This window comes from Phalacrocorax carbo, chromosome 1 (genome assembly GCF_963921805.1).
Source record: "Phalacrocorax carbo chromosome 1, bPhaCar2.1, whole genome shotgun sequence".
In the NCBI taxonomy this organism is placed as follows: Eukaryota; Metazoa; Chordata; class Aves; order Suliformes; family Phalacrocoracidae; genus Phalacrocorax; species Phalacrocorax carbo.
The window spans coordinates 207715866-207860044 of record NC_087513.1 but is presented as its reverse complement, the minus strand read 5'-3'; positions in this window follow the sequence as shown (position 1 = coordinate 207860044).

Sequence of the window (144179 nt, the reverse complement as noted above, 5' to 3'; positions counted from 1 at the left end):
TGTATAATTTGCACAGGTGCTTTTCTTTGAAACAACTTTCCTTAAACATCAGACTGCAGCCTATTTGGATGTACTGAAAAAAAAATGCAGCTCGACATCTATGATTTTGAAAGGGAGATTATTCTCCCCTTCCAGTTTATTGGGTTATTTTTTTCCAATCTCAAAGCTGTGTTCAACAGGGGGAAAAAAAAAAGATCAAAAAAAAAAAAAAAGGAAGAATTTATTTCATGTAAAGGTTGCTGCCTTGCTCTTTCCCTACCCATGCAATAATATTTATTGATAGAAACAACTACTGGTTCAATCTACCACCCGCTGTCCTGAGATCCCTGCAAATACTACTTATCAAGATATCGAAGTAGTCACACTTTAACACTTACGTGAGCAAAAAGGTTTACCTTAAATTTAATATCCATTCTATTTCGGAAAAAACTTAGTGCTAGATATATCAAAAGTTCTATCATTAAACTAATAATTTACAGTGAGTTTTCAAAGGGATCAAGACACCTAATTGTGGGTAAGTGATCTGAGCCTTAGTTCTCCACTGACTATCGCAGGAATATAGAAGTCTCACATAGTGACTCTTTCATTTAAGCAGTTTGGTATGTTACACCCTATTTCAAACTGGATCATATCCTTGACATCTGAGGCAGATTCCAGTAGAAATGAAAGTTTTCAGAAAGTCAAATACTACAGCAGTCCCTCTTCTTTATTTTTTTCAGGTATCTTTAGGTGGGCAAAAAGATACTCTGATGGCAGATTATACACAGACCAAAAATACAAAACAATTATTTATTACCTAAAAGACAAAAAAACCCCCACAAAACAATTGACCTGGCAACTATCAGACAGGAGGGAAGGGCTGTCCTCTGCGGCTCCTTGGAAGGGAGCTATCATATGCCACCAGTCCCTCAGTCCCATCAACACTGATGACACCATGGCTCAACCTAATAACCCAGTGCTTCCTGACTAGTTCCCAGTTAGACCAGCTAGTCTGATTAGTATTCCTGGTGGGGCTGGGAAAGCTTGGCTTTTGTTTCCTTCTTTTTTTTTTCCCTGTCAGACATTTCCATGTTGATGTTTTCCACCTTGAACCTTTAAGCCAATTCCAAACTGGCATCACCAGTCCTAGCTCTGTCCATGATTTTACATTTCCAGTGTCTCTACAGACTTCACCTGCCATCTGAGTAAAGGTCATGCAGCTGTACCATATCAGAGCTGGATCTTAGATCCCTGATGATAGACAGACAGTTAAACTGCTAGGGATGGGGGGCAGTTTACTCAGGGTTACAGAAAGACGGTTACAAGGTGCCTAATTCTGGAGGCCCCTAATAACTTTAAACCTACAAAGTCACACAGTTTTAAAAGTCTGTCTGAAAGGTGCCTGACTTTAGAAACTGTCCATGAGCAGAAATACCCTTGTGTGGACAGCTGGACTCCTAGAATTCCATTCAATAGCATAAATATAGGTTTCTATAGTCCTTTTTAATTTACAGACACATCCAGTGCATCCACAAGATAATATCAAATATGACATAGGACACTGCAATGCTTGAGAGGAGAAAGTTGAAGTTGCAGGGGAACCTACAGCATTTCAAATGCCATTTGACACCTTGGTTGGAAAAATTAATCAAGTTCTAAGATCTGGGATTCATCTCACCTGCTTTTAGATATCAACAATGTTGACATCCATATTTGAGTGGTCAACTGAGAGAAAGATGCACTTTTAGAATAAAAGTCCTCTGACTTCTGTTAGGTATCTGCTTTAAGGTGAGATGAATCATATCCTATAAATGCCTATTTTTTCCTATGTGATTACTTAAGACAAATTATAAGACCAGGTCAGATATGATGCTGACACTGTAAATTAAGCTCAGCTGCCACCTGTTTAATAGCAATGCAGAGAGGAGGCAGAGAAAGAACAAATTTCCATTTATGCTCTGGGAGATGACTGATATGTCAAGATTGCAGACAGTAGAAAAGACAAAAAGAGGATACATCTGCTCTTCTGTCTTCCAACTTAGAATTTATCTTAAAAAAATCCAAATTTTCTCTTTATTTTCAGCATCATTTCTGTGGTAATTTCTGATTTGTAGATAATTTAGTAATTATTCATTTTGTTGTTGAGCATTAAGAATTAAAACTGATTTATAGGCTGCATGTTATATTTCTGTTCCTTCACAGGTTAAGTTTAAGATTTTTGATGGGAAAATTCCTGAATAAAAAGTCAGTGATTGAGAATGTCCTGTGATATTTGCTTAACATTTGTTACTTAAGAAAACTACATAATCATATGTACCAAAATTTAACACAAGAGGCAGAGGAAAATATTTGGGATAGTAAGTCAGATCTCATTAGCAGGTTCACTTTAAATTAACTGTTGGAAAAAATGCTAATTATAAAATTTTAAAAAATTATTGAAATATAAATGCAATTCAGTACCTAGATCTTAATTTTGTCTTATGGCTACTAATACTACATCTCATAATAGGACCTTAATTTTCTCCTGTACAATAATTAAAACCAAATTTGTTACTATTAATAATTTATATCACTGGAAAAGTTATGTTACTAGGAGAACCTGGTTATCTTGAGTTCTTATAAACACCTTTGTCCTCAAAGCTGCACACTGTCCTCAGAACTCAGTTGACTGGTGGAAATTCATGCAATGATGAAATCACAAAATACATGTGATTCGTTACAATGTCTGGCACTGCTTGATCAAAGTTAATCTGAAGGTTCTATACTGATAATCTGAATGATTTATTGTCTTGCCCAACATTCTGCCAACACTCTGTTTAATGCAGCCCAGGATGTTATGGACCTTCTTAACCATGAGGGCACATTGCTGGCTCATTGTCAACTTGTCCACCAGAATGCCCAGGTCCTCCGTCGTAAAGTGGCTTTCCAGTTGGTCAGTGCCAGCCTGTTGGTGCCTGAGGTTATTAATCCACAGGTGCCAGACTTGGCATCTCACACTGTTGAATTTCATGACGTTCTTTTCAGCCAAATTTCCAGCCTGTCCAGGTCCTCTGAAAGGCAGTGCAACCATGTGGTGTATCACCCTCTCTTCCCAGTTTTGCATCATTTGCAAGCCTGCTGAGAGGGCACTCTGTCCCATCATCTAGGTCATTAATGCAGATATTAAACAGTATTGACACCAGTATTTAGCCTTGGGGTACACAACTAGTGACTGGCCTCCAGGTGGGTTTTTTGCAACTGATCATAATGCTTTAAGCCCAACAGATCAGCCACTTTTCAGTCCAACTCACTGCCTGCTTATCTAGTCTGTTCTTCATCAGTCTGTCAATGATGATGTTATGGAATAAAGTGTTGAAAGCCTTGCTGAAGTAAAGATAAAGAATATCAGCTGCTCTCCCCTCACTCATGCAGCTAGTCATCTCATCACAGAAGGCTTTCAGGTTGCTTAGGAATTATTTCCCCTTCATGCTGACTACTCCCAGTCGCCTTCTTTTCCTACGTGATTTTGGAAATCTCTACAGCTTTCTAAGAAACAGAAAAGCAGAGAGAGGTGCTGATGTCTCTTCTCCCTGGGATCCAGTGATAGGATGCGTGGGAATGGTTCAAAGCTGTGCCAAGAGAGGCTCATACTTTGCATTAGGAAGCATCTTTACCAAGAGGGTGGTCAAATAGTGAAACAGGCTTCCTAGAGAGGTGGTCAACACCCCAAGCCTGTCAGTGTTTGAGGCATTTGGACAATGCAGTTAACAATATGGTTTAACTTTTGGTCAGCCCTGAATTGGTAAGGGAGTTGGACTAGATGATCTTTGTAGGTCCCTTCTGACTGAAATAGTTCTATTCTATTCAAAATAATTTCTGGGGTTATTTGCTCCATCACCCTCCCAGGGATCTAGGTGACGCTGACTAGCATGTGGTTCCCTGCATTATCCTTTTTGCTTTTCTTGAAGATACAAGTGACATTTTCTTTCTTCCAGTCTTTCACTGGAAGTTCAGGAATGCAAGCTAAAATGATGAGTTTATCTACAGTGACTAAAGCACCAACATGTGTTCAAAGAGAAATCCCTGGCACAGAGATGGAGTGGACAGGGACATCAGTAAAGTCTCAAGCCATCTCCTTTAATCGTTTGTCAGGGTACCATTGCTATTACTGCTCACCATAAAAGATATGGTTAGAGCAAGTCAGGGCAGGGAGAGCAAAGTTCAACAGAAAAAGTCTGCAAAGTTAATCTGTGAAGCCAAAGACTAGCATGTCACCCAGCTGTGCTTATTACCAACTCTGCTAAAATGCTTAACTAAAACTAGATGGGGTTGCAAAACAAATGGAGGCCTAGGTTTAGTAGTATTTTTAACTGAAAACAAACAAACAAGTAAAAAATCCAAAGAGCAGTTCTGAAACAGAGGTCATAACTGTCACTGATGCTTTCACAGAAAAATCTCACTGAACCTGTAAAAGCGATGTTAATGCTGTCATCCTCTCCCACTGTTTGTTCTCTCTGCTGTCTTCACTCCAGTTGTCCAGCAGAAAATTTAGTCCCTGAATCAATAAAACACTCCTACATTCTTGAATTGGTTAATTTATAGCCCAAATGCACCTTTAATTATCCCAATTAATTAATTAGTTTCTGCTAAGTATAGTGATGACAATTAGAGTGACAAAATACCCTGTTAAAGTATTTCTTGGCATAGAAAGCAATTCCAGAGGAAGCTTCCTCTGGGAATGTTAACCTATACAAATTGTACACATTTTCATTTTCAGGTTTATCACTATAAACAGTCCTCTTACTTTTCACAAGATATGCAAAGATTTAAGCACTTAAACCTAAACAAAATACTATGACTTTCAAATCTGCTGAGTATTGGTTCTCCCCTTGATATCTGGTGCTAATCCTCTGAAAATGAGGCTTTTTATAGTAATTCCTTTAAATCAGAAGGCAGAAGTGGCATATATCTCCCCAACCACCCGGAAGCAGATATAGTTGTCCATGCATAGTCATCTAGTAATGTATGAAGGGTCCTAGGGTATCAAAGACTTCTGCACGGGTCTGGCAGAAATGTCACAGGAACTGGAAGACATCTGTGCCCTAATAGACTGATATAATCATAGTATCATAGAATCATTAAGGTCAGAAAAGACCTCTAGGATCATCAAGTCCAACCATCAACCCAACACTACCATGCCTCTTAAACCATACCCTGAAGCCTAACATGTCTTTTGAACACCTCCAGGGATGGTGACCCCACCACCTAGTGGAGGGATAGCTGGAGGCAAAGAATGATACACTTGTGCTTCCCAAATGTCAGTAAATGTGTGGGCAAGTGAGTTCAGCCCCAGTTGTCCATATACCAAAACAAAGCTGATTGTCAATGCTCTTCTAGAAAGCCACAGTCTACTGTGGCTAGAGAGACACAGTCTACTACAGAAGGAGATTAATTTTGTCTTGTACCAGAGCTAAAAGAGGTGGAATGAATCATAGTGTAAGGTATTTTTCTCTTCTTCAGGAATTTGGACTACTAATTCAGGCTACATAATTAATGATCAGCAACTAAATTTAGGAGATACTAATCCCATTCAGTCAGCTCTTCAGGACTTGATTCAGCTTTCCTAAGTGTTTAATGTTTGACATACTCCAAGGAATCTTGCCTCATCTCCACCTGTTGCCTCAGAAGGATATGATCTTCCTCAGGCCTCATCTACCATTCTCATACAGCTGTCTGGGATATCTCAGAATCTCACAAATGGCACTAGTGCCTGTATTTAAGTAACAAAACCTGAACCCTTTTAGTAGTGCAATGGGAAGACAATGCTCATCCTCAGTGTAAAGAGAATTATTCACTCAAGCACCTGAAGTTAGCACAATAAATGGAGATGGAATGTATTGTGGGACTCTGAAAGGTGCTCACACCCTTGGACTCCCAGGTCAGATCAGAAAATTATGTATGATATATTGAGTACTATTCAAGCAGGCAGAAATCTAAGCAGAACAAGAATTCAGATGTCCTGACTTCCAAACTTGTGTTAAAATATAAAACACTATTCAACATGGACCAGATGCACTATTCATTAAAGGTCTATGTGGAGAAAATTTCTATTGATTTCAGCTATAGACATGACTCAATATAAGCTATTCCTTCAAATATAAATACTCTTGTTGTACCTTCAAAGTTCCATGAGGCAGCCTGGGAAATATTCCATGCGGTATGATGATTGCTCTGTCTCTTTTGTTGTTTGCTTCTTGTTCTGGAGATCAATATTAGAGATTTGCTCTTACAAGAGTTAAGAGCCCTGTTCTTAGTGATTGAATTACTCCCTGATAATCTACCCCCTTGAGCTATTATAAAAACTGACTTAATAGTGTTGCCTAAATGACATTTGAATATGATGCAGCTGTCTGAATCATATTGTTATAACTACCTTTTGATTGCCAGAAAAACAATTCCAATAATTTTTTTACCATTCCCATTACTATGATGAAAAAGCACCTCTCTGGAAAAAAAAAAAAAAAAAAAACACCAAAAAGAAAACCACACCAAAAAGACAAACACACCCAAAACCAATAAAAAGCACAGCAAAGAAAGGCTTCTGAAAACACTTTTTTTTTTTAAACTGGGTGACCGTATCCTTTAAACACCATTTTTTGCCTTTCTTAAGCAAAGATTTTGAATGCACTGCATTGACATTGTTCTAAAATTCCCTTCTAAATAGATACAAATCCAGATCATTAATGAGAAAAATCTCCATAGTGGCCAAGGTATTATGGGAATATGTGTTCCCAAATTAATATAAAAAAGCATAACTGATAAGAGTAACAGACTTGTAATAAGACTTGTATCAAACTACTTTTGACTGGGAAAAATAGTCGAAACTACAAACTGATGTATCCACCCTGTACATGCCTAGCTGAGACAAGTCCTCTGGGGATATCTGTACCTGCCCACAACAACACTATCAAGGACAACTTCATGACTAGAGTGAAGGCTGCACAGACAAAAAAAAAAAAAAAAAAAGGAGCACCCATTCAGGGTGCTGTCAAAGCTCACACCCCTGAAATGGTTTGTCTCCATGTTTTTAGCCTGTTCAAATGAAATCACACATTGCAGCACACCCAGACAAGCTGTCTGCCAGCACCCTGCAGAAAGCCCATAAGGCAGCTATGTGGACAGGATGCTAGTGGCAGGTGTAACATACCATCTGCACAGCCATCTGGAGACCGCCCTTCCTCAGGGTACAGACGTAACACCATGGCCTCATTCTCCTTCCCCTAACACGAGAGGGAATTTCAGACAACTCTATCAGAGTCACTGTCCACCTCCCCTCTGTGAAGGTTTCACTGATGAAAAGATAATCAGGGCCCTGACCTAAGCTAGAGAGAAGGGTGCCCAGCACTTGGCTGAATTTTGAGTTTTGACTGCTAGAGACTGTGATACAGCAGCAAGGATGTAAAACCTAGCTGAGAGAAATAATTTATTAAGCCTATTAATAAATATTTAGTATAACCAGGCAAGGTGCCTGGAAAATATACCTCCAGTGTAAAACATACATACAGAATAGCCCCTTATTTCGAGAAATCCTTTTCCTGTGAAGACAATTTCCGGAGCATCATCTTTCACCAGATCCAAAACAGCCTCAAACTTCTTCTTTCTGTTCTGGTCTATCTTTGATGCACCATTAATTAATATGGGGTCACAGGATGCAGTCATCTCAAAAACAATGAGAGTTTTACGGAAAGTAACTCTGATGCTGGCACAAGAATAGCAGCATTTTAGGAACATAGCTTTATTTCCTATGTATAATGTAGCCCAACCTAGGATTCCCTGCATCTGTATTCAGATTCTTTTTAAATTTCTCTGTGATACCAGTAGAGGAAGGAAATTTAATGAAGAATTCTTGCCTAAAAAGGCAATAAAAATCATAATAAATCCTAAGGTTCTGATCCCATTTTTTTTCATGTCACATGACTTTTCAATGAAGATATGTTATGGCAGTGATGCTGGCCCTGTGGCACAAACACCAGCATCAGTGCACAGTGCTCCTGGCTATGTCAGTAGAATCTAGCTGACTTAAAGCATTCATCAGGCCTATCAATAAATATTTCAGTATAACCAGGAAAGTATGCCTCCAATGCAAAATATATCTAGAGTAACACCTTATTTCCATAAATCCCTTTATCCTGAAGGTAATTCCCAGAATGTATTTTTCACCAGATCCAGAAAAGGACCAAAACATCCTGCTTTCCATTATTCTGGGCTATTGTGACAGGTGCATCCCACAGGACATCCCAGAGACTTATTCCATCTATCATGCAAGACTGAGGAGCACCTTAGAAAGGTCTGGTTTCTGCTCCCCACTCTGTTCACCTGCTGAGATTCTGCCCCACTAGGGGACTTTGAAAACCCAGATCTCAAAGACTCTAAACCACACTAGAAAATAATGCAATAGGCATGTATATTTCTAAACGTTAGGCTTCAAGTTAAACCAAGCACTTCTATTTCCTCTATGTTCAACCAAGAAAGACTGGCATTTTCATATGACTATTCATCCCACCTCTCAAAAGTTGTCTGCCACAGGATGACTTATTTTCAGGAGAGGTTCTCATATTGCACCCACTACTGACTTCAGAGGAATTGTAGATAACCAGTTAGGGACAGGTGCTTAACTTCTGAATGCATCAAGCTCAGTGACATGATTCTGCAGTTATTATTCAAATAAGGTTTCTCTAACAAAATCAATAATGACTTTCAGGTTTTCTCCTTTGTTAAGTATAAAAAGATAGCAGTAATTCTTCATCCACCTAATACATATATTAGACAGTAAACATATAATTAATGCAATCTTCCCTCTCCAGGTTGATATTCAAAACCTTCCTTAATTTTTCCTGACTACTTAGTTGTACTAAATAGCTTTTGAGATCTCTTTAGACTCACCAGACTTCATCCAGAATTATTTCTGTGCACAGGACCAGCATTTTAAAGAACATTGAATATTCATCTAACAACCTGGAATATTCTTCTCTCCCTTAGTTAGATGCTCCATTATCTCCCAAAATATTTTGAAACCTGAAAATATGGAAGCTAATTCCTCATTTCAAAGTAGTTTATTGATCATAAAAACTTTGGCACGACAACCAAAAAACCCTTCTAATACGTACTAAGCTATACTGTTAAATCTGAATGCTGGCTTCTTTATTCCACTTTCTACTAGTGAAATAAGCTACTTGGGGAAAAGAGGAAAAAAAAAAAAAGAGGATGTTTTTGTCAGTATAACTACAGCTACATTCAGGAGTTTTGTTGCCATGGCCAAATATTGCACCTCATCACATCCCTGTTTCCAATAGCTCTACAAGTAGGAGGTTACAATGCAGGCATATGCATAAACAGGTAAAGGACAGATGTTCTACTCTGAGACCACCAAACGTTAATATATTGAGCATTGTCAGTTCCCATGAATAAAGAGCTTTGGCCAATTCATACAATGCATCTCTGGTTCAGCAAAGCATATAAGTATGTGCTTAACTTTAAGCACGTGGCTAAATCCCACTGAAAACAGTAAGAGTTAAATATGTACTTAAACGCATTACTGTAGGAAGACTGGATTACTCATATACTTAGGGTCTTTGCTGTATCAGAACTTTTGGTGACCGCAGAACTCCCAACTTCATCTATTGCATATCTGGATCCTACATTAAAATAGTCAGGCAAAACATTCACACAGGTTAGCACACAACCCAAAACTTCATCTGCATCTGGAGGATAGGCTACGCTAATTTTGTTTCAAAGGGCACTCCTTGTATTTTTCCAAAAGTATTATCACAATATCTATTGATACTGATGGAAATAAAAACCTATAAATATCCTGTCAGGTTAGATGCAAACTACCCCACCCCAATTAGTTTTATCCATATGCAAATGTTACAATTAAGGAGTATGGCCCTGGAAAGCTAATAGCTTAATCAGTGTATCAGACAGCTAATGACATCTCCTGCCAGTTTTTTTAAAAATACATTTCAGGGATATTAATGTTATTACCAGACTGATAAATAGACTTTATCCTCTGAGCTCATATGAAAGTTTAAGAGGGGGGAAGTAGAGGAGTAGGAGAATGATTATATTTGTTTTATACACAGGGGGAATCAGGGACTATGCCATGGTTCCCCTTGAAATAAATTTTATTTGCTCTTTTTCCCACTTTTGGCATTTCCAGGTGCCTGTCTGTTTTTAACATCTTCTTCAGCCTCAATAAATTTGTTGAAACAAGTCTGTCATACATTCCATGAGTCACAGCTGAAAAATAAAAGTAATCCCTAGTGGGATAAATGCACTTGAGCTGGAGACCAGGAAAAAATGTATTGGTTTTTAAAATTGATGGTGATACACTTCAACAATTTTTTTCCAAGCTTGTTTTGATTTGAAACTCTCAGAGAATGTTCACTGGATGTTTTCTAAGCAAAACAACTCTCTCTGAAGGCTATAAAAGTAGTACTTTGGAAAAAAGGTACTTTCATAATGATAATTAAAAGAATCGGTGAACTCAGGGGAATCAGTAGTTCAGATCAAGCTCTCAGGCCACATTTTCACCTGAGGAGGTATAAAGTATTTGTTGTGCTGATTGCTGGAGCCACCTCCCCACCAGGACAGACACGACAGGTCAGGCAGAAATGGTGTTATCTTCTTGGGGGGAGGAGGGGCGCAAAAGCAGGATTCAGGCATGAGCACCTATTGTGCAGATGTTTGGGGACTTTTTTTCTGTTTATGTTAATGCCTTGCAGCTTCTCCAAATATCTGCATCAACCTCTCTTCATGTGCACTCCCACTATGTGATTTTCAGGCATTTATTGGGCACTTGAGATGGCAGTGTGTAAACAGCACAGATAGTCATGAACATGCTGTATCTTTGCAAACCCAGGGTAGAACTTTTATGACTGAGAAGAGTCAATGACAAAACAGACTCAGGAATTAGTCTAAGTACAATTTGAGGAATTCCTGTTCTGCAAACAGGTCAGGTGAGGCTGGGCCTTGGCACAGAGCACAGTCCCTCTGAAGGCCCAGGGCTATGTGATTATTTGGTCAACACTCTGATTAACTTCAATGGGAGTGTTGTTTGAGCAAAGTCTGTAGGGTCAGGTCTTAGAAGTGGATTTAATTAGTAGTGCCTTATTGCCTAGCCAGAGATGGTCTGATGATTTGTATTCCAGTCTTGAGCCTCCAGGAAGCTGACACGAGTCTCTCTTTTTTTCCTACTATTTCTACTATCTTTTGCCATCATTAGCAGATGTTTTTTAGCATATTATCTATAGGCAACAGCAAGCTGGTCTTCCCCATAATCTCTTTACATACTAATGACTTTAAATACTGAGACATATTATTTGTTTCTTCCCTCAGTGCCTCCCACGTATTCAGCTGTTCCAGTCCTTTCTAGAGTTGCTCCCTCTGTTGCAGCATTGCACCAGTCTACTTTAATTCTCTTTTTTTATCCTAACCTATGAGAAAAACAAAAACATAATTATTTTGGAAAACAGTAATTTCTTTAAGTTCTCAATATATCATGACAGATCTGTAAGGGATCAATGAATGCGTCCAAAACATGCGAAGTAACATATCAGTAATAATGTATAATATGTGAAAGGACAGGATGTCCCATTGTAATCCCCCTATAGCACTGAAAATATAGAGTTCTGCAAAGCAGCAAATTTTAAATAGACATTAATATGAGTACTTGCCTTCATACTAATTTATTTTATAATAAAGGGTAGGTTTTCATGACAGTACATCCAACAAGACTTGAATACAACAAGATTCAAAAAAATAATTAGTTTTAAAACTTACATTATGATATTTTGTATCTTACATAAGAATACCATAAACCTATTAAGAAACTCCCAGTTGCTCTACATACCCTCTTGTCATTCTCTTGCGTGTATAGTAATTACTGCATGATATACCTGTGCCAGCTGGAGCTCCTGAAGTAACTATGACTTTAGCTTCATTAACATTAGCTTCAGTGGTCATATACACATATTTACTTTTTACACATGCTGAAGACCTTTTGTCAGAAGATTTTTGTTCAAGTACAGCCAAATTTACACTCTTGGTATGGCTGACCTCTGTCAGTGCCGAAGCTGAGAAGAGACGTGAATTCTTATCTCTTTGGAAGAAATTAATCTCTTGTAACTTTAGGGATGAGATTCAATGCCAGGGACAGACAGTTGGCTTCAGATCTCTACAGCATTAGAGTGTACATGTAACTCCAACTACCATCAATATAGACACCTACACTTGATCAGATAGATGAATCACTTTCTAGACTCCGTTGATTGTATTGACTAGAGATGCAAAACAACTGCCTAAACATATGTTCCTAGTACTATTTAACCTTCCATAGAGGCTTACAAACATCTGTACAATTCTGGCAGCTATGACACAAGATCTATGGAAGACATCTGTCATTGTGGAGTAAAACATGGAGGCAAGCGGATACTCTTAGTGTGTTTCAACTGATATTATATGCCTATGTGCAGACAACTGAATCAAGACTTCCATTGACTATACCCACTGAGTGTCAGCTAGGCTAGGTTTTTGTCTCCAACTCAGAATAAGATTTCCAGAACTGGTATCTTGCGTTGCTCAAATTGCTACCTATCATGGTATGATAGGAGTGCTGAGACTCAGGGTTTGCATTAGGCAGTCAGCCTCACTGTGCTGCAGAATTTCAGCAACTATATCCTGTCTTTCTCCAGATCTTGTTATCCTGGCCTTGGTACTGCATAAGCAAAACCACAGATGTTTCAAGACTTTTCACTAGCATACGCAAAAAACTAACTTTGCAGCCTCAAGCATAAAGACTAAATAGTTAGTATGCATCTCTTCCTGCTTCTCTCTCCTTTAACTCCACTGTTGGGATGGTCTGCCACCAGTCAGGAAGGTAAGGCCAGGGAAAGCATTGGTGTACTGGGTTGACCTGGTTTCAGCTGGGATAGAGTTAATTTTCCTCCTAGTAGCTGATATAGTGCAGTGCTGTGTTTCCCATTTAAGATGGGAATAATGTTGATTACAGACTGATGTTTTAGTTGTGCTGTGCAATGCTTACAGAGAGTCAAGGACTTTTCAGCCTCTCCTACTGCCCTGCCAGCGAGGAGGCTGGAGGTGCACAAGAAGCTGGGAGGGGGCACAGCCAGGACAGCTGACCTAAACTGGCCAAAGGGATATTCCATACCATATGACGTCATGCTGAACAAAAACTGGGGAGGTTGGCCGGGAGGGTGAGACCACAGCTTGGGAATTGGCTGGATGTTGGTCAGCAGGTGGTGAGCAAACGCATTGTGCATCATTTCTTTCGTATAATACTTTGCCATTATTATTATTTTCTCTTCATTTTCTGTCCTATTAAGCTGTCTTTATCTCAGTCCAGGAGTTTTACCTTTTTCCTTATTCTGTCCCCCATCCTACTGGGAAGGAGGGAGCGAATGGCTGTGTGGTGTTCAGCTGCCTGCCAGGTTAAACCGTGACATGGGTACACAGGTGGCAGGGCCATGGCCATCTATTATTGTAGCTAGGAGGCACAGTTAGTCCTTCAGCCTCGAGAGAGAATGGCATGTGGAGGCACCACTGATTTCTCTGCCACATATTATTCTTCCACCCTAAGAAAATGCTTACAATATATGCATATAAAATCCAGAAAAGGGACTAGCGTTGGACATTGTGTATGTACCACTGCTTACCCTCCCAAATCTTCCTTGTGAACCTGATTATAGCTCTCTAAAATTGTTGGTTTTCTCTCCCTTTAGATTTTTAAAGAGTCCTATTAGAAATTATTTCTTACACAAAAATATTAGCATAGGGGAGGGGGTTGGAATCTTTTATCTATTCAAATACCAATGCTTTTACTGAAATCTGAATAAATTAAGTCTCTGTTTTACCCTCGTCTCTTTACTCAGAAATGGTCTCAGAGAACTTGAGTTCCTCTGAAGCAGATGCCTGCTTTTGAACTCAAACCCATTCTTTATCATATTAAACATTTCTGAAATACTGCTTAATCCCCACCTCTTATCAAAATTTCCAGCATCTTTCCTACAGACAAATCACAGGCTTAGGAGCTCTTCAGTGTCTGGAATTAATCTTACAGATATCTGATGTCTGGAGTCTGTCTGAAGCACGGACACAAAAATATGTTCCCTGCTGCAGAATCTGTTTGACCCTTTTGGTTGTCTGCTCTGTATCCTTGGTCTTCAGCACAGTGTTTTGAAAATAACAGGTGCACTACAGCTCCTGTAAAACAGATTCGAGCTTCGATTTAAGGGAAAAGGAAGAACCTTAATCTTAAGAATAGCAAGTCTGAGCATTGTGTGCTTTGTCCTGGGAAGTGGTTTTAGCACATTATGTCAACTTAATATTGAGCGTGAGCCACTAAGGAACAGTGAAAATCCCACCTCTGTTTATAAGGAAGCTGTATGTGGGGACCAAATACTATCATTTTGCCCCATTCAGAATCAGGAATAGGATTCATATGGGACTGCAGTGTAACAAAAATCAATGACCTCTTCTTCCAAGGTGTTATCTGACAAATACTAAGTTGGCATTCTGAGAACTTGTTACATCCACAATAATTTTTTCATTATTACTTGCATTGCAGGTGTACCTAAGAGATTCAGTGAACCATATTTATTATCCATAGTAGGGGTACATCAGATTCAGGTGTTCAGGGCAATCCATTCTGCCACTTAAGGAAATACTCAGTTTTAGTTTAAAAGTTTTTCTCTTCCCTTTTAAGATAAAAGATTGATTTAAGCATTCATCTCAGGATTGCCTTGAACATGGGCTACTGTGGCTTTGGAAAAACCCACCTCTGATTGTTTTACCATACATATTTTATCTATAAAACACTGATGCAGAGAAATAACGGTGAGCAAGCACCCTTTGCACTGTAGAAATACGAATAAAGAGATGCTCACTGCCCCAGGGAGTTTGTACTTGCAGTATAAAAGAACAAATAGCAAGTGGGTAGAAGCAGACTGGGAAGGCTGATGATTGAGCAGGATTTCTTGTTTACCTGCCAAAGTTCTGACTAAACAAAACAGCAATTCTTTCAAATGAAAAGCATAAGTTATCTTTACTACCTTAATCTTCCTTGAACACATTCTCATACTTTTAAATTGCGATCAATATACATTTTTATTATGTTTCCTTTCTGATATTTTAGGCTTCCAGAAAACTTATTTCTTTCTCCTGGTCTTATAACCTTTTATAACAGACCACTCACACTGGGTTGTTTTATTTCTGGCTTTATTAGCAAAACAGTCTTTATGAACAACATAGTTTTTCTCTGAAAGATCTCTCTCTCCTTCACTACCTCATCCCATTTCATTGTATTCAGTAAATCTGAAGTGCCCTCCATGTATAATATTCTTATCAAAGTTAATGCTTTTTTCACAGTACTACACTTTCTACTGATTTTTTTTTCCTATGGCTATTTCATGGTCTAGTTGTTCTTTCTAGTTATTGGATAGCCTGGTGCATAGCCTTGTTTATTTTCTAAACAAGCTCACAGCGTTTAACAGCCACTGTCTATATAATCCCAAGACCGAACGGTTAAACTGTGTAGTATTGTATTGCAGCAATAAGGATAACAAGCACTTGACTGACATGTTTCTAAAAAATAAACACACAAACAACACTCTGAAGTTGTTCTAAAAAAAATTTCTTTATGCGCAAAAATTTGGGTTTTTTTTCCTATAATTGAACAATAATCACCTTATGTGAATGCATTTTCCTTTAAAATTTTCCCCCTGTGGTTGAAAAAGGCAAATACAGAGATCAGAAGAAACAAACTCCTATGAACACAGATCCCTTAATTAGGACCCCAGCATTCCTGATAGCACAGAATCAGCAAGACTTATGCATTAATATTGTGCTAAAAGAAAAAAAAAAAGTTAAAAATAATTTTTAGCTCTTCTTACTGTAGTTTGTTATTATTTGAGGAGGCTCTGACATTCACATGGAGCGCAGAGGACATCCATGGCCGAGGGGTATGAGGCATCCCCTTAACAGCAGAGACCCATCCTGTTTGCCCTGTAGAGCTATCATAAAACTGTGTGGACCTGAACCAGTCCATGATCACTGACATGCCAGGCAGGGTTTAGTCCTTGTGCCTTTCTCATTTAGCTGTATAGGCATAGCCATGGCATCTCCAGCTCTTTTCTCCTCTCTCAGCAGAGGAAACTCAAATGAATAAATGGCAAAGCACCCAACAGAAGGTGATTTTAATGATCCCTTCTGGACACAATCTCTTTCTGATGTCTTCATAATGATCCCTTCGTCCATCAAGCTAAAAAAATCTTTCTGTAAGTAGAAATACTGAGGTGGATAGCTAAAAAGAAACAAATATTAACTATTTCCTACCCCTGTGGAAGTCTAAACTTGGACAGACTCTGGTAACAGAACTGGGTAACAGCAAGCTCTTTTCACTCTAAAATGTTATCATCAGTAGAAACAAAGTCTGTGTATTTCCTTCTTTCTAGTAACATATGTCTTAACAAATGACAACAGTCCCTTAATCACATTCTTAGGACAATTTTATCAATGTGCAAGTCATACACAACTCTTTTAATGAGGGATCCAGAATAAAACTGATATAACAGTTCCTGTTATATCCTTCTGAGCATTCAAAGTTACTGCACATTTTCTGTCTCACTGTTTTCTGCCTTTCTTGTCACAGAAGTAAGTGGTCCATAACCCATAAGGTCATGCTCTCCTAGAGTGCATGCCTGCTATTATTTTATCAATTCTCCACAGCTCCTGATACTTGCATATGCAAATTGTAGTCATGATGCAATTTTCTGTTGATGGGCATATTCCTGCTGTTAATATCCACAGAAATCTTGATGTGTATCTGTTGTTTTATCCATTGCCTCTAATCTACCATAAGTCTCCAGCCATATTCATTAGATTCAATTAGTGACATTCTGCCCTGTGAGAATCTGTCAATACAAAATAGGCACAGTAATGCTCAGAAAATTGTCAGAATAAACACCTTTTAAATATAGCATCAGATGACTGAAGCCTCAGTAGACTAAGATTCATCAGTTCCCATGTACTTTGCAGACCATTCTACCAAATTCAATAGTATAAATAATTGTATATAATTTAAATAAATAAAACCTATAAAATAAATAGAAAATATAGAAGGAATGTGGCAGGACGTAACAGTGTCATTTAATCCATTACTCTAAAACAGGACTGCTGACACTTAAACCTAAGTTTGAAGGGTTTCAGCATTCATTTCCTTTTGAAAATAGACTTAATATTTTTGTTAGTGTTTATTATAGCTAATGTTTCTGGGTAATTTCAGAATTTTCATCCTTCACCGTCTCTATGCCTTTAAATATTTCCATTCTTCTAATTTCACCTGACCCATGTTCACCATCACAGCTGTCTCTCCCTAAAGTTTTCAGCCTCTGGTCAATTTTAAAGAGTGAATTTTTATTGTTATTAATAACTTTTGGTCAAAATTCTATTAAGAAATCATGGAATATTCCTGCCTGTTGCCTGGTTTCTTTCAGACTGTTTCTCTAATTTGGTAAGGTCATCTTGAATTTTAGTCTTGTCCTCTGACATACTTACAGTTCCATAAGCTTGATGTCTTCTGCAGATTTAATAAGCATAGCCTTGATTTGATTATGTAATTTATGTCATTAACAAATCAGAGTGAAGGAAACTATGCTTGCAATTGGAGAGGGAACAAGTGACTTCTTTACCTGGCTATGTGCCAGTCTACACTCTTCTTCAACAGTAATTTTACTTTTGCTTTGTCTCTCTAGTTTGCTTACAAGAATACGTTGTAAGGCAATGTCAAAAGCCTTAGTAAAAACAAGATATATGATCAGCCCCATCCCTGGAAACATTCAAGGTCATGTTGGATGGAGCTCTGAGCGGCCTGGTCTGGCTGAAGTTGTCCCTGCTCACTGCAGGGGGATTGGACTAGATGGCCTGTAAACATCCCTTCCAACCCAAAATATTCTATGATTCTATGATTGCTTCTTCTTTGGCTACATGTCTACATTCTTTCATAAAAGAAATTTAGTTTGATTTGAAAGATATCTTTTCCTTGGCAAATTAATCTTTGCTTCTACTTTCCTCCTTGTTATCTTCCAAGTGCTTGCAAGTCACTTGTGATTTTTTTTTAGTTTTTTTCTAGGATTTGAAGTGAAGTTGAATTGTCTGTTAATTTACACTTCATTTTTTCTTCCTTTTATACAGTTGTACATTAAGATTTCTCCTTTTCACTCCAGCGATACCTTATACATCCTTCACAAGTTCTCAAAAACAACTGCTAATGTTTCTCAGACTGTTTCAGCCCATACTGGGATCAGGATCAGAAGGCCCAGACAAACTGAAAGCCAACACACTGTCAAACATGGTTTGTTTCTGTTCTAGGTTGAGCTGTTATCCATTGTTGCTAATAATGAGTTTGCCACTTGTCATAAGTAACCTTTATAATGAACAGCGAGAAAACGCTATCCTTTACCTCTTCAGTATTCCTTACACCATTTAGTGATAGTTATTCCTTTTCATGGAATAAATGTCTAACGCTTCCCTTTGGGCCTTCTATTGTTACTAATCCAGTCAAAGAATGATTTCTTGTTACCCCCGGTTTCTCTTGCTAGCTACAGTTCATTCTGCATTATCCATTCTGATTTTGCTCCTGATGCTCTGTATGTGTGCTTAATGTGTCCTTTCTCCATACCCAATGTTGAGAGTGAATAAAAACTTCATAATTTAGCCAAAGGTCTTTAATATTTTTTCTAACCTTTCTCTTTGCTGAAATACTGTATGATTTCTTGGGAAAAGACAACTTCTCCTGGATTCTTTTTTTTTTTTTCTTTTATGAGATTTTCCTTACCATTTATGTATATCTGTCAGAATCTCTTGTGTTTAGTAGTTATTAGTGGCAAATGGACAGAAAGACAGAGAGAAAGGGAACAAACTTTAGGAAACTGCATTGGAAGTATCCCTGAGGGATCCCCCTGCTCACAGTAAAGCCCACTTGCAGGTAAGAATACAGTCCTACCCTACCTAGCCAGCTGAGGCAAGTCTATATAGTTACAGATTCCTGCTGCTGCAGTAACCGCTTTGGAGCTGCGGCTCCCCAAAGTACTTGGCATCAACAAATGAAAACAGCTACAGCCTGCTGAAAACAGCATGTTCGGTTTTGCATTCAGTGTGTAAACTGTAAGCTGGTTTCAACCATATTTTGTTACCCTTTGAAATGTTTCCTCAATAGTAGGTTGCACCATCTGTTGCACTGTTTGCCTGCATGTTTTGCTTGTTAAACTGCTCCCCCAGCAGCACACAAAAGAGGAAAAACAGCGGTGATGCCTTTCAGGAAGATCTCTCTGTCCTCCGCCTACCTCTGCCCACCCCAGTGTTGCACTGCACACAACAGACACTCCTCTAGTCCTACCTCACATTTATTTTAGGACCTAAGGCAAAGTCCACTGTAAAACCTCAGAGGCTTTACAATCTGGCCATCCCTTTCTTTGTGAAGCCTATAGGTATATTTCATGTGCTAAGGACAGAACACCACATGTGCCAAAGCAAAATGTTAAGATGAATCACCTCAAGGTTCACCATGGAGCGTGAGCTCTGCCACAGCTAATCCTAAACACCAATTTAAATATGGGAGAAAGTCCATTGTTGATTAGATGTCAATAGACTTCCTTTTGTCAATAAACCTACATACAGAATGATACACTGCACTAGTATGTACTCTGCTCTTGGCTAAATGCTGACATATTGTCATGAGAGGAAGGATACTCTGTCTTGGTACAGGTAATGAAGCAAGGCTTTTCTTTCCTTTCCATCAGTTGCCCTTCATCCCTAGTATCTAAGCAGCAGGGAAACCTTATCTCAGCTTTTCTTATTTCTTTCTGTCCTGATGTGTTTATTAAACCTGAGCAAATAACATACTATGATTTTACATGAAATATTCTCTGAAATGTGTTGATAAAGCCTTGCACTATACTGTATAATCCTAAATTATTCACTTCATGAACTGGGTGAATGATGGGAGGAAGGGGAAACCCAGTGAATAATGCATTCAAATATGACTGCAGAATGCTCTCTGTAAATTATGCAACCCAAACATATTCAGCCAGCTTTGCTCTGAATAACATGCCATAGTTTCCTTGTGGCTTAAAGCCACCTTGGCAAAAGGAGCCATGAACTCATTGAATGGGAAATGCTTTTCAGGATGTACATTTGCCCTGAGAGAGCAACGCCTATGTCCCACCTCCTATCAAGAAACTTCATACTGCAGGAGTACAAGACCTGAATAGCCTTTACAGAGAAACAAACATTTTTTCTTACGCCAGCTTCTGCCCAAGGGTCATGCCCATGGCATGTGGTGATAGGATTCATGTGATACATTAATCTGACTGTAATTTCTCCCTGCAGCTGCTATCTTAGAAAAGTAAAGTCACGTCCTTGTTTGTTCTTGAATTCCCATACAGGAGATTGTCATATAGGCAACCATAAATATTAACCTGCTACCTAGTCCTGGACAATAAATCAATTCTGAAAACTCAGCAAGGTCACCACAGCTGAAGCTTGATGGCAGCATCTAAAACATTTCTTATGAAACAGGATGTCATTTGACAGTTGACAGAGAGATGTCCATATATGAACTGGTCCCCCTAGGTTTTCATTGTAACAAGCAGAGAAAAAGCAGTGAAATTACAGTGAATTACAGTGAGATTAATCTCATTCTGAGTAGACATTTGAAACAGATCAGATCATATTCTAAAATGTCTATTACTCTCCATTGGCTGCAAATGGAAGCTGGGATAACTTGTCCCTGATGCAGAGATTTAACATGTGGATACCTAAACTGGAGTGAGATGAATCCCACCTACAAACCTGGCTGCACACAGGGACAGGTGCAGGCTCCATAACAGAGCTGTGTCACAGGGTGTGGGAGCACATACCACACCAGCTGGTACTAATGTTCCCTGAGCTCCCCTGGGAAATCTGTCCCAATATTTCTGTGTCCAATATGGTGAACCAGATACCAAGAGAAGATCTGGCCTCTTGGAGTTTATTTCCTCCACTACAAGCTTTTCCAGGTGGCTGAGCCCCGGTCAAATATTTATAGAACTAAATATTTCTCTTCTCTGTGGGAGGGAAACAGTAAAAGTACAGATCCTAATTTGTTTTTTGCAGAGGGCTGGAAATAATGACAAACTGGTCATTAAAACGAAGCCTCTTTTTCTTTTTTTTTTCTGTTTTTTTCATTCTTTGCAGATGCAAATAAATTTTCCAAGGACAAATCTGAACCCAAAAGTTTCTTTCTCATAAGAAGGATAGCAGGTGAGTAAGGTTGTTTCAGGAAACCTGCAATGCCTTTTCTACCAGAAATATTTCTTGGATTATTATCCATGGAATTTGGTAACTCCCAGGAGTGCCCATCACTGACCAGGACCCCACATAGTAGCATCTGCACAAACACAGACAAAAAATAGGCCCTCTTTCCAAAATGTTGGTGTTCTAAAACAAGAGCCAAACCAGACAACTTCTCTTCAGAAACAGAGGTTAGTTGAGATCCACTGTCTGTAGAAATATATTGAGTTACAACTATTTTAATTAATGGATTCATGTTAGGAGACATTCCCAGGCACAGGAACTCATCTTACTTACAGAGCTAATACTTTTCTGGGCATGTTGTTGTTCCATGTCAACTGAGTTAATAAAAAATAATTTATGGGCAAGGTTCAGGTGGATAATTGTATGTGGCCACCCTGTTTTGGAGAAAAGCATACATGGTACAGAGGTGGGCTGTTCCACATCAGTATCAAAAAGCAGTCCTAGATATATTTTATTTACTAGAAATGACATAGACTTATGTCAGCTATTCCTCACATCATTTGCTAACTAAAACACAGATTTTTTTTTTAGACTTTCAAGAAGTGAAGAAGATCCTGTCCAGAACATCAGTCATGGTTACGTAGGCAATTTCTTTCTCATTAAGTGACTGCTTGTATTACAAAGCCACTCACAAGCATCCCCAGCTTTCAAACTCACAAGGAGATGAGCCACAGTCATGCTGAAGACTGTTTTGCCAACTGAAGCCCCTCCTATTGCATGTCATTTCCTCGGTGATACTGCTTGCCTCAAGGTGCACCACTACAGACCTCCATAATTCCAATATTGGTCAAAAAATCCTCTGACAAATTATTTTTTTCTGACACAGAAACTTATAATTCATTTTTCTCTAGGAGTCCAATATAAGGAAAAAGTGGTTTAATAATCTTTAGAATAAGTTATTTTTTCTCATGCGTTTTTTCTGCACTGGCTGCCGATAGTCTTGACATGCATCTAAAAAGCCTGCTCCTACTAGCATACGAGGACAAAGGGCTGTATCTTCCCTAGTAGTCTCAATTTAGTCATCTTCATTGTCATATCATCTAAGTGAATGAGTAGTTCAGTTCAGTGCCACCCACCACTACCAGACACTTTCAAAAAATTCAGTGAAAAGAAGTTATTACAATATGTAAATTAGATAGAAAACAGTCCAGTTTTCTCATAACATTTAAAGTATGTTGTATTTTTTCTGGGTCTCTAACTGGAAGTTTGGGAGTTTAGGAAAATTGATTATTTTGAAAAAATTCTACAATCTTCAGGGGGAAGAAATAAAAAGCTTACATGTGAGCTAAGTGTAGGCAGGACCTAACATTTATGCATTCATTCTTTCTACCCAACCTGCTGAAATTATAGAAATTAAATTATACTTTTACAGAGAGTTTTTTTAAGCAACAAACAATGTATGTTTGGAGACGTAGTATCAGCAGAACTTTCATTATGAACGACTAGATTCCAGCTTATTCCAATACTACAGTAACAACAACAACTAAAAGATATAGAATATCGCAAGTCAGAACGTGGACAAGAAAGAGACCCTGCTCCCTTTTTCAGTTATGCCTGGTGCCATTAGAAGTCTGTTCCTACCAAGTTCCTTTTAAATCCACAGAGGAGGTTCAGGTCAAGGATGTCTACTTAGCTGAAAGATACTGGCATTGGTGCTGGGAGAGGGGAAAATAAATACAGACAGAGAGTAGAAGAAAATTAAGTATTGGATTCACCTCATCTAACTTCAGAGGTCTACAATGGCAAGTCCATCTAAACTAGTTGCCTTTGCTCCTGTTATAGAGTGGAAAGGGACAGACACTTGTAGGTACCAGCTGTCATGTCACATGATCCCCACCGGACTGATCAACACAGTCTGAACAAAATGATAGTGATCTGGCCAGCAGGGAGCTGAGCTAAGCAGTGACCTGTCAGGTTTTTTGTAGCCATCAGGGAACAGCACAGTTTAAGACGTCATATGAAAGAGTAGAACGAGGTGCCATGGTGTTCAGGTGAAACCTTTCCAATGCTTTTATGATATAGCAACTGACACCTCAGGCAACCAAGACACAGCATGGAGGATATAAGCAATCAGAAACAATCCATGTGTTGGCTTAGTTTCTATGGGGATTTTCAGAGAAAAATATTTTTAAAGAAAATTGAAGGACTGTTATTCCCATTCTTAAGATTTTTAAATCATGAGCTTGAAAAAACCACACAGCTCAACAAACATTGGCAGGCGCCATGTCTGATTTCTGTTTAGATTTCACACTGTGCTTTAACTGTCACATAATGAAATAATGTATCTGTTAAAAGCTCATTGATTTTATTTACCTTTCTGACAAGTGGGAATTCAGTGCTACTTACCGCCCTGTAGGACACTATTTGCATACAACCTTTTGTGGAATTTCATTCATTTTGATTTATGAGAGTTCTGAAATCATTGCACTCATGTAGTGGCAAGAAAAGATCAGTCGCCATAAACAATCCAAGCTTATGCTGAAGAAGAGACAACATTTATTCCATCCAAGCAGTTTTATATCAACTAGAATCATCTTTCCCAAGGCAAACCGCACAGTCTTCACAAATATCGCAAAGATTTGGAGTAAGTAAAACCAACAGTCATGAGGAGACAGGAATTACAGTAGCCTCAATTTTACCTCCTTCTGGTTCTGCCCCCGCCCCCCCCCCAGTACAACCTGAGCATATAGAAAATTGAATTTAATTTAATTAAGGATTGGAGCATTTGTGTTACACTATAATTGTCAGGGAGCAGCAGGATCCAGCTGCTCCTTAAGGGATGAAGGCCAGATGCTGATTGTGATAAGCATGGTGGGGAAGGTGCCCAGCTACCCCAAGGGGTCCCAGTGGTCAAGTGCGCCAACGGGAGAAGGAATTGAGTTCAGGTCAGCCCTAATGGATACCAGAAGCTTTGCAGCATCAGGGAGGAGGGCAATGGAGGATTAGGATAAGGCCCACTGAGGAGAACCAGGGTCAGACACATCCCTGAGATGGCCTGGCAAGGGCACGGGATGGGAATGTTGTTGGCCCATGGCTTGGCAGGGCCCATGGCTTGGGCAGGGCAGGGTTGTGGGGAGCTGGAGACCAATGGTGTCACTGGGGCAGGGACTGATGGCCCTGGGGGGCTGAAATGGGGTCCTGAGCAATGGGCAGGGTGGGGGGAGGCCCTGGGGGAGGGCAGGGCCATTAAAGTCTAGCAGGCCCTGACAATAATTAATGAGCGTAACACTACTTTTGTTTATGGATAATTGGTCAAGTCAAATGTGTCAGGTATAGATTACACACATGTGGAAAATTGCTCAAGAAAGATATTTTCTGACAGATGTCTCAGTAGCTAATACATTATTCCTCTTCAGTACTGATTATATATTATCCAGTAGACTAGATATTTCAAACCTGATGAGATTTAAAGGCTAATGGTTTCTAACTGGGCAGAGTGTAGGAAAGTTCATTTAGCGTGATGCTATTTCTAAAATTGAGCTTTGACTGTTAAGCCTACTTAGCCAAATTCTCAGGTTAAATATAAAAAAGATTACCTTTTTTTTTTTCACTCTCGGCCTTAAGCTGACAAAATCAGAAAATGTAAAGTCTGAATTGGCACTGCTTTCTTTAAATATTTCTGAAGAATTATCAGTGCCACCTTTTCTTTGCAAGTTTTCTTCACTTTCTGTAACCATTCTGACACCACAGGTGCCACGCGAACACCTAATATACAGACATACGGGAAGAACGGACTGCAAACAAGTGGATTTGGGTGAAGGACACAGGGTTGTTGCTATCCCTCAGTGCACTTAAACACCTACTGCAGCAGTGGGTGAAAGTCAGGATCTGACCTGTAAGACCTGGGCAAACAAAGCACTGCTGTGGCCTCACACTGATATGTTCAACCAGAACAAATCCTGTGCAGAGAGTCACCTTCTTTGTATTATGGGGAAGAGGACAGTGTTGTTAAGGCTTGTAGCATTAATATCATAGTCTTAAGGAGCACTGAGTGGTATTTTTGAGTGGTTTCTTTCTTAAGTAGCAAAAATGATCCTTTACCCAGAACTTTCACTTCTTAGCTGCATACAGAGGGGATCTGTTTTGCTGGTTTAAAACCTGCAGAAGATGCTGAAGATTCTTGCCTTCAGATGATCAACTGCAGTGGGCCTTTGATTCATTGCTTTGCTGGTTCTCCATTGAATGAGGGATTACAGTGGAGCTGTGATGTGCTGCTGAACAGAAACTGTCCAACACCTGAACAGAACATTGTGCCTCAAACTCATCCCTGATGCATGAAACACAAGCATTTTTGTTCACATTAACCTCTTTATGTGTGAACCTTGCCCAGCACATGTCACCAGTTTTGAAGGCTCACAGAGGTTTAGCATAGAAGGAGGTTCTACTTTGAAATAAATGGAATGACAAATTAACTCTGTCTGAAGAACCCCTTGCCACACTGAAGATTGCTGAAGCTCCACCTCTTCGGGAACCATAGACTGTTTCTTGTCCTTCACTTGATGTGATCATAATTATATACCTGTCACCTTACCTACTTTTAGCATGCAACTTGCACATTTTCCTCAACAACCTACCACTTAGTTCTCTTCCACTTTTTAAATAGTGCTGACTGGTATTTTTTAATTAACACTTGACAGTTGAAATTTGCATTCCAAAAGCCAGCTGAACGTACTGGAATTGGATTGTCTATTATTTTATAGTGCAGAGCGTTCTACTTGCACACAACTCTATTTAGCGAGCATGTCCTTACCAGGACCTTCTTAGTCTCTAGAGATGCTGTGTTCAAGTGTTTAAGGCTACTTCTCTGAAACCATCATGAATCGGCATTTTATGCTTTAATGCTTAGTTAATGGAGTATAAATAAGCATGCTGAAGGATTTTTGTAGCTTTAAGAGGACCATTGTTCTTGTCTGATTTGTTATTCATTTGTACATGCCAGCTCACAAAACTGCTGTGAGCAGATGGACGAACTGCTAAGAGTAGTTTTGTCAGTTTCAAGATTTAGGGGAGAAGTGACCCAGGGAAAGACCCAAGGAATGGACTGCTACAACTTTTAAAGAGTTACAGTGTACTCCTCAGTTTCCTATAAGAGGCTCTGAGCCCTGCCAGAAGTTCTTGGCTTGGCATGCATTTTGATAGACAAATTTTCCCTTCGTATCCATTGATTTCAGTAGATTTTGTGCTTGACAGTGATGTAAGTCAAGTCATTTCTGATTAAGTCCTACAAGCTAAAGCTTTAAATCAGCTCCAATTAATGCTTCTTTTGAAGAAATGAAGCACATGTGCTTAAAGTTAAGCTTCTAGCTTTTTAAGGGTTTTCCATAAAATTCCAGTGATAATTAATCACTACAGGTATCTACAGAACCAAACACCTTGTGTTGCCTTTATGACCAGTAATAGCACAAAATTGCAATTGCGATAGGATAGCAAAGATGGAGCTTACAAAGTCACCTCTTCCGTCCGTAGCATGAATTACAAAGTTAAGGAGCACACTACTGAGCAAATTCCTGGGCTGACAGATATTTTGAGAAAATGCAAATAACAAGTTCACACAATGTATTTGTGAAATTTAATCTTTTCACCTTATTTCCTAAGGATTCACCTTCCTTTTTATGCATTCTTTCCTATGGGTGCTATATGACATCTGAAACACATCAGCAACAGCATAGCTGTGAGGTTAGAGCTGAGGTCACACATCCAAACCAAGAAGCAGCTACTCGCCATCTGTAAAAGAAATACCACAGACAGCCTAGAAAAAATGGCATCCTCTATGTCACAAGCCTTATTTGAATTCTTTATGTTCATTGTATCTTTCTACTGTACTGCTTTTACACTAATAGATAATGCTGATTGGATTTGTTTCTTTTAAAAATTAAAAGATGAGAAGTCCAGTTTACGTCTGTTCACTGCAAGAGAATTTTACAGCAGCAAAAATGATGTAAATTTAATTAAAAAAAAAAAAAGTGTTAATTTTGATGTTACTCCAGGCACCAGAGCAGAGATTTCCCTGCAGCCCATGGTGCAGCCCATGGTGATGCAAGTTGTCCTCCTGAAGCACATGGACCATGTTGGAGCATATACCCACATTGCAGCCCATGGAGGACCCACACTGGAGCAGGTGGATGTGTCCTGAAGGAAGCTACAGCCTATGAAGATCTCACATTGGAGCAGGCTTTCTGGCAGGACCTGTGACCCCATGGGGAACCCAGGCTGGAGCAGTCTGTTTCTGAAGGACTGCACTCTGTGGAAAGGACTGATGCTGGAGTAGTTCATGAAGGACCATGTCCTGTGGGAAGGACCCCACACTGGAGCAGGGGAAGAGTGTGAGGCGGAAGGAACAGCAGAGATGTCTTATGGACTGAGCTCAACCTCCATTCCCCTGTACTGCTAGGGAGGGAGGAAGAGGAAGAGTCAGGAGTGAAGTTAAGCCTGGGAAGAATGAAGTTGGAGGGAAGGTGTTTTTAGTTTTGTTTTTATTTGTCATTATCCTACTATGTTATTAATTGGCAATAAATTAAATTCATTTCCCCAAGTTGAGTCTGTTTTGCCCATGCTGGTAAGTGATGAGCAACCCTCCTGTCTTTATCCCAGCCCACAAGCTCTTCATCTTATTTTTACCCCTTGTCCAGTTGAGGAGGAGGAGTGAGAAAGCACTATGGTGGGCACCTGGTGGCTGGCCATGGTCAACCCACTACATATACATAGTATCTATTTAACCTGTTTATGAATTTTGCAAAGACAATTAGTAGATCAGATAAGACCACCGGAAAGAAAGAGGTTGTTCTTTCCATTGGGAGAACCTGAACATGCCTGAGAAAAGTTAATTTTCCTACTGCAAGGTATGGCAGGGAGGAACAGAGAGAGATGCATGTGGCAAGGAGTGGTGAAAGAGCTGTTCAAGAGGGAGAAGTGTCTGAGAGGAGAGAGAAGCAGACATATCCTGGCCTACATAGGGACAAAAAAAAACTTCCTGGAGACCAGAGGAGACTGTGCAATACATACTGCAACTCATAAACTCACTGAGGTGCTTAAAACTTAGCTTGGAAGCAAGTACCAAGTGGGTAAAGAAGTGTTTTATACTGCCCTTTTAAATTGAGTTTTGTCTGTGTGAAAGATTAAGTAAATCTCAGATGACCCCTGCTTTGGTTAGTAAGATGACATTTCTAGTGCACAAGGATTAAAAAAAGGAATAGAAAACTTTATTCCCAAGCAAAACTAGAAGTAAACTCTGAAATGGAAGAAGAGGATATAAAATCAAGTGTTCAATATGCAGGCAGCACAGACGGTGCAGAAGGCTGCAGTGAGCCAAGATGAATTAGCCTCCCCTGGCTTGTAAAAGAAAAAGAAACACCACCTTTCAAACAAACCCTTCTGTGCAACAGCACCAGCCTTTGCAGTGTGAATACTGCCAAAAGCTTTCTGTTGGAGAAGCCTGGAGTCCATCAGGCCTTAAGCAGCAGCACTGTTCAGATTAGCTGATTCACCGTATGCCCAGGTAATAGAAGAATTAATGGTAGCAATAGGGTGAGCACAGCAAGATTGTCATATGCTTTCTGAGATGGCATGATGAGATATAACACCAATGACTCAACCATTTGGCAAAATAAGACAGCTAAATACCACACAGGGGAAGAGCCTGATTTGACTTCAGAGAAGACCAGACCAGGTCTTGACTGGTCTTCTCTCCTAAGCCTTTGACAGTCAGACACCCATTTCTTCCAGCTGAACAGGTAAGACTTGACTGCTAGGTACAACATCCTGGCTGGATAATCTTTGTAGCTCTTTTGAAATTCAGATCCAACACATTTAAAGTAGATATTGTGAGATTAGGATGTTTTCACTAAGATACCTTTGTTGCAGAAAGCAAGGGTCTTTAGAACAGTAAGTCTTTAAAAAGATACTTCTCATCAGCCTTTTCCACACTTTATTACCTAAGACTCACCTGGGTTCAACTGTGTTTGGGTTCATGTATGAGCTTCATCTATGTTTGTCCACAGCCCCTGCTATTCTTCCACTCTTTCCCTTCATGTTTAATACATCATTGCCCATATTGGCTGCTGAGTCAAAGTCTCATAAAGAACAAGATGGGAACCACATCTGATAGACATAGCATCAAGATCCCTCTTTGCAAATAACTTGAACTGTCAGCTGAAACAGAGCTGTCACTTGAAATTGTTGCCTTAGATTTAAGAAGATAAAAATTAGAAATGGAGAGGCTTCTGTGGACGTATTTCTTTTCAAATAATCCATATCTGCTTTTCTTGGTGGAGAGTAAAGTTCCTAGACTCCTGGGGTGGACCCACCATTTGGAGGCACCGGGACAATCAGCACCTCACAGCTATGGTTGGAGTGAGCTCTGCTGAAGACTTGATGAGAACTTATGATGGAAGCAAAACCTCTGAAAAACTGCATTGTGGTTGACAGCTGATAGAAAGTGACTATAGAATATTTTTGAGGAAGGCTGAGCTGGTGAGACTACTCTTTTGATCCCACAGGGCCTTAAAACCCTAGAAACCAAACAGTGAAGATCATAAGGAGCTGTGTATGTAATAAAAAATAGTTAAAATATTTGGGATTAGATTAGTAAAACCAGAGAGGTTTAAATGTATTTGACTGGAGAGGAGGAGATGTAGCTGTACGCTTCTACGGGAGAACTTATCTTGGGCCGCATACCTCCGGGACACAGGGCTCTACCCACCCTGGGGACAGTGATGCACAGACATCAATATGATGGATACAAAATGTCCGTCTATTTAGCTGCGTCACACGCTTATATAGCTCTTGCGCTTCCTGTTCCTGCCACTCCTATGGGGAGGAGTCTGTCTTTCCGCCACATCCCGTAATCTTCCGGTCGCCGATCCCTGTCTATTCCCCTACAAGGAGACTAAGGGAAGGGAGGATATTCAGATTATGTAGGTCATAGGGACTAAACAGTTTCTCCTCTTAACTATGTTACATAACACAAAGACAATGGGAAAGAGGATTAAATGAGAGGGAATTCCATGTAGAAGAACCAGAGAGAATAACTAAGTACCATATGTAGCCTGCAGCCTCCTTCTGGAAATTACTGCCATAGAAGATCATTAAGTCATACACCTTGTCCAGATTTTTTAAGGAGGTTGGATAAGTTAGTTCTTAATAATGATATGCACTGCTATGAAAGCTGATGTCATAAAATAGATAACAAAAAATCATATTTCAAGATGTAAACAAGTAACCCATGGTGGTCAGTAAAAGAATGTCTGTCTATCCCTACATTGTGTATTATTCCATAATAGCTCAGATATTTTACTACAGAAATTTGCTTTGTAGAGCCAGGTATTCACCTTTGTTGGAAGCATGATACAGACCTGGAAGGACCAATGGCTTAATCTGGCACGACAGTTTTTAGGAACCAGTGCATGATCTCTGTGGATGTAAGGAAAGCACACAGTAGGAAGGCTTAGAGCTGACTTCTATAAAATCTATAGTACAGTGCAGAAAAACAGAAGCAGGTACAAGTGGGTGTAACTTCTCTTAAGTCTATTGCCAGGTGCTGAGGATCTAACCTGTTATATTTCAAATACCATCATGGGTTTTTATTCCCAGTGTATTCTTTACCTGTCGAACATGCATAATGGTGGGATACTTTATTTTGTAAATGTGACAATCAATGTCTTCTCGACATTTTGTAGAGGATTAAAAGCAGGAGCTGGAGGCACCAGCATCACTGTCAGATTTCCCAACAAGTCAGTCAGAGATGGCAGGCACTATCTGTTGATATAGCTCAGCTTTTAGATTCATCCTCTACATGCAACATTGAAAATGTTTGTAGCCTTCTCAGCAGGTGTCATATCAGTACTCAGTCCCAGGTTATAATTAAAGCTTATTATTATCTGGCAAAGGTGAAAGGAAAAATTAAAAAGAATATAAAACCTATTGAAAACTCATCTTCTGAACTTCTAGTAAACTGGAAAACTTTTGGCAAACTCTTTTCATTAACAGCAAAATGCGTTTCTCATCAGAAATGTTGCTTCTGGTAGTTCTAGAGATAGCCTAAGTGCTAGGACTGTTAAAATGAGATAATTAAATTAATAGAAGAGTTTTGCTTCTCAAAGTTAGCTGATGAAAAATATAGTCTTTCATGGAAAATACTATATAGATATTGGTCTAAAACTGCATAAAAATGTTGGGGTGCCTTGAACAAGATTAATTGGAAAACCAGATATTTGAGTTTCATAGGGAAAATATGCTTCATGTAAAATACTTTCCTAAAAGAAAAATACATGCACTTAGTTTTTCAATTGTTTATTTCTTTTTAGGAAAACCACTGGAATATTTCTTTCAGATATCTTTTTCTTTTTGTAGCTTTTTCTCCTTTCTCTCTAATTTGATTTTATTCTCGCAAAGGCCAGGGAGAATTTAGAAATCTTTTTAAGAACTTGACAATTGCTTTTTTTTTATTTTGATTTTCAATGTGAAATTAAGGAAAACTCAAAATACTTTGTTACAATTCAAAATATTATAATGTGAATATGAAAATTTTAATCATTTTTCAAAGCCTTTTTTTTCTGGCATGGGAGAAATATTTCTATGAGAATTTGGATGTCAGGTCTCCACGGCACTTTCTGAGAAACATACCATCTTTCTCAGAAGCCTGAGTATCTGAAAATTAAGGATAATTCAATCTTTAGTTGCTTTGATCAAGACACAATAACCATACTCCCTAAACCACAATGTAGGAACAGCTAGCTCTGAATCAAAAGGAGATGTGTGTTAGAATGCAGATAAGATCAATTTACCAATGTATTGATCTCACTAGAGTTATTCTGAAGTAGAGTAGCAATAATGAATGAGCATTTACTCTTTCTTAGGTTGAACCTATTACCAGTAATGACAGGTGTAGTTTGGGATCTTGTAGTTTAGACTCACCATCTTGCAGATTAAGAAAACAATGGTTACAGCTGCTTTGATAAACCCTTGAGAGGACCAAGTAATCAGCCGGGAAGTATAATCAGTTCACCCAAGGAAAACCATAAGCTTTTGTCCACTACTACAGACCTAGGGAAGGAAACTGACTTCACTCATGGAGGACTCTTCATCTGTTTTCACATAGACTGAATCAAAAGAAACCTGCTTCTAATCCTCAGTGAAAGCTGAGATTTCCTTAAGTGTATTTGCTGTGGATAGTAACCTTTGGCTGATTCCCAGTACACACACCTTGATTTCCTGCAGGATAGTCACAACTGCACCTCATTTAAACCTATATATTCTCTGGCAGGAATTCCCAGGCAGGCATGGTAAAGGCTGCCAGGAGAATCTCAAATTCATTGCCAGTTTACACGCTGACTTTATGCATTCCCCAGTGCTTTCTCATCACCCACAAACAAGTCAAAACTGAAATCAATTGAAGAACTGAAAACACGGGGTAATACCCAGATCCATAACCGCATTTTTCACTATTAGCTTTCAAAATGCTTCTAAAGAGGGTCTGAATTATCAGCACCATTTTACATGTTAAGAAACTGAGGTATGAAGATGTGAAGTGATTTGCCCAAAGTCAACTCATACAGAAAGCAATCTCACATGTCCTGAGACCTAGCCCAGTTCTACAGAAATTAATGCAAAAAGTCCCAGAGGCAAAGAGAAGCATTCAGATGTAGAGTCCCAACCTGAAGTTAATAACAGAAGAGAAAAAAAAAAGAAAAAGAGACGGCAGCACTGAAGGAAACCTCCTAGTACACCAGGTACCCAATTTATTAGCAACAAAAGGTCAAGATGCTTCCTCAGCCACAGAATTAAGATATTAGGCTCATCTCAGTATACTGGAATCATCGGTTACCAACAGCATTTGACAGAAAATCAGCCAAGCTCCACTGATTTATAGTGTAAACAAAGTTATGCATTCACTCAGTGGTGGTCTCTGTTCACCTCCAGGCACACCCACAAAATGGAGCCATGGAGAGGCCACGCAGGGAGAGGAGGGAACTGCATCTGAAAATTCAGATTTAATCCACCCTGCCAGCTGACCACCTGAAGTGACAAGCAAGAGTCAAAATCATTCAGAAAACACCAGAAAGGATTAGTGGATATTGACACTAGCTTAGTCCTGTCATTGGCTTTACTAGTCTGAGCTGTCTTCTCCACCATGGAGCAAATTATAGGGTGGTTTTTCTGCCTCCCATCATTGCTTATGTATCCAGCTGGTGATTACTGTCTTCCTTTCAAAACAGAAATAGAGAGACGCTGGAGAAATGTATAAACAGGCTGATGCCCAGAACATCTGAGCCTTTCTCATAATCAGACCGAATTAATAAACCTTACTGGGTGATGGGACTTTCTCACCAGACAGAACACCTTGAAACGACCTACTATTCACCTTGCACAGTTTTGCTGTGAATTCAGTGCTGTGCTGTGAGGACTCTCTGGACAGGTCTCTCTACCCTCAGGGGACACTGATGCATGGTACCATCACTTATAAACACATAGGCAGCAGCTGTGCTGAAAATGACACTGAGGTCCTGATGGACACCAGGCTAAACATGAGTCAGAAGCATTCCCTGCCAGCTGTGAAAGGTAGAAACACACTGGGCTATATTAATATTGGGGTAGCCAGTAGACTGAGGGAAATTATGATTCATCTTTTACTCAGCACTCATGCGTTGCATCCAGTATAATCCATCCAGTTTTCAGCTCTTAGTACAAAAAAGATATTTGCAAACTGGGACATCACTGAGATGGTGAGGGCTGGAGCACTTGTCCTGTGAGGAGAGGCTGGGGAGTGGGGCTTGGTCAGCCAGGAACTGAGGAGGCTTTGCAGGAACCTGCTATTTGGAAGAGGTTTCCCAGAGACATTCCATCCTTGGAGGTTTTCAGGACCTGACTGGACAAGGCCCTGAGCAACCTGCTCTGCATTGAGCAGAATCTTGACCTAGAGATCTACTGAAGACTCTTCTAACCTGAATCAGTTGTATGATCCTATCAAAACCAGTTACAAAATGATGGCCTAATGAGTTGAGGCTCTATGTGTATGATGTCTGGGCTCAGTGGTCAGTTCTGCCACAGCTTTCTTGTGTAACCACAGATAAGTTGTCTAATCAATGATCCTGGATGACATTTAAACATCTAATTCTTCCTTCCTTCCTCCCTTCAGGAGCAGTCAGGTGCCTATGTAAGAGTTAGAAACCTATGCACATTTGTGGAACTATCTGTTCCTTTCTGTAGAACTACGTTGAAAAGGAAAAGTACTCCAGAAGATCGTTGGGATGATAAATTGATTGATACTTTTATTACAGTGAGGGGAAAAAGTCAAAGGAACTTGATAATAACAGTAAATTTCAATTAAGTGTTGCTGTGCTGCAGGGTTGCTGAAGGATGAATAAATGATACAGCTTATAATTAAACTGTTAAGAAAAGCCCCAGAACTTCAATGTGTCTACATCACAGATCATAGATCATCAAGAAAATCAAAACACCCACTAGATTCTCCATATTGTGGGTCAATCCCACCCACACCCCACTGCTTCAAGATGCAGAAAAATTAGTAGGTTGTTCCTTGTTATCAGGAAGGCTTGACAAAACTGACTTCAGGGGAAAAGAAAATAATCCCTGAATTAGAGTTTAAACAGGCCAGCCAGCCCTTGAAAGCTGAGAAGATGAAATATCAACCCCCCGTTTGTTTGACAGGAAGAGAGAAAAACAGGTGATAAAGTGACAAAACCGAGACCAGAAATGTGAAGTATGCTCAGCATTTTGAACTTTAAGTTGAACCCAAATTCCCAGTAGACACTGCAGCAATTGCTGTATTTTGTCCTGAATGTTGCTTTGCTCCTTTCAGTTGCCTAGCCTGGTTTAACAGTGCGTACCTTTCATTTCACCACCAACAGATAAGCACTGGCATCTTGGGACAGAGCAGGCAGAAGAGACCACTTAAGACATCATCCTCTCTGCAGCCCCCCAACATGCCCCAATCCCTGCTGCTCTTCCCTCACATCTTGTGTGATTTTAAAGTGAACTTACAAACTGTGTGCTTTCTCGTTGCCAAGGGAACTTGATGTCTGAGTTATTTGAACCTAACACACTGGATTCTTCCTGAATGTTTATAGAGCTTAAATAGGATCCATTTTTTTACACCAGAAACATGCTCCAGACAAGACAATTCTGAGCCCTAGTCACATAGCTGATGTTCTACATATAGGTTTATTTTTGTATTATTTTAAAACAAATCCTACAATTGAAGTCCCTACAGTCAAATTAACAGGTTTGGAAAATTGACAAGCCTTCACAGCAATTACAGACAAGACTAGAGTTGCTAAAAGACCAAGAGAGCCTTCCAGTGTAGCCTCTCCTTTTTAAATTCAGGCAAGGTTTAAACTTTAAAGATCCTTTGCACAGATTAAGTTGTCCACCATGTTTATATGATTTTGCTAACTGGATATTACTGACAATTGTTCCTAAAGACAGGTTTCTATGTTTTTATTTCCAGCTTTATCTGTCAGTAATGCCTTTCCTACAGTGTTAGGTCCTTCTGTGACTATTCACCAATGCAACTGTGGTCCCTTCCATACATAGAAAAGCATTTACTAAGGAAGAGTCAGTGGCACATTCTTATTTTATATCTTTTCTGCATGCCTTCAGATAAACCAGAGCTTGTTTTCAAATGCCTTGAGTTAAAAGCTTAAACATCCTCAGCTCTTGTTAACAGCAAGCTGTAAGTGGTAGGTATTCCTGACAGTGAGACCAGATGTTTTTGAACACATCTGTGAAGAATCAGCATTTGTCTGTGAATTCTGCAAACACAACAATTTATTCCACAAAGCCATCTCAGCTGAATTTCCTAGAAGAGTAGCCTGTTAAACAGATGAACTCATATATCTTCTTAGGTGTGATGTCTTTTTTGGCAGGAGGAGCCGACACTTCTCTAATACCAAGGTAAGATACTGCTGGAACTCAAGTCTAGCTATTTTTCATTATGATTCTAGTTACAGTAGCACAAGCCTTCATGGTATTTTCTTAAGAGCCATGATAAAATAAAGGGGACCATATTTTTACTTAGATCAGTCTGTGCAATCTTAATTATGTTTCATTTTCTCTTTCGATTTACTGTGTGTTTTTGCATATAAACAACAACATTAAAAAATGCAAGATAGAAGAAAAAAGAACAAAATGCCAGAGCCTGTGGATGTCATTTGGTCAGGAAAATATCTGAGTTTTCTTCACCGTAAGTAGCTTCAAATGTTAAAAATGGGTTATTTTCCATGCCTTGTAAAAATATGAAAAGCTGGGCATGTCCCTCCTACAGGAGCTGAGCAAGAGCTTTTCAAGCACTCATTCGTCTCCTCAGCAGCATGCCGTTGTAATGTGGTGTTTCCTAAGGGAAATTGAGGAACTATATAGATTTGCAATATACGTATTAAAAATGTTTGAACTGTGAATTCAAACACTTAAAAGTTAGGAGTTTGTAGCATTAGTATTGCTTTTGCAAATCTTCATTCAGCCCCAACCTGTAACTGTATCATGGTATTCAGTCATGGTTTTCTGGGATATTATTAATCTCACTTCATGTTAACTGCCTAAAATATAGGTGTCAAGTTGAAAGATATTGCTTTAATGGACAGCAGGAGATTGGCACCACCATGGGCAACTCATTCCATTCCATAACAAATGTCTAAGGTGTTTGTTTGAGGAAATAGGGAATTTAGACATTTTTGAAACGCGTTGAGTCTACCTAAGTTAGGGATCCTTCTCTTCTGCATTAAACATAGGAAATAGTGGGAATCTACTCCCATTCTGCCAAGTCTGTTTCCATAATAGCCAGATGGTTAGAAAGGAAACAAGAGTTTCAGTAATTTCAGCTCCATTCCACCTGAGGCGACTGAACTCATATTGCTCAATAGATCATAGTGTCCCAGATTAAAATGTTGCTATTCATCATGTAGAATTTGGCCTACCTGCATGACCCCAGTGAACTGAGATAAACAGCAAGCAAGAAGACTTTCAGAGGCTTGTAGAAGGGATATAAACTTTCACCTTCTCCCCAGGGCAGGCACTTTTGCATTTCAGTGGGCAGCTGAAGTTAGAAATTTCAGAATAAGTAGGAAGAATAAATGTAGTTGTTTACAGGATTGACTAAAGTGAGGTAGACTGCTTTTTGAGACCTGGGCCAGTACAGGGCCTAACCCTATACATGGGGAGGATTTAGGCATACTGTAAGCTACCGCCAGTCATTACTAGTTATGCATAGTAATTCCCTGATAGGTACCTCAGGGAATTTGATTTTTTTCTACGTCTCTGTTCTTAAACTCTTCTGCTTGTATTTCTCATAGAAATACGATTAGGGGAAATGCTTTCTGAAAGACTTTCAGAAAGGCTTGAGTAACACCTCAAGATTTACTGGAATACGCAGGAAATGCTAATCCAGATGCAAATGTTTTTGTACCTCAGTAGAAATTCATCCCAAAGCTCCAGTACCAAACACCTGCAAATTTTAGTGAATCTGATATCTGAATGTAATTTATTTTGAAACCTTGAACCTAGCATGCAGCACTGAAATAGCTAGTGAAGGAGTGCAGACTCTAGAGAGTCTGAGGTGTCTGTACTAGGCAGCTGGTAGAGGATGGAAAATAAAGTACATTGAGCCTGAAGTTGACAGGCAAGTTAAGGTTCTCTGCTATTTTTCTAATGACCTCTGAACATCCTAAATCCCTTTTCTGGAGTCTGTATCTCATAGTGCTCTTTACAGCTACACTAAGAATTCTTTCTTGGGATAAATAAAATTGAGCAGACAAAAAGAGCATTTCAAAAGCTGTTTTTTGTATGTGCAGGGTGAAGTGAATGTATCAGGTCAAATCTTTGCTATGTCTCAGAATTTTAAGATGTTAATATACCATTCTTACTGCAATCCTCTCTACTTCTCACACTAAGTTGTAGGAAGACTGTTTTGTGTCTTCTCCCTCTATTGCATGAAAGAAAAGCATATGTTCATCTGTTTAAATATATGGATTTCACCAGTTATAGATAGGCATTTCTGGCAGTTTTGAGAAGAGGCTTCCAGTTTCTCTGCATTTTGCTTGTCCCTACTTCCTTTTTGCTCTGAAGACAAAAATAAAATAAACATTTTCTTTGGGAAGAAGAATTTAAAAAATATGTCTGTTACTGCATAAACAAATCTCCATGTTGTATAACTATTCCCTGCAAACTAAACAAAGTCACTTACTTGATCACTGTGTTACTTACAAATAAACTCACATTTTAGCAGGGCTGTCTTTCACACAAACATTCTTGCACAGTGGTATAAGATGGAGTCCAAGCCTATATGCATATTAATAAACTAAATATAACCTGTATATAAACTCAAGCCTTTGCACATGATTATCCACCAATAATCCAAGTCCAAAGATAAATTCTTAGCACAGTCCATTGCACAGTTTTGGCCAAGATCAATTTACCACTTTCCCGAATAATGGCCTAACTCTTTCCAACACACCTTCCTGCCTGCCAGTCTAGCAGTACGAGAGATAGAATATCTACTTAGAATCTAAGCAAGCTTTCTTTCCAATGAGCCTGGCAATTCAGAGGCAGTGTAGAAATCACAGTTTTGTCCCAAGTGTACTACATACTCGATGAACGTCAAAAAGCCATTGGAAGGATGTTGTGAAAAGTGCCTGATTACTTGTCAAAGGGGGTGAAAATATCATTTGCTACAATAAGACATGGACAATAAGCCAATGTTTTGCTCTGGGACTCCCTGTGGCTTTGGGAGCTTATACCCTATACACTGGGATAATTACATTCAATGAACAAACCTGCCTGCATGAATTCTCTATAGCCAGAGTGCACCCTCTGGTGCATTAGGATCCTGTGTACCCCTCGGGTGGTACTCCGGCAGGCACACTGGAGCAGGCTGGCTTGTCCTTAGGAGGGCTGGAGCTGCCTTTGTGGCTAGCATCCAGGGCTTGCAGAGCTTGCATGTAGGCTGGAAACTGCTTCTTCAGTGTGACAGGGTCTTTGGACCAGTTTTTTCTCAGCAGTAAAGAACTACCAGGCTTAACTATTTCAATTTGTCATTTTGAAGTAATAGCATGCACCTCACTGCTATGAGGCTTAATTTACCTGGAACTTTGATTGCTTTGAGGGGGAAATTCAACAAAGGAAAATTGTATTCCATATGAAATGCTGAGGGACTGATGTATTAACAAGGAGCTTTAGTTCTCTATAGCTTTGGCAATGTGACATATAAAGAGCTGAGGCTGAAAAGGAGCTGAGAAGTATTCTTAAGGGGGAATGTTTTTCACAGACCCCTGTCTCTCTTGGCACAAAACCAATATGTTCTAGTTACTGAAAGTATGTAAGAACAGTCACACTTAAATGTTAGGGCTGAAAGAGGCTAAAGAAACTCCATTGGAAAATGTGCTGGGTTTCTCCCAGGCACTGCAGAGCATAAGTGTTCCATTTTGTTTCCAGATTTAATTCATGACATTGCTTTTGGTTTTTACTCTGAATCTATGAAAAACCCAATATCTGCTCATTTCTGACAGTCAAAAATATCCCATACAGCATCACTCCAGGAGAATGTATTCATCTCTCTGATGGATTTATTCATCTGTTTTTCATGCATCTTGATGCATTTTTCTCCCTTCTATTTTTCCTGGTTTTTTTTATTCTCCCTCAAACTAGCCTTAGAATTTCAATTGTAGAAATCATATAAGATTTTAATGATGCTTGACGAGGTGCTGAGAATTGCCACGGGGCACAAGCAAAGGGGCAGTGTCCTTTCAGAATGAACATGTTGATCAGAAGCGCTTCAGTAATGACTTTTTCAGAACTAGTTGGGGATTTAAAGTATTCCACCTGCTACACGCTTTTTATTGAAATGAAAATAAATACCTCTAACAAATAAGCCCATAAAAATGTAAAGGAGAGGAAATACTGAGGTTACACATATTCAGCACACTTAGCCATTTTATTCACATGCCAGTCGGCAGACTTTTCACTTGAACTTCCCGCTGGAAAGGTGACATTGAGAATCACTGAATGAACTCAGAATTTTTCCTGTGCAGCCCAATTACAGAACACCTGTGCTAAATCACTCTGTGCTGATTCACTGTGATCATTCATAAAGCTCAAGAGCCCTCAAAATGTCTCTTTCCTCATCTGTAGCGAGGTGGTGATGGTGGGCACGTGGCTTCAGTATGAAACATGAAAGATTGCTTGTTCAGATCCTCCTAAAAGGGCTTTTATTTTATTGAATTTTCATGGCAGCATTTGTCAAGAACACCTGGGCTACTCAACTTGTCTCTCATATATAGTCTATTTTTGCATCGATTTTTAACACTCTTAAAAGAGGGCAAGAGCTGCTACTGGCATAATTGTACGTCATAGTTCCAAGTCAGTCTGAACGCTGATGGTGCTCCCACACCAGAATAAATCCATCTTTTTCCCAGTGCTGCTTCCTAGAGAAACTTCCTCTGGATTTGCATTCATACTATAGAGCTCTGAGTCTCCACGTACGAGGGCTGATGTCTTGTTTCAGCCAGCTGATCTGTAAAGGCCTGTTTGCAAACTGAGAATGTGAACTCTGTTTGGAGAATCACTTATGCCTCACAACACACTTGTACCGCATCCATCCTAGAACAAAGAGGCTTTTATACACCTCATGATGGAAAGAACGTGGCCTTCCACTTCTGTCTGTAGAGTAGCGGTTTTTAACCTTTCTTTCCCACACTTTGTGAAACCTTCAGAATTTTCCAATATAGAAAATTTGTGCTGTCTGACAGTACATTCTTCAGCTATATTTTCATACCTCCCTTGCAATTAGTCCACACCTCCTGCAAATCAGAAATTGAAAACCACGATTTCATTGTACTCCAAAATATTTTTTTTTCTTCACTCCAGAAAGAATCTTACACTTTCTGCAGAGAACATCCCCCGTAAAACAAGATTCAGCTTTGAAGTGTGCCATGCTCTATGCTGTTCCTCGCCGTTCATAGAGATTAAAAAGTAAAATAGGATGCTGAAAGAACCTCCTTATTGTTTACTGCATGTTACTTGATCAAGTAAGGCTATATCTGCAACAACAGATATTGCCACTCCAAGAAAGAAAATCCCATATTACAGGCCAAGTAGTACAGAAGAAGTATGTTCATGTGACTCCTAACACATGACCAGTTCAACTGAACAGGCCATGTACACCACGGAACTGAATTTGGTTTAGGACCTATGTCCTAAAAATAGTTATCACTTTGCAGGTGTTTTTCAGTTGAAAATTCTCAGAACAAGGAAAGAACAATGTCACAACCTGATGGACTGGTGTATTTACAACATGAACTCAAGGATGAGGATTATATGACCCAAGGAGACTGTGGAAGTGCTTGAGAACACAAAGTGTGCTTGAGTAATATCAGAAGACACTACAGGGCACAGAGCCAGCACATAACACAGTTCCAACCATACAACTAGCAAGAGGGTCCCTGGAGCAAACTACTGCAAGAAAGAATAACAGAAGCATTTAAGTTGGAAGAGACTCTTACCTCTCCTTTTCTATTGCAACTCCCTGTCCAAGAAAGGTCAATGTATCACAGGACTGTGTCCAGTCAGGTTTTGATTACTGCCACAAACGGAGACTTCACAACTTCTCTAGGCAACATGTCCCAGTGTCTGACCAACACACAGGAAAAAAATATGTGTCCTTGTGTTCAGATGGAGTTTCTTATTGTTTAAATTTGTGCCCACTGCCTCTTGTCCTATTAGTAGTCAGTGTTGAGAAGAGTCTGGGTCCCTCTTCGTCCCCTCCCACCAGGTATTTATGCACATTAGTATGATTCCCCCGACCTTTCTAGTCTCCAGGCCTAGAAGGCTGTTGGCATTCTTCACCATGAGGGTACCTTGCAGGCTCATGGTCAGTTTGCTGTCCACCAGGACCCCAAGGTCCTTCCCTGCAGAGCATCCTCCTAGCCAGTCAGCCCATTTCTCCAGCCTGTCCAGGCCCTTTTGAATGACAGCACCCCCATCTGGTGTATTTGCCACACTCCTCCCCATTTTACACCATCTACAAATCTTCTGAGGGTCCACTCTGTCTCGTTGTCCAGAACATTAATGAAGATATTAAGCAGTATTGACCCCAGTACTGACCCCTGGGGTATACCACTAGCAACTTGCCTCTAACTGGATTTTGTGTCACTGATCACAGCCTTCTGTATGCCTGGCTGTTATATAGGCCTCCCCTAGCACAGGCTTAAAGGGTATTTGACCCTCCCTTATCAGTGGTCAGCTAGAACAAAGGCTGCATGTACCCTTTGATCAAGGACAGCTGACAGATTTTCTTAGAAACTGCTAGACCTATTACCTTACCCTTAGCCTTAACTGACAGCAGCAGATACCGCTCCATTCCTCTAAGAGGTCTCAGATCCCAGACAAAGCATCCAGAGCTCAAGAATATCTCAAAGAAACAAAGTCCAGAAACTGCTATCCAAAATGTACCATCTGTTAGATGCACTCTGGAACTTGCTCTTATATGGAACTGACACCAGTTTTTGGTTTAGAGAAGCTTTAGAAGAGAGCCCAGGAATGAAATTACTTCCAGGCAGTATTGACTATCAGTGAACCAGAAGCCATGTATGAAGGTTGAAGTTATATTCTTTGACATTGGAGACAAAGGATTAATGATCAGTCTACAAGAGCAAATGGCATAAATTCTTTAACCACACTGCAAGCCAAACCAGGAAAACTCAACTTTTCCAAAGTTAAGCAGGGAAAATTTGTGGGATGAATAACTATGTGAATATATCTCTTTTGAGTATAGCAACAATGTATACAAGTATCTTAGACCAGACACCTACGCTTTAGAATGCTATAGTGAGGTGAGCAAGATTTGGAGAGATAGCAACACAGTCCCATAGGTTTTGTTTTCAATATATCCTCAAACATAGCAATCCTGGTCAATATTTGAATGGGTGACCACTGTGGGTCACAGCAAACAGAATTAGTATTAAAAACACTCTTAATGAATCATCACTGAAACATCATACTGAATTGTGAGATGCTAGATGTTCTAAGATGAGCTGTAAAACTCATCCAATGATCTTCTATGATGCACAATAAAAATCCCACGTCCTCTTCAAAAGAGGAGTACTGAAGTTGGCCCTAGTGGCTTCATTTACTTGCAACTGAATAATTGCATACTACATGCTAACTTTTTCTGCACTAGAGAAGACACTGCTTGCATAATATTCCTGTGCTTTTGTTGCATTTCTTGCAGAGCATTCCTCTGCTTTTGTTACAGGCTGCTATGCTTCAGGGTTAGGCTTCTTCACTGCATATGTCCTGCAGTAAAAACTGTGATCCAAGAAAAAACAGAAAACTGTAGACTCAACAAGAGGCATTTCTTTTTATATTCTGCTAAAGGAAGAAGTATTGAGTGGTCTTCTTGGGAAACCATCTCCCAAATCCACTGATCTCTGGGGTCTGTATCACTGAAGTCTTCACTAATCACATTTGTAAGAACTTTATTTCCTTCCCAGCTCCTCCAGAAGCAGAGCTGCTGTTGGATACACTCCCATCACAGGCCATGGTGTCATCTGCATCAATTAGTAGTGCTTTTACAAGTCCTGACTCCAGCAGGAACTTTGAAATTTTAGAAATCTGTTGTGCTTACAGGGTAATAAGAGGCTAACCTTCTCCAACACATTGCGTGTTCATCTCCTCCATCAAAATCTTATTGCCTCTTGACTGTCAGAAAGGAAGGGGAGTATCACAAAACCACAGAATGGCAGGGGTTGGAAGGGACCTGTGGAGATCATCTTGTCCAACCCCCCTGCTTGAGCAGGGACACCCAGAGCAGGGGGCACAGGAACGCATCCAGGCGGGGTTTGAATGTCTCCAGGGAAGGGACTCCACAGCCTCCCTGGGCAGCCTGTGCCCCTGCTCTGGCACCCGCACAGGGAAGGAGTTTTTTCCCACATTGAGGTGGAACTTCCTGTGTTCCAACTTGTGCCCATTGCCCCTTGTCCTGTCATGGGGCACTACTGAAAAGAGCCTAGTCCCATCATCTTGACACCCACCCTTTAGATCTTTATAGGTATTGATGAAATCTCCCCTCAGTCTTCTCTTCTCCAGGCCAGACAAACCCAAGTCTCTCAGCCTTTCCTCATAAGGGAGATGCTCCAGTCCCCTCATCATCTTGGTAGATGTCCCCTGGACTCTCTCCAGTAGTTCCCTGTCTGTCTTGAACTGAGGAGCCTAGAACTGGATGCAGCACTCCAAATGTGGTCTCACTAGGGCAGAGTAGAGGGGAAGAATAACCTCTCTCGACCTGCTGGCCACATTCCTTTTAATGCACCCCAGGATATTGTTGGCCTTCTTGGCCACAAGGGCACAGTGCTGGCTCAGGGTCACCTTGCTGTCCCCCAGCACTCCCAGGTCCTTCCCAAGAGAGTCGCTTTCCAGTAGTTCAGTCCCCAGCCCGTACTGGTGCATGGGGTTGTTCCTCCCCAGGGGCAGGACCTTGCACTTGCAAGGGATGTGAGAGGAATGTCATGAAGACTGTCAAGAAAACCTTTGTACTTGCATTTCTCTTTTCTCCCTCCTTCAACTTGTTAATGGAGAGGAGTGGATTTTGCAGGATTTGTTGTGGAATCGATGGCTGAAAGAAACCTTCCCAGAAATGTCACTCGGTCATTAATGCCTGCAATTCCCCCTTGTCTGAAATTACATAAAATTAAGATAGGCTTTAGTAATTTCCAAAATATGTTCATCCAATATTTAAGCTTTCAAAGTGATTATAATGTTGGATGGGGTTGTTCTGTGGCTTCTGGCTCTAGAAACCAGAAATACCACTGCATAGTTTGAGAAAGAAAATCAGATGTTCTGATATATAAACCTCAGGCACATGTCTATCTTTGAATAATATATCAAGGATCTGAGAATAAAATCTCTTAATAATTTAACCATCAACCCAGAATCTTTTATTGTGGATATCTGCCAAAAACAGGTAAGGGAAAGACGGATGTTCAGATACACCTTTGTACCCACTGATGTTAAAGTCACCTAAATGGATGTAAACCATGGCTAGTGAGACTCCTATCTCAGCTCTGGACTGACAGCAGTTTAACACAGAGGAATCTGGTTATTGGTAGAAAAAACAGCACAGGTCAGTATGCAAATCACTGATCTGGGAACTGGAAAATCTGGGCTGTATTCCCAGTCCTGTCACTGGCCTATTGTCCAACCTTCACCAATTCCTATTTTCCTTCTTTCCCCTTACACAGTTTCCCTATTTAGGTGGTAGAACAGAATCAAAGAGAGGAATTCTGTGCTATGGGCAAAGACTGCTCCCTCAGCTGATTCTACTTAGTATAACTTAAAATGAACATGTGGTCCTGGAGAAAGGGACCAGGCAGTTGCACTGATCAGTGGAATACAGAATCCTTCTCCAGGTCCATCTCCTTCTCTGGGCCTATGAGTTTTACATTGCTGGCTAGTTGGTCATTCAGCTTCATCAGAAGAGTGAAGAAAAAAGATTATGTCATAGTCCACCCTGCTACCAGATCCACTTCATGCATTTACCTCACTGCGACGTTATTACATGGCTGTCTGTAGCTGCAATCTACCGGCCACTCAGCAGTTACAGAAGACAGAACTTCAGCTATTACCAAATACATAACTTAGGCCCTAAGCCAAGGGGCAGTTTCAGGCTCTGCAACTCAATTATATGTAGCAACATGTCAAACATTTTATGTTTTACTTAAAAAAAAGGGTTCACCTAGAAATCTAATTTCACACATTCTCTTTTGGGTATTTCCTATTGGATCATAGAATTCAATTATCCAGTATGCTGGCTTTGGTGTTCCCCATCCACTGTCCTTCATCACCATAAGTCTGTTGAAGGGACAGGCAGTAAATGAAAAAGGGGTATAGCACAATCTCACCAACAGTTATAGCAGCTCCATTAAGATAGCAGTGAACTGGATCATGACATAAGAACAAGCAGCAAGAGAGAAACTTCTTATGACAGCTTCACTGCCCAAGCAAACAAATCTTATGATTGCCCTTTAAGTCTTACAGGTAACTGTGGGCACAGCTTTTGGAAACATCAGCACCAGGAAGCCAGAGAAGGCAAGGGAATCAGATGACACACATACCTTCATAAAAGGGAATAATTTCTTTTCATAAAGAAGTTCATTGTTCTGCTGTATGCAAATAACTGTTGCCAAATATATTTATTTATATATTTATATTATTTATATTTATAATATTTATATTTTTCTCTGTGTGAATGTAATTTCTTTAACACTCAGGAATTTATTCAATCTTGAAGTGAAATGTTTCATTTTAGATTCAAGTTTCTTTTGGAATGAAAGTGGAAGTCTGAAGCGGAACACTTTGCCTTGAATCAAAGTGATTTAGCATTCCCTGAATGGCTTCTGCTGCTTTTTACATCTGAAGTTGCTGAAACTCAGACAACTGAGCAAAATAATTTAGTGTTGACAAAGCTTCATCTTTTCTTTTCCTGAAAAAATGGATTCCATTGATAGATACTGGCTAGTTTTATTAGGATTGCACACATCTATCAAGGTCTATACACAGATACCTAAGACAAATTGATTCCCATTGCTCTGCTGTATATCTGGAATTCGTGGCTAATGTGGATGCAGGAAAAAATTACTTGAGAACTTTCATTCAACAGTTACAGAGGCCCCTCTATCTTCAGACGCTGTTAACTTGCTTCTCATAGAGTGTGTAACATCAACTCAACTGTTTCCAAAATAAGCTTTCTTTAGGGGCCACTCTGTCTTGTCAGGTTGACAGGATCTCAGTTTTATCCTTCAAGAACAAAGCTAAAGAGGCAACTGCTTTTTAAAACCATCCTGTTCCAGAACAGAGACCACTGACTGTTTAGTTCCCAGTGCTATTTCCTACTATTCTCTATGTGACTCCAACCCACCTCAGCAAGGCCTGACAAGAGCACTGCAAGATCTGGTAGTAAAACAGAAAACAATAATTATTCTTTGCTTTAGTCTTTAATAGTCAGACCAGTTATCCCCAGGGTATTCAGCCCCCTGAGGTGAAAGGCAGAGGCGGAGAGCAGAACAAATCCCCATAATCCAGGAGGAAGCATTTTACGACCTGATGTTCTACCTGGACACTCACAAGTCAATGGGGCCGGATGGGATCCACCCAAGGGTACTGAGGGAACTGCCAGAGGAGCAGGCCAAGCCACTCTCCATCATTTACCAGCAGTCCTGGTTAACGGGGGAGGTCCCAGATGACTGGAGGCTTGCTGATGTGACCCCCATCTACAAGAAGGGCTGGAAGGAGGATCTGGGAACTACAGGCCTGTCAGACTGACCTTGGTACTGAGGAAGATTATGGAGCATTTCATCTTGAGTGAGCTCACCGGGCATGTGCAGGACAATCAGGCCAAGCCAGCATGGCTTCATGAAAGGCAGGTCCTGCCTGACCAACCTGATCTCTTTCTATGACAGGGTGACCTGCCTGGACTTTAGCAAAGCCTTTGACACTGTTTCCCACAGCATCCTCCTAGAGAAGCTGGCGGCTCATGGCTTGGACAGGTGTGCTTTTTGCTGGGTAAAAAACTGACTGGATGGCCGAGCCCAGAGGGTTGTGGTGAACAGAGCTAAATGCAGTTGGTGGCTGGTCACAAGCGGGGTTCCCCAGGGCTCAGTGTTGGGGCCAGTCTTGTTTAATATCTTTATCAATGATCTGGATGAGGGGATCGAGTGTGCCCTCAGTACGTTTGCAGACGACACCAAGTTACACAGGAGTGTTGATCTGCTCAAGGGCAGGAAGGCTCTGCAGAGGGACCTGGACAGGCTGGTTGTTGGGATGAGGCCAATTGTATGAGGTTTAACAAGGCCAAGTGCTGGGTCCTGCACTCTGGTCACAATAACCCCATGCAAGGCTACATGCTTGGGAAGGGTGGCTGAAAAACTGCCCAACACAGAAGGAGCTGGGGGTGCTGATTGGCAGCCGGCTGAACATGAGCCAGCAGTGTGCCCAGGCGGCCAAGAAGGCCAACAGCATCCTGGCTTGTATCAGGAATAGTGGGGCCAGCAGGAGCAGTGATGGTGCCCCTGTGCTCGGCACTGGTGAGGCCACACCTCGAGTACCGTGTTTGGGTTTGGGCCCCTGACTACAAGGACATTGAGGTGCTGGAGCGTGTCCAGAGAAGGGCAACAAAACTGGTGAAAGGTCAAGAGCATAAGTCTTATGCGTAGAAGATGTGGGAACTGGGGCTGTTTAGCCTGGAGAAGAGGAGGCTGAGGGGAGACGTTATGGCTCTCTACAACTACCTGAAAGGAGGTTGTAGGGAGGTGGGAGTTGGCTTCTTCTCCAAATAACTAGCAAAAGAATGAGAGGAAAAGGCCTCAAGCTGTGCTAAGGGATATTTAGATTGGATATTAGGAAATTTTTCTTTATTGAAAGAGTGGTCAGGCATTGGAAGAGGCTGCTCAGAGAGGTGGTGGAGGTGTTTAAAAACACATATAGATGTGGCACTTCAGGACATGGTTTAGGAGGCAAGGTTGTGTTGGGTTGATGGTTGGACTTGACCTTAGAAGTCTTTTCCAAACCTTAATTATTCTATAATTCTATAATTGCTAGGTGTGCATGATCTCAAAAGATGCAGAGTCACAGGACTTTTTCTAGCAGTAGTCAGTCTCACAGACTATTTTCCCCATATCAAAGAGCAGTTTGTTGGCTTGTTTGTAATAGCCTGGTTTGCTTTTTTCCTGTACTTGTTGAAATCAGTGGTTACAGGTAGGTCTTGGAAAGGGAATATAGAACAGTTTGTGAAATAAAGGCTGAAACCCCAAAGTCCCTCAAGCAATGGCTCCACTGTAACAAACTTTCCAGTGCTGGAACTGTTGAGAGATGCTTCCTTCATTTGTGCTTGAATACATCTATCCAGAAGTGACATGAAAAGAGCAAATAATGGTTGATGCAGAGCAAGTGTATTAGACACACTCTTTCCCACAACTACTACATATAAGTACCTTTGGAGACCAGAGGGATTATTCCACAGATGGTAAATTGTCTGACATGCATGCAAGCTGACAAGGGTTTTCAACCTTCAATTATTGTACTAAATAATTTTCTATTTAATGCAAGATTTCTGCCTCTGAACTTTGCTTTATATTATTATTTGTTAGAGGGCTACTGTGAGCTTCAGGGCTAAAGTACTTCTGAGGCTGAAAAGTGCCATTTACAGCTACTGGTTGAAAGATAGAAGATAAAATTAGAATCTAAGATGACTTCACTTGTTCAGGTGAAGTCACAAATCGGCCCTAGAGGCAGATACTCTGAAACAAAATCAGCCAACAGAAAATGTTGCTGAGCTGCTCTTCAATCATAACTTCACTGCAGTCAGTACTGTAAACATGAAGCACACAGATGGCAAAGCATCAGTGTCAGCTGTGAACATTGCCTGTAAGCTATTGGAAACACTCATCTTCTCATTCCTCCTTCCACCCTGGTGTAACTCCACTGCTGCAAAACTGCCACAGACCTGCAGGAGGGGAACCAAATACACAATGGAAAGCCTAGGGAGCTTTAGTCTCTAAACACAGAGTGGGAGAGAGCTTGCTGCATCCTGAAATCCAGGTCAAGACAGGGAAATACTTCTATTTTTCACTTGTACAGAGGCTAGCTCTTTGGGGAAAGGCAGACTGGACAAACTTTTTGTAAGACACATTGGACAAACACTTTGTAAGACACAGTCTCAGTGAACCACCAGACAGTGAGTTCCCAGGATGTGGAGGCAGACACATATGGGAACCTCAGGAGAAAAGGCAAACCTAGGAGGCCAGTGCTGTTTAGAGCTGCTCTAAACATGAACCATGTCCTTATATCTGTTATGAGGCTGTTCTGTTGTTCACATAGTTGGCGAGATGTCTCGTTGCTGTGTATATTCTCACTTTTAGGAAGGAGGGGAAATGCTCCCTATCTACTTTCAATTTGAAGTTACTTTGACCTCAAAAAGGTCAAAGCACCCTTCAAAAGCCAAGCTCGTCACTCACTCTCAGCAATGTTCTTTCCTTTCATCCTCCATGTTAAAAACAGCATGGACCGCTTGCCCTTAAGACTTTTTTTTTTAAAATAAAATATGGAGTTGTGGCACCACTGCACTCTTTGCTTGGTTAACCAAAGGACTTCATAGCACAACATACAAGCAGTAACAGGTCTTAATCTTACTTAGCATAGAAAGTATGAATAATGTCAGCCAAACATTTATGAATCCAATCAAAATTAGGCTAGAGACAGCAGTCTGTTATCTGCTCGCTAGTAAATCTATTATTTGAACAGGAGATAAATCACTGTGGTAATGGTACCATATATTTTGCAATTTTTTGTTAAATTTTTCCTTTCCACAAAGGAATAATTTGACTGTTCAAAATAAAACAAGTTTGCAGCAGGTGCTGCAAAGTATATAGTGAGAGCTGACAGCCAAAGTTGCCTCTGCAGACAGATAAATGCACCTTAGCACAAGCAGCAACACTAAACTTCATTTAAGGACCCAGAAGAATAACTGACCAGAGACAGAGAGCAAATTTCAAAAGGAAAAGTAGACGGCCATGAAATGTCTTTTCACACCACCATACAGGCTGCTCAGAGGAAAACAATTGGATTATCAGGGTACTTCCCACACAGTTTTCTTTGCTTGGCAATGTGTAGAAATAGTATTGGAGGGATGACACCTATAACCAAGCTTATGCCCCATAATTTGGCTGCCATTGACTGGCTTGAACTAATCAGCTACTGAACCCTAAGTATAAACATGCACTTCGCCTCTGCACAAAAATAAGTCAAAAAATTGGCATAAGTTCAGGTGAGAGCTCTGCTATGACATGATGAAGTAGAAAAGGACAAGATAAATTTTGATGCAAGCCTACCCAGCCTTCACTGCTGTCACCTTTTGTCGTTCTCATCTAGCAACTTCTTATCCAGCGTCTTTCCAAAGTGTCTATGTTTAAAGCACGTTGCTTCCTTTAAAAGCCAGCGTTTTGCTTTACTGAGGTGTTTTCAGGCATGAGGGGAAGGAGATGGAGCAAAGGGAGTTCTTTGCCACTACTAAACAGAATCCATTATGTTTGGCTCAGTTTTTTGTTTTACTGAGATTATTCTTCTCAACAATACAGCCATAAATGAAACAGCTATATAAATAGGACAACACATTGCACTTCTGAGACCAAAATGAGCAGCAGAAGGGGATTTATCTCAGCCTGGAGAGGCTTTGTTGCACAGGGAAAAAGCACACGTTTAGTATCTAGATGTTATGTGGGGATTTTTTGCAAAATGCTCTTCCGCATGTTATAGCTCCACTCATCCTATCCTGCAGTGTACTAGCAGCAAAGCTTACTGCTTTCAGCAAGAGTGAAGCTTATGCTGATGCAAAGTTTTCAGATCGACTCATTAATCTAGCATCTGGAAGCCTGTTAATCAGAGCTACAAGGTTACTTTAACACTCCCAGTGGCTTACACTCCTTGGCAAGACACTCCATTTTGTGAAACAATTAGTTACTGACTGTGTTACACAGAGAAAGAAGCTGAAATTTGTTACTGATTGTGCTCTCAGCAGTCATCCAGTTATAAAGCAATGCACCTGGAAATCACTCGTCTGAAGTGCAACACAATGAAGGTACTAAGTCGACGATTACAGCTCCCTTCAGTCCCAACTTGTGCTTAATTTTTAAGGTTATTGAACAGGCCATTTGAGACAAAGTTAGCACTTATTTTAAAAATCTTTAGAGTCTTCATCTTGAATGCCAGCAAGCTCATTTGAGCCTGAGAAAGTACTGAGATCACATATAATCTCCTGAGGATGGGCAAAAACCCATACATTGATGTTAATTCTTCCAAAGCTGCCTTTGATATCAGCCTTTGTTATCATTTAATGACAAGGCTAATCAAACCCAAAAAGGCTGTTTCTGGGTGTAACTCTAGTACGATATACAAGACTGTTGTAAGAAAAAATGAAAAAATGTAGGCTAATTTTTCTGGAGACTAACAGAAATTTAGATTTGTGGACTAATCTAAAAAAGACAGAGGAGTTGAGTGCTGTGGAAGGGGAATTTCCTCTGAAGACATTTCACAGATACACTTGGGCTTTGTTAAATAAAAGAGGTTGTTTTGTTTTTGGGTTTTTTTTTTTGTGACTTAATAGACATTCACTCATATCCTGATCCAATGATTTCAGGGGTACCTTCAGACACTTTGCTGCCTTAGGACACAAGTGGTCTCAGAAACCATCAGCATGTCTTTACTTTTACATCTGATTGTGGACATATATTTTGGACAACGGAGAAAGCATGCTCCTAACTCTAACAAATTAGTACCATAAGAATGGGTTATTCTAAGAAAAACCCAACATTGCCAAGAAAAAAAGAGAAAAAAGAGTGTAATCATGAAACACATTCTTGTAAATCTTCTCTAATAAAAAAAAATCAATCTTAGGCCCAATCCACAGACATTCCTAAAACAAAGTAAATATCTCCTGAGAAAATGGTTATCTGTGCACAGTTTCCCCAAAGCTATTGTCTCCAGCTTTTGCATCAAGTCTTCTTATCTTCTAGCAATTCAGGCACTTTAAGCAAGGAACATTATTCAGAAAACAGCTTTGAGTACGTTCTGGTCACATTCCTCTGTGTCATCACTCTGGACTTTCCTTCCTCTGGCTGCTTGTGCCTAATCCTGAGAGAAAACCTTTTGCCATACAGTGTTGCAGCTTGACAAATATTTTGGAGAGGAAGGCAAGGCCGTGGGACACTTACAGTGTCTTTAAGAAGCAGAAATGAGCACTGGTGTGCTCAATTTTTATAAAACTGAGGGAATTTTAAATGCAAAAAAATATTTTTATATAGCTAAGCAAATACTTCCTTTACTTTAGCACTCTTCTTTTTGAGGAGAAAAACCCCAAAACCTCTTCCTCATCAGAAACCATTAAAATTACTTGCCTTCTTGTGATTTTTAAACATCAGAATATTCTCTGTGGTTTGTCAGCTTTTGGGGAATGCACCAGAATAACTAATAAAGGTGTTTTGTAGTACAGATAAATGCATAGTGCTATATACTATGCCAAAGTTACGCTTAACTATGGAATTAAGCCAGCAAAGAAGTACAGAGTAGGCATCCCAGCCAAAATGGAGATGGAAAGGTGCATCAAGGAGCCCTCTGCACAGAAAACAGAGGGAAAACACACAATAAACAATTTCTAATTCCTGAATATTAATATTAAGCTTTTTATATTTGACTTTGACATGATCAGCAATATTATTTAGCTATTTCTCTTTATCTTTTAGAAAAAAATATGGTCATTTCCCCATTTAAGAAGGATCAACTGTAAATCACCAGTACTGAATCTTCCAGGGAGCATTCCAGTTCCTTTCCATTATCTGTACTAAATATGAGTTAGAGGATTTTTTTAAGAAGCAAATTGTTACTAAAGGCCTTATAGTGATTGATAGAAAAAGTGTAGTCTTCTCACCTACCCTCAGACATTTATAACACAGTCATGAACATGTGAGCCAGTCACCTTAAACGAATTCCTGTTATAGTCACTGGGAAGAAGTAAAGCCAGTCAGATCCATCTGACTGGTTTTAGGACAAAATGAATCACACCCTACAATTTACACTTACTCTGCACCGAGTGCAAGGGAAACCAAGACAACAAGCTCAAACGTATATGTCTACATCTGGTCAAATGAACCCTAATAAAATTGTCCAGTGAGATTAGCAGACAGAGGTTACTCCCAAATCTGTACCAAGATTAATGAAGAATGGTAATATTTCTACTGCTGTGTAAGGACTGTATAAGGGGAGTATTACATTATATGGTCAAAAATTACAGGAAGGTTACCGGGTTTTAATTAAAATCTGGAGTACAACAATCCATTTTGCAGTCTCTCCCTCCATTTGCTTCATATACATTTGTGACCCAAACCCACTTAATGTAATCCCAGGCACTGTCTTTTCTGCATCTTTCATCTCCCTGTGGTGTTCTTCCTTTGTTATAATCTATTATGGACAAATGGTGGTTAAAGAGGTCTTCATAGCTGACCAGAAACACATACAGAGACTGGAGTGGGCCCTGGGAAAGTTGTCTTGCACATAATTAACAAGAGAGCAGGGCTGCCGTCCTCACTGTCTGACAGTTTAGATTAGATTGAGGACTTTAGTTCTTTATCTGAACACATGCCAAAGACAAGGCATTTGCCAAGCCCCACACAGTATATAGGGACACAGAAGGGACATTTTCCTACCACTTCAGATGTTTTCTTGCTAGACAGTTCAACTGAGAAACGTTATGGGTGGCAAAATCAGCTCACCTAACCTGGTGCTGAGTCACAGATAAATAATGTGACTTTCCTATAGCTCCAGACACTTCCCCTAGTTACTTACTCAGTCCAGACTACGGAGTAAGGTACTGGATGCAATCCCCCACTCTCCATACAGGTGTCTTGATGCGGAAACCCAGATAGACCCAGGTCATGTGATTTTATGTTCTGTAGTTTCTTGCTTACAGCCACATCCTGTACTAGCTCTACAGAACTGTAACTAAAAGTAATTTCTTCTATAGCTGTGCGACACACAGCCAAAAAATTAGGCCAATTCTATGCTCTGCTTCACCTTTTCTCACAGATTTTTTGTGGAAAAACAACACCTGGCCTAGGTCAATTGCAGTAGTTGAGTCTTATTTTGTGAAAGTATGTTTGGCACAATTTTTATATACATTCTATGCCATATTACTGAGTGTACTGAGCCATTAATGTCTTCGTCTTTTCATTTTAGTACTTTACATTCATAGCAGATGTTTAGAAAATTGTGTTCATAGGATTGGATCCGTTGCATCTGCTTCTTCTGATACATGCTGTTTTTCTAGCTCATTGCACTTTCTTTAAATTAAAAGAAAAGCCAAGAAATCTGATCTCATACTTGACACTAATCAGGAAAAATAAAAAATTATACTTACATATACTTATAGGAACTTGTTTGTAAACCAAAACAAGAATCTGAATGAAAAAGTTGCTCAGGTTTTCTGAATGATCATTGTTAATCTTGTCAGTTGAAAACAAACACCATCTAAATAAGGAGAAAACACATTATTAAATGATGGTTTGGATTAATATCATCACACAGTTATCATAGGAGGCAAGGTATGAAAGTCAACAGGAGCAGCATCCTGCGGGCTGCCTTGTCTTCAACATCTTCTATGGCCTTGAACTTGGCTTCATTTTAGCTCTCTGTAGAAAGGAGACTAGGCAACTGTCCTTAGTCCTGCTGTTAAAGCACTTTGATATCCCTTGGCAATAATAACTTATAAAAGAGCTAGCTGTCATTACTGCTTTGTATCCTGCAATCACATTCTGCATACGTCTGTTTCTTAGCTCTCCAGTTTACCATTTTGGGACTAGTTTACCTTAAAGACAAGAGAGACCAAGGATCTTGCTATCTTGACTTGTATTTGCTCTGTTCAAATCAGCTGTACTATAGTCATTTCTTGGATAGCTAAAAGCATACCAGTAGTCAGTCACAATTCTCTGTTCATGTGAAAACCTTATACTGGAGAAACTTTGACTTATCCCCATACAGGATTTACCCAGAGTACTGCTGGACCAGGAGATATCACTTGGTAAGCTATTTCCAAGTTTGAAGGTAGCCATGTCTCCCCATTGGCTATGCTCCAAGGAATTTTTTACTTAGCTTTTTGTTTATCTATATATTGGAAAAGAAGATCACTGGGAGGGTATAGTCATTGATCTGTAGGTAAAACCACACAAGATGAGGTTTAGACTGGAAATATCAAGCATCACAGTCAAAATATATACAATAGGTACCTATCAAGAAATATTTAATGGATGACTTTTCGTTCCAGAGATGCCAGGTTGTTTCAGATTCATTCCATCTAGATTCTAAAAGTTAGGTACCTATTATAAAACATTTATGTATCTACTTTATCTGTATCACTGGAGAATCAGAGGCAGCTTTATGGAACAATTCATTCTACTATCTCAGAAACCTTCCTTAAAATGAGATGGATAGCTCTCTGGAGGTCACTTTTTTTCCCTCTAGTCTACAAAGGAAATTTAAAAGAGATACTCAGTTGCCCACACATATGTATTTCATCCCATTTCAGAAAAAGTAGAGTACCTAAGACATACATAAAGGACTGGCAGGTATGGCACAAGATTTACAGATGTTCTGGCATAGTGGAGAGAGACAAGGTGGAATACCTCAGATCATCTCAAACCACAGAATACAGCTTGTATGTGGGCAGCTGAGCCCACCCTATATGAAAGATTAGCTTGGATTAGACATCTACCTTTAAATGGCTAAATTAGGGTGAGGTTAATCCTGTCTCCAGCGCTTAGTTTGGGTGTCTTGGGCTGGATTTGGTAACTCACACAGCCTAGTATAGTTTGAGATGCTGTAGAGCATCCCATCTGGACACCAGTTGCCACTCCAGGACAGACATCTTATGTAGGTCCTGCATCATATCTACCAACCAACATATCCAGTTACACTAGACACTTATGTGTTGGCAAATAACTCCAGTCAATGTCTACATTGTCTCAGTTCAAGAGATTCAATCCTCTGTTATCCAGGCCTACCAAATCTGGCTCTGTTTCAAAAAGAAGTAGCCAGGCATAAAAACTAGACATCTATTCTGTGTACAACCAGACAACATTTCCTATAGTATTCCCTCTTTTCAACTCTGGGAATATTTGTGTAGCCTGTAATTTGTGCCAAAACGCATAAAGAGTTATGTTTTTACACTTGCTTGCTGAAACTCAAAATGTTTTCATGATGCATTATGCTTCCCAAGCTATGATTCAGCACGAAATATAAGGACACAAGCATACTCGGATCAAAATGGCAGGAAGTGTTCCCAAGTACTTCTGCAAAAAGAACCTCCATTACACTTAATTTATGTATAAGTGTATGTATAGAGAGACAGAAAGCACAGACATCCCAACTATAAATAGCAAGAGAAAAGGAATGCCGGTTACAAAGCCATGTTGTGGCTGAGGAAACAGAAAAGGAACCAAAGGAAGGAATAAAAAGCAAAATGTTGAACTACAGAAAAAGTTTAAAAGTATATAAATAACTGGGCGATAGAAAGTATTAATGTAAACATCTGCTGTAGCGAAGAAGGCATATGCATTTTGAGGGAGAGGCAGAACAGTACACAGTAAATTACGTGAAAGACAAGAAGAGCTTTTGACATCAATCTGGCATGTCACTGTTGAGTCTGGTTGAGGCTTAAGTTAATAACTGGCTTGGGTTATGCATGTTTCTTCTGATCAGCATTTTGGAAATACCACTGGAACACATGCATGGCTATTGGAAGTAAAAGGCAACATAAGTGTTAGTTCGAAAAGTGCTGCATAAAATGTCATGCACACGCTTATTATTGATAATCACATAAAGTTAGTAACTAAGAGTACAAGTTCATAGCTAAAAGTACACTTTCTCACAGTGCCTGGAACTCAGGTGCTGTAGTCTGTGAGCACTGGAAGTTTACAGAAGAAATTAAGAACCTTTATCTCAGAAATAATTCACAGATCTGTCTCCAACAGGTTAGTCCATAGATTGAAGTAAGGTGCAAGGTTTATTAAGAAAGACAGAAAGCCAAAAAAAGGAAAATATTTCAAATAACTTCCCATTTGGAAGCCCATTAAGCTTAACATTGCTTCCTTCAATAAAATATACTAATATGTCTTTTCTGATGCCTAGTCACAAGTTACATTACCCACAATCATTCTGCCCTACTCCCATGAACTCAAATTTTTTCAGTATCTTCAAAATCATGATTGCCAATGTCTTGGTTCTGAGAGATTCTAAAATCTAAGGACAGACCTTTTAAAGTCACTTAGGAGCTATATCCAGCTATTCCACTATGCCAGCATCTATGGGATGCTACTGGACTTGAACAGGAAAATAATTTCTTATCCTGTCAATGCCTTTAAGATTTCACCATTTTTTACCCACTGCTTCCGACTGGTAAGTCAACAAAGTTTTTCCCAATGGTAAAGGAGGAAAAAAGAGGAGATAGAGAAAATGTTATGAAGCATATCGATCAGCTGCTACTGATCCTACTGCTACTGCTCTTGAATGCTGTGTCCTCTGAATTTGCCCTGAGGGTGCTGTATCCTGAGCTGATTTATAAACAGCGAATCTACTTTCCTCAACCCACTGCACATACTCAGGCCCTTCAGATCCCTTGTAAAAGCCAAGCCCTCTTTCAAAAGTGGAGGCAGCATCACAAGTGTGAGAACTGACTACCTATTTCCCAGATGGAAATTTAGTAAAGAAGGAGGACACTTGACAAATTAGTACATTAATTTTTTGCCTTTGGTAATAAGAGGAAACGTGTATATGACTATCATGAGATAAAGATGAGGAGTGGCCTTTTAAAGTGAGAATTATTTATTAGAGAAAAGAACAATGAAATATGGCACAAAGAGACAGTATCCACAATGATTGACTTCCAACTTTGTTCTTGTTTACCAGGGTCCAAATGCCCTTTTTTCTGAATTTTTCTACAGCATCAGAGACATCTAGTGGCTGGAAAGAGTAAAAGAAGGGCATATCCTGCTAGATCCTAATGCTCCTGGAAATTCAGGAGAAAAGATGGGCCAGTCACCTAGTCCAACAAAGCTGAGGGAAAGGAAACCAGTTTTCCTCCTGCTTTTGCCACTCCCAACATATGGAGCTGGGAAAAGAGAATAGGTGGGTGAATGATGGTACAAGCTATGCACGGACATGGGAATGAGAGAGTACTGAGAGATATTGGTATCTTAGCCTGGAGTATAAAGCAACTCAACTGAACCCTGTGAAATGTAAGCCTCAATCTCACTCCGTTTCTGTCCTGAAGAAAGGACAGGTTTTTTCACAGCCCTTGGAATTGCCAACATAGTACATGACTGGAAATATAACTCAGGTTATCAGCTGTCACATAGAAATCAAAGAGGTTTCTGGAAAAGCCAAGCAGATAATCTCCTGCCTACTGCTGAGAAAATCACCCTGTTGCAAACTAAAAAGACCGTAACAGGCTGGAATTCCACACTTGGCTAGACAAAGTAGGACAGTTTTCTCCCTGCTGCAGTTCTGTTGAAATCAAGGAGTTATGCAGCAGACCATTTTGTCCCAGTGTTTTTCAATAGTAACACAAAGGTTCCTGCTTAAAACAAACAAACAAACAAAAAAACCAAAAACCCCACAAACAACCAAAAAAAGAAACAAACTTATAGTTCAAATCTTGACCTCTATTATCTGTAGTTAAAATTTTCTCTTAAAAATGGGCTTGCACTCCAATGCACTTGCAATTCATGATTCCTAAGGGAAACCAGAGCTCACAGAGATGTGTTGCACACCTTATCCCTAAAGAAAGAGACACATTGAGATATACACAGTTCTCATCAGACCCATAGTGTAGATGAAATCTACAGACTCCCCAGGCAGTTTTGCTATTTAAAACACTAGTATATATGGAGATTGTACAGAAAATTAGATAGTTCATAAATACAAGCACACATTTCTGTACATTTTCCTTTATGCAGTTACACCCAGTCATTTTGGGATGAGTTAGAATATCTGTTCTGTCATATTGTATATAAGTTGCACAAATGTGTATATATGGATTGTGACAGAAGGTGGATGTGTTTTGCTGACTTGCAACATTTTGTCGTTCAGTGTAGATGAGGAGCTCATTTTCCTTGCCACTTCACCCTGGGTCATGTGCAGGCCTTTGGAGAGAAAAGATGAGGGCACCTTCCCAAAGACTATCTGAGGATGCTGAGCCAGGAGAAACCTCTGGGATTCTAGGTGAGGCATGGAAGGCACAGGAGAGGAGACACACAGCCTTAAGGGAGCCTGCAGTACCCACAGAAAATGGGAAACCACTGAAAATCTTGGGGAGGAAATAGACCTGCCAAGACTTGGAGGAGATGGAAAGCAAGAGATTTGTCATAGGTCATCTTCATAGTTTGTTCCAAAATAAGCCCTAACATTGAAGATTCAAAGCCCTCCATGTGTCCTTGGTATGCTCTACTTAAGGGTACAGTGAGGGTGGATGCATTTTCAGAGTATTGTACACAAGAGAACCCAGTTCTGCCCAGTGTACTACAAATCAGAGCGAGGCCATGGAATGCAACGCAGCCTGCTTCCCCCAGCATAAGCAGACAGTTATGCAAGGGAGGAAGTCTGAGACCTGATCTCTTTCAGCCTGTCTGATTAAGCTTTAGGCTTTCACATTATCTGTGCTTTCCAGAGAACAGAGGATAAAATTGCCCTTGGCAGTTTTCCCTTCTTCTTCATGCACGCTGGGGCAAGCCAAGCCTGTAAGCCCATGTATAAAGTGCAGAATGATTTGATACATTGAATCTACAGATTAATAATGAGTTCTAAGTTTTTGAATTAATGAGAAATATAATGGGCTCTTTCCTAGCCCAGGTGTTTTGTTTATTATTTTTACAACTGAGGATTTTGTTTCATCTACCCAAATTATCCTCTAATTGTCTCTGTCTGGTTACATATAAGCATTTGGTCCAGGTTATCAAATGCAACATATCAGGTATTTATTCAGTCTACAGACCAGCCTTCCAGTGGCAAAGATACAGTGGCTCTCATTCAGAAAGTGTTAAAAAATCACTTGTCTCTGGCATCACCATGCATGTCTCAATCTGCTTCTTCCTTTTTTTTTTTTTCCTAAACGTCTCTGTGTTTCTGTCAATACTATAACTGCCTCTCCACAATAACTATTATGTTCTGTCACGTCAGTTATCCAGAGCACCTGCTAAGCTGACCCATCATACAGGAACTCTGAGCCACTTACAACCTTTTTTTTGGCTGGTGACCAAGATGCTCCAATTGATTATTGTTTTTACTAATTCCAGGCAAGATCAATGTACGACTGAAATTCAGTGCCATGCGGCTCTCTTCATCACTGTAATCAGATAGCTGCCTGCAGCATGGAGGAGACACGAGGGCAGCAAACAAAGAATAAGTGGAATGGGAGATAAGGTACATATTATGCTGCAAAATATTTCCATCACCCAAATGGCTTTGAGTTTACTACACGTTACCTCCTACAGGGCTTGTATCTCTGTTCATGTACCAAGCTGGCCTGTACCTGTTTAAGGGCTCATCTTGGTTTTCTGTACCTGGGGACACAACTTGACTATATATAAGTAGAAACTTACAGATACATGATGCAACATAACAAGGTACCTTACTCCTTATCTTGATCTCCTGATAATAGCTCCCTGTTTTTCATCTCACCAGTGGCTTCACTATCAGTTGTGACTTGAATCTACTTGAGGTACAGCAGGAGACAGAATCAACACTTTTCTACCTGATTTAACTAAGTGACAGAATTGCGGGATGATGAAGAACCTGATTATTCCTATGTTAAAAAAGTAAACAGGACGAGCACAGAGCTTCAAGTGCTGGTACATGATCATCTATGCCAGCTAACTACTTGGTACAGTTGTGGCCAGTGTCCATGCTCCCAGATAACCCCTGGGATCAGTGACAGGTAACACAGACCAACCCAGTGACAGTTCCCACTCACTTGAATGCATAGGAAAAGTCACACCCCTAGGAGAAAGGGTTAAGTTATATGGCTGTGAGCTGCCCTGTGCTGTTGAACAAGTCCTGGTTTATTTTATCTATTAAACCCAGTGCAGATGACCAGTATCAGTCCTGCTCAGCAAACAATCCCTCACTAATCTGCCAGACGTCTTGAACAGAGCTAATAACTGATGAGGGGTTTGGGTTTTTTTTCAGCTTGGGGGCCTAAGAAGCCTTTATCATTCATAGCTTTGTTTTCCTCTTGCATTTATTCATTCAACTTCCCAAAGAACAGGAGCAGCCATATAAATAGATTGATCCGTTCTGAAGATGTTGGAGTGCCTCCATGTCTTTGGGTTATTTTCACAATTCACCCCTGCAGGTTTAGGGCTTTAAGAGAGACTGCACAATATCCAATGTTGTGTTTTGCAACAAAGGAGTTGCCATATGCTAACTGTATTATATTGCTCTGTTTTTCTCTTCAAATAAGAGGGCATGAGTCATAAAATCACCCACTTTCCCTTACTGAACAGCCAGCTCCAGGAAAAGTGTTCATCTGCAGTCCTTTGGCTACCACATGGCTACTAGTTTCCCCCTCAGCAAAATTAGCTATAAGATCAAAGCTTATTTCAAGCAACCGATAAATCAAGCAGGCCTGTATAAAACAATTTACACCATCTCCTCTGGCACAGCGACAGTATTTTTGGCAAGCTTTCAGTACTCCAGGTATCTACCTAAGCAATCTATGTTGTACTATTTGTCACAACATTGCCCACCCTCTGTAACTGCATTGCTCCAAATTATGTATCAGTAAAACCCTGTTGGGAATTTCCACATTTGCTTTGCTGAAATTTTCCATGTAGATGATAACACAGCCATTCTTATAAGCCTATCTGCTGGTGTTACTAGGAAAATAAATCAGATCATGTCTATCTCAGAAATAAATCAAGTACACCAGCTGACACTTACACACCTTGCTGCTTTCATTAAATGTCAGCAGGCTTTTCATTGCTTTTGCTTACTTTTATTTCATTTTAATTTTTCTCATAAATGTTCTATACTTAATGTCTTCCAAATCCATTACTCTCCCAGTTCTTTGATACCTAGTATATCTCCTCTGCAAAATCATACATGAAGCCCTTGGGTAATATTTTTTTTCACCCTATATCATAATATTCTAATTATTGTCTAATGGCTTTTCCTAGAAAAAACAGGAAAACATTAAAAAGGGTAATTAAGCAAACCATCCTAAGGCCAGACCGATCCTAGGGGTTAACACAAAAATATTCCTTTGTACAGTGGCCTCTTTAAATTATCACCTGATGAGAACTAAAATGTAGCTTTTCAGAGAACCAAAGGTCATTAATCCTTGGTTGCATGTCGGTTCCCATCATGAAAAAAGAATATAAATAATAATTTCCTGGTTTATATTAAATTGCATATTCTATCAATATAACCAAGATTCCCTTCTTCAAATGAAATGATAAATATGCTCATAAGGTTTTCTCTTTAGCACACCTCAGCGTACAATGCTTGCACACGTCTCACAGAAACGATTTCCTGACAGATTATTTGGAGTGAAAAATATTAGCTCCAAGCTGTATTAAAGTGTACCATTAATAGCTGCAGAGCTTTTCAGTAATCTAATGATTCCAACTTTTTAAAATTCAATTTTCCAAAGCCCTATGTTTGCACATTTGGATCACCCACTTACATAATTTATTATTTTAAAATTATGTTTATACACATCGAATTGTCCATTCATCATGAGAAAAATGACATATGAGTCACTGGGTGCTGGAGTTGAGATTTTTTAGAAATAAATGTGTTTCTTTTGTATATGGAAAGTAGTATTAAGAGTAGTAAATCATCTTGTCTCTAGGAACACATATGAACTGTAAACGAATGAGGTAGGCAGTTTTGCTTAATTAGAATCAATAGTATCATCCTTTAATTAAACAATATTGATTGCATTATGCAGAGGGCAGCCTTGTAGAGGATATGTTTTAATGTGATTTCTGTTTGACTTGCAAAAATATGTCAAGGGGCAAAAAGAACTTGTATGTGGAATATCCCATTCAAGGAGAGCAATCACTCTGAATTCATCTAGGGCCTTTCCATAAAGTACACTTGAGTAGAAATCCAATGTTAAATCTTTACAAAGAAAACAGAAGGCTTTAACTGAGAAAGATGTGAGCTTTTCTTATATTCCTCCTCCAGAGGAGCTTCAGAGAAGTACGGCATCTTATTTTTTCCCTGTTCCCAGTGTCAGGAAGATCAATAGAGAAGTATATGGATCAGGATCCTCATTGCTTTTGCAACATCATCCATACACACACAACACATGACTTCATGACAGTTCAAGGCATGGTATGATGAGAAAACAAAGTAGTCTTATGTGTCATCATTTCTTTTAAGACCTGAGTGCAGTAGCTTCCAGCTATTATTGATATAAGAATGACATGTGGTCCCCAATGTTGCCATTTTCCTCTACACAGCCAAAGTGCAAGTAATCTCAGAATTGCAGAGTGCTCAACACTGAAACGTATTAAGCCACCAATTAAGTGCTGAAACACACACCACTTATGTCAATAACAGTGACAAGAGGAATGCTCTTTAAAAAACAGCCTATGCAACTCCCAGACATTCCTTTATGGTAACCAGCTAAGCCATACATCATGGGCAAAGTAGAACAAAAAATATGTGAAAATCTTACTGTATGTCTATCTATGAAGTCCCTGCAGACTGAAAGTTAGCTGAGCTGTCAAAGGCAGGAAAAAAGTATAAGTATATATTAGTATGTTCCAGGAAATATTCAAACAGCAAGGAAAATTTCATGTTGGAACATAAGTGGTCACTAATCAGTAACTGCAGGTCTTTGCAGCAGCTACTTGTTTGCACATTGTAATTCTTATTGTTATTAGTCATTACTAAAATTTCAAGGCTGTAAAAATCTACTCAAGATCAGACCAACATTCTTAAGAAAAAAAAAAAAAGATACAAACATATACAAAGAGGTAGCCCTGGTTCCCAAAGGCCTTCTGGAAAAGAACTGGAAGAGGAAGGGAAAAACTGATGCAGAGAGATGAAAAGACTTCCAGTCTCACAAGTGGATCGCAGATGAAAGGACTTGCAGTCTTCAAAGTCCCAGTTCAGTGCTCTCAGACTTGCTCCCCTCCTTTCTTTCTGGCAGCAGGGACTAATACCTCAGATTTTGCTCTGAAAACACAGGTAGTTATGCCACAAGTTAAATGTGAACGTGTATTAGCTTCTCTCATTACAGAGCTCATGTCCTATAATGGATACACACTTACACGCACAGACTTTCCCTCTTAGAGCACATCAAGAATGGGGATCATGGACATAAAAAACATGGAAGCGCATAGACCCTTGCATCTGTGGAGCACATATGGAGGATTTCTATGCATCAGTCTGTCTGTACAACCCCCGGCTGCCTTTCCCAGTCCACCAGCAGAAATGATAACGCACATGCTCTCTGCACGGCTGGAACACGGCTGTGCATTTATAGACTGTAAGAATGGGCACCTGCTGATAGAAAACATAAAGGCCAGTAGTTACTCCTGTCAATAAATGGGATAACGGTGCAACATCTTCTCTATTAGGAAAACAAAAAGGTGGTATAGGTGTGATCATCACTCCATCAACAAAGCAGCAACGGCAGTAGTGAACAAAGATACCTCCATTCATTTCCATATATTATATTGATTGGGAATAACATTCAGGTCATTTTTTCCTCCAGTCTTAATGAAATTATATATTTATTCGATAGATCACATTCTAAGTAGCCTCCATTTCAAAGCTTCCCTTTCTGGGTTATTTTCCCCCAGCTATCATTAATACAATGCCAAGTCTAATGAAGCACTCAATAGAATATAAATACTAATGAGGTATGCTGGACTCACTAGTTAGCAGGCGTGTAGGGGGAACAGAGTTGAACAGGTGAGGGAAACCATGTAAATGCATAGCTGTTATGCACAGAACAGTCTGGAGGGTGTTTAGGTTTGGGTGTTTAACTGCTTAGTCCTTCATATTCCTTGTTCTTTAGCCTGAGTTTGTCCACAAGATCCTTCAGGCTGATATGAGCTCAGATTTCTAGGTAGAAAAGCTGTTGCTGAGTTAGTTGTACAGGAAAATAGATGCTGCTCTTTTACCAGTGTAGATAAGTCTTTCCCCACAATGATGTGAGCTATTTAAACAGAGTTCTCCCTTACTGCTGAAAGCTAAGTGTATGGAGAGCTTGTCGACACAATTATGCCCATTAGAGACAAATATTTTCATGCATCTTCCTGTCAGAGAGGCAAAGCCTTGCAGAATAGGGATGACATTTGTGGGAAGCCATCCCCCATGTACTCCTGCTGAATCTTGGCTTGGTTTTCTTCAGCGAAGAATCATGCTGTGGCTTTGCAAAACTCAAACACAAAGAAGTGCCCTGGCAGGGGTTCAAAGTAGGTTTTAGTTCCCAGCATGGCCGTGGTCAGAAAAAATATAAGTCCCTGCATCACCCCTCACTGGTTACAAAAACAGAAACCACCAGCCAAAAGCAATCTGAAAAAGTCTAATTAGGCAAATAAGGTAGCATTTGTCTCTGTAATGAATGTAGTTTAAGTTAACCTATTTCCCTTTGGCTCTTACCTCTCTAGTGTCCCACAAATGACCAGTAACCAACTCTCAGCAGGAAAGGTGTTAATTAAGAGTTGAGTAGCAGCACCTTGTGAAGAAAGTAAGATAACCGTGATTGACTGCTGATATTTTAGATATACAGATTTCCTAATGCATCTATTTACCTAGTAATGAGGAACATACCTCAGTGATTAGACTCAAGTATGACATATTATTTTTATCTTTTCTTTGACACAGGTTTAGGTCAGGCTCCAAAAGAATTATTTCTCTGTACCACGGTTTCTCAACTGTTACTGTAATAACCCTGCCTTCTTCTCACTAGTTTTCATGCTGAAGTAGCATACTAGGTATACCTGTACCAAATCTGGCATAAAGAGGTTGACATTTCAACCTAGAACTGAAGGTAGTACTGTAAAATTAGACTCTTAAATGGCCATGGAGATCATGCAAATAAATCAATGGATTGCAAAATAACGTGGGTTTCCCCCAGGCCCCTTTTCTGTGTTGGTGCAGTTCTACTCATGGGAAAGAGATTAGAAAGGTGTGCAGGGTTCTCATGAATGGTTTCCCAGCAGAGGAAGCTCTCAAGCAAAGCATGAATAAGGTATTCTCCATGCTTTCAGCCAGCACTGATGTAATGACTCTATCATATAACACAAAACAGTGAATTAATTCCCCTCTTTGCCTGTTAAAAACATTTGTTCTCTCCTAGGTTCTTTGGCAAGAACCATGAACTAGTCCCACAAAAAACCCTACCCCCTCAAAAAAACCCAAACCAAACCACAAAAGTTGTCAGTCTCAGTCACCATACTATCTCTTTTTATTAATAGAGCCTTGATATGGAAGAGTTTTCTGGCCAGGCATTTTTCACACCCCAATAAGCTCAAATAAAAAATTATTGCCAGCACAATGATTTAAATGTAAGATGTAACACTACAGCACTTGCCTAGCTTGATTTTTTAATGTCAGCTCCAATGTGTCTGACACATGCAAGACATAAATGAATATCCATATTTCTTTGGAATTAAAGGTTCCCTGACAGCTCACGGTATGGAGCATACGGCACTCCCGATGGGTCGTTACTCTGGACTGGCATTATTTTTACCCCCTTCATTCTTCCCCCGCCAGCTTTATTAGTGGGAGCCAAAAGACTCTCCCCGCTAACCTCAAGGGCAATTATCTCAAAATATTTGATATAAACCAGTCTATGCTATATTTGCTAATTGCATTTGTCAATCTCCCTTGCCAAAATTTCCACAAGTAACAGAACCATTGGCAATGAACATGGAGATCTATGTATTTGGGTAGAGGGAATGTCTTTTACTGTGCATGAGCTAAGGGTTATAAACAAGAAATTATTCCTTTTTTCATAGAGTTCGTCCATAGAGCTGTCTCAGCCCACGCAGTGTCAAAATTGGCACCTTTCTCCTTTTTAAAATAACTTTTTCTGATGTATTTCTACTCAGCTTCTTTCTCCGCCTCCTAATCTCTTTGTTCAGTATTTTCTCGCAACACAGAGTCATCACACCATTCATCTGCATCAATCTGTCTGCTGCTCACAGACTTTGCTGGGTCTGCCTCATAAAGTGCAGTCACTAAATTCATATCTTTTTTCAAGTCAGTAATTGCCTTCAGCTTCACACTGTCATTTTTTGCTTGTGTTGATGTCTATTAGATTTTGGTATACTGTTTCAGAAGTCTGTGCTGGGTTCCTTGAGTCACATAAACTCCAGCTCTGCCAGTGATTTATTGGCCCACCTTGACTGAAGCTGTTGAAATTATGTTTATGCACATACAATTCCCTCTTCATCATGAGAAAGGTGACATATCTAGCACCTGTAGCCATGTGCCCAGATTTCAAGCACAGAATTTATCTCCTTCAACTTCAGGGTGTGATTCAGTTTGAGATAAAACTACTACTAACTTAATATGCCTGCATGTAGGTGTCCAAGCAGTGTCCAAGCTCCTATTACAGCGGCACAGACTAACTCAATTCATTTGTCCTCACATAAGCCTCTAGTGCTGAGATGCCCTTAGGCTTTCTGTCTGGCTTCCAGCCACAGGTCTCCAGTCCCTAATATAGGAAGTAGAGCCTAGAGCAAATCCATTTATCCTAAGTCTGGCTAAAGCCAGCGGGTCAGCTGAATTGTTTTTCAGGCTCCGGTGTAACGATTACATTTTCATTGACTAAAGCAGGAGTGTAGGCATTTAACTCACATGTAGACATCTACTTGCAGGCATCTGAATTTAAATGTCTTAATCTGGAGTTGACTTCCACCCTACAGGCTCTGTTCAGTTGCCCAAACATATGGTGCAATTTGCAACACTTTGGAGTGTCCAAATCATCCACAAAAGGCTGACAGATATGACACAGGCTACAGGAACACTACTCAGAGCCACATGGAATACCCTGGGGCATCTCAGATGGCACTAGAAACCTATATCTAGGCTACTGAATGACTACATGTCTGCAATATAGATGCCTAAACTGAGCTAGTTGGCTTAAACTCTGCATCTGATAAGGAAGGTGGGATAAGCCTTGAATTGTGCCTAGGAAAATTCAGTGTGAAGAAGGCATATGCAGAAAAATGAAAAGAAGCTTTGGCCAGAAACTCTTGGATTTATTTGTCATCTGAAAATTAACTACCAAGCCTAAGCTAATTATGTAGAATCACTCCACAGTTAATACAAATATAAGTTGTTTCAGATAACAATTTATACCACAGTAACAGAGATGTCTAAATCAGACAGCATAGAATGCCCTCATGAGAGGCTCTCTACAGGTTGTGGAAGGAACACAAGTATCTTAGATACCTAATATTTAACAGACTAATGCTGAATGAGATTACATTCTGCCTTTCCTCTTATGATTTGATACTAATTACCCAACTCCCTAAGTGTTAAATATGTGAAAATGCTTTTCAGTAGGTGCAAATTTTAAGTACTTGTATAAAGGATGAGTTTCTGTCAACTGTTTACACACTATCCATCATTGTAAGGTAGGTGGCTAACATGGCTTCCTCTTATAAATCCTCTCAGAGTATCTATATCTGCAATCAATATTGCTAGTTTTGCAAACATTAGGGCTAATCAGATATGGAATTCTTTATCATACATTAAAAGTTTCCCTCTACAGAAGGACTGAGCCGTGAGGATTTGTGTTCACCTAACTGGCCAAAAAGCCACAGACATATACACGGAATAATATAGCAAACAGGATAGCATCCTGATAAAGACAAACCTCTGCACAAGAATGATGGGTCTTTCTCTTTTGTTGTAAATCACAGCCAAAGCTGCCCACCTTTCTCTAAACAGAAAAGGGAAAGATGAAGGACCTGACTTGCTAGTAAAGCCAGCATGACTCACCTGCAGTCTGATAAGATATCCTGAATGTGTTACCAGTCCTGACCATAAATCTGCTGTCTACATAGAGATAACAAAGAACAACATCCACTTGAGTGCAAGCTCCCAAGAAATGAAGTAGAATTCAGTCTCTTTGTGTATAATGACAATTGCTTTCATCTTTTTTCCTTATTATTTTTTCAATTATATTATATGCGTGTGTCAGCATATGCATAAACAATGCCTTAAATAATTTTCTTAAAGTAAACACCACAGATTTAATAGATTTTTCAGGTTAAAATGGTGTTATTCAAAAGCAGTTAATGTGTATGATTTATCCATCACCTCTGTGTGAAGTCTTTGAAAGGGTTCTTTTGTTCTAAAGTTAGGGGGTGGAATAAGAACAACCACAATAATATGTAGCAGTGAGATTTAAGGAGGAGACATTCAAATGGCATTCATCTAGTCACACTCTGCTAAGATGAACAAAGGGACTTCATCAGTTGTGTTTTCTGAATTGTGTTGTCAAAGGGCTAAGCCTGGAACAAATGCTCAGGCCCAGATCAATTTTCCCTAACCTTAAAAACCAAGTAAAAGTTAGATGTTTAAAGCAGGATTTTTCATACATAATATAGTTGCCTAGTCCAAGTTAATCCTGTACATACTCTTTGCACAGATTTGGGAGAATGAGAGATTTCAAAAGGCAATTCACTTTGCCCTAAATTGAATGTTTAGGATTAGAAAAGCAGAACAGATCTCTGTTTTGTGCCTCTCTGTCACTTCTACAAGGACTATACAACTGCTTTAAACTTGATGCCTAACGTTCAGATAAGCAAAGTTAAGAGACAGAAGTTGCATTTAGATTAAGTACAGTTCCATCTTGTGGGAATCTTTTTCCTTCCTGAGAAATAATTGTACATGTACCTAAGATCATAAATGAAAGGCATTGAGCTCCTCCTTAAATCTTTCCAAGGCAAAACTAACTTAAACTAATTCAAATAATGTCAAACTCATAATTTGATTTGATTACCTGCACTATTAGTTTGAAAGTTTAATCACTTGAACTCATTGATTCATTCTTGGTTGTTTGATCATTTCTTTGTGCCACTTTTGATTAGCTTAGTGAAACTGTAAGACATTTGGCTTAGCAGCATGTGTAAGGGTATATTTGCTTGTTCATACTGTTTTGCAAATTTTTTTCAAATATTCACAATAGGTTTTTCCATCTAAAAGACCATATGGATCACAAATGCTGAGGGAATGTATTCCTTTGTTTAAGAAATTCACAAACCACATTACCCTGACCCTGAATGAATGAATTACTTTGTTCAAAAACTCAGAACTTTATGGATTACTGCTGATATTTGCCAAAGAACAGCAATGGATTGTGGTCGTTTCCACATCCAAACCTTCAAGAAGATAAGCAGCTGAGAAAAGGATCCAGAGAAGAACCAGTAAAAAAGAAAACCAAAAAACCCTCACCGCCCCCCAGAAAAAATCCTAAAAGGCAAAAAACACTGAATAGATTAAAAAACCATTTCTCCTCAATTTTGAAAAGAACCCCAGAAATAAACTAATTTTTAAAACGTTTTCAGAAAGAAGTCTCAATAAATTTTAGCTAGGTTCTTGCTCTATTCTTGTCATTCTCATTTGTTTCATGTTAATTGTATATTACAGAACCAATTGCAACTCTAATACATGCTGGAGACAGGGTTACCAGTATTAATGACAGTGAAGTGTAACATGAGAGTGTATGACATACTGGCCAGAGGTAGCTGTAGGAAAATAAATCCTTTTAGTCCTTGTTTCCTACCAATGCCAGTAAAGAATATGTTCCATTTACAGGACATCAGCAAATGTCTTTGGAAACAAGAGTACTCTTCAGCTTGCTAAGGCAGAGAAAGGAAATCAGGTACAGCAAAAAGCAACTTTTCTGAGGGTCACTAAGCTATGAAAAGCAGCAGAAAAGAAATAAGCTGTCACTCTCTGATATGCAAGGTTTCATTTCACCTCTGGAAAGCTGAAGTGGCATTGCTGTAGTCACAAATGTCTGAAGAGGTGATGCAGAAAAGGAGGTAATGCTTTTGTTTTGACCAATACTTCTGGATAAAACAAACAAGCTGTGGGGGATACAGTCCATAGAATATTCATTATTTGTGTTCCAAATAAATAGGAGCCACGACAAAGTAGTGACGATTTAGGTCAGAGGATGCTTGAGACAGTGCCTCTTTGGGGAAGACCAGACATGTAGTTCTCCACCTTTCCAGGTTTTCCTTCTATTTGTTTTTTATGGTTTATTTGGTTTTCCTGGGTTTTTTTTTTTGTTTGTTTGTTTGTTTCCCTTGGCACTACTGCCTACTGTTGTCCTATCCAGAGAATATGGAATTCATTCTTTTATATCCTACCTGAGCCCTTGTCCAGCTAAAAAGTGTGGTCAACAATAGAACTAGCATCTCTCACAGGTTTCTTCCTTCTTTCTCCTGCCTTTCTGTGATCAGGTGCTCAACCTATCCCCTCAGCTATGACTCTCCCTTCCCCTGCCATCAAACATGTCTGCTCCCTGGCAGTCTTTGTTCTCTCTCTTTTTCACTAACCCATGGAAAAGAACAGTGACACCCTACAACCGCAAGATCTATGATTGCTGCACACATGGGATTTTTCTCTGCTCTGGCAGGTTACTCCATTACCGTACCTGAAATCAGTGACATCTAGGCCTGATAGTCTATGCTTTTCAATTTTTTGTTTTTAAAAGGAAGATTTCTGTTACTGACTAATGCACATTTATTGGGGAAATGAGGAAGAGCAAGAATCACTGGGACTCTGCTAATGGCATGTCACATTCTGTTATTATGCTGCACTTGCTTCTTCTGCCTCGCGTTAAGAACATTCAATTCCAGCTCCTGAGGATATTGGTTCCATACCAATGAAGCTAAAAATATTTTCAAAATGCCCAGGGGGTGAATATTTTTATGTCATTCCACTTAGTTGAGGCTGTTTTAGGATGATGCTGACTCACACACAATATCTCTTGCATGCTAATCAATGCAACAATAATTCAGGTCACTTTATTTCAAAGTATGTTCTCTAATATGTTAACCTTTCACTGCTAACCTGCAGCATCCTCCTTCATGTGACACAAAGGGATTGAACTAAGCGACGGGAGGATGGGGAAAGACAAACGTAAATTGAAACTAAAGGATGAGGCTTACATTATTTGTATTACAATACATTTAGATGCAGGAATTGAACCCTGATATCCTGAGTCACAGTCCACTAGTCTAATCACAAGGTTACCCTTCCCTTCTGCTCCTTTTCTGCAAACAATGAAAGCTTGATGACAATGATAGTCCCTCCAACACTTCTTTGAATATTTACAGCACAGGCAACCCAATTAAGCCTTTGTCCTGCTTACACATGTTTCATAGAGCCAGATAAAGAGGAGAAACACCAAAATGTCACTTGGATAACCAACAACATTGGTTGAAAAGACATGTTCAAAAACAGCAGCATAAAAACCCCCAAGTTTGAAACTAATTCATCAACTGAAAGCTGTCTGTGTGAAACATTCGGGAAATAACTTCAGACATATATATCTATATATATATATATATATATATATATTCCCAACTGTATTCACAGATCATTTGCACTCAAAAAATGGGGAAAATAGTTTAATGAGTTCCGCATTACAGCTAGACTGCTCAGCTCTACTTACCTGTGTTTATGGTCACTGCCTTCACAGCTTTTAAATATAAATGCAAAAGCTTTCTATTCAAAATAATGATTTTGATGGCGGTTCTTGTATATTTTTGCATGGGTCAAATACATTCATTGCAAAATCAGATCAGAGTGAAAAACCTTTAATTCCCAAACAGGGAAAATTGCAACTCAGTGTAGAGAAGTTGACATCATGCAAAATTTGTGACACAATTTCTCCTCAGTTGTGTTAAACAAAGGAGTTGAGGTTAAAGAGTTTCTACCAAGAGCGATTTTCCTTTGATGGAATGAATAGTGCCCATCTTTTCCAAGTCAAGTTCAGTGTAGCATTCAATTAGTGGTATTCAACATATAGGGCTCAGAAAAGTCTATTCTGTGTTAAACATCCAATGAGTGAGTCTATCTCAGTTTCATCATGCCTTGCTCAGCCGATGGGGCCACTGAGCTGATTTTTTGCATATGATTTTAATTTAGAGTTTTCTGTGGAATATATTTAGGGCATATCTAGAGATGACTCAAATCTTAACAGTGTATAAATCTGTTTCCTTTCTATTTTTGTTTTTCGTAACTGATACTTCCCAGGTTTTGTATCGACCAGCTTTCCCTAAATGGAGGAAACACTTAAGCTTTTAGGGAGAATCCTATCTAGTGTTAAAAATATATCTGCTAGAAGAGATAGCTGCTCACTATCAATTGCTTGGTTAGGAAAAATCACTGAAACATCTTTAAAAATCCATATTCATAGTATGAAATTAATTGAGCTGATCCTAGCCAAAGATGACAGTGACAGAAAAATTTTATTCCTGGTTCCATTTCCATCTCAAAGCCCAGTTCAACACAGCTTAGAACAGAATTGCCTTCTTCATTTTTTTTCCCCATAGCTTAAACAGGGAGATTAAAATTACTGTGCTCCTAACTTAGGTACTTCTGGTTTGTGTCAAAAATTGTGTGGGTAGATCCAGATTTTTGTGGTTCAACACATATTGAGACACAGAACCATAGGAAAGTGACCCTAACATGCCTCCTAGTCCAATACTTGCTGCAGAGCAGGATACAGTATATCTAAGCACTGTGACAGATGCTCTCTAATTGGTTCATGATGATCTCAGGTTATGGAGTTTCTACAGCCGTGGAGCTGGAGTTTACCTTCTTCCCAAGTAACAGCCCTCCTACACAATACCTTGTGTTACAAAAGGGAAACTTTTTGTAAAATTTCCCACAAAATGAAATGAGAGTAAATTAATTCCAGGGTGATGTAAATGTTCCATGAGAACACAAATCAAAGTTTCCATTCCAACTTCACCTCTTCCATTATGGGCATACATTACACTTAGGCATAATATAGACATATGGACATATGTCATTTTGTGTACATACTTCTAAAATAACATTTTAAAATGGAAACAAAACCATTTGGAGAGAGACAATCAAAATGTCCTTTATTGAGATCATTTTTACCCTGTTTTCAAAATGAAATTAAATTAAAATGTATTTGTTCCTATGAAGTATTTGCCTTTGCCAAATTCTGACAAGAAAAAGAAATGTTTCCATTCTGAAGACATTTTACAGCACAGATTTGATCTATCCATGGTCTTTTCTAGGTGCACATTTATGGCTGTCTCACAAAGTGCGTAGTATTGCTTATAGCACCCGGAGTCACTTGTCAGGATATGAGATTCATTGTGCTAGACACTGTGTAACGCGTAAAACAGTGTAAAACTGTCTGAGCAGGATTCAGCTGCCTTTTTACAGCTTCCTAGTGCAATGTGGGGCACCCAAGAGTGTCCTAAATACTTGCAGGGGGACAGGTCTGGAAGATCTGCAGCCTTCAGGAGCAGCAGCTAGAAGCCTGAAAGGATAACCCTCAGTGCTTAAAATGATGTTCACCTCCTGTATTTAGGCAACAAAATTTTACCCTCCCTGTTGTGAAACACAGAGTCTGCAAGAAACGAGGATTACAGGATTACAAAATAGGTATTCAGAAGAAAACAATGATAATAAAACAAGTACGGGAACTCTGGGAACATAAAAGAAGCAGTACAACACCAAACCTGAGACCCAATTAGCCCATTAACCTCCCTCTGGCAGTGGTCATCAGTAAGTGTAATAGAAAAGAGAATAAAACCAGCGTAAATCTACAGAGACACTTCCCTGCAATATAAGACTGTAAATAAAGAACTTCTTAATATAAACAGATTAAACTGCAATCAAAACCTAACAATAATTTACCTGTTCTTTTATGAATAGGAAACTTTGGTTAGATTAACTGCTAGTAGTTTATCTTGAAAAGAAGCAGAAGGTTGGCTTCGCTAACTAGTTCCAGGCATAACATCCCCTGTTAACCTGACGCCTCTGTGCACTGGAGCAGCACTGTGGTGGAGGACTCCAGTGTTGTGCTGACAGTGACAGCTATTGAAACCTCAGTCGAGAAGAACACAGCTAAGAACCTGTCTTTAGCACATAACACTAAGAAAATTTAAACGGTACCATGCCATCCAGATGAACTTTCACAAAAGTGTTAGGAAATATGTCTTTCAAAGACATATGACATTTTTAATAACAGAAAATTTTATTAATCACACATATATATATATTTACTTAGGTTAAATATTTCAGTTTTACCTGAGTTTGTCCTTTGGAAGCTCTGGAACATTTTCCAAATCCTCTACACGGAAAGTGTTTCAGGGTCTGGTGATCAAAATTTGGGAAGAACTTTGTGTTTTGTTTTCTCTCTCCAGTTGTTGAAAACTAAATATTTAGAGGTACCAACATTTATACCTCCCCTCCCCCTTAGGATTCTAGTTATAATTCTGGTGTTTAAAATAAATAGTTCTTGTGAGTTCTTAACTGGTAATCTCAGGACTGCAAATCTCAAAATAATTGTGTTTTTCCGGCTTTATGTGGTCTTCTGAGGATGACGTATATTTTAAAGACATAGTGCTGTTATTCTGCTCATATATTTTAGGAGCAAAATATTGATCTTGCCACAAAACAGTGATTTTTGGATGAAAGATGATGAAATGTTCCAGTTTTCAAATGTTTAAAAAAAACCCCAACAACCTAAACAAAAACCCTTGCTTACGTGATGTCACTGCTGCTAAATGCCGTTCCATCAAACCTTTTCTTGCTGCTTTGATTCATTGGTGCAACACTTACAGCATTGATGGTGTTCTGGCTGAACTGGCTTCCCATGGTCACCAGGGGTTTCATTCTTGCTCGATATCAAATTTACATAATTCACAGATGGCAACTCCAGCACAAACCTGGATGTCTTGGAAAACAAACAGCACAATACTGAGGACTGCAGGGGTACTAAGACTTCTAAAATCTAACGCACTGATGTCCTCACTGGGCAAGCAGCTCCTCTTCGGTGAGCAGTGTACAGCTAAGGAGCACCCGAGCTGTCCCTGCTTCAGAGGGATGACAAGCTGGTAATGACAATATCAAGGACTGGTGCATGTAGGTAATTTCACAGCTTTTGGCTGCTTTGTGGGAAGAGCAGCCCAGGTCCTCCATTGGAAAGAGGTTAAATATTGATAGACAGGGTTTCTCTGAAGCGTGCCATCATTAATATCCAGTCAAAGCTATTGTACATGGTTGTATGCTTACAGAATGACTCAGAAGACCAAAGTTTTTGACTTCTGGACATTTGCAGTTTGTTATATTAGCAACTATGTGAGGGTCCTCAGTTTTATGGCATGAATGGTTTGAAAGTGAATTTGTGGTTCTACCTGTCATGTTTTTATTAACAGGCCTACACAGTAGTGCCTGGGGATGAATGACACATGGAGGTCTAATGATGCTGGACATTGCACAGTTTCTGCCCTGGCAAGAGAACAAGATAACCTCAGAGAAGATAATTCAGCAGAGACAAACACAAATAAATGATCAATTAAGGAAAGAAAGAGTTATACAAGGAGGGAGTAGTGAGAGAAAAAAAGGAAAGTGGAGATTCAGCTTGAGATACAGAAGCTGAGGTAGGTGCAAACAGCCCACTGGCATCTCTTCACTGGCAGCTGTTCAGGTGCTCCACATTAACACCGTTATGTCTGCTGTCTACTGGTTCAGCTGGTCCTGTAGCTGTTCTTCCAGGCTTGATCCTCTTGTTGACTCTTTCATGAAGTCTCTTTCTTCAAAGTTACATATTACGTGGTCCTCTGGAGTTAATGTGAGTAGGTTTGCTTCTGTGATGCCAGTATAACAGGGGAAAACATATGTAGGATGGATGGAGGGTTAGCCATTCTGTCTCTGAAAGTAGACAGTATTAATTGAAAGACCTGAACTTTACATCAGCAGAGCTTATAGCAACCATGTATTCTTAAGTACTACATGTACTTACAAGAATTGTTACCTCCTTACAAGCACCTGAATATAAAATCTCAGCTAAATTATTCCCTTAGTTAACCAGCAAAAAAAAAAAAAAAAAAAAAAATTAGAGGAAAAGGGAGGAACAGGGATTAGTCTATGGGAAATCAGAAGCAGGGAGACTATTAGAGAAGAAAAGTTTCCCAAATACTCCTTTTGCTTCTTGCACTTCAGTGTAATCCACACTGCTGCTGAAACACCAGCTTTCTTTTAGATAACCTACAGGTTATATGCATGCAAATTGGTAATACAGAAGAAAGCATGTATTAGAAATTATCATGGCCAGAAGCTCTGAGTCTTTGGACACTGGAATTGAAGTAGAATGAGCAGTGCAGAGGTTTTTAATAGATTAACTTCTTTTGTAAGCTTATAAGACTCCCTGTCAAAGTGAAGAGATGGCTCTAGGGTGACATCTGTTTCAGAAATGGATGGGATACGCATCATGGAGTAATTCTCACCCTCTATGCAGCAGTGATCATACATGCTTACAAAAGAAGCTGATGTTTGTATGCATGAATTGCTGCACTATCTACAGAGGAGTCATCTCGCTTTTCATTTCTTAGTACAGATAGGAGTCATGGAAGTTAATAAATGTACAGTAGAGATGGAAATACTGGTAGAGACTTATACTGAAATCTGTGGGGAAAAAAAAAACTATGGAAAACAAACAAAGAACCCAACAAATAGAATTTCAAAATTTTAAATATTTCAAAGTGAGATTTTTTTTCCAACAAATTTGCTGTGAAAAAGATAATTCTGCAGGTGAGGTAAGCTGCGTTCAGTTTCATAGGACAAGTTCTATTAAATGTCTTTTCCTCAAGGCAATCAATAGATTACGCTGCTCCTCGCACAACCAAGAACATATCTCTGGCTTTCTCCTGTTCATTCTTTGCTGGGACTCAGGGCCCTGGCAGTTCTGCAAGGCAGGGTACCTGCTCCAAATCCTGGCCTAGCCTGCCTGAAAGTAGTCTGGAAGAAAGACTGTGGATTTGACTGAAATTAAAAAAGGAGCTTACCTTCCCATTGAATATAATAAATCAGGTATTTTTGTTTTAGAATGTTATTCAGGGAGAGGTTTGTGGTAGATTTGAATAGGAAGCAAGATTTCAGTAAGCGTGGAGTAACATGCCAAGCAGTCAGCATGCTGGGAACAGTCTGCAGTTGAGAAGTGCTCTGAGAAGGACTATGGGAGACTGAAAAGGGGAATTAACTCCAGGTTTGGGGCTGCCGTTTGAGTGAGGGATCCAAGAAGCTCATAAAATATGGAGCAGGATCAACACATAAGCTGCTTTGTATATGTGCAACAGTGGAAATTTAGGCATTTAACCCTATTGAGTTAATCAGCAACTGAGCAGTGGGTTTTGAGAGCTTTAGGTAGCTTAACATACACACATATGCATCTTGATTCATCAATGAAAAAAAAATCACAGGCTGTAATAAAGGAAATAAAATCCCATGTGCTTCTTATGTCCAGCCTGTCTTGATGGCTTTGAGTTTTATTCAATCTCCTCTGGCAGGACTTATCAAAACAACAGATCGCTTTGGCTAATTAGCCAATATTAGTTAGAGAACTATGACTTCTGCATTCTTTAAATAGGGATGTTACTTGTGGCTGCCAGTTAAAGAAAATGTCATTACTCTGAAAGGCTGAAATTCTCAAACGTGCCAAAAGTTAGCAAGCATACGTATTTCTTTGACTTTTAGAAATACAAGACACTGCTGCAACCCATGACTTCATATAGAAGGCGTGCCCAACCTCTCTGTAAGTGGGGCAGAAAACTGTGAGCTGTGATGCACATCTCGGGCTCCTCACCATGAGGAACCAGGACATCTAAGGTGAACGTGGCAGGATGGTGCTGGACTCAGCATGGAGGCTGTTTCAAGACCAAGCCCACACAAACCTGCTTGTTCACCTCGTTCATGTGACGGCACCGCGCTGAAGTCCCCATGCTAGTATGGTCCTGCCAGCAGACATGTGACAGAAATCTGCCATAACACCTGTGTCTCACTTGTGTCTCAGGAGCCAGAAAACAGTCCCCCCGGTCTTCATGTATCTGAAAAGCACACAGCACTCAGGGATTTTACTAGTATTTCCCTTTCAGTTGTGGTATATGGGAATATCATTGAATTTACTTTTGTCTCAGACTAAAAATGAGAAAAAAGTCCCATTCAAAGAAGAGGAAGTTTACACAGTAACACAAGATCCAGAACTACAATAATTACCCCAATACAAGTCTCCAAAGAGTAAAAAAAGACATTGCAAAAGAACAGATTATGCCATGTCTGTATATGCTGGGGCTCATGTGTCTTCCTCTGAGGCAGCCTGTCCTGGTTGCTGTTAGAGGCAGGATGCTGGGCTGGACAGACCTGGAGCGTGATCCAGTCTGACAATTTCTGTGTGCCTCAGACTACCGGATAGAGAAAACATACTTTCTTTATTTAAACGACCTTAATTTTTCCCTTTCTTCCATGCAGATTTAATTTCCTTCTGGAAAGCAGTTACACAGCTGTGGCTATGAAACTGGTAATAAGTGCACAGCTTTGGTTCAAAGGTGATAAAGCACTGCTTCTATGTTTAAAGTAATAGAAGATGGGAAAGACAGGAATGGGGGTAGGTAACGAAGGCACTTTGTGGTGTTTGGACCTAGCATCGAGGGAGTACATCATAGATGTCAGAGTGAAACAGCAAGTTCTGGTCTTCTTCAGATCAAACCTTTTCAAACCAGACACAGAAAACATGTCCTTTCTGCTAAAAGAAATCCAGGGGAAACAAAATCTAAGTAGCTGCATGCAAAATCATTTCAAAGCTAATTTCAATCCCTCCTGTGTAACACTTTCACCTTCCTTAATAACAGCAGAGTGGATTCACATAAAACTTTATGTTTTTAAAATTATCGCTTTTGTCTTTGAAACTGAGGGCCAGGTCTTCTGCTGAGGAAAACTGAAACAGATACCTTGATTAAATGCAGTTAATCCAGCTCACACTGCCTGAAGTTCTGGCACTTGTTCACTTTTTCACAAAGGAAAATGAATATGAAAAACATGAAAAAGCTCAACAGCTGAAAATTTCCTCCTTGCAAGTCTTGCCATTGAATTTAGAAGAGGAAGGATCTCATACACATTCTCCTGTCCTTTCATTCTTTCTCTAGAACAAGTTTAAGAAAAAAAAAAAAGAAAACATTTAGCATCTACCAGAAAAACAAAGTCAAGCCTTAGGTTCTTTTATTTTTTTTTTTAGTACATTTCTTGTTTCCTTTATATCCTAGCTAATTGTTTTGTTGTTGAAACAAGAAATCAAAACTTCATGTTTGAGCATGATGGGTACAAGGGGGCAGACATCTGACTTAACCTAAGCTGGTTACTAGAGGGACAAGAGAGCTCAGGAGAACTGCCAGAGAGACTGTGGGTTCTGGGAGGGGACTGAGAGACCTATTTGCATGTGTGTGTGAGGGGGAGCGGTCTGAGTACCAGCAGCTGGAGTGAGGTTGCAGCCTCAGGGGCTACATGCCCAGGTGCCAGTAACTGGGGAGGCTGGGATCCAGGGGCAGCTACTGGGCAGACGAATGTCTGAGTGCAGCTGCTGGAGGGATCCACACTGTAAATATGTGTGTATATATAGATGTATACACACATATAAATGCATATAGCTATTTAATCCATTTATTTATATATATATGCATTTGTATACACATATATATATTCCCTTCTATCAGCCAGAGGAGGGAGTGGGATAAAATATTTGGGTTTGCATTTGTCTGATCACTGTGCTTTCTGTCTATGTTGGTCTTTGTGGCCAGCCACGTGTGCTTATGTGTGTTGTATTCATCTGCTCTGTGCGCATGTGCCTGCTGGGAACCCGTGATCAGCCTCGCTATGTGTTGGTCCTGGGGGCATGGGGCTGCAGCAGCCTGGTCTCCGTTGGGCTTTGGATTCAGCACCATGTCTCTTGGTAGCATGATGCTGTTCTGCAGTAGCAGGTAGACCCAGGCAAGATTCCACGCAGATCTGGAGCTGGTGACAGATTCTTTCATATACGTGCAAGGTCTCTGGGCACTGGAGCTTGTAAAGCATGAAGTCCCTTCCACTTAGCCCTTCCATCAGAAAAACAGTAAATCATAAAACAGCATAGAAGAAATTGTTCTTGCTGAGGCTTCTTGATCTGGACCAGCTCACATGGCTGTTTTTCTCTAGAATACAAGAGCAAGATGAGTGTTTGGCTGAGTAGTTTTGTTATTCATGAAATCAAGAACTGATCCTATAGATTTTAACTGCACTAGACCCTCTAAAGTCTTCCCTATAGGGTCTTTACTGGTCCATCTGAAATTCTCAGAAAACTTCTGGTAAGCTTTTTTATATAAAGTGTCAACACAACTTATTTTTGGAAACAAATTAACTTTTTGTAATATAGAAAAAAATGTGCATTTAGTTCTTTTAATTAGTTCAATTTTATTGGAGAGCCGTGAGGATTTTTTATGCCACATTTTAAAATCCTTTTTTTCATTCTTAGTGATAACTATTTCACTCACAAGTCATGAATCAGTACAAAAACTACACAGAACAGAAAAGAAGGAACAGCCTATGCAGATTTATTGATTACCCTGTTCTGAACAGAGTCAGGGGCTCAGCTAAAGGCATGCAACGGCCCATGCTAGCTAACATGCTCCTAGGCAATATGCAGGCACAATTCAAGGACAGCACGAATGAGGGGCTATTTCCTAAAAGCATTAAGATCAGGGCCAGGCTGCTCTAAGAACAAGTTTGGCTATATGGACATAAGCCATGATGTGCTACCTATCCCAATGGCAAAGAACAGGCCTTGTGTCCTTTTATTTTAAGATTACAGATAGCCATAGATAGTTTCCAACAGATGGGAGCAAAAGTCAATCTATATTTGTAAAGAAAAGCAAACTCACCATGGTAGCAACTCACAAATGAAAAAGATCAAACTAAGGAAATTATATCTTATTTTTAGTTAATCAGACAGTGATACTAATAATAAAATGTATATATAGTGCATCTATCTCTGTGTGTGTGTGTGCATAAGTAGCCTCCCCCAACCTCCCGCCTACCCCAGTCCTTCAGATTAAAATTTTTCCTGAATTTCACCATCTCTGCTGTGGGTAATTGACAAAATCTCCTCAGGCCAAAATACTCTGCATGGTCTCTCAAACAACAGCAAACACAGCCACAGTATTTGAGCAGTAGCACTAGTTCTTTGAGACCTACCTTGTTACTAAGATTTGAAGGCAAGCCTAGGATATTGAAAAATAAAAGAGAAAATAAGATGTCAATTTTCAGTGTTCTACAAGATTAATACATTTCCTGTGCATTTAAGATAAATGCATGGTACAGAAGACTACTGGTTCCATCACTACTTATAAAAACATGCCCAGATTAACAGAGACAAAATTCCACTTTCCTCAGAATTTGCATGTTATGAATCTTAACTTTCTTGTCTGTGAGGTGTTTAGTAGTCTGAATTACTAGATCAATCAATTATAAACATTTATGTAATGTCAAAGATTCATGTGAGTCTAGGTAACTCTGCCTCATAAATACCCTTAAGAACATCTCTACTGCAACTGACAGATACAGACACAAATCAAAATGTAGTCCATGTCTTGAAGGGTTTAGGCTCAAATTCTCTTCTAATCAAGCAAAATTTCAGCTGAAAGTGCCCAATCCTTCAAAACATCTCATCTCTGCTACTCTGCAGCTTCCACCATCACTATTCCATAAGACAGCAGCTGAGAATTATATATCTGATTTTGTCCGATTAAGTGTGACTTCAGAATCAGTGAGAAGGAATCCATTTTCTGCTCAGCACTCCATGAGATTTATCAGTGAATGCATCATGTCCCAAAGCACACTGCTACTGGGCTATAAAATATTCCAATGTCTTATTAATAAGTTAATTGAATCCATTGGAATTTTCCTAGTTTTCATGCAGCTCACTTTGTCATTGATTGACAGAGATGAATTTGAAGATATTTAAGAGTTTCGCAAGCAGATGAACAGCTATATCTGAATTATCATGAAAGACGAATAGTTAATAAGAGACTGTAATAATCTTTCATTAGAAAATTTGGTGTAGTAACCACTGCAAACTTTATCCTGTTCCCACTGACAGCAAAAGGAATTCTGCCTACAGATTCAAGGCCATTTTGAGATAAACATGACTGCATTTTTTTTTCCTAGAGGTCAAGAAAATTGCAAATCATGCTGTTGCTGAGTGAGACATACATTTAATTTCAAGGCAGGTTATTTATAATCCAGAATTTTAGTTTTTCAGGGCTTGAGTAGTATCACAGGCACATGAAAGCTCCCAAAGCTTATGTGGGGATCAGTCCTACTCACCATCTCCCCATTTAAACATACAGTATCAGGATGCAGTCACATCAATAAGTTTTTCCTTTGCTACTGTCCTGGGGCAGAATGGACTCACTGCACTCCCAAAAACATGACAAAAGTCACATCAGAATGCTATAAAAATTCTTTGTGGCTCAAAACAAAACCACCCCTCTGTATCAGTGAGGGGACATTTCTGTTCTTACAAGGGATCTCCTCACTTTATGCTCATCTGGCCCCATGAATTTGGTTTCCAAAACTTTGGTCACTGTTTGAGACAGTTTTGTTTACACAAAAGGGAGGTAAAAGGCAGTAAAAAGGATGGTCAAGAAACAATAAAAGGGACAATAAGACATGCAAATCATGGAGGTACTTGTCCAGCAGCTCTGCACCCAGACACCGTAGCCTGTATCAGGGCAATAACCCAAACACACTGTTCTGACCACACCACACTTGTCAAACCTACTTCTGCCTTCAGGAGGATGGGTGGGAGCAGAGTGTTTCCACTGCTGTGTCAGTACATGTTGGTTTTTAGTCTTCGTCTTACACTCACAGAGCAGGGCATCACTTAATCTGTTTCTCTGCCTCAGCATTCCTAAAACTCAGCTGTGCCTTTTGCCATCGAAAGGTGACAGAGAGGAGGGATAATCCTCAGTAGGTAGCAGTATTAGCTTAATACCACACCTTGCCTCATATGTTGCAAAGATTGCTGGGGACTGAGTGAAACGATGACGTTGTGGAGAGTGTCTCAAACGGCCAATCCTGGCTACCAGAGAGGCTGGGAAGAAACAGATCAGCAGTGGAGCAGGATGGCGTTAAGCTGCTCAGGGCATCCCTAGTGAGACTCCTTTTCCCGGGATGTAGGGCATGGATTCGCAGTTCGTGCTGGGAAGAACTTGAGTTCAAAATGTACTGTGTGATATGTCAAGCAAAAAGACAAGGAGATTCGCTAAATACACAGATGCACAGAGCACCCTGTGGTGGATTGATTATTTCAGCAATGATGATTTAGCCATCTAAAAAAAGTGTCTGTCTGCTTCTGCATATCTTCCATCCTGTTTTCCAAACAGCATGAAAGAGCAGCCAGCGAAACAACTCTGCCGATTGCCTGCTTTTCCCAGCCTCCGTATTAGTCAGAGAGTCTCTCTTAATAAAGGCAGTGAGACCAATTCAGCCTCCATCCTAAGCAAGTACTATCCTAGTCAACACTAAATCCTGCTATAAAATTTAATTAAGTCAATCTTTGTTTTGGTTTGCATAAGGACAAGGGAGAGTTGATGCATTTGTAGTGTAGTGACCTTCTATGTAAAGTCTGGGTCTCCAGCAAAGTCCTCAAACTTCACCAGCAGAAAAGCAAAGGTTTATGAATTAAAGCACATGCCTAAACGGCAGGGAAGATGGATTTAACTCAGGAGTGTTACTTATTTACTTATTTGTGTAAGTGTCTAGATAGGCTGGCAATCATTACATTAGAGAATGCAAAAAAACCACAAAAAACAAAAAAAAAACCAAAAACAAAAAACCACAAAACCCTACCCTACTCATATAATCAGGATGTCCATTTTCTACTTAGAATATGTTACATTGTAGTTTATTCTTTTTAAATTACAGGAAAAAAACCCGCCAGTTCCCTGCTGTGTAGCTAATGAACTTACTGAAAAACCTTACTGTTCTGATCAGATAAGAAATAACCTAAACAGCTAACTTGCTATTGAGTGTGATTTGTCTATATTTTGGGGGCAGTTGATCTGAAGTTATAAGCTTAAGCCATTAGAAATATTCAAAGATCCAGAATTGTTAGTTCTATAAAACTGAGGATCTGCTTCTCCATTTTCATAGGTAATTATAAGTAATTTCTACAGAAATTAAGGGCCGTAACCATACAACCGGTGCTTGGAAACCCTGGATACACAAACACAAATCCCCTGTTTTGGTAAGAAGCACCAGTTGGGTGCTTCTCTTCTCAAACGCTTAGAAATGTTGTTTTGTACTAATTTAGTCCCTCTTCAAGAAATGCCAATTTCAAAAAAGAGGGAACCATTTGGGAATGACTAAATACTACCTGATCCACCCAGGCAGATTTTCTATTACTTTTACTATATTCTCCATTCAGTTTGCTTTTCACATTCACCCCTGGGACTTTGCTTCTCTAACCTGAACAGCCAGTGGTCAAAATCAAGTTATGTTTGTGGAAACTAAACAATTTATGTCCTTGTACAACAATATCCTGGGCAGGTTCCTTGTATGATGCAAAGCAGTGCTGATTTAACTCCTGAGAACTGCTCCTTTTGTGAGTAAATCTTATGATGAAACCTGCAATCAGCAATTCCCTCAGAAGAGCAAGTCAGATAAAAATTAATTTTTTTTAAAGAGAAACAACTTCTTTCTGATGTAAAAGTTAATGTCCCATAAGGAATTAAAATTTGATTAGAATTATGATAGCATTCTGTCTGTGGGAATATATTTCAGTGCATATTTTAAGTTGTATAACAGGCACATACCTGAAGGAAAGGCTTTTTTCTATTCAATTTAATTTGGGTGTGCATACCTTCCCTGCTGGTTTAAAGGAAGGATATAGGGGTTTTTGTATCCTTTTCAAAGGTGAAGTTTCTTTCCTTTAGCATTTGAATTCATGATTCAGACTCCCATTCTCTGAACTATATATATCTCCACATTTAAAGCAGTTCACAACATTTCTATTAAGAAGGTAAACATAACTGGCAGATGCTATGTTGAGGAATGGCTCTAAGGACTTGCACGCAGACCGCTTTCAGGAGCCACATTTGCAGCAATAAATGAAACAAGGCCAGGGGAAACCTCTAGCCCTGTCTCATAGAAGCTCATTTTCTCATTATTGGCATGTTCCTGAAACAGTTTTATCCACCTCGCAGACTTCCAGCCAATGCTCAGGCATGACTCAGGACACCGCCATGGCAGGAAACTCCTTCCAGTAGGCTTCAGGCATGAGGCCAACTTGCCTTTGGGGAGAGGAGGGATTCCAGCTGTCTGGGTGCAAGTTGTGTCTTGCCACTTGCTTTCCATACTTGAGAATGGGACTGATCTAGTTTATCTGACTGGCTTAGACATGTCCAGGTAGGGCCAGTGACACCACAGGCTGTAGCTGAGACAAAGTTCAGCCAGTTTGAATTTTAAATCTATTACGCATGACTCAGTACTCTCATTAAACACTGGAGAGGGGTAGGTGTCTCCGAAGGCCAATTCAGAGAACTTACATTAAATGCTTGAAGGTAGGCAACATGAGTACTGTGTCATCTCATTTACATGAAGGGTTGTGAGCTCTGATTGCTCTGGAAATCTTGACAACACAAGAACTATGGCAACAGCATTACAAACATAGTTTGTAATGAACTGAGAGGCATTTCTCTATCCATGGTCACAAAGTCACTGACAAGGAGATGCGTTCTGCTCACTGCCTACACACCCCAGAAGATTTATCGGCGTGTGGATTATGTCCCAAAGCACAGCACTAACAGGCTTTAAAACATCCTAATGTCTTATTAATAAGTTAATTGAATTCCACTGTAGCTCTCTCAGTTTTAATGCATCTATGCTTGTCATTGACTGATAGACAGAGATGAATATGGAGATATTTTAATAGCTTCTTACACGAACAGATGAACATCTATATCTAAATTATCATAAAAGGAGAAAAATTATTTGGGGAGTGCAACTTAAATTAAGAGGAAGTTGATATGGTAACCATTGCAATCAAAGTTTGTTTTTCTTGATGTCAGGGGGAAAATATGGGTTGACTTCAAGAGGATTGGAATCATAAACTACAATTTATGGCAGCAATTAGCCTTAAAATAACCTTACTAGGAGACAGTATCACTCCCTTTGGCAGCTGAACATCTCAAAAAAGAGGAAGGAAGACTGACTGTTAAAGAAATGTACTACTCTGGTGTCAGTAGGCTTTCTCCATCCTGCTATTTTTGTGGTGGATTTGTAGCTGTTCATGGTAGTTTTAAGCATCTAGTTGGATGTCCTCCACTACACAAGCTGTCAGATGTTCCTCTGGGATTTCAGCTTTGAGTCCATAAAATTGTCACTGAGCCAAACTCAAGCTTTGATTGCTCCAGGAATACAATGCAAAACACCAAAGCAGAACCAATATGGAATGACAGACAATCATAAAACTCTTTCTTATGCTGGTGAGTGACAGAGTAAAGGGCCCAGAGTGAATGACTACAGCCAAAGCATGGTCACTGACTAGTGCCCCCAGCAAAATAAGAACAAATTATAATAATTCCCTACAAGAATTGCACCAGGAGAGCAAAAGAGCTTTTCCCCAGATAACTGCAGAGAATAAATCAAGTTATCGATAACTTTATTGTCAAAGTGATTAAGGGCACTTGAGAAACTCTCTACCTGCCCAAAGCATGTCTACAGAGTGTGACACAGAAACAAGATCAAGTTCCTGAGGCAGGAGCAATATAGCCATGAGAAAACAAGGCACAGAAGGTTTCACTTATTGGCAGATAATTTCCTACAGAGGTTTGTCAAAACTGCACATACCCTCAAGATGACCCCTATCTCCCTCCTAGCTTCCTCATGTGATGAATGCAGGAATATGACATGGGAAATAAAGTCTGACCTGGTAAAACATTTTCATAGAGGCCTTGGAACCCATGCACAGAGATAACAGCTCCCTGGAACTGAACACTTTGCTCAGTTCTGGGCCCCCCCCCCCCTCCCCCCCCATTCTCCATGTCTCTCTACTGAGCTAATGAACAAATTGTGAGCCCTCCAGTGGCCAAAATAATGTATTTCCAACTGTGTTTATGATTCTGGTCCACCCTTCAAACACTGCAGCTGCTCAGACAGGTTTTCCCCTGTGAACTATAGCCATGGCTATGATCTAGGATCAGAGACGGGAGCCTAAAATCCACTGAATGCTAGAGAAATATTAGAAGGACCTGTGTCCAGTTCTGGGCTCCCCAGTTCAAGACAGACAGGGAACTACTGGAGAGAGTTCAGTGGAGAACTACAAAGATGATCGGGGACTGGAGGATCTTCTTTATGATGAAAGGCTGAGAGGCTTGTGTTTGTTCAGCCTGGACAAGAGAAGACTGATGGGGGATCTCATCAATGCTTATAAATATCTGAAGGATGGATGTCAAGAGGATGGGACTGGACTGTTTTCAGTAGTGCCCCATGACAGGACAAGGGGCAACGGGCACAAGTTGGAACACAGGAAGTTCCACCTCAATGTGGGAAAAACCCCCCTTCCCTGTGCGGGTGCCAGAGCAGGGGCACAGGCTGCCCAGGGAGGATGTGGAGTCCCTTCCCTGGAGACATTCACACCCCACCTGGACGCGTTCCTGTGCCCCCTGCTCTGGGTGTGCCTGCTCAAGCAGGGGGGTTGGACAAGATGATCTCCACAGGTCCCTTCCAACCCCTACCATTCTGTGATTCTGTGATTCTGTCATTATTCAGAAAGCACATGGAGACATCAACCCTGCTGGAGAGTGTAGTAATAATTTCCATTTTATCTGCAGAGTTTAAAAGGAACAACCTCTGGGACTGTGTTCTAGGACAAGAAAAAGGGACCCTCGTCACAATACCAGAAGAACAACAAAGAATCATGAGTTAAGCCTGTGGAAACTGTAATGATCCTGGGTGAAAGGCTCTATCTCAAAAAAGCTCTTCCACATTTTTCCACCAAAGGCATTGACCATCCAGCATCCAAAATGTACTCAGTAGCTCACAGGATATGGAACAGGATTTGACTTTATCCAGTATTACCAGTGAAATTGGCCTAGAGGAGAAGAGGGATGATAAATCAACATGCAACCACATACAGTCACTCTGTGGGCTTTACAATCCTGTTCTTCTGTGTCTTTCTCACTTCACAAAACCCCTTCCCCACACTCTTTCCTGGCACCTGTTCTCTGACTGTGAGGGATTGTGAAAAAAAAGGTTTTCTAGTACCTTTTTTCCTCCTGCCCCTCAAAGCTCTGGCTTTCTGTTCCCTGTGAAAAGGCACCATTACTCCAGTGCCAGGAGATACCAGGGACTGAGTGATAAAGATGAGGTTTCACAAGTTAGAGATCATACTTCATTGCTGTAGGGGTTGCATTTTGGTCAGTATGTGGCTGTGTAATTTAGAAAGAAGGGAGCTTTGCAGTGGATGCACCTACTAATCACAACATGTGGAGGGGGTCACAGCCTCTGGTGAGGAAGCTGCAGGGTTTATTTACAGTTGCACCTCTGCCACACACTCAAAGGATTTAGACTTAGGTGCATTAGAATAAAAACATAGGCTAATTATTATTATTAACATTACCCCTCTCAGGGTTAATGGCTGTAAGGTAAAGACAAGACTGCAGAGGCTACAGGTTAAAAGACTGTCTTTTGATTCAGAGGTATTAACTTCCAATCCTTTTAAGGCTGCAGTTTCATAACAGTTTCCACAGTCTTAACTCGTGGTTTGGTTTTTTTTTCATCATGCAATTATGGAGTAATTCAGACTACTTTTCTAAAGCAAAAACTAATTTTATCTGATGTGAAAATTCCATGGGTTTCTTTTCTTTTTTTTTGAGTGAAAACTCAAAAAAGAATAGGTAATATATCTAAAGACATAATATCTTCTTTTTTAAGCCTCATTATAAATGGAGCTAGCCATTTGATACGTCACCTTACACTTAGGCATAACTAAAGCTGACAGTATCTGTAGCATTGCATCAGAGTATCTATGGAGTTACAAACATAACCCTGGGTTACACAGGGTGTGAACAGTGTCAAAGTTATCGCCACCTTTTTTGATATCAAAGAGCTTGCACGGTAAAATGTAAATGGTCAGGGAAAGAAACCAGAAGTCAGTGTTTGGGGTTCCCGTGGCTCTGACAATGATTTACTGTGTCAGGTAAGACCAGACCCAGGCACTCAGTTACACTGCCTTTCCATGAAATGAGCCGAGGATGACAGCTCCAAGCATGCCCCAATGAGCTCCAAAGATGCAGTCCACCAAGATCAGCAAGGTACTTGCATTCCTCTGGACAAGGAAAAGAAAGATACAGACATTCAGAAAGATAGTTATTCCATTGTCTCTTTTTTCTATGACAATGCTAGAGATGGGACCGTACATCTTTTGATGTACGGTCCCATTCATGTGAGTGTGAACACACCAAGTATGTCGCCACTGCAGAGTAAGCACAGGGCTATCAAGCTTCCACACCGGAGTGATGAGGTTCAAGACACCTACACCACTCCACCAGATTTATCAACCCAAGATAATGCTCACTGAGCCTGTGCTGGTGTAGATATGCCCTGAGTCACGAACCAGGACCTGTCAGGCGAGATTCTATGTGCAAAACCAGACTGAAGCACAGACTCCGTCTCAGGGAACTTATAGTCAAAACATAAGACGGGGGAACGAGCGGACCCAGATGTTCTCCACTGCTGTGAAGCATGCAAAGAAATGAAACTCAGCAAAAGGTTTAGTAAAAAAGCATCGTACAATGTTCCATTTTTAGGATACACCCATCACTGAGGAGTCTTAATGGTCTTTGAGGATTTTCTGATATATCATGTTACCAAGTATAATAGAGACCTAAAATACCAATACCATACTAATGTTCTTTTAAATGTAATTTATTTCCATTTGACTACTCAAGCTACTCTGAACAATTTAGATTGAGCGCACAAGGTGTGTCTGTAAAAGGAGGAGCACAGAGCATGGAAATTCCACTTCTGTGAGGGAATTCACAAAATCTGCAAAGACAATTCTGATATCTCTGACACTATATTTTGCATCACTGGAAATGTTTTGTCCAGACTAAAACATTTCAATTTTTTCACCTTTTTAAACTACATAATAAAATACTTGCAATGTGTTTTTAAATATACAATATAGCATATCATTAATTTAATATAAAAATATATAAGGATATATAGTTAAACACAGAAGTAAAAAATTGAAACTAAAAGTGATTCCTAAAAAAAAAGCAGATTTTGCTGAAAGAGTGAAAGAGGATATTTTGACAGTAGGAATTTTAAAATTTTTTTTCCAAAATATTATTCCTCTGAAATCAACACTATGTTTGAAGTATTTTCTCTCTGATGAAACTGAATACATTGACAGAAAAATGGTTCAATCAGTTTCTTTTTCCAGTTAGTTCTACTTTCTAGACCTGTCCTCAGAGCTGCTCCTTATAAACTTGAATTTCAAGGGAGATAATGGCAATTAAACACTGGGAATATATGATTTCCATGGGGTCTTAATTCAACCCAGTGAGCAGCTCCATCACAGGCACAGGTGAAGCAATAGATACCTGCCATGACAGGGCAGTTTGCGAGGAAAGAGAATGATGAGGAAGATGTACATGAAAGGGAAGGAAACCTTGCACCTTTCTTATTTTAGTCTTTGCCGTGAAAGATATTGGCTCACAAGGTTTGGGGTTACATTTACTTTCTCTATTGAGCATTATGGAGGTTTTTTCAATTTTCCCTGAGCTGTTTTTGCTGTGAATACAATCTTTTATTTAAATGATAATAGTACAAGACATGGTCCCAATAAGTGGCAATGAACCCTTGGCATCTGAGGACAAACAGAAAAGCAGTGTTGTGTTGTTCTTATTAAAGCACAAAGTGTTTGACGTTAAACATTTTCATTTATAGACTGTTTAAAGATTGAAATATCAGGACATGGTGTTCCTCTGCAATTTACATGTCCTTTAAATCTGGTGACGAGCCATCCGAAATGCAGGCTGTCTGCCGGCTGTGCAACCTTGTCCAGGAGCTTAAAATAGGCAAGAGCTATTGTAGCCCATGGTAGAGACTGGAAGATAGCTTCTGTGTTTTGGTCAATGGCCCAGGCTACACTGTCCCATTACAGGACAAGCTGGTGGCGTTTGCCCTGCCATGATAACTCATGTCAGCAAGTACTGGATGAGGGATTTTCAAGATTCTGTCCTCTTTCCTCTATAGAAAAGAAGCAAAGAAATGAAGGACTACAGTCTCTGAAGGGGAACTTAAAAAAACAAACAAACAAAAACCAACCAACCAACCAACCAAAAACCCCAAAAAAACAAAATAAACTAACCAAACCCCACCAACCCCATATAACTAATAGAAGTGATTCACAGTTCTAAAGATACTCATCTTTGCCTTGAGCCATTTGTGGTAATATTTAGGCACCTCCATCAGTTCAGTGAATCCTAAAGAAAAATTTCTGTCCTGACCTTTGCAAACAGTCATTCTTTCTAAGAAATTGTTTAGTTTATCACTGCCTTCCAACCAAATTCTACCATGGGCAATTTTTTTCTGTTGATCTAAATTTTGTAAGGATCTAGTTTCTGGCTTAGTTTTCTGCCCATTACTGCCGTCTCATTTCCAAAGTAATTGCGATTCAGCAGTCTCAGACTGATCCCAGAATTTCTGTACAGTGTTGTCAGAGTCCAACACCCTCTAAACAAGTTCTTTTAGTTTTTCCACATGTGGAAAGGGCAAAGTGTAATATCAAATGTACTAATTTAAAGATGGGATTTCTGATTTAATAGTGATAAAAATATATTGCATAACACAATAGAAATGCAAGTTACACTTAGCAAAATATATAGCAGTTGCAATAAGTAGTTTAATTACAATACCAATGTGATTCCTATTACTGGTCCCTATAATATGCTCACCATCATGACCCTGGGCAGCCCCAAGTTCCAGGAAGGAATACATGGGTTGAAGGCAGTGGAAGCCAGTTGCTCTCTTTGAAATTCTTTTGTTAATTATTTAGTTTTTATAATCTATGTTGGGCTGAGCCATGTATTCACTCTCCCCATGCTGGTCTGGCTAGCTCAGGGAGACATTCATTCTCCTCTAATGAACTTAGGGAGAAATATTTACATCACCAGTTGATCCACTCAGCTGTTGATAGCTGTTTATCTAAAACGAAGGCCATCCTTCAGTCTCTTTTTTTTGTGTTGAGATAAAATTCAGATTCTTTGCAACAGCTGTGATCAAGTCACACCCTGGATTATTCCTTGAGCTTCATGAGCTCATCACCCTTACCCATGTCCTCTGAGCCTTCTTCTGTTTTAGGGGTTTATTGGCCAGTCACAAGTGTCAGCAGAGATATGTTTACAAGTACAACCCATTGTATGTAGTCAGTATGCAACAACAGACTTCAAACCCTGAAAACACTGGAAAGATTTTACCTTCATGAGTTGTGATGCTGAACAGCACCAAAAAAAAAGGAAAAAAAAAATCAAAGGAGGAAAGAGATTACGGAAGAACCTTTAATGTGTTTAATATGGAATTATATTAAATCCAAACAGAATTATTTCATTATTACCAGCTTTTATTGGAATATTCTCTTGGTAGCAGACTAATTTTAATGCAATTGCATATTAGATTTCAGGCTAGAAAGAAAATGCAGATTCTCTTGAATATATATATTCGCCAATAATTGCTACCTAGTGAAGAAAAGGAAGAAAGTGGATATAATTAAAATAGAATATAATGAGTTTTGTAACTTCAGTGACTTTTGAAAGAATATGAAACATTTAATGTGCCTATAGGGACTGAATGAGAAATGACTTTTTGTTACGCTATCTCATAGCCCTTGAAGATTCAAGCCAAACAAGAACTGTCAATCAATTTCCATACAGTGCTCTGAAAGGTCAGCTGCAAGTACTGTGCTTTCCTCCTGACCCCTCTCAAGACTCGAAGTTGGGAGCAGTACTTTGTTTATAAAAAGTACAGTGTGCGCTGCTATGAATAGTAGCATTTTGGCTGAAGAAAGAGGGAAGGAAAGAAAGAGTGATTGGGGCAACTGTCCTGGGTGGATTTGAATAAGTGCATGTTACTCTGTCTTGTATCTGCCCCACTTACTTCTAATTAGAAGATTTCTGTCTCAGCAACTTCTCCTCATAATAACCTTAGAGGCTTGTTATACTTTCGTTTCACGCTACTACAGAATCACAGAATGGCAGGGGTTGGAAGGGACCTCTGGACATCATCTTGTCCAACCCCCTGCTTGAGCAGGCACACCCAGAGCAGGGGGCACAGGAACGCGTCCAGGCGGGGTTTGAATGTCTCCAGGGAAGGGACTCCACAGCCCCCCTGGGCAGCCTGTGCCCCTGCTCTGGCACCCGCACAGGGAAGAAGATTTTTCTCATATTCAAGCGGAATTTCCTGTGTTCCAACTTGTGCCCGTTGCCCCTTGTCCTGTCATGGGGCACTACTGAAAAGAGCCTAGTCCCATCATCCTGACACCCACCCTTTAGATATTTATAAGCATTTATAAGATCCTCCCTCAGCCTTCTCTTCTGCAGGCTAAACAAACCCAGGTCTTTCAGCCATTCCTCATAAAGGAGGTGCTCCAGTCCCCTCGTCATCTTGGTAGCTTTCTCCTAGACTTGCTCCAGTAGTTCCCTCTTTTTCTTGAACAGGGGAGCCCAGAACTGGACTCAGAACTCCAGATGCGGTCTCACTAGGGCAGAGTAGAGGGGGAAGTTAACCTCCCTCAACCTGCTGGCCACACTCTGTTTAATGCAGGCAAGGATACCACTCGCCTTCTTGGCCACAAGGGCACAGTGCTGGCTCAGGGACACCTTGCTGTCCCCCAGCACTCCCAGGTCCTTCCCAACAGAGCCGCTTTCCAGTAGTTCAGCCCCCAGCCTGTACTGGTGCCTGGGGTTGTTCCTCCCCAGGGGCAGGACCTTGCACTTGCCTTTGTTGAATTTCATTAAGTTCCTCTCAGCCCAGCTCTCCAAGCTTTATTTCTTACGGGGTGTTTACAATTATTTTCTTTTTTTTTTTTTTTTTTTTGGCTTTTCCCAGAGGAGGACAGTGTGATAAAAACTATCCAGAAAGGCAAAAGGAGATGAATTTCCAACAAGGTTTCTTCTGCCATTGCTACATAGTTCCCTTTTCCCAGCTATGAGTAAGGGTAAGTAGATATTGGAGGCTTCAGCTGCTCAGCCAGGACACAGGACTCAGCATGGCATATTTCATTGCAGGTATGGTGAATGCTACCATCCAGAGGTACCTGGTATTTCATAGGAGATTACTGCCAATTCAGAGGTGGTTACTGGATTATCTTCCAGAGGATACTGTCAGCATCACAGACCCAGAAGAAGACATGCACCCATGAAGCACAGCAGCTATGCAGAGTGACAGACAGTCCCACAGCCTGCAAGTGTGCAGGGCTTCACTGAATCTGGGAGCATGTTTGCTATGTCTCAGCTGGTATATGCAATGCCAGTAGTTGACCCTCTGACAGAATGCTACAGTGGGAGACCTCTGGTGTTATTTTACTCTCTGTGAGGCCAGTTTGATTGATCCTTGTGATTTTAGATAGAACTGGTTGAAAACAAAGGAAACACTAACTTTTTGAAAAAAAGCCCTAAACTGAATAACATGGAATCAGAAACTTGCCTGAGTGTACTGACATGGTTTTAAGTGAAAGAAAACAAACTCGAAATTCCAGTTACCATCCCCTTCCCTTTCCTCCCCCTCCAAAATAAAAGTTTAGAAAGAAAAAAAAATACTTTTTAAAGGATCTGCTTAGATGTTTAGGATCAGAACCTTCTCTGTGTTTTACACAGAGGAAGAAAAAGAGAGAAATTGAAATTATTAAAAAGAAAAGAAAAAAGAAAGCACTGAAGGCTCTTTCCCTCCACCCCTTCTAACACAGGGAAAAGGGAGACAGGTGCCTGTCTACTCTGTTAGTAACCATTGCAACATGACTAAATACAGGAGTGCTGCTGGCAAGATGGCATCTAGGCAAATTGCCCAACAGATGGCACAACTTATTAGTGAAGAAACCTTCTAAAGGATAGCTAACTACAGCAGGAAATGCAGACCTTTCTGTGTTTCGTTTCAAGGCAGGCACTCTGCAGGGAGGTGGAACCCTCTGAAATATATGAGTCCAGTTTTACTTCTCAGGTGTACCTCATATTATAAGAAGTGTCAACCTCTGTGCTCCAGAGGTGCAAAGGGCTCTCCAAGATGTGGTGCTCAGGTTTTTTAGGCATATTTCAGGTGAAATAGATAGAAGACAACACACCTGTGATGTAGATGAATAGTGAAAAGACTTCTGCAGGTTTGCTGTTCTTGTGGTTTTGGTGCTTTCTTCAGAAGGGGCAAAAATGCTTCTTCTTCTCCTAAAAAGAAAACCAAAAAAAACCACCCCAAAACAAAAACTGAGTGAAATTTAAATTCTGTACAGGATTCTCATCTGTAAGCCCTGTTAGCCAGAGAAATACCATGGAGATTAATAAAACTGTTGATTTCTGCCAGCTGAAATTCCTTTCCACTCAAAACAATAAAAAAAGAGAAGGGAAAGGGAAAGGGAAAGGGAAAGGGAAAGGGAAAGGGAAAGGGAAAGGGAAAGGGAAAGGGAAAGGGAAAGGGAAAGGGAAAGGGAAAGGGAAAGGGAAAGGGAAAGGGAAAGGGAAAGGGAAAGGGAAAGGGAAAGGGAAAGGGAAAGGGAAAGGGAAAGGGAAAGGGAAAGGGAAAGGGAAAGGGAAAGGGAAAGGGAAAGGGAAAGGGAAGGGAAGGGAAGGGAAGGGAAGGGAAGGGAAGGGAAGGGAAGGGAAGGGAAGGGAAGGGAAGGGAAGGGAAGGGAAGGGAAGGGAAGGGAAGGGAAGGGAAGGGAAGGGAAGGGAAGGGAAGGGAAGGGAAGGGAAGGGAAGGGAAGGGAAGGGAAGGGAAGGGAAGGGAAGGGAAGGGAAGGGAAGGGAAGGAAAGGAAAGGAAAGGAAAGGAAAGGAAAGGAAAGGAAAGGAAAGGAAAGGAAAGGAAAGGAAAGGAAAGGAAAGGAAAGGAAAGGAAAGGAAAGGAAAGGAAAGGAAAGGAAAGGAAAGGAAAGGAAAGGAAAGGAAAGGAAAGGAAAGGAAAGGAAAGGAAAGGAAAGGAAAGGAAAAAGTGAGTTTGCTTATTCAGTATTGTTTTTCTTCTCATAAAAGTGTCTGGATTATACTTACAAAAGGCACCAGAATGTTGGCCTCTAATTAGTCTCATTCATTTCATACAGTAACTATAGGTATAAAAAAAATCTTAGTAGTAGTCTCCTCCCATTTTTTTCTCCTTTAACCATTGTATAAAAGGCATAGCTGAGAGTTTGAATTCACTGGGCCAAAAAAAAGCATCACTTCTTTGTGAAAATGAATATTTACACTGTAAAATGAGTGAAAGAACCTGCCAGCCCTGAGTACACTAATACTGTAGCCAGCCAAACCTAACAATGCACAAACAAAAAGTACCAAATACAAGAAATAAAGCTCAAGTCACAATGTAGTATTATAATATAAGCAATACCAGTCTGGTACAAAGTGTTTTATTGCTGTTGGCAAAGAGTTCTTTAAGTATGATGCTTGTTCATCCAAATGAGAAACAAAAATGCAGTGCATAAGAAATCATAGTTGCTTAATTTATTCTCTGGTTATACACTTAGAAAGCACGAGATTGCTCTGTTGCTGATTCAAACAGTCTACTCTCAAATCTTTTCCTTAGGAAAGCAGTCATTACTCAACCTAACTGTTCTCACTGAAACAAATTCTGTTCGTAGTAACATCCAAGTAGGACAAAGCAGAAGTAAGTTTTCAAAGCCTATATATCCCAGTTTTGTTCCACTGACTTCAGTGTTGCCCCTTATGAGCTTGACCTATGATTTGTACGTGTTTAATTTAAAGTGTGATATATATATAAAAGTCATGCAAACTCTGATTTTATATGTGTTTATATAATATGTGTGTAATGAATATCTGCCAGCAAACTTGTATTAGCCATCATGAATGGCTCTGACTCTTCTCTCACTCACTGAAGTTTACAGCAGTTGCTCCACCGGGCTTGATGTTCATCTAAGGTTCCTCATCTGAGAGCTATTAAAGTACCACCAGATGAAACTCTAGCCCTTTGCTTTCAGTGAGCATGAGCCCAATTTCCATCAGCAGAGGTGAGGACATGAAGGGAAAAACCCCCAAATTGCTACACCTGGACTGAATGAAATGTTCTCCTGGTACCTTTGCCACCTTAGGCAAAAAAGGTGTTTAGTCCCTTGTCTGAGATGCACCTGGATTTCTCTCAGGAGCAAGAAGTATTTGGTCCTGCAGGCAAATTCCTGCAGCAGTTTCTATACATCTATATATTCTGCTTTAACAGTCAGGACATTAGAAAATGGTGGAGGAATGTAACAATTTTTGTAGGGTTTTGGCTACCGTTTAAATGTGAATATTTCCTTCTAAAATATCAGAATGTTATGTTGTATTGCTGAACCACATTGAGGCATAACTTGTTTCAAGAGAAAGATTAACAAAAGAAATAAGATTTGCTGTCTCTGGTCACATTCAGTGATTCTTTTAGCATAGTGAAACCTTTCAAGGAACCATGTACGATGCCGGTTGCTCCACCTGATGTGGGTTTTCATTAAGGCTCATCTGCAGGACGTCAGGGTTCAAAAGCATTCCTGCTCTTGTCCCAGTGCAGTAAAAGTAATGTATGAGAACACCATTGAGGAGTTCACTGTAGATTCAGACAGTAAAGAATGATAGCATTAATGCTTGCTTGAGCAAAGCACAGATTCTGCTTCCACTCATTGGTTCTGCTTGCAGCCTCTCAGAACTATGCATTGGCTACCTGAGTTTTACCAAAGGCCACAGCTCCTCTCATCCCATTCTGCGAGGCTCAAACAGGAGTTTACGTATGCTATGCAACCTATTCACTATTTTAGTCAGAAAGGCAAATAACAATACCCATAAATAAAAAACAAAATCAGTCAGGGGAAAACAAAAACAAAAAAAAACCAACAAAAAAACAACCAAGAACAAAGCTTGTGGAACTAGGAAAGAGACTGGATCACTGCTAGCGAGAGCAGTTTGTGGGACAGCCAAAGAGGAGTTAATCCAGGATGATGGTGGATATTTCATGGCATTTCTGACAGTAACAATTGTTCCTCTACTTGTTGACACCTGAGAATGAGTGGCTAAAAGGGACATATTTTCTAGACTCAGTGCCATCACTTAAGGCAGTTGAGAAAAGTGGCTAGGACTTAATGAATGTGAGCTACGTTAAGCATTCAACAAATTGATTCCTATTTTTTTTCTTCCTGATACCTAATATTCAAAGATAATCTTTGCAAGCCATCTGGCCCAGTCATAATCCACTTTTGTTTGATTTGACAGATCGATGAGTGAACGTTATACAGCAAAAGGTATACAAACCAATGAACATGCTCCAAGGCATGTTTTTTAATTTACTTGGAACAAAGCACAAAAATTTATAAGCCAGTCTGAAGCAATTTACTCCCACGGACCTCTATATCTACAAGTTGGTAAACACCTTTATTATTATTCCTGATTTGTTCTACACTAGCGTTCAAACGCGTGAAAGACAAATCCAGACACTCACAGCAAGATGCAGTATCTGCTCCCAAATTTTAGTCAGATCCATTCTTTCACTCATGCTCTTCAGAACTTTTTTGTCCAATTATTCATATGTTTCTAGATGGCTTCTGTGGGCAAAGTACTATTTATAAACCACATTAATGATGTATAGTGAATGGACATCAGCCTTGAGACATAAAACCAAGGTTCTGCTTTTATGGTCATTAAAGAAACATGGCAGCTCTTTAAGACGTGACATAAACCCAAGACTTGCCATTTGCTATCAGTAAAGAAGCACAGCTTGGTGATGAAGGAACAGTTGTGGCTGGCAACTTGTTAATTTTGAGCTGAGTAATTGCATTCTGCTTCCATACGATACACTGTCCTTCTAGCTACAATCCCCTTCATACATTGTTGTCTTTTGTGACAATGCTGCCAAATATTATAGAAGCAGGTTGCCTGATTGCACTGCCATTCAATCTGTTAGACTTTCTGGGCTCAATTTTGAAGAGGTAGCCCAGGATAGAGATGGGCAAGAAAGATATTTATCAGCAAATTGAATACACATAGATAAGCAAGCAGAGCAAGTAGTGTAACCAGTGCTGACACCACACATAGTCTTCTAAGTTCAGCCCCAAAAACAAATGTAATACTTCTGAAGACACCACAGCTTAATGATTTTTCTCTTACATCAAGTGACTCTGCTGATTAAGTCTGTGACCATGCTTTACTTCATACATTTTTGTTTCATTGTGTATGACATACCTCAGTGTAATGCACAGGATGATTCAAATGATCTGCCTGCCATGACTGTGTCCAAACTTATGTGTTTGACACACTGTAACTCACCTCTGGCCCACAAATCTACACTTCCTCTGCAGAAAAATGCAAGTGAGATGATAGGTCTGCGTTTCAACCTCATAGGAAGTCAGAAAGCAGGTGGTGCATGTGCCCTTACCCGGGAAGTGGCAAGCTCTCCGTGCTCTGATGGCACAGGTATAGCCCAGGCACTCAGAGGTGGCAATGCCTTCTTTCGTCTCTCACTCACAGGGACTATGGTAGGGGATCCCCACCCACTTAATCACCTGTGTTTGCTAGCTGAGACTTCCAGGGCTGGAGCAAAATGGTTTCGGATGCTGCATCCTCTATTTGCAGCAGATGATCTGCACCTCATTCTCTACATTGACAGCCAGGCAACACAGTGTTTTCTAGGGCTTGGGTGCAAAGTGATTCTGGGCAGGAAAGAGTCTTTGGAAGTTTAATCCAGCTGAAATCATTGCAACGTTGGTTAAAGTGAAGCAACCCAAGAGATCAGCGAGTACAGCATTTTACAACCACTGCAGAGGGGACATGGACAAACTTTAGGAAAGTGATGTGTGCCTGATCTGCTCCCAGAGCTCTGAAAATCACTTCTACTGTTACTGTCAAACCACCTAAATATGGAGAAAAATAGCTCAGATTTTGCTAGAGAGATTTCCAAGAAGTTTATGCGTAGTGAAGTTTGTTATGACAGGTATCTTTTTTTTTGCTTATACCCAGAAGAGAAAATAGATGAGTGAATCTTTAAGTCTGCAGAAATGAATAAACACTTTAAATTAACAAATTATTTTTCAAGTTCTGTCAAAAATATTTGTTCTCATAACTGCATAGTTAAAAAGCCATCATCTTACACCCATGAGGTGGCAGAGTTCCAGTTGCTCAAGAAATTTAATAGATTTTGTAATAGATGTATGATGGGAGAGATACATGCATGTACACACACAAGACTAGTTTTGTACTGAAGTACTGTTGGAACAAAGTTGTCAGGATAATAATACGTCCACACAGACGAGTATGCTTGCACAGACATATATACATGTCTCAAACAGGTTCCACTAAACAAATCCCGCCCTTCCTGTGCAAAATTAGCCCTCTCTATATTACAGAGAGGTTTGGGGTGTTTCAGTCTGGAAGGAAGCCAGAGGAAAGGGACATGTGAAAATACAAGGAATATTTAACAATGCAAAGAGTTTGAAACAGTTTCTTAATATTAATTTTGGAACTGCTACCAAGGTAGGCTTTAATACAAAGGTGAGATGTAAAATATTATTGCTATGAAACACATGAATTTTAAATAGGGTGGAAAATTAACAGCTCATTTAATGTATAATAATATTAAAAGAAATGGTTACTCATCTCCTCTGGGAGTGTATCATTGACCAAAATTATTGCCTTGTACAGACAAAGCAACCTAGTATAAAAGATCTGTCCTCTCTGCCTCATGTTTTATGGTCAGGGAACAGCCTCACAAGGAATTCCAACAGGGACTCAGTTGACCTGGGCACACAGAAATATGTTTCCTTAAAAACTGCTGAAAAGAAGGTGCGATAAACTGCCTGTAATATAATTGTACCCACCATTCAGCATGAATGACTGACACCCCCCCCCCATAAACTGGATATGTAAAAGTCTACAGGAGAGTTAAGTAAGTGCTATAACACAGACAGTGGGTTGAGGCTTGTAAAGAAATACAAGCAAATTTACAAAATTACATTTAATCACTATCAGCTATTTTTCAGTGCATGAAGAAATGTTCCTGGGTTACATCTAGTCAGGAAATCACATCATCATGTTATTCACAGGAGTCTGAAAACATAAATAACACTCGTCAGTGGTCCTAATTATTCCTACAGGAACTAAAGGTCAGTTACTAAGTAGAAAGCATTGACAAAAGAAGCATTAGTTTCTGGCAGAACAAACTTTACTAGAATTGAGCAGATAATAGACAACTACTTACGCTCCACTGTAATACTTCAGTATAAATAAAATCTTTTTCTTAAGAGTAATAATGGGAAACTTTCATGTCTATGGAGGGTTTCATCCTGAAGCTGCCTGGAGTGTTTTTCATATTCTTCTATGGGATTTAGAAAATATAGATCTGGTAAATGACCTCTGAGGGATTTTTTTGCTGTGGTCATCAAATTAGTCCTTATTGCAGGAGTTAATAAATAAACCAGTGGCATATCTGTTTCTCTGTAGAGGAATGCAGAACTCCTCGTAAAGGCTCTTACAACATTATCCAGTAGTAGAGGATAATAATTTTTTATTTTTTTTTTAAAATCATCTTTCATTGAAGTTATAAGTGGTACATATTTAAAGTAGGCAAAATATTACTACAGTAGTTGGAATGTACCCCTGGCAACTGTCTTTATATGGAATGGACCAAAACACTTTTCCAGTCACAAAGAGTGGTTGTCCACCACAGCCGCCTTAATAATATGTCAAAGTTTTGGCTTCTATTAACTTGGGTTCTGGGATCAGTTCTTATCACAGTTAAGTAAGCAAATATCATTTACTTCTTGGCTGTTTCTCATAAGCAGACTTAGTGGTCGAGGCACTAAAATCCATAGCTATTCTGCAATGCTGGTTTGTGAAATCAAGGCTGAGGTAATTTCATTATTGAAGTTTTTGCCCCGTGCAAATAGTTAAGCTGGCTGTTGAACATAGAAAACAGGAACGATTACTGTAATACATTACATGGACCATTCTGTATTATTTTATTCATTTATTTATTGGAAATAGGTGACCCTTCCAAAATCTTCTGCATATCTGAAGCTTATGGAACAGATCGTAAGACACACGTAGAAGCCTCAGGCAAAATTTAGACATTCAGGAGAAAATTAAGGAAAGCTCCAACTATACTGCTGAGGTACCTCAGAAGTAAAAAGCTGAATCCTTAGGCACCCCTAAAAGTTTTCTACATTTCATGAGCTGTCCATCTGGGCACTTCTGGCTATCTGGAACCCCAAAAGCAGAAATCATTTGTTCTAAGTCCCTTTGACAGTTAAATAAGCTGGGTGTGATCAGAACATACCCAATCTTTTGGGCTGTTTTCAAGTAGTTTTAAAATGCTGGTGAAACCACTGGCCTCAGAAATGAGACAGGCAGATTCTAAGACCTGCCAGTCTGAAGGATTTTAGAAATATCAACATCGTCATTAAGGAGAAAACCCCAGTCACTGTGGTATGGGGTTTCTAAGTATCTCTGTCTTTTTAGAGTCCTTCCTGCAGGCAGCAATGAAAGGTTTGGAGATTCATCAAGTTAGGCACAACAGGTACCTGATGCTCTAATCTAGTTGTTGAGTTGCTCAGCTGGGAAAGTCATCATCCTGCTCTCTTGCCTACCTTTAGTTCACATCAATATTATAGGCAAGGTGAGTGTGTGATGACTGGGAACAGTAGAAATCAAGGTCTTATAAGGGAAAGCAGCTGGATTATGCAAACTATGATAAGGGTACACAGGAGCATTAGGTTCTTCCCAAACACACCTTTTCCTGCTCTTGTTTTTAAAGAAATTAATAATCCTCTTTTAATCTAGGATCTCTTCTCAGTCTGCTGGGTATTCCTCTCACAGGGTCTTCCAGTAAAAACAGTCAGCTAAAGTACTTCTGACTTTAGGTTTTGCCACAGCTGCCAAGACAAGTAGTCTGAAGCCACTAATGCTTTCAGTTCAGCTCAACAGAATAATCATACCATTGCTAGGTACCCAGCATATTAAAACAGAATAGTTTCATTTAAATGCATATATGAGTCATTAAAAAATTCTATTTTTAGAACTTTTTCTTCCATAGCTAGTATCAAGACAATAGTCACCCTGTGCCACACTTAAATGTCACAAAACTAGCTTGTATTTTGGAGAACCATGTAACATTCATGGCTACATGTGGATGCGTACGAATCTCACAGAGATCTGAAGAGCATAAATGTTGATGATTCTTCCAAGAGCAAGATGTTTCATGACCTGAATCGCTTCAGGCCAACTTTTTATTCTGTCCCTGTGAGAAGAGATAACCTGCAGTTTGAAGAGATTTTTATGTGGATCAAGAAAGATGGAAGCTTTTTCCAGCAGGAATTTGTGGTATGTTGGCTGGGATGATCTAACCCCAGTCCCTGAGTAACCTTACTCTCTCATTTAGTTTTAATTTTCATCTCTTTGCTGATAACCCTGAAAGCACTCTCCATTTCAGACTCCTCCTGTCTTTCCTTCTTACACCTCTTAGTAACATTTCCTTTCATGTGTGTCAGCATCATCCCATTTTTAACATAAAGAAAAAAGTTTAAAGTCTTTTTTTCTATTTTAGCTGATAGCTTTTACCTACACTAGTAAAACAGCAAATTCAACTCTTTTCACAAATCCAAATAATTATCCAGATTTCTTACCTTTCTCTAACACAGTTTGTAACTTCTTTCTTTCCTGATAATGCAATTGTTTTTCCAAACTGTGAGCTGTACCACCTCCCACAACAACTATTACAAGCTCTACTTGGTCCTCTAAAAACGGAAACTGATTCTCCAGCTCTGCCCACAATCCCTTGTTGCAGACAACTCCCTGGCTGCACATTTTAGCACAGTCTTGAATGTGGTGGAGGCCATAACCCTATATAAATAAAATTAAATATATCCCTCTTATTAAATATCCAGTCAGGAAAAAATTATTTGAGAACATTGACCATTAAAATAAGGATAAACTTTAGGATAGTTTAGAGATTTTCTCCTAATGGATGTGCTGTTATCCCTCATTTCAAAAACTTAAGATGTTATATCGGGATCTACCATTCATTGTTTTGGAAAGAAGAGGAAGTGCATTAGAGAGTTGAGAAAGTTTAAAATGAAATGAAACTCTGGTTTCAGAAAGATCTTATAATCCAATTTACTGTAACCTTGTATAGCAACTGCAAAAGAGATATTGACAGACTCAGACAGTTCAGCATTCTGCTCATCCTCCCGACAAGGTTAGCACATAAAAGCTAAGGCACTCTGGATGAGAGTGTCAGTGGGTATAAATCAGTGTCATGCCTTAGGCCAGTGGCAAACGTGGCCATGTTTCCTCAGTATTACCCCTGTAGATGTGGTCTTTGGGTCTGTGATTGTTCTGACTGGCAGACAAAAGCAGATATTAGGAAGACTGAATTGCGTGATGGATTTAGGCTTCTCTGTAAAGAATGGGAGACTTTTTTGCTTTTTGCCAGCTGAGAAACATTAATGTATTTTTTTTTTCCCATCTGTCGCAGTATTGAAAAGTTTGCCAGGGACTGGTTCTGATGCTATGCAGCCCTCTGATTCCAGAGACATTTAATAGGTATTTGAGCCTGCGGTGGAGTGGCTATACAAGGGAGTGCCAAACTGCCACTTTCCATGTTGAGCAGCACCACACCATTGCTTCTGCATGAGAACGCCATATTGCCAACGGCTGTAACAGATCAGATGAGCCCCTGGTGAGACAGTTTCTACTTGCTGTGGAAAGCTGGCTGGCCCAGGAGACCCTGTGAGAGCCAAGTCACAAGCAACTGCTTGAACTACTGCTGGTCTGGACAGTACTAACCTGCCATAACAGATGATAGTCTGCATCTGCTTTTGCTGTGAAACAACAGATTCGACTGGCCTAGGAACTCACCAAGGAATGAAATTTCTATCCAGAACATGCCTTTTGACATTCCCATGGAGGCATGCAGGAGTTCAGAAGGTCTAATGAATTTGAATACACAAAAACTTGCTTCTGAGGGGCTGGCAGAGTTAGCAGTGAAGGACACCATCCTCCCTGAGCATGTTCTATATCTCCTGTCACAGCTCTTATTTGGTACTGGACATTGCATATGATTAGCACACTCACAACCATATTTATGAAAGGAAAGCCAGAATCATCATGTAAAGGGCAATTCCTATGGGTCAGAATGGACCTTTGACCTTCAAACATCTGTGTCCGGTGGTGCTCAGCGTCTTTGCTGGAGAATCTGGATGACAAATCTGAGTAAGACACAGAAGGATAAAGAGAGGTGGTCTAAGGGAAAAGAAATGCAGATAAGGACAATCTGGGAGACTACAACTAGAGGAGAGAAACAAGCTTGCTTGTCATGACGACTACAGCTGGAAGCCATAGAAAGAACTAGGGGCGAATTCTGTGCATGTCTCTTTAAAATAGCATTCAGAATAATGCTTAACATAATCTGCAACATAATCTCCTTTATTGCTCCAGTAAAAGGTTGGAATTTGTGTATACGTGCTGAACATGCATGGAAACAGGCAGGAAAGATAAACATAAATTAATAATTACATGATGCAATATACATGATAAAGTATTTGGAGGCTCATTAATAATGGAACATGTGCAAAAATAAACTATAGCAAAATCCAAATGAAATGAACCTGGAGTGGTCTTGCAATGTAATATTGATGGATATGATTAAAAAAACGTGTGACGAAGTAATAGTAAACACATGCATTCAACTACTGTAGAAGCCAGGATGGCCCTCTCAGTCACAGAAATCACAATTTCACGTCATTACCTTTTTAGGAGAAGCTTATGCCAAGTCACTGGTAAAATATTTTCTTTAGTAAGCATCTAAATACTGCCCTGGAAGAGCTGATGTTTGCAAATTACTGTTAAAAAACAAAGTTTCTTCTCCTTTGTCAGTGATGCAAATCAACAATTTTTTCTTATTAACCATAAAATAATTTGTCACTGCCAGAAAAATGAGACCAAACATACCTCTAAAATCTAAGTGGTGCATATGTATTAACTGTATCATTGAAAAGAACAAGAGAGAACACGTAACCTAGATCTTAAAAGACAATTTTTACTGTTTTTACAACAAATGAGCAAACTTATTGGAATCTGACCAAATAGATATTCTTTTAAAAAAAATACAGACACACACTGTAATACCTCCATAATAAATCTATTGCTTAGCCCACATGTGTCACAGGATCCATCTTCCCCTAACCACTGCCAGAAGAGGATGCAGTTTCACACTGGGCAGACATGCACCTCCTGCAGTCCCCACCTCTCACATCTCCCAACCATTAAAGACCACCAAAGAGAAATATTTAGATTTTGCAAGCCCTTCTGCACTGAGGATGGTATTTACAGGGCCCTCACTATCCAAATCTGCCAGGACTCCCTCACGGAGATGCTTTTCAGCTCTGTCACTCCACATCTCCTGTCCAATGTGCGGTAAGGGAGGTATCATACTCACAGGCAAAGCCAAGTCTGTTGTTATCTCACATCCTTGATTGCAATTTAGTGCAATAAGACCTGTCATGGGATCAAATATGCAACACCCATCCTCTATTTTTCCTTGCTGCTGTCTTTTATCAGAATCTGGAGAAATCAAAGTATTATTCTCAAAAATGTAAGAAGATATGTATTTCTCTGTACCTTCAACTCATGCGATTCAATGTCTGTGTGAATGTGTGAATGAAAGCACCCTTCTGAGTTCCCAGGTATGGATACACACCTCAACCACATCACATCTCTTTTCCATGTCACGATGAAACCTATTGCATGCTGTTACCCTTATCCCCACAATCAGATGCCTGCTGTTGTGTCAACAGATCCTCCTGTTATTTCAGGAATTTACAGCCTGCCAATAAACATTTTAGGGTTAAAAGTTCAGAGACCTGGGGTAGAAGATGGAACTCAAGAGCAATATGGATTTCTCTGCACAAATGTTGATGGAAATGGTTGAATAAAAACTTTAGGACATGATACTGCTTCCACAGAAGTCACTGTAATACTATCAACCTTTTCACTGTGACAAAGTTCAGCTACAGATATAAATTAAATTCCACATAGATATTTGGCATTCTCTTTTTTTCATTGCAAATCTCTGCGCAGGAAATACAAGCTGAAATTGGCTTACAGTTCAAGGGACACGTTACTGCTAAGCAATGCACTCAAGATGAATTTAGGCTTATTATGTTTTACAAAATCAAGAACATAAAGGTAAGCTATAAAGTTTACAAATTGGCTTCTAACCCTACTAGAAGGAATTTTTTTGCAATCTCTTTTTACTTTTAGCCGCATTTTTTGAAGTACTTTTCTTGGTGTGAACACATCTCTGTCAAGAACATGGGTATTATATACAAGCATGAGGAAAGACTAAATGATGGAGAAAGGTTGTTCTGTAGCTGGATTACTCCACAGGCTGCAGCAGTGCCAAGGAAGCTAGCAGGGTCTGTTGGATCAATAGGGTAAACTAAGAAAATACTGGCTACTAGGTAGCATGAAAGATTAGCAATGGCATGGCCCATGGCTTTCAGGGTAAAGTAATTGGACGGTATTTCAGACCAGGGCAGTTTTGACCAAAAGTGACAAAATTTCAACCATCTACTGGCCATTTAATGTGGAAAAAATGGTGCTTTTAGTTCGGTTTTCAGAAACAGTTACAACTGCTTTTCTAAAAAGAAAAAGAAAAGATTGTGTTATAGAGATTATTTAAATAACTCTTAAGAGCCAGCTAATGTAAAAATCCATTATCAAAACAAGTTCACCAAATATAGATGGAACATTTTAGCAAGAAAGATCTGAAGATTTATTGATTTTTCATTTCTCTCAAATAAACTAGACTATAATAAAACTGCTGGTGCTTTTTCATTGTAAGACTACACAAAAATGGTACATTTGAATTCTGTGGAAAGGAAACTGGTATAAAAATCACCAGTGTAAAACTTAGAAGAGAGGTGTTGAATTTCAGCTATACCAATCATAAAATACAATATACATTACTCAAATGCTTATCAATCATTCACATGAGAGAAAAAATAAAGTGAACATAGATTTAAGTGTGTAAGAGCTGCACAAGAGCAACGCTGGCTCCTCGGAGTCAAATGTCAGACTAGGACACTCAAGGGAGTACAATATCTGATTAACAGATACGTACGTGTATGCATGACCACTCTGCCCTGTGGACTAGAAAAAGTAATGTATTCACCTGTGGATCAGCTCATAGACTAGTCTGATGAACAGGAGTATTTGCTAAATGTTCATCATATGAGTATTGAAAACTTGATGATCTGGCCCTTTGTGATTCAGTATGTCTTTAGAGAGAAGATACTACAAATGCAGATAACTGCAAACCTCAATGTCTGATTACATGACGTGATAAATACACACACAATTCCTGTCATGCCTATAGGACTGTGACCATTGTAGGATTTACTCAGGCAAAACATGGAATTTAATGAACAGGACTTATCAGTATAAAAGTCTTACATGTAAAACATTACTAGCATCACGCTGCCAGAAGTGTTTGACATGAATGCTTAGAGGCAAAATACTCAAGAAAAAGGCCATTTTTTACTCTTACTTTTGAATTGCCTGCCTTCCTGCTTTCTCTCTTTGTAATAGGTCTTGTGAGATCAGCCCTTCTACAAGTGAATCCACGAAAATTCCTGGCAGATTTTAATAAGGAAGAGCTACCATAATTTCATGCCTCTTCAAACACACAGTGAGAGCAATCAAGGGAAAAAGAAATTAAAACCTAATTCTGCTATTTATTCTCCTCATTTATTTTATCAGTCATCCCACTGTCACACTGAATAATAATCAACAGGACTTGATACACACACTTAGCACAGGGGAGACATCTTTGCGGGATTCCGGAGAAAGCTGCAAACCCAAGGCAAATACTGATACTGAAGGAAAGACTGGATTAATCACAGCAAACATGATGCCAGTATTAACATTTCTGTTCACTCAGCTATCCAGGCAGGCTAAGTATGAAGTGAGTTTACCTAACTAATCATGTCAATGCCGGGGGGGGGGGGGGGGGGGGGAGGGCGGGAAGGCTTCAGAGCAGTTTACTACCACAGACAGCTGCTGGTATGTGGAAGGTAAAGTAGACAGCATGTCTACAATGAGGTCTAAAATTACAGCAGAAGTTATTGTGACAGACTACAGATAATTATTGCTTATAATGTCTGGCTGCAATTATATGATTCTGTACCATTTCACATTTAGTAGCTTAGTGCTGGAATTAAGAGGCTATGATGGCTGTTTAGAGGAATCCTATTTAAGTCTCAGTCACTTTGTGGAGTTGATTCAGAATGCCTCAGACAAAACGCAAGATCAAAGTAAAACCGCTGTTTAGTTTTCATTTGAGAGTCGTTATAGCTGGGGAAACCACCCAAGCAATTTTAGCCTCAAAGAATCTTAAAAGCCAAAAGGGTTGTTGGTTTGTTTGGGGTTTTTTTTTGTTTTTGTGTTGCCTTTTTATTAAAACAGTTATGAAAAGGGTGAATTCAGCAGGGTTAGATATGACTGTACGGAAACTTGGGTGTTGAGTGCTGCCTGGATGTGCATTTAATTTGTGTGAGGCATATCTTTAAGAAAAACAATTGCACTTCTGCATCTCCTGGTGGAGCAGCCTGCATTCGGCTCCAGAAGGACCATTTGGCTCAGTGCAACAGCAGAACTGCAAGTGGACAAAGCAGAATGGAGTGAAATGTACCCTAGCCCTTCAGGGCTAGAATTACAAAGCTCCCTTAAGACAAAAAAAGGCATCCACTGAGACTTTCATATGTGCCCATGTTCCCTAACTCCTTTTGAAATGAAAATTACACAGCTAGAAGCTCTTGAAAACCTCTCTGGATATCTAGCTGCCTTTACATCACTGTCTAACCACCTTCACAAACCTGGTCCTAAGAAACTTCGTTCCTACGAAGGGATATGATTTTTTTGCACCAATTTTGGTATCATTTTCTGCACAAAGTTCTGAGACACCATTTAAGAAATTGACTGAGGCCAAAGATGGACTGAAGTGAATTTTTTCTCCTCTGCACTGAAAGGGAGCAGATTATTTTTTACTGTGCCTCTGAGTGCAGTATTTCCTTGAACTGTTCTATAAAAGCATGCCTGTCTATGCTATTTAGGCACTTTGTTTTCATCACATGGCAAGTCTGACTGAAAACGAAACACCAAGAAGAAACAGCTTGATCTAGTGAAGCTCCAGACATCAGAAAGCTACCTTATTTCCTGACAGCTTGGCCACCAGCTCCTCAGCAGTCCTCTTGGAAAGCTGACAAGAAACGGAGACCACCGAGACCAGTAGTTCTTCATCTGTCAGGATTTCTAAGCACAGAGTTGAGACCAGAGGTTTTATGTGTCTTAGACCATGCCTTATGTACCCCCAGCACCAGCTGACCCATCACAGCAATCCCTCTCTTACAGTGAATTTTGTAGTAGTGTATAAAATTTCCAGTACAGTCAATTTTTTATCATTACCTCTTCCTGCGCTACTCTACTTTAGGAGGATCCAAGGAGGAGCTGAGGTCCTGATTAGACCTACCTACCTCTGCACAAGTGCTACCCATGTCAGTGTATCCAAAGGACTTACAGGTACTTTCTGGATCCAGTTCATTCAGATTCAGAAAATCCAAAAATTCTTGCATTTCATTGTTGTTTGCCCTTCCCCTTTCCTCCTAGGAATTAGTCTCTGTGCTCTCAGATATTTTTATCCTTTTCCCTTTGTTCCATAAATTTCTTTCCTACATCCCTCCCCATACTTTTTCTCCTTCAAAACAGCCCAGACACATGATCTGTCTACATCCCTCATGAAGTGCAACTTACAACACCTGACTTTGGAGTACCACATAAAGGTCTGGAAGACACTTAGCTGCCTAACAACTCAGAGGAGCTGCTAGTGTTCATTCAAAAGCACCCTTGTTCTTACCGTAATTAATTCCAAAGCATTTGTTGCTTTTGAATACCTTACTAGATGCCTGTCTCATGCAAGACACAAAAATACTTTTTCCAAATACAGCCCAAACATACACAGAATCAACATGTCCACTGCAGATGAAGTCTCTATACAGTTTTAGTGACAAATATTATTAACACAATTAATAATGTCCCTAATTATACATCAAACAGTCCACAAAACTGACTGATCTGTAAAGAAAATTTGCCTTTTCCCCTGGATATAGTTTTTTCCTAGCAGAGGGAAAGAATTATGCTGTCCAAAAGGAGAGTTATAAATTTTACTACTGGGCTAAATGCAATGTGTGCATAAATCTCACAGCTGTGAAGTGTTGTTAAATAGATAAATGTTCAGTTTTTTAGCCCTGCCATATATCTAAAGGACCTTCCCCTACACTCTTCATCCTGACAGCTGTGAGCATTTTTAATGGTGGAAGAAAACTCATTTTATTGTTTGAAAAATACCTGTAGAAAACTAAGCTCTCCTAGCTCAAAAAAATACCGGCCTTCATAATTTAATGTGAGTAAGCAGCAGCCTCCTAGGTTTCCCAACCTTAGAGAGGTTCCAAAGCGCACATTTTGTTCTCCAACACAAAATTGAAGAAAAAAGCAAAGCAAAAGGCCTTTGGCTTGCCCTGGACTACTACCAGGGAAACCTCCTTCCCACTCTCATGCTTCAGTTTCCACATCATGAACCTCCCCAATTACTCCAGATTTTTCCTGCTGATACAGTCATCCCTTGCATCCCTTGCATATAAGGACACATCCTATTAGCTAATGGTTATTATCTGTGGATTTCCCAGTAGCTGGCACTCCATGACCAGAGGTGAAACGAAGTCCAATCCTGTGAGCTCAGGGTCTGTCTACAGACATGTTGTAATGTGCGTTCATGCCAACCGCCATGAGCTGCAGCCTACAGCCCAGCTCGGAGGCTTTTTTCTTACCACTTTCCAGCAATGAAATCTTTACTGGGCACCAGTCCACACTCATATTTCCCTGTATGTTATTTGATAAATTATATGTAAGAGTGAAGAAGGAGTCAACATGATCCATATGTAAGTGAATAAACAGCACTTCCCATTCACCACTGTAGCCATATGAATTTCTTTATAGTCTTTAATAAGTTAAATCAAATCACAGGAACCTGTCATGCCACTTATCCAGAAAGCACCATGCACAATTTAGACTCCTATAAAAATGATAATAAGAAGAGAAATTATATTTCTCATTGACTGCCACAGATGAAACAAAGCTTATTTCTTTTTATTAAGTACTTATATGGTCCTTATACCCTCTTATCTATTGCCTAAGACCTTCAATTTCTCCAAGAAAAATCACTATTAATCCTTGTTTGTGCCAAGTCCTTGCAGTATAACAGTGTGTCCAGAAAAAGGTGCCATTTAATAATAAACTTTAAGGTTATTACAGTCAGATTCACTGTGGGCAAGCATATATCACTGTATGTGAATGCCTGGAAAAATATTTTATAATAAAAAAATCCCCAAATGTTACGATTATTATATCAAGGAGGATACAAAGACAGAAAAATCTGGCCAAAATATGATTACATATTTTGGAGATTATAGTTATTGGGCTGTGAATCTTTACAGTTCATAGATTGGTACATATTAAATAGATCTTAAATTTATCTGATGTTTTTGGTATTTTGCAAATTCCATCTTGAGGGAAGGACTTTTTTATGGTTTATGTGGACTGCAGCGGTCCTGTGCAGGGAATGACTCTTTTATGTCAGGAATTTGCATCACCCTGAAGCACTGAGTCCCAGAATCCCACCAAGCAGGGAGAAGGATTACACACCCACGTTTAAAATCCCTCTTCCTCTGAATGGGGAGGTTTTGTGTTGAATGGATACTCATTTATAGAGACAGAGTGAGAAAAGATGATTATGGCAAAGACCTGTTCCAGGCATATCACTGAGGAAAAGTGTGGGCAAACAAAAATTGAAGTACTAAAGAGACAGGAACATCTCTGCAAAACTTTGGTATTAATGGGGTTTTTCCCCCTTTCCTTCTTCTTTCTCTCTCTTTGTTTTTTCCCCTTGTTTTATTACTTTTTTTCCCTCCCTCCTTTTTTTCTCCTACCTTTCTTCTTTCTTTCCTCTTCTTCCTTCCTTTGTCCCTTCCCCCTGTACATGTGCACACTTATATTCTTAGTAAAAAAAAAAACCCTGAATAAGTTGAGACTTCAGACTGAATTTCCCCAATACTTCTGGCTTAAAATTGGAATAAAATTACATAAGTAGTGAACCTCTTACAGAGCATCATACCTGAAGCATTCCTTAACAGCATTTCCTCATCCACAGAATGGGAGAAATAGTTCAGATTACTCCTCTTCTCAGGCAATATGAATACACCAACAGCTTGAAAAATGATTTCATCTACATAAAACAGGAAATTCTGTGTGGGATGCTCATTTCTCTTGAAGCTGAATAATTCTATATAAAATATTTAGCTTTTGGGGAGAGACAGACAGAAAGACTGATTGTAGGAAAGCTTGTTACTTAGGGAATGTATGAAGAATGTCAAACTTCCAATTCATATCTCACAGAGGAATTAAAGGTTTTCTAAAGGTGAAACAACACATGACATTCTTATTCTTGAATGCCGCTAAAGTTAGCACTTTCTCAAAGACAGACAACTGCATTTCAGGTTGGTGCTCTGAATCACAAAGTCAGTTTGTGCTTGGATCTTTCGTATGCCACATAGCGAGTCACACTGTCTTTATTGCCTTTTACTTTTTCATATTTTATACAAAGTATAACAACAAAGCTGAGAGCAGCTTCATCCCCAAATGCCCTATGTTATATTCAGCTCACAAAGAGAAACAGACCCTCAAAACAACCAACATGCAAATAGTTAATGAGTGATGGCTAAAAAATGAGCACAGAGAATAGACATGACTGAAATTTTTCCCTTTCCTGGAGCCTGGGAATCTCAGCATAAGTCTGCACCGGCGGTTGGAGTCTACCTTAGCACTACCTTCTGGCCAAGTCCACAAAACGTTTCCACAAACTGTTTTCACAAGAAGTTTCTCATCTCAGGACCCAGGAACCCTGGTGAATGTTGATGTCTCGTATCAAACATGTCTTGCTGAAGAGTGTGTGCACATCATAAAATACAGGCTATCACATCCTCCTCCAATGTAGCGCACAAGAGGCATACAGGACCAGGCTTTTCCCACACTTTTTCTTGTTGGCCCATACCTGCCCACTATAAGCCATATCCATGAGAACTCATAAATTCCCATGTGGCCATGGGGATCCCAGACATGGTGAGCCACTGTTCAAGACATCTGTCCACCAACTTGACACAGGGGGTACGTCTCTGAGCTCATAAACCAAAGGGGAGAGACATCATCAGACTGTCCCAGCCCCAGCTCTTCTGAAGTATACATCTAATGCAGTCCAACAGATTGATCTGTCAGAAAGCCAGTTATTAAACAATCCCAAAGTCCCCACTTCTGTTATTTTAGGGCACCTTCCCCTTTCTAATATAGTCTGTAGTTACAAGGAAATCAGAAGGAGGTTGACTCCTGGAACTCCCCTGAAGGACCCATGCATCATGGGGGTAGCTGGGGCAGCTGCTGTGAAATAAGGAAGAGGTATGTGAAGGTTTGAACACCTTGGGGGGGAATGACTTTCATGATGGCCCCCAATATTAACACAGAACAATCCTAAATATCAGACTACACAACTTGTGGTTTTAACAGGAGTTCTAACTTCCTTCATTTTTAGTCATTTTGTGTAAACTAGGTAGGCGTTCTTGAAATACAGCAAGGCAAGTGTGAATGTCTGTCACTTCTGCACTGTGCAGGGGAGCTTAAGCTCAAGCTGTTCTGTTATTGTATAGGTTAGAAGCTCTTTACTAATGACCTCAATTATTGTCTAAAAACTGGACACAAGGGAGGATTTTTCCCCTTTCTTGCACCGCAACAACCATGTTTGAGACAAGAGAAAACATCAAGATACTTGGGACTGACACGGCTGCATCCTCAAGGGCAAAATCCATGTGTCCTGGGACAGGATGTACAAACCCCAAAGGCAGATTTGGACAGGGAGGTGGGAGGGGGGTTACAATCTTTTTGTTTTCTTCTTTTCTGGTCCCTCAGTCTCTTTTTGTGATGGAGGGAGTTCACAGCTGCATTACCTAAATACAGGAATTTTCAGGGCAAAAGAGTGAGGCCAGCTGTGGTAAATTAGTTAATTCCTCTGGCTCATTATATCAGAGACATGTTCTGACAAGTTGAGACTGGCTGCTATTACAAATGTACAGCCTGGGAGGAAAAAAATACCAGTGTGAAGGTTTGGACCTTTTCTTCGTAAAGTTGCTTTAATTAGAAAACCAGACTCTAGGAGGCTTTGTACCGTGAAAGTCCAATTGTTAAAAAGGATTGGGGGTGGGATACTCACGTTTGCCCATCAAGTTACTGAGCTGTCCATCCTATATATCTCAGTTTGCATCCTTTGTCCAAAAGTGGCCCTTATCACCTGGGCCCACAAAAGGTAGAGAGAAGTGACATTTATTCCACAAGCACAAAGAACCACTTTGAAGACAGCCCTTTGTTCACCTTCAAATGCTCCTTCTAGAGTCAGTTAAGGAGTATTGAAATTTTTCTGCGTTGATTGTTTAAAAAAAAATGACACAGATGGCCGAGAGACAGCACAAGCCGCTGTCCCATACTTCTGCAACAGTTTATGCTGCAAGAAGTCAGTGGCAAACACCAGGATCTCACCCCAAGAGGAAGAGAATGGGTGCCAAAGTAGCCACAGTGCCAGCCCAGGCTGGAGAAGAGCTGCGGCTCCTTGTGTTGCTACTGGTGGATGCATTGTTGCACAGGCTATGGATGCCTGCACTTTACAGTTCATGTCCCTCACCTCTTCAGTGGTGAAGTGGCCTTATTAGCATTTTTCAGCTTTGTTCAGTATAAATAAGTGAGGGACTGTAAGGCATTCATGGAAAGATCTAAGAAAACACATGGGTGCTTTGAAATAGTACAGTACAGTATGTATTTTACTCCAACACAGAAATGCAAATCTCTGCACATCAACAACTACCTAAATGCCTTAGGTATCTAAACTTGCTCCATGACACATGTGGTAAATAAAGCTGATGCTTCCAGAAAACAGGAAACCTTCTGCAGGTGGTCAGTGGATTTACAATTACTCTTAATGCTTTTGAAACCTCTCAGATTCTGCATGTGCATAGACCAGAGCACGAACAGAGAGTTCAGTGCTTCACAAAGGCAGCAAACTCTGATATAATAATCAGAAAACAAGCAAGCAAAAGTAGCCTGACCAACTCAAGTTATGGGAAGAGTGAGCACAGTTAAGCATTTACTAATGCAATATATCATGAATCCCCCTATGTATGTTTTGGGCTCCATTAGCACAGGACATGCATCAAAAAAAGTAATAATTGTGTTTACTCAGCTTGTCGTTAATACTTCAATGACTTATGCTTTTGGAAGCACTGATGGGAAATTTGCCTGTATTTTAAAACTCCCAAAAATTAATTATTATTTTGAGCAATCTCAGATTAACAACGCACTTTGAAAAGGGCTGGGGAGAGAGACAGGAAAAGAATAGAGCTGAGAGAAAATTAGAATAATATCAGGCAAGAGAAGAAGGAACACTGTCAACATAGACACCACATTTCCCTTGAAGTTCCAACAGAAGGTAGAATTCTTAATAGAAAACACAAGTTTTGCAATTAAGTAGGAGAAAAAGTATATATATTTACACTGGCTTTGTTTTGTTCAAATCACCAAAGAACTGAGAAGACAGATGTGAGGGATGAGGAGTGCATGAGAGAGGAGGAAATATCAAACTAGTTTGGCATCCCTCCAAGACTAGTTAGAGATGTTGACAAATCCTCCAGGACTATAAAATTTGCCCAGTTTTAATGATAACACAGTCGCAGTTCCCCATTGGCTTTATTATAGCCAATGATTTCTCTGACCTGGGATTTTAGTCATGAGCCAATGACTTTGACTGTGCTAGGAAATAGAAGTGTTCCTCCACACTGTGTTTTAAACACTACTGTCACCCAAAGGAGTAGTATCAGCAATCCACATTGCTATGAATATTTTTGCAAGGACTGCCCAGGATTAAAACTTCTCTCAGACACTAACATAATTCATATAGGAAGGAGTAATTTTGACTTTTCTATGGAAGATAAAGCGTGATGAAGATAAGAGCTAAAAGCAGTGGGCAAACCAAGCTGTGGTCTGATCCCCCAGGAACACATTAAATCTAATTTATTGATTGAATGTACCTCCACTGCTGTGGAGTTTATTCTTATAATATATACTGATTAAAATAACAATCCAATAAGGAGCTGAACTCCTTTTAGCAATACAAGAGGTGGCTTTGGAATGAACTGATGCCCCAGGAATATTCCAATATTGATTAATTTGATGTCATTCTTAAAAGCACTTAAACATATTTTCAGAAGCCTTGATGTAACTCATTGCCGGTTCATATGCTTTACCAATATACATTTATGCCTAATGCTCTGTATTTGGTGAAAAATCGTGCAAAGAGAATCTCTCAGTAGTATCTGAAAATTGCCATGACTTTTCCATCCTGACACGCCTGGGTCAAGGAATTAGAGGCAGCCAGAAATTTTGCCACATCAAATTAGCATACCCTGAACAGGCTGGGCTCATTGACCTTTTGTCCTTCTTGGTCCCAGCCTAGAACGTATCAGGTCACAGTCTTGATTTTAACATAATGAAGCTAATCCTTAAGTGAATGATGAATCAAACTTTGGCCTAACCTCCTAAGAGACATCCTGTATACTTGGGTGCCAAGCCCCAGGTTATAAAGACAGGGTAGACTTTGATGGGTTTTGCAGAAGGCTCAGCCTGTGTATTGAATAATTGCCAGTGCACAATGAAGGCCAAGGATTTATAACACCCAGCTTGGGAGGACTTGAATATGTTGGTAGCACCAAGACAGCTAACCAGCTGGAGCTGCCCAAACATCCCTGGGGATCAGCAGCTTTAGATCAGGATAAAAAAAGTGGTACTTTATCTGAACTTCCAGGTGATGAGATATGGCCATCACATCTGAACAGACTGTACGTGGGGGCTGCTTCATTTAATATGTTCACTTTCATTCAAAATTGCTCACACAAATACAGGCAAGACTGAGACTTCTCCATTGATGTTATTTCCTCTTTGTCTCAGCTTATCAATGGGAAAGAAAGTTTGTGCTGCTGCAGACTTTCTGCAGCTACAAAGAATGGCTTTTCAAAAAGGGAAGGTATAATCTTGCTTTCCTCACATAGCAGTTTTTCATTTAGATTCTAGAGCATTTAAAGCTTAAGCAGAGGGATATCAGCTCAGTCGCTCAGTTCCAAGTTTGCAGCGGTGGCATTTGACAGTGACAATCGATAGTTAACCAGCAAAATTTACACAGAAATATCTGACACTGAGTAAACAGGGAGATCCCAATAATTTAGTTTAACATATCCAATTTTGCAACTGCGACTATGTTTGATGGAAAATATTCCCAGTCATTTTCTGCCAATATCTATAATGAGAATCAGAAATGTGATGGTGTAGCTTAAGAAGTTTAAGAACCTACTGATTCCTGAGTGTTCATAACAGCTTCCATTTCATAGCTACAGCAATTGCCTTTAAGACGGACACATACATGTGTGTTTATATACACATTTAAAAGTTTTAAAGAAAAGTTCTGGCATCAGATTTCACCATTTTATAGGTTGCTGTGGAAACAGATTAACCCTCTGGAAATAAAAACCTGTGTTTGACTATAATGCAAAGAACAATCCATAGCATGAAAGGAAAGAACAGCTGGGAGTTGGAATAGTGTAAGCTGACATGTCAGACAGTAGCCAGACAAAGTGAACCAGGGACTGTCTGAAAAAAAGGGGGAGGAAAAAAAAAGAAAAAGAACTAAGTACTGTCAACAAAGTCTGCAAAACGGTCCAGCTGTTCACTCTCATCATAACTAAGAAAATAAGGACAGAATTCCAGGACTAAGGATTAAATTTATGAAGAGAGGAAAATCTGAATGGAAAGAGTGAATAGGATTTTAGACATAACAGACCCCGCATGGAGGTCTTTATTCAGAAATAACTTGGAAAGCACAATGCTGGGTTCCGGACAAAACACACATCACTCCACAACCTTGCTTATAAAAGGTCAAAAAGGAATGTTAATGCACTGCATTAAGCAGGCTTTTACAGAAAACATAATTTGTATAATTTCATTGTTTTGGGCTGAGCATTAATGCCCTAGGCAGTTAAGCAGATTTACAGAATTTGAGAGAAGGCACATACAGCATTTCAGAAAGGGCTAAAAGGTGAACAAGTTTCACCACAGATCCCTGCTGAAACCTGAAATGAAAGCCCAAAGGACTTCTGATATACTGTAAATAACTAGTCAACTCCTAGAGCCTTAAGTGATGTCTGGTCTTTTGTTCTGACAATGGACAATTGAATTCAAGATGAACAGTTCCCAGGATTACGTGCGCGTTGAGCAGCACAGAGGGAAAGAGAAGTGTTAGAGAGGTTAATTCAGAGACATGCTTACTTCCCAAACAAAGGCATTCAGCAGTACAGAACCTGATTAGGGACTCTTCAAGAAATACAAATAATGTCATTCACATTGCATAAGCAGCTGGGACTATGCATGGGTGCATAGTCAGGAAATAATAATGAATGCACTTTCTTCTCTCTGTTATTTTTTTTTTTTTCTTTTTCTTTTTTTGAGTAATGGCCTCTCTGTCCAGTGATCTCTTAGGAGTAAAGCCAGCTAAATAGCTAGCAAGATGATTGATTAAGAAGATGCTTTGTTTCCACTGTCAATGCGATCACTCCAGGCATTCAGCAATCTAATCTGTTAACTCCTGCATCAGTAAGTACGTTATAAATCAGGAATAAAAACCATAAATGCCTAGTGAGGAAACTTCATATTCTTTAGATGAAACTACAAATGTGGATTTCATTAGTGATAGGACAGCTCTGAAATATCATTCACAGTTATTCATCCATGCTCTGGCACCCAAAGATAACACTTGCAAATGCCATGGTAATAATAGGATAAACAGGTTGAACTAATATCCAAAAGAGCATGTCATCTGGGTTTTCAATATTTACATCTGAGGCCACTTAAATGAGCCAACCGTGATGAAGGAGGGCACAAGATATAATAAGCTTTCATAAATCTCTCACTTTTATCATGGCCATGGTGCATTTGTGTATGTCATCTCCCAGTTGTTGCTTTTGTTTATGTCCAGCAGTATAGTCACCTTTGCCAAATATGGTCTTAAGTGTCTTAGTCTGTTTGCTATTTTGCTTTATTAATTTATTTCGGTAAGTAAGGAAACACCCCATCTGTCCCTCCCGACTTTCAATCTTTCTACATCTCTCCCTTGCCACTCTCCTAACCTGCAATGTTACAGCACTAATCATAAAAAAGGTCAGATTTCCAGGGGAAATGTGTGCCCTGCGGTTCAGCAGGCAAGATCGCACCTCCAGATGTGATCCTGGCCCCTCCACCTGCCAAGGAAGGATCCCCCTGCTACAACACCATAGCTCTCACTGTTAAAGTCCTGCAATTTCAACTTTGGTCCTGTGAAAAGGTGTTCTGATGGCCCATCAGAACTACAGTCACTTGGGGATTACCTTTCTTCACATTTACTTAGAGCTGAAGTCGATATAAGCACTAAAGCTAACAGGGGCAGGTTGGCAGCTATTTGTGGCAAAAGCTGAGACTAAAGGGCATATCAAATTGGTCAGACTTTTGCATGTACATGTAGGTTGCAGAGAAGAGCAGAAAGTGGGAGGACAGTAATTTAAATTGTATCATATCCTGGAGAATAAAGCTGGAGATTATGCTGCACTTTTTCATATGGCCATCTTTCATCTTCCCTTGCTCAGTGACAATCACCTTATCAGACAAGTAATTGCACTGGATCAGAGTTTAACATGTTGACACTGTTCCACAGAAGGAGTTGTGCGGCTTGGTTGACTCACAGGTGTTCCAAGGTCTCAGCAAATCTCGGATACATACACTGACTTGCACTGCAGCCTGCTGTGCTTTAAATCAGGGCAGAGTTTACTGTTTCCACAAGCACTTTGCTGGTGAGTGGGGAGAGACATGGGACCACCACCTCCCTTGCCTTCTCTGCAAGACTGCACACAGCGGGTCACATAGGAGTCCCACACAAAGGGTCCCTTAATCTCCCTCCTGAGTCCAGGGCACCAGAAGAGAAGAGTGACCCCTGATGACGCACTGATTTTCCCTTGAACCTTATTCATTATGACCAGTGTAATATGTCCTCAGCCTGCTCCTGTGATGAGCCCGCAATAACAATTAATTCACAGTTATTTATTGAGTCCCTCTTTTTTTCCTTCTTGACTTGCCAGCAACTGCTATCACTATCACTGAGCATCGCCAGCAATATATTTTTAGACTGTTTTATCCAAAGCAGTGACACAGTAAATCAAAATTCATCTAATAGAGTGATTGAAAATTCAAGATGCTTTGCCAGTATTGGCATGGAAGTTCTCATAGTAGATTTTTATTTTCCTGTTCATTGGGTGTACCAGTTTTTCTGACTTGGCTACCCATGGGACACTTTTGGAACTCCATGCTCATAGGGCAAAGGAACTAAAACATGTGGAAAGCCAGGACAGACCTACACATCATTATCTCTTTTTCCAAGGGAGAAGGGCATCTTCTTGGACTCTTGGTCAAACTAACCTTATATAAAGGGCTGAATTCCACTCCATGCAAGAGATAAACATGTCAGAATTTTAAAAAATGTTCTTTTTGAAAGCAATAATTTGCTCATTGCCTATATTGGCATTTGTAAATAGGAAAAAAGAACAGTCAGTCTTCATCTCACTGGTGACTCGATAGCAACCAGTGACTTGCTAGTGCTTACGATCAAGGTTTGTCCTGTCCTTCAACAAACATGCTTTTGAAGTAAGCTATGTAAAGAAACAATCCCACAGAAACAATGTGTATGTAAAGAAAAGCCAGGAGGAAGCCTGGATCAAGCAGCATGTGCATGGTTTGAATTACAGGTGGGAGTAACAGTGCAAAGTCAGCACACCACAGTGGAAGAGCTGTTGAGTCTGTGGGGACACTGATTTCTCCAGGGGACCACACTAGCAGCTATACAAAATTTCAAGCTGAAAATGCACAGTGGCCTTCAAAGAATCTCAGTGATATTTCAAGCTGCTCATGTAGCAGATATCTTATCCTGGCACTGACATGGCTCACTTAAAATGAACCCAACACTGGACTGAAATTTCAAATAGTCTCAAATTCTAGGCCATTTAACTTCAGGGTTTTGGTTTAAGATGTTAGAAAAATAAACCTTTTGCTAAGCTTGCCTTTGTGACAACCATCTCCAAAACATGCCTGCTGTTCTTGGATATTAAAAATCACAACTTTGACTTCTGTCTTCTTATGACCAAGGTTACACATTTTACAGACCCTTATTCTGATTGGCTGCTTGAAATTTTGTCATGCTGTCATTTTTACCTGTGTTGAAACCCATCTGGTGGCTTTCAGGCCCACTCAGTTGGCCCTGCACAGTGCTTTGATATCTTAAGATTTTCAAAAGCAGAAGCCACTGTCACAGCAGCACTTGAAGGTTCAGGATCTTGGGTTGACAACTGTGCTATAGATCAAGGAAAGGCCATAATGACAATTTTATGTGTAATACTTCTTACATGTGGTGATATAAGAGTTATACCCATGCCCTCTGGAAGATTTTAAATGTTACTATTGCATTGTCCATTTACAATTTATCCGCAGACTCAGTGCTAGAGGGCATAAGAAATGCCTTCAGCATGGGTATCCATGGGTATCCTTCTCCAGTTCCAGGTGGAAAAAATCCATAGTTCCTTTTAAATACATATGCCAGTGTGGCCCTGCCACCACCTGGGGAACTGTGTGTAACCTGGGTATGAATCCCCAGTCTGGGTCTGGATGGGCAAGGAGCAGGAAGGGATGTGTAGGATGGGGGAGATGGTACCAAGGACCCAGCATCCACATTGTACACATCTAAGGGGCTCATCACAGACTACCTCCAGTGTGGTCTTCCGGAGCTTTTCAGATGGAGTGTGCTAGTTGTGCACATCTTCTGGGCTAGTGGCATCCAAGAAGAATCCAGCTCAGGTTCTCCAAGGCATCTCTGCAATGTGAACCAAAGCATACACAGGGATATTCAGTTCAAAAGCAGGTTCCTGATCTACATGGAAATGTTAATGCTGACACAACATTAACTGAATCTCAGACTGCTTCTTGGCATGGAGGCCAATGTGCAGAGTACTGTGCATTTCCAAATATTATACCCTTTTGCCCTTCAGAATGTACTGGCTGCATGCACACTGTCAACTGGGAACAGTGCTTTGCCTGTGTTTGCATCTGAATAACAGCTAGGAGATATTTAGGAAAACGGTATTTTGACATAAGCCAAAATCATGCCAAAAGCTATTCTGAAAAAAGTAACATTTAAACAACGTAGATAACACAGCTCAAGTACAGTGAGTACGTTGCTTGATAGGGTTTAGTACTGGTATAGGTGTAGCCCTGGTTTCCCAGTGTCCCCTTCAGGGTGCTCCTGAAACCAGGTTGCAGTACTAATGCCCTGACGCAAGTCTCATAGCAAAGTCATGAACAAACCCAAAGCTGCGGAGGGGTGAATGTTACTTTTCTCTTCTTGTTGGGCTACGCAACAGGAAGAACAGTATTTGGCCTTTAGTAAGAAAGCTGTAACCGAGCTAAAATTTTAACTGTGATCTGCACTGAACTGCTTTGCATTAAAAATGCCTGAAGTCTGTACTGTGATTTTAGAGGTATTGTCAGAAGCAATAGCCTGGTCATCTTTAACCAAGAACAATCAGCTTTTAGAGCAAGTTTACAAAATCTTTAGAAAAGTGAGTGGAATTGATTAGTTGTTGATGTTGTTGATGCTTCTTTTCTCCTTTTTTTTTATCTTCTCAAGAGCAGTCATTTCACCAGAATAACTGATGTTAAGAAATACTAGGAAGTGCATCTATAGGGAAAATGCCACTTTTTCTTAGTGGGAAGGACTGAAACACCAGTCTGTAGGTGCCCTCACAGCAGCAGACTTTTGTCCAGAGCATAGCAGGACATCTCATCTCCCAAATCTCTGCTGACTTCTCTCCTCCTGCACACAGAACAGCATGATTACTTCCTACTGCCTTTCCATCCTCAGGGCTTGGACTTATAAAGGCAGAAGCAACAAGATGCATAGTCTCAGCCTGCAGTAACAGAAAATGACCTTGAGATCCTGCCCCCAGTACTCTTAAAAGTGTGGGTTTCAACAGCAAAAGATAAAATGTCCAGATTCAGCTAAATATTAATGTATTATGATTTCTTTGTAGTCGGGCATGATGAAACCATGATGGTACCTCTTGATCTGTACCACTATCTCAGCTGTTCATGTGAAATAAATAAAAGAGGCTTCTTTGCAGAGCAGACTGCCTGAATGGCATATTCTTACTTTAGACACTACTGTGTCTGGAGAGAAAAAAATAATTCCCAGATAGAAGTCAGGTAACCATAAAATGAGAAATTAAGAAGAATGTGGCATAAAAATTGTTTCAGTGTTTTAATTTTCAGGTTCTGCAAATAACACAAGGGTAGAAATTCCACATGCTTTGTTGGACTGATAGATAAAATTGGAGCTGTTCCAGGAGATGATGGATGGACCCCATCGTTAGCTACACTAGGTTAGGACAGAAGAGATATGAGTCCTGCTGACAGCACTGCCAAAGATTTCTGTCATGACGTCAGATGGTCCACTTAATCTCTTGCTACCTCAGCTGCCTGTCTCCAAGATGGGGATGCTGATGGATTATCTTTTCTTTACGCTGTGAGCAGTCTATCTTGTATTTGTACAGCAGTCGGTGTGATGGACCCAGCCTGGACTGGGAGGTCTGGAGCTGAGGGTGCACCAGAGGAAAACAAAACAGAATTCGGTCGAAATACCAATATCTGCCTAAATTGCACATATGTAGCCCAAAGTATCGAAGCAATCTGTTTTAAGCTAGATGGTTTTTCATTTTTTCTCCCTTCAGCCTCCACCCAGAATCCTGCAATATTTAGCAGGCTTAGCAGTCCACGTAGCTCTTAACCCAGGGCAGTTAACACATTGCTGTGCAATTATTAAATATTTGTGGGAAGAAGAGCCTCATGTTTTGTTTGTACTGTCACTGTACTGGGAGCTCACCTTCTCCTCATGCCAGAGGGGATTTCAAGGAAGATGCTACCAGAATACATTGATTCTCTCTAAATAAAAACAGTGAGTATCTACAGAGCAAGTGGCTTTTTAAGCCAGTGGACTGCGGAGAAATCTTTAGCAGTTCCATGCTCAACGAGTCTCCAGGGATATATTGGCAGAAGGGGCAGACAGAACAGGTGTGTGATGAGATCGTATATTTTGCTGTTTCATTTGGATTCCTTTATTTTCACAAAAGACCAGGTCATGCCCTGCATTGCTCTTTCCTCTTTGTTATTAATTTCCACAGTTCCTATCACGAGGGAAGCCTGACTTCTCAGTTCCCAAAATTGGAGGAAGCACATAAATTACAGGTACCACCCACCCTGGCATTATCCAGATTAAAATGGCTGCTGCTGCAACTGTCGCCATCAGGCATACCCAGACCAGCTGTTCGAGCCAATAAAATACAGATGCAGGCAAAAAAAAGCCAAAGCCAACCAGAACAAAAAGATCAAAGTAGGGCATCCCCCAGCCTGCCCCGTGCTCAGACTGTCCCAACAGAAACATTGATGGTCTTTGTCTTCAGAGGGGGTTCCTCTCCCTCCAGCAGCCACCCCAGACCTGGATGCCAGGGACTTCTCTCTCTCCCCTGTGGCTGATAAGGGTCATATTTATATCCTTTCAGAAGAAGAGCAAGAATTTGTGAGGGCTACAGAAAGTACTAAGGGATGAAGAAGATTCCTGGTAGTGGTATGGTCGAAAGGCATCAAATACCTCAAGTTTTGCAACCCCTATTAAACCTCCTGAAGAAAGGTCCACGGTCCATGTGCTGATAAACAGTATCCTGATCATCACGTTAGGATTCTGGTAGCATCGCTGTCGTGTACATTTAGCATTCTGTAGATGTACAGTATTGATGCATTGCTAATTGCCAGCTACTTGTTTCTTCTGGTCTTTCTTTTCCATCCTCAAAAAACCCCTAGCATTTCCCCCCCACTCCTGATTCCTTCGTCAGTGTCCAGGGACTCCTGTTACCAACCTATTACTGAACCTTGTCTTCTAACAGTCTTGCACCTCTCTCTATTTTAGGCTGAAAAATCTTCAGAGCTTCTCTAATCCCTGACTTTACAGTGCAGTGAAGCCCTTTGCCCCAACTCATTCTTCCAGATATTACTAGAACATGCACAGCAATAAATAAATATTTATAATTGAAAACAACAAAAGTTTTTGTTGCTGCTGCAAAATAGTGACTCGTTTTACTCCATGAAAAGGCAGGAACTGAAAATGCCAGTATATGGGGCCACTGTTATGGCATTTTATGTGTATGCATGAGTGCTAGTTTGGGCTTTGTCTTATTTTTCTAATCTACATAGCGTGGTCATTTTTATGCTGTCTGTGAATTATGGATTTTCTTTCCAGATATGAGCACATCCTTCCAGGGTCTGAGGCAGTTAGCAGTTACTATAATTTAGCTTTAGATTTAGCAAGGCTTTATAGTTTGTGGGAATAAATTAATTTTTGATACAGTAGCCAAACAAATGAAAAAGGTAAAGAAAAAAATCAATCAGGTTAACTTAACAGACTCCCTTCTTTTGTTTCCTCCGTCCACTCCTCAAAAAACAGTAAAATGCATTGTGGATCAAACAAATGTATCAGTCAACTCTAAAGAAAAATGTTGGTTAATTTTGAAGTATTTATTTCTAAAGTTAGGTTAGTTTGAGGTTTATTTTTTTCCAATTTAGACTTATAAAGAGATGATTTCAAAGCAGGAATTAAGTTAATTTCATTTACAAAATCTTTTTAAAAATCCACTTTACTGTTTTCATTTTCAGAAGTCAGATTATCTGCCAAATTTAACCCAAATTAGCACATCTTGATGTTTACTTTGGGGAACAAATTATTATTGACAACAAAATCGTTGTCATAACTCCACACATTCCTGGAAGGACTGTTGAGTGAGACAGATCTGGGTTTCAAAACATCTTGGGGTGCATCTAGAAGGGAGGCTGCTGACAGTCACTGCACTGACTGTGCTTGAGCTCTGCCATGGTATGAGCCAGACACAGCTTCATTAAAAAAGCCACACCCCTGAGCACATAGGCTCTTTTGTATCCCCAGATATGCTCACTTGCTATACAGCACAAAAGGAAATGGAAGTGAGTAAGAGATTTTCAAAGGATTGTAACATTTCTAATGATGACCCAGGTTGTAGCCTGCTTCTTTTGCTCCCAGTAAGGCATGGAGGCTGTAACAGGAGGGGGAAACTGAGGCTGCCACACAAGAAAGTTTGCCCCAAACAAGGGATATTGCCAGGCTAATTTGGCTGTAAAGCTTTGGAGCTGGCTCACCTCAAAGTGAACTTCTGGCTTTCTCTGCTGGCCTTTTCCATGTAGAGATATTCCCTCTAAATCTCTGCACCACATGCTAGGACCTTTACATCTGTCATAGTCTTCTCAAACCCCTTCTCTTCTGGCATTGCTGCATGCTAACTTTTCCCCTAAAAATGAGAATAAAGAATAGATAAAACAAGAACAGCAAGAAGAAATCAAGAAAAAGACAGAAGGGTTGTGAACAGCTATTTTCTGCCTGCTGAAGGAATACATCCCAGTGGAAAAAAAAAAAATAACTACTGCACAATTAACAGAGAAGAGATTCCTGGTTTGAAAGCCCACCGTGCATATGTCACATAGTCTTAATGAAGATATTTATCACACCACAGCCTTTGAAGAAGGAAAGTCCAGAAAATAAAACAATATATTTTGAAGGCAGCTAATCCCATGGTTATATTAAACAATGCTTCTGGACTATCTGAAACCAGCATGGTTTCTGGCGATGTCAGGTTCGTTAGAAAGCTCTTCCCATCGCTAAACAGCAGGAGCGCTGCACTGTGACATTAGCTAGCAACAGTGGTGAGCAATCACCTCTTTTACACAGCTGTGGGTGTGCATGATTAAAAAATAAATAGGGGATCCATTTTCCAACTGCTTCTGAGACAAAAAGAAGATGGGAAATAGTGCCAGATGTAGGAAAATTTCTTCCCTTTTCTTCTAGCCCAGCTAATTTCAATTTAGCTTTTTGTAAACCACAAGCACAGAAAGAAATATTCTTCAGATAATGTACCGATAGGGAGGAAAAAAAGACTGAAAAAGATTTTAAAATTACAAAGAATGTATTGTGCCCTCAATACAGGTATGAGAGGGCTGTTAGGAGGGGGAAAGTAAGTGTTCATGGGGCCAGACTGAATGTCTTCACTGGGACTGATCAGGTTATTCCAGCAGAACAGATTTTCCATTAGCAAATGTGATTACGTCTGTATTGGTATATTCTGTGAAAACATACAGAATTTGATTATGTTTTTGTGGGGAAAAACAAGAAAATGTTTCTATTGCCCTTAAGAGTTTGTTTTGTATTGTGAAAATACTTCACCTTACTTGCTGCTTCTTCACCGATCTTGCTTCAACCTTCAACTGTATTGAAGATAATCTCATTATTGCATATATTTAAAATATAATTAATATTGCATAACATGTTTACCTTCCTATGTTAGAATGCTGTAAAAAATGAAACACTTGTAACTAATTGAACTTAAATATGTTGGTAACTTTTTTCCATGAGAGAGTCCATATTTCATATTTTCATTTTGCTTCAGAGCAAAAAAGCAAGCATGGTCTTCAGTGTTAACATCTCCTAGTGAAAAGTTCCCTTCTGCATGCAGGTCTGTACTTTAGGCACAGGTGCAGGGGAACATATCCTGGGATTAAACATATGCCTAGCAAGGAATTTGCCTAAACTATTAACACTTTTGTAAAGTCCAGGTCTACAGGTATCATCAGGCATTAAAATCTCTCAGCAAATCTGGACATGGGAGGCTGCTGCCTGAAGATATTCAGTGTTCTCCCAAGTTAAAACTTATTTCTGCTGGTGGTGGTGGCTGCACCTGATGGAGAGAAGAGGCTCCACGCTGGTTATCCCCACCACCAGTTAGCAGAGACAGCCCTGCCTATCTGGCTGGCTGGCTACTCAAGCCTGCCTTGCCCCGGAGGCACAACCGCCCTGTTTGCTCCTGAACATGCAGGGAATATCTATATGCACCACCAGGAGGTAAAATATCTGCTTCACTTTCTGCACTGGTGGCCTTCAGAGCTGGGTCGTGGGATTTGGCTCCTGCTTTGCAACCAAGTTGTCACAGAACTGAAGACATGAGTGTGGAAACAGGAACATGAAGGGGCTGCACTTGAAACCCTGGGACTGAGAGTCAGGCTTTGAAGGGATTAGATAGCTAATTCTCACTGAAAACAGTAGGCATTCAGCATGCAAACAACTTTAGAAATGTCAGTCTTCTTTTAGCAGACACCAAAATAAAATGTGTGAGTCTTACAACATATACTCAGATTTAAAAAAATAACTGGCTCAGTTAAGGAAGTTTTCACTGGAATTTTCTCAGACTTCTGAGTGCATTTTTGTATTATATTCACACATATATCTTCTTGTAGATAGCTGAAATGTAAATAACCATCTGGAAATTCACCCAGGGCCCTAGCTGCTTTTCTTTTTTTTCTTACTAATACAGAATTGTTGACAATCACACACATCTGTATGTCTTCAATGGCATCTTACCTCTTACCAGAGGGAAGGTGAAGTGACAGGCCACTTTAATCCCCAATCCCAACATGTGACGGCGGCATTTACAGGTGGGCCAAAGCCTGGAAGCACAAGGTTCAGTCCAAGTTTCGCTGTGGTCTTCAGTGGCCACCTGGGCTGCTGGATGGGAACACAGCACGAAAAATATTACATGCCCATGTTCAGGCAAGAGTCTCACCTAGACATCTATGTTAACATGAGCATCATCTCTCCATCTAGCCCATCTGGCAGCACACTGATGGATCCTGCCATCAAAACAAATTATCATTTTTCTGGATCGAGCCAGTTGACTTTCTTGGTTCTTAGAGAATGAAGAAGGTCTTAAAAATAATTGGTGAAGCTGTGACAATCACAAAGTGCAACTTCCACCGCTGGTCAGTGGCAAAATTGGCCGTCTCTGAACTGCAGTCCCAAGTATGTTTTCTGCTAAGAAAACGTGCTGAAGTACAAACAACAGGTTAATTCTGGCATCAGGGACAGTAGCTCCAGCTAACCCTGTGAGTACTGCTACTATTAGTAGTACTCACAGCTACTAGTGTTAGCTACTAACACACCTGTACACAATTACTTGTAGACATCTAAATGTAGGTGTCTGAATCTGGAGCTGGAACCACCCCTACATTGTAGACACCACTCAGGGAATCTAGTTGCCTAAAAATAGGCATCTAGCAACATTTGGCACGTGGTGGGGTATCTCACCTGGCCTCCAGCTGCCGTTCCAGAAAGGTGTGCAACTTGCCTAAATGCCATATCTGCAAGCCCCATCTGGATGTCTTCATAAGCCTTAGACATCCCAAATAGGGCTAGCAAACTGTGTTTAAGCAGCTAAAACCCATCCCAAAGCTACATGAGATGAACCCCAAATCTCCTGTTGTAGTCAATAGCATAACACGCATTTTTATTGTTTTTTTAATATCCTTTTCTTCCTGCATATTCCATTTATTTGATGAAAATAAATGCAGATAAATACACAATACCATAATCTATACAAAAAAGAAGATAGTCTTCCTCCATCAGGCTTTGCTAGAGTTTTAATTTTAAAATACTTTCACATACAGTATATGTCACTTCTTGTAAGGTCCAGTTTGATTTTAGTTTAAGTGACATTTAATCATTGTATCATTGAATCGAATTCATTAGTACTATCTGGAAAGCATGATCTGTCTTTTCCAATATAAAACCACCTCCTTTAATGTTCTCTTATATTATTTAATTTAACCCACTATAGACATCTGCCTGTTATTTCCTCGAAAATGTACTGCAGTTTGCTTACACCAAGGAAAGTGAGTGAAAAATTAAACTCATCATACTGGAGACAGTCGGATGCTTTCTTTTTTGTTTGTATTTTTTTCCTCTCTTAAACAATCATAAAACAATTTCCAGCAAGCCTGCTGAAGAGATGGAATTAGATAAATGTCCAGAGTTCAGTAAAACCAGCTTTGAAACGTAGTGGGGCTGTGTTATTACACAGTGCTCCTGCTTACAGCCAGCATATTTCCTATTTATTGTGAGGCAGAGTTCAGTCTGCATATATTTCCTATTGAGCCAGACAGTGTTCCTCTTCCATTTAACTCTTCTTTATATGACAACATTTTTCCTGCTAGTAGGTTTATTATTAAGACATCTTCCTCATGACTGGAAAGATTTGTTTATCTGAGGTTTTTAAAGAGTGTTCCAATTTTTATCTTCTTTGCTTACAGTGACAGCGCTCAAATTTAGGTGAAATTACCCCCGTGTTCTACAGAGGTGCATCACCTTTTGTGACTCCATAGATCCAGCTGCGTTACCTATGCATCTTAGATATGCCTGCCATACCTACCAGCATACTATTTGCAATATGATGGATTTGCTGGGCAGTCATATCTCAGAGACCCAGCCCTCATCCACAATGAGGGAACCCATGCTAGCAAAGACTAAAAGTACATAAAAACTCATACAATTTCAGGTTTTTACGATAAGCGGTGAATGAAGAATCTAAAAGGGGATAACAATAGCATTAAACTAAACAGCAAATGAGTGCAGTCTCAAACCCGGGCTCACAGTAGTCATCAGCATGGCCCTGGCACAGCTCTGGCCCGTGCCAGCTTGTGTGCTCCAACCCAGTGGGCTGTAAGCCAGAGGAGAGTAGCCTCGGGGCTGCCCCAACTTCGTGGACAGCCGCTAGTTTTGGGGGAGAAGCAAGCTCAGCCACAGGCATACGAATTGCAAGTTGTGTCATTCCTCAGCAAGCCAAGAAAATAGTCCCTCACACATTTTATTTACTGGTATGAACATCACCTTAGCAGCTAAATCAATTTTCTGCAAAGATCCAGCAAAGCCTATAAACAATCGCTTCATCCGGATAAGATCTTAGTCACAGCTTCTGGCAGGACTTTTTTTCACATGCTTTACTGGCCTAAAGACTTCGTTAGATTGAGACCTAAACAAATATTGACACCAGAAGTGGGGATAACCTTTCTATACAGAAATAACCGCCATGGTTTCTTCAAAAAAATAAGGTTTTTATTCTTCAACCCAACATAAAAAATATTACTTATATTCCTTCCCCTCTTTCTTGATATTTTCTATACATGTTTTACCAAAGCAGGCTTCTCCTCTGCTCAGAGTAGCTTTTCAGGAACTTCTATTCTTCATTTTTCTTTTCAGATCAAAGTTGTAGCTTTATCAAAGCTCAAAGGATCTAGTACTAACCTCAGGTGTAACCCAGCCTAAATGTACAGTTCCATGTTACAGCTGAAATTGTTCTTTATTGCATGAACTGTAGAAAGTTTAAACATGATCATACACAGTCCAGGCAATTAAACCAGCAGATGTCCATGTTGTGAGAACAACACAAAGCTAAGGAACCATCTGGTTCATTTATCTCAGGTTATCATTTTGGGATTCCTCCACCTTGAGACTGCCCAAGTTTTAGCTCATCCCTGAGCCTGGCTTCTAAAATGGGGATTCACTTTCTGTTCCTCAAGTTCAGCTAAAGAGTATCAGACAGAACAACCCAAAATTGCCATTAGCGTTACAGTAAGTCTGGGATAAATGTTAATTTAAGAGCTCATATGGTTGGCTTTAACAATATATTTTGTCTAACTTAGCCTTACCCTCACCTCTGTGGCTAAATCCAGTGATATTTTATACCATCCACCCCACCTGGCCTTCTACTCCAACCATTTTGCTCATGCTGTTCCCCTTCACCCCCTCCACGTGCCCCAGGAAGCTCCATGCACTGGCGTTTGTTTCCAGCTATGCTGCTGCACCCTCTGGGAACCCTTTCTTCTCTCTGACCCTCTCCATACCACTGAGTCCTCTTTAAAGTGTCACCTTACAGCTTTCCTGTTCACTTTAGCTTCTGATTAATGTTAAGCACCATTTCTGTTCTTTGTATTTCCCCATAATTTGTAGCTAGTCTGCAAAAATACTTTTCTGGCACCTTTGCTGCTTTTAAATACCAGCTTTTTCTTCCTTCATCTCCATCTCTGCCTTTGTACATTATTTTCCTTGTCTAGCAGGACAAGTGCCTTTGTTACCCACTCATTTCTCATCTCTGTCCTACCAATTTCTAGAAACTATTTTCACATATTACATACCAGGGATGTGAAGTAAAAAGAAATTTTGTTCTACATGGAAGGCATTTTCTAAGTGCTACACTGTTTGCTTCCTGTATTTGATGTTATTTTCTAGCCTTGGGAAACTCTATATAAACATGAAAAAACATATCAAGTGGAAAAAAATAGGGGTTTTGACCAGAAATGATGGAGCATGGTAAAGAGGAAAGCAGAGAAAGTTTAAGTCACCTCAGTAATTGCCATTCTGGAGAGGCTCTGCATGGGGCAAAGCTGCTGGGAAGCTTTGACCCAAGTCCTGTTCCTCTTGCTGCAGTTCTCCATAGCAGCATCAGCCATAATTGGATGTCATTGTGCTAGAGAAGTGGCAAAAGTTTCAGGAAGCAGAGAAATATTCCCTTGTTAATTCTCTGTGTTCAAAATCACAACTGTGGTAAAAATTCAAACAGAAGTTAAACACCTCTAATAAACCTTCCAACAGCCCTAGGTTTGCTTCCTGAAGACACAATGACAAACTGTGCATCCAGTTCCCACACCCAGCTCTGCTGATCTGCTTGCAGAAATGACCAGATGCACTGGTAATTATATAAACACATCAGCAGTGTTATCAGCACATACCTTTCCACATAGCCTTAAACTATCTGCCTTCTGGACCAAAAAGAAAAATCCCCGAATGTGATGATGGCATTTGCTTTTAATAGCAAATATTCCCCTGAGATCCCGCTGACTGTTGACTAAACATTAATTAATTTATATAAATTGACATATCTGCAATAGAAATATATCAGTGAAATTATGACTCATCTGGGATTTGTGTGAAAAATTAATGAATTTAAGAAGCAAAGAACTTGATAGCATGAGACCTTCTTTTATACACATTCTCTGTAGCTTGGACTCTATGTTAATCCTCAAAAATCAAATCTCAGAAGGCTTCAAAGGTGTTTGTATGAATTTACGTTATTTCCTTGAACAAATGAGCAACTTCAGGAACTTTAAAATCATTGCTGGTCCTTGTCATGGTACAAAACAGGAAATTGGAGCACCCTATGCCTTCAAAAGCTGAAGTGAAGAGTTACATAGGGAACATACATTATTCATAGAACATAAAATACACATTACCAGTACACAAGAAAGCTACTTTCTTTGGCAGAGTAAAATAAGACAGCCTGAAAAACATGCAGCGGTATGCCACTTGGGTAGACCCCCAAGTTAATCATCATTCCCTGCCTGTCAGGACCCACGTTTCACATGCCTGTTGCTGGAATGAACGGGGATTTGTTTTCAGTAAAGTCTTCAGGCTCGTTGACCATAGTAGAATTTGCTTGATTTTGTATTCATATTCTGTAATTACAGAAGTGAAAGAGATGACAACGGTACACCATAAACCTTTATTGGTGTAAATTTGTACTGGAAAACTGCAGTGTGAAGAAATAAAAAGTCTTTTAAAAATAAAACCTGAGAAAAATAAAATATTAGCTGAGGGCAACGCTTTCGAACAACAGGATCAAGTTACATTTTAAATCAGATCTATTACTTAGGCATTCATATGTAGGTGGAAAAGTTTAAATTAAGATGTACTTAAGCGCATATGTACTTCACTGTGTCTTGGATTGTTGACTATCTGAAGATCCCAAAACTGTACATCTTGAATATTGGAATTTGCACTGTAAGACAATGAAATAAGTTGGGATTCATCTGAACTCACTTCATTAAAAGTTAGACATCTAGCTGAAATTAAACCTTTGGTTTCCCTCTGTAGTCAGCTGGGGAAGACAGACATTGCCAGACAAATGTTCCTCTCTCCCATATCATATATGCTGTCCCAGAACGGGATGAGCAGCTCTTTGCATATGCCTCCATATAGACTATGGCTGGATTTAGAAGTCTAGCTCACATTAAACGCTAAATTTGTATAGACTGAATCTCAGTGAGTTGAATCCCTCCCAAAGGCATGAGACTGAGAAATAAAGGGTTTGGTAAGGTCCACTCCAGTTTCTCTGCTGCTTTGCTCAGTGAAAGTAGGCAAGTCTTTTCATATACTCATATTTCTTTTCCTCCTTCCCCCTTCATTTATATAATCTGTAATCAGCTAATGCAACAGTGTCTCTTGTTCCTGTCTGTGTTGTAATAACAGTAATGTCTGGATAAATCTGGACACCAAAAATACTGTGCTGGCCTAAATGTTTACATATGCAGCACTTGCTTATGGCGGTGATTTGCAATGTGTGCACTTGCCACACCAGTTTTTATCTCCTTGTTCTGGTGCAGCTTTTCATGATCAAATGCAATATCTAAATACACCTGTACAACTCATGAGGAAAGTCAGAAGGAGCTGCACATGCCTCAGTCAGACAGAAACAAGAGGCTAAACCACAAAATTTTGTCAAGGGTCACAAATATTAAAAACAAACAAACAAACAAACAAACAAACAAACAAACAAAACAAACAAACAAACAAACAAAAAAAAAAACGAACCACAAAGCCCAGAAAAATATGGCAATAGGCTTGCACAGCCTCATACTAGTATTTTCAGCATTACTTTTATCCTGAGTCCTGCTCTTTAGCAACAACACTCAATGGAAGTCCTTTGTCTCTGTTGGTGGAATTATATAAATAAAGCAACATGATATTAATTTGCTTTTTTCATCCCACCATTCCTCCACTAAGCCAGCTGCCAGCTTTATCATTTCCAAGGACCTAAAAATCAGGTGGAATTACATACTCAGGCTTTTCTGATTAATAACCATGTGAATAAATAAAAGGTAAGCCATTTAGCATAATATACCTATGAAATACTAAGTTCCCAAGTTTATAACAGCTCAGGTTCTGTTTTCTGTTTCTTATGCATCTTGATATAGATTTGTCTGTTAAAGTTGAAGAAACTGTCACGGCTAGGGAGTAGATAGATTTCTTGTATTACACTGAATACTTTCTTCTTGCTTTGACAAAATACGTATATCCTTCAGGAACGGGAAGCTTTTAGATGTGTTATGTAGAAGCTTTTTATTTTGCAAGTATGCCAGCAGATTTTTGAATGAAGTTATGAAGAGTGGGATTCATTAACATGGAATTAGGTGCTACACTTTTTCTTTCAGTCAGTGCAATTTCTTTGGGTCTTTTCAACACTGCTTTTTACCTCTCAAGCTTCATAATTTAAGACTAAAAAGAAATCAGAAAGCAGCAACTTTAAAACAGGAAGCAGTTCACTGCTCAGCATTCACTGCTCCCTCCATTTGGGGAATGGAAATCTGTCTTATCTTACTTAGCTGACTCCCATCCTAGCTCTGTTCTCTCATCTAAACAGCTAAGAAGTGAGAAACTAAGGGGTAAAACAGATCCACTGAGAGGACTTGAAGCAGTTAGAGGGAGATAGATAGAAGAAATACTTTGATGACTAGCATACTAGTTACCCCTCCCTGCATCCTAGCTGCCTGGTTTGGAGGTGGCAGCGATATCTCTCCAGCCAGAGCAGCAAATATGCTTGAAGCAACAGCTGCAGAGGCAGACACAGCAAGTGAAGATCACTGCTGCCACAGTCCCATCAAAGTCTGAGACTGACATAACTTCTTCCCAGAGTTTATGTGATGCCTGAAGGCAAGAGGGCTGCAAGAAAGGCAGGTGCATTTGACAAGACCAAGGCCTGGTCAGTTCTGCCATGATTTTCTCTCTTTCCATCCCTTTCTTCCTGTTCTTGCTACTTCACTGCTTAACATCTTTGTTCTCTGGGGCTCAGTGAATTAATGTACCATCACTAACGGCAATTCAGCCCTCAGATTTCAAAAGTTACACTACAATTCTACGGCTGTACTCACAAAATGGGCAGGAAAAAAAAAAGCAAAGGTTACTAACTAGAGATCTCATTAGAAATACTGTTCCTAATTGAAGACCAGCATTAATGAACTAACTGGGACAAAGGAAAAAATAAAAGGCAGCATTTGGAAGAGGCAGTTCAGTAATGAACTGTCAGGGCCTACTCTCTTCTCATCTAATTGAAATGTTGCTGTTTCTTTTGCCTTTTTTATTGAGTTGCCTTTGGCTTTCAAAATACTTCCCACAGACAGATTGACATGTGGATTTTATATTGACTTCTGGATTTGCTGCACTTCACTTTTATAGCGTTGTTTAGGTGTTGAGTGTTTATTTTTTTTCCTAAATAAAAGAAAGAACATTTTGACCTTATTAATAACAGTGAAAACTCACAATTTTTCAATTCATTTTCAGGCCCACGCAGCTTGGCCCACACAAACCTATTTGCATACAAGCACAGACTACACATAATCAGGGATGTGGTTGTTTTTTCCGTCTAGAATGGTAGTGACACTAGCTGATGACGTTAAGAGGTGGATTAGCTCATTTTGCCTCCCATTTTCAAGTATGTTTTGTGTTTTTCTCCTTATATGTTTTTAAATTTCTAAGTGGTAATTTAAGGATTGCTGTTTTGTGTCTATAAAAACAAAGTTTTGGTACTAAAAGGAGGAGGAACTGAAAAGACAGACTCACCCAAACTCCTTATACTAAATGATGCCACTTACTAGCATTTGTGTTTCATTAACAAAAATTATAATTAGATCTCTCATGAGAAATAAAAAAGATATTTGATTGTCTTGCCACAGGCATGACCTTAGGATGGTTCCTGGTGAAAGAAAACACTCTTTTTTTTTTTTCTGGCTTTTTTAGTCCCTAGAGTAATTCTGCAAAGCATTTGCTCTAAAATAACATGAATGGTGGTTTCATCTCCTAAGGTAACCAGACTACCTTAGATCTACAGGCCAGTTTGCCAGGGAAGAGAACTGCCTTTGTGTAAGGCTGCAGCTGCTTCTGCAGATCCCCACCTCACCCTTTGCTGCAGCTGCCCTATGGGCCCCAAGGAGAAGTCTCCTACAAAGAATGAAGATTTGGATCTTGGGTTTTGTAACAAACACAGCACAAGCCTGTGAAAGATGTTAGTCCTAGCAAAGCCAACAAAATTTTTTCTATAGGTCTCAGTTGGACTAATGTTTTCTTACTTGCTTGCTCCATGGTTTATGTTTCCTACATGCAGGCTGCTGGGTCTTCACCTCACATGCTGGGATGGAAGTTTCTCCATCATCAGATTAGAAAACTACCGGTGTGTGGCACCAGGCTGATGCTTCCTCCCTGCGCAAAACCTGGGATGAGGAGGAGGAGGAGAAGTGGCACTGGCCTGAGTCTCACCCCAGTGTGAGGGTATGAACTGTCCCAAGATCAATATTTCTGACAATAAAGGTCTCTCTACAAATGCAGTTATGAGAATGCAGCAATAAAATGGTTTCATTGGGGAGCGGGGGTGGGTGGGGTAATTTACCCAAAATAATAAAATAATCAAAGTAAATATTAACAGCATAAGCAGGTCATATTCCTTCCTGGAACTGCCTAAATGAAGCTGGCTGATTAATCCAAGGTAGAATCCAACCTGCATTAATTACCATTGTATCTGATCCTCTTTCTTAAGCCTTGGTGTTCATTATATTGCACAATCAGATTTTCTGTGTATTTTGTACTTACTTATCACCACTTAACTACAAGTCTAAGAATTACTAACACCACAGGTTTATCATAGTTTAGTGGCATTTCTGTTTGTATCATAATTAATTTTTATGTTTCATTAAGTTTTTATGTGATTTTAGATATTCTCACAAATTGTTCACTCCATATATGTTAATTTGCTTTATTTGCATTTCTTTGTGATCCCTTTACAGCTAACTACCAATTACTATAAAATCAGATATTAATTCCACCATAAACTATGATATTTGTTGTGTATAGTTTAGAATAAATATTAGATTATGCACATTTAAGTGACTAATTTGTCCTTCTATAATGTTGTCCATGGACACATCCCAAAATGCTCTAAACATGCTGATATGAGCAACTATTAGTGGTCCCCATGTGAACACATAAACCAAGAGGCTCACAGAGGTAAAGTGACTTGCTCATAGATAATAATTTTAATGACCTAATTCAAAGCTCTATTGAGTCTACCCATTGCCTCCAACAGGATTTGAATTGGTCCCCAAAAGCTAGCAGGAAGCACAAAGCAGTCTCCTGTATCCCATATCTCTGTTAGGGCCAGACCTTCTAATTAACAATCCTGAAAATTGTTCACCAAAACAAGAAGAATTTAATTTTATTTGTTGTAGCAAGAAGTAGCTATTAGCTTCCAAGGTCACTTTAGTGTCCCAAAGGATCATTAGCTGCCAAGGCTGTGAAAAGAGATCACACTTGTAAATTCTGACTGATCAGCTTTGCTGCTGATATTTTGTGTCATTTACTGTCCAGTAGCTCATAAATTCTTCCTGCCACCAGTTACTGTCAATGAGTACTTCCTTCCAGACAGAAACTGTCTCTGGGAGACTGGAAAAGAGTTTAGTGTTTTGATATCCACCTCATCTGGGCGGTTTCATATCTGCAGTAGATGTACTACCTGTATACAGCGGATGAAGTGCTGATGTACCATAAAGCATTCCTCATTTATCTTTACTTGCTAATGATCATTACTAGCTGAAAATTGATGGATTTGAAGTCAAAGCTCCTTCCCTCAGGTCATCAGTAATAATATAACTAATGGCATTTGGTGACCCTTCAATATTTTTGAATTAACTGCATCAGACTGAACCCATGTCAGAGAGATCATTTGGTAGTGAAAGGGCACCAAGTGGCATTTTTTCTTTACTGAGGTGAAAAAAATTCAGGGGACTAAAACAATCCCTTAGGATTCTCATGAAGAAAGTGGGATTCCCCATTTTAAAAACAGTTATCACACAAGGGACAGGAAAGGACATTTTCACATCAAAGACCGTAGCAGAGCCTGTTACAGACTTGGGAGTGCTCTGTCAGCCCTGGGACAGCTGAGCATCTTCCTTCAGGAGCCACAGGAAAGCTTTGGTAATGCTGCACCTTTCTGCAAAGCCTGCAGTCCACTGCACAGAAAGGCAAGCTTGTTTTCAGAATACTGTCAAGACTTTTGACAATATTAACATTTACTCTGTTCAGAATGAGCAGATCTTTCTCAGCTCTTTTTTTAGTGTAGAAGCAGTGTCAAAGATAGATATCTATCTCTCCAGCATGCCCACCCAAGGATTATGATAGAAATTTTTTTGAGAGATTTAGCTCAAACTGTCATCTCCAGTTTATTTTTTCAGAAGCAAGTATGCAGCTGCATTTCAATCCAATCACAGTAAACATTATTCCACAAACAACATGATGTCTACTCTCTTTACAGTGTCTAACTAGCAAATAGCAATCCTAAATCCATCGGTAAGTATGTGTTGCCTTCCTTAAATAGGTTTTCTGCAAAATCCTAGGAATGTAATAAGCCCTCAGCAACGGAATTACTTTATTGCCTACTACTTCACATGCTGTTGAAAATTGTTTAAGATGGAGGATAACAGTGAAACAGAGCACAGCACAGGAATATAAGAACTTCTGAGTCAATGCAGACTGCTGTAGACCTGCTCCAGGTATGTTGGATCACCATGGGGAAGTTACTTCACCCATTTTTCTGTTTATCACCCATTGTCTGATTTATCTGTTAGGCCTTGTTCATCTTCCAGGCAAAGAATGGCTCCACATAAACATGCAGACAGAGCCCAGCCCAAAGGGACCCTGGCTGGCACTAAAGTTTTTTATAAAACTTTATAAAAATAAAGTTTTATAACTGATCCTCTGTCCAATTTTGATATGCAGGTTGAAGATAACTGGACGATGGGTCAACATTTTAAGGAACAAACTCCAAGATCATAAATTAAAAATTAACAATTTAATAGATTAATTAATTTAATTTAAATTAAATTAATTAAATCAATTAAATTAAGTTAAATAATTAACAATTTAAAAATTGTTTGTTGCCCCCCCAGCCTATCCTTCATAGCAGTTACTGAAGCAGGAGCGTATGCATGCATTTCAGCACAAAGTGTGCCAAGGCTGAGACTAAGCACACTTTCACCTGTAGTTAAATTAAGCTGCTGGAGTTTGCACTGAAGCAGCAGAGATTCACACATCCATCCTATTCTGCGATGTGTGCCAGAAAGGAGAGAAGAAAAGGCAGAGAAATTTCTACAGACGTGCAGTCACGAACAAGTTCAGTTCCTCAGCTGTTTTCTAAGACCATGGAAGACTAAGATCTGGGAGCCATACTTAAATACAGAACTACATAATCACAAAATATGAAAATATATTGTACAGCACAAACCAGTTCTCTTTTGAAGGGTGCACACCATGCACAAGGGCCTAGTTCAGACTCCCCCAGCACTTCTTTACCGCAATACTGATCCAAGCTGTGGCAGCTCTTAAAAACCAAAAAAGTCCCTCCACCCTCCTTTGCATTTATGCCTACAATATGCTAGTATTTTGTCTGGCAAATTTGCAAAGATTTTTCCCAGTTCTTTTTCAACCTGACTACCTTATTTGTGGGGATTTTAAGTATTTTCTGCATCTGTCCAAGATGCGGGTCAAGCCAGGACAGAATGCCCAAGAGAAGCCAAGGAAGGG